This window comes from Colias philodice, chromosome 14, assembly GCF_061535455.1.
Source record: "Colias philodice isolate Cphi_HAF_F1 chromosome 14, ilColPhil1 Martin Lab GWU primary, whole genome shotgun sequence".
NCBI classification, from domain to species: domain Eukaryota; kingdom Metazoa; phylum Arthropoda; class Insecta; order Lepidoptera; family Pieridae; genus Colias; species Colias philodice.
The window spans coordinates 6,987,289-7,131,467 of NC_143099.1; the positions used below are offsets into that span (position 1 = coordinate 6,987,289).

General features: G+C 33.0%; 5 protein-coding genes across 7 annotated transcripts; 3 read left to right on the top strand and 2 right to left on the bottom strand.

Annotated features, from left to right (window-relative positions):
* Positions 1 to 6,739: 6,739 nt before the first annotated feature.
* Positions 6,740 to 12,592, top strand: Cdk8 (cyclin-dependent kinase 8). Of its 2 annotated transcripts, none has more exons than XM_089703693.1 (9): positions 6,740 to 6,836; positions 7,011 to 7,312; positions 7,580 to 7,831; positions 8,426 to 8,615; positions 8,977 to 9,190; positions 9,917 to 10,085; positions 10,496 to 10,612; positions 11,023 to 11,095; positions 11,977 to 12,592. In XM_089703693.1, exons 2-9 carry the CDS (start codon positions 7,067 to 7,069, stop codon positions 12,102 to 12,104), a joined length of 1,389 nt encoding a protein of 462 aa, XP_089559819.1. In that variant the 5' UTR covers positions 6,740 to 6,836; positions 7,011 to 7,066; the 3' UTR covers positions 12,105 to 12,592. The 2 variants fall into 2 exon arrangements, with proteins under 2 accessions (XP_089559819.1, XP_089559818.1); XM_089703692.1 differs by having other exon boundaries at positions 6,783 to 6,840.
* A 604-nt stretch (positions 12,593 to 13,196) lies between these two features.
* On the bottom strand, positions 13,197 to 20,677 carry LOC149482920 (uncharacterized). Its single transcript, XM_089703694.1, has 3 exons — positions 20,586 to 20,677; positions 14,211 to 15,224; positions 13,197 to 13,864 (listed from the first exon to the last, which is right to left on the bottom strand). Exons 1-3 carry the CDS (start codon positions 20,617 to 20,619, stop codon positions 13,701 to 13,703), a joined length of 1,212 nt encoding a protein of 403 aa, XP_089559820.1. The 5' UTR covers positions 20,620 to 20,677; the 3' UTR covers positions 13,197 to 13,700.
* A 611-nt stretch (positions 20,678 to 21,288) lies between these two features.
* On the bottom strand, positions 21,289 to 29,126 carry LOC149482921 (trypsin-3-like). Its single transcript, XM_089703558.1, has 7 exons — positions 28,936 to 29,126; positions 28,385 to 28,544; positions 28,003 to 28,119; positions 27,621 to 27,746; positions 26,991 to 27,188; positions 24,214 to 24,469; positions 21,289 to 21,302 (listed from the first exon to the last, which is right to left on the bottom strand). The coding sequence occupies exons 1-7, from the start codon at positions 29,040 to 29,042 to the stop codon at positions 21,289 to 21,291; spliced, it is 978 nt and encodes a 325-aa protein (XP_089559684.1). The 5' UTR covers positions 29,043 to 29,126.
* A 278-nt stretch (positions 29,127 to 29,404) lies between these two features.
* LOC149482922 (trypsin-like) lies at positions 29,405 to 34,072 on the top strand. 2 transcript variants are annotated; one of them, XM_089703696.1, is made up of 7 exons: positions 29,405 to 29,595; positions 30,976 to 31,077; positions 31,316 to 31,428; positions 31,655 to 31,823; positions 32,003 to 32,125; positions 33,204 to 33,338; positions 33,830 to 34,072. In XM_089703696.1, exons 1-7 carry the CDS (start codon positions 29,536 to 29,538, stop codon positions 34,058 to 34,060), a joined length of 933 nt encoding a protein of 310 aa, XP_089559822.1. In that variant the 5' UTR covers positions 29,405 to 29,535; the 3' UTR covers positions 34,061 to 34,072. The 2 variants fall into 2 exon arrangements, with proteins under 2 accessions (XP_089559822.1, XP_089559823.1); XM_089703697.1 differs by lacking the exon at positions 33,204 to 33,338.
* Positions 34,073 to 48,227: 14,155 nt separating this feature from the next.
* kn (EBF transcription factor knot) lies at positions 48,228 to 95,547 on the top strand. Its single transcript, XM_089703096.1, has 14 exons — positions 48,228 to 48,356; positions 52,114 to 52,270; positions 54,417 to 54,480; positions 57,875 to 57,930; positions 63,060 to 63,133; positions 64,621 to 64,689; positions 83,230 to 83,311; positions 86,821 to 86,965; positions 88,445 to 88,602; positions 88,794 to 88,920; positions 89,302 to 89,393; positions 89,834 to 90,005; positions 91,049 to 91,177; positions 94,426 to 95,547. The coding sequence occupies exons 1-14, from the start codon at positions 48,229 to 48,231 to the stop codon at positions 94,527 to 94,529; spliced, it is 1,557 nt and encodes a 518-aa protein (XP_089559222.1). The 5' UTR covers position 48,228; the 3' UTR covers positions 94,530 to 95,547.
* Positions 95,548 to 144,179: the final 48,632 nt, after the last annotated feature.

Consider the following 144,179-nt stretch of genomic DNA (forward strand, 5'->3'; position numbering starts at 1 on the left):
CCGGTATATTCTGCTGTACGTTTGTAAACGTTTTCCAAATCAGTCAATAAATTTCCAGCTTGAAATTCGGACAAACACCGAATAAAAACTTTATACACCACATCACGGACACCGCTACGTTTAACCTTTTTCATGATGTCTCCTTTTTTATTTAAATTTCTTGTTCTAAATAACAATTTTATCTCAATAATTCTCCACTTCACGAAAAAAACAACAAATTTTTATTCAACTTGACAGCTACATTGCCAATTCAGGGTTGCCAGGTAATGAAAAACGAATTAGTTCCAAAATAATTATTTTCATCTCTTTTATGTCGTACTATACATGTACATTAAAAATAACTACGATAAAGAAAAACAACTTCAAAAAAGAAAAGTAAATTGTAAAAAAAGATTTGATATAATTATATCGACCGGCCCGCGAAGGCGCAAAAAAAACCGAAATTTACTTATTAATAATTTATTGTAAAAAAAATTACATTATAAATTATTCCTAACTTAAACTACGTCCCTCCCGGTTCAATGTTGGAACCAAGAGTGCTCGTCATCCACGGCGGAGCAACTACAGCGTCGCGGTGGCGATGATTGCCGCAACACTCTCAGGAATCGCAGGTGTGCGCGATGTCGCAATTGCTAACAGGTGCAAGTCCTTCTTGGGTGGCCCCATGCATCCTCTAATGTTTAAGGCGTGTATATACAGTACATAACACCTCCCTCCTGAAGTTCAGCGATTATTGGCGGGCAAGGCTCGTTAATATCGCTGAAATTTCACACTCCGCCGATTGATGTTCTATTTCTTCTTTTTGATTACCATGAACACTCGTAGTTTTTGGTTTTGATGTACGCACTCTCCGTACGACGTACCATGTCACTAGGGCAACTGCACTCGTTATTAATATAACATATATCGGTATGATGGAAGGCTGCATATAGAGAATCTCGTATCCGTTGTTAGTACTGATAGGCATTTCCATTGATATAGCTCTGTTACTAGCGTGTAATTTATCCAAATTTATCGAATTCAACTTCAGAACTTCTTCATCTGTATTATATTGGCTGGAATCTGGCAGGTTTGCAATTTTCATTATCTGTCTTTTGATATGGTCTTCTCGATCGACTATCTTGAAAGCCTCCGTTTGAAGAATGCAGTTTTTGGGTATTGTGGCTAAGTAGCTTCCTTTAATGACGTCATATTGATCTTGCGAGCATGATAGGTGAATTTTTGATGGCTTGGGGAAACTGATGACGTAGTGGGCGTCGTCTAATTTTTCTAGTGCGGGTGCTCCGAGCTCCACAGGCGTGAAGAGACAAGATGCGACGACTCATTGCGTGGTAATAAGGTGATACCGTGATATACGCAGTCACGTAGATACTCTAGGCCAGACTTCGGGCATTCTGCCTCCATGTACATAAAATCCTCGTCGTGAATTGCCACAAAAGGATAGGGTGGAATTAGGACTTTACTATCTTTATTTGGAACTATGGATAATTTAAATAATTCAAAGGTAGCAGGAAGGACAACCGGGAACGTAAAAATATAACCATATTTCTATATATTCTCTATAATTAACTTGAAGGATTTGCTCTTTGCCATAAAATTTGTGTAATTTATTTAACATTACTATCAAATTCTGGCAAAAGTCTAAGTGCATAAAAAGTCTGACATTTTAGATATTATCGGTATTACCTATATAAAATATATTAAATTTAATTAAATGTATTATCTTCGTTAGATAAAAAAAATATAATAATCTTTCTTAATATATTTAAATTATAAAATGAATTAATTCGTAAAATTCGAAAATTAATTCGTAATTAATTAATATTTAAACTTATTAAGCTTTTATCAACCTAATATCTATATTTGAATTTTACAAATTGATTTTGTAAAATTCGAAAATTAATTCGTGATGAATTAATATTTAAACTTACGCACTACAGTTCCTCGGTTCCCGTGAATGGGTAATCTAGGAAAACTTACAAATCTAGGAATGGCAAGTCACTAAGAGAATTAGTGTACTTACAGGATTTAAATTTCGGCCTTTCCTGCAGTATCAATGTTTGGATACCCTTCGCGTTGCGGCGGCCAACGGTGTAGGTTCTGGATCCCCGTCGTCGTCCCTCCGATGGAATAGCGATACTCGATGCTTGTAGTTTCGCGTTCCGAGAGACGGCTCTCAAGGATTATCCTACCGGCTGCGCCAATTATATCGACCGACCCGCGAAGGCGCAAAAAAAACCGAAATTTACTTATTAATAATTTATTGTAAAAAAAATTACATTATAAATTATTCCTAACTTAAACTACGTCCCTCCCGGTTCAATGTTGGAACCAAGAGTGCTCGTCATCCACGGCGGAGCAACTACAGCGTCGCGGTGGCGATGATTGCCGCAACACTCTCAGGAATCGCAGGTGTGCGCGATGTCGCAATTGCTAACAGGTGCAAGTCCTTCTTGGGTGGCCCCATGCATCCTCTAATGGTTAAGGCGTGTATATACAGTACATAACAATATCACAAATTACTGCATATTATTTAGATGTGCTATTTACTAAATAGTTTTGATATCGGTCATTTGTATAACAGTCATAATATACTTATGTTAACACATTATAAATTAAATAAATTTATATCACTACCTACTACAACCTAGTATTAGTTAATAGTTTTAGTAATACCATGGACGAATATAATTTATATTTGTCTATGGTAATACATATTAGTAAATACACCTTTCAAAATCTATTACATGTATTTTTAGCAAGACGTACCTAGTCATTTAGTCATTTTTTCACTACATACATTTATAAAAGTTCATGTAGTACCTACCTATGATAAATTTATTAAGTGATACAATCTTTGTTCACATTTTCTTTTCTTTTTCTTATTACACTGTAATATCCTAAAATAATATTGTCACTCGTTCAAATATATTTGTAATATGATTGTTGTAATTTCATGTAAGTAAAGATACATAAATTATTTTATTGTCATAAACAATTATTTTAGAATTAAGGGTTTTCAAACTTTGTATTCTTTGTTGTAAATTCAAAATAAAAATAAAATCGGTGTGAAATCTCCTCCTTTTTTTGAAGTCGGTTAAAAACAAAGCACTCAATGACAACAATACAATAAACAGCACAACCAACATCCGAGTAGGAGGAGGAGCGAGGCAGAATGAGATAAAATAAAGATGATAGACACTAATGTTTTCGAAGATAGATATTTGAATTTAAGAACGCAATATATTTTTGTTTACTTCAGTTCAGCCAATTGTCGTATATTTTAATACGGCAAATAAAAATACCTGCCGTATAAATCGTATTTTAAATGCCTATAAATACTTAAATGTGTGTTTTCTTAATAAAAAAAGGTTTCTTTTAATAGAAAGGGTTTTAGGTTAAAAGCAAAGAATTTTTTTAATGATTGAGCGCCCTATAAGACTGAAAATACACAAACAAGTGCTTTTTTGCTGTTGGTATACTGCCTTTTCGAAAATTGAGTTGGCAACACTGAACATTATCGTCCGATAGCCACTGGGAATATCGGTGTCGGCTCCGATATCCGATATCGGACCGGACAATGTGAAAGACAGGCACATATTTCATACATTTTACTTCCCTCCGATATCGGATATCGGCTATCGGCTTCCGATATCCGATATCGGATCGGATAATGTGAAAACGCTCTAAGAGGTAGTCAAATAAATGAATCGTAATCGATTACTAAATCGATTCAAGACAGAAAAATGATAATTACCATAGACAGAGGAATGATAAAATAAAGTTATAAATCTTTTAATATTCTAACAAGTAAACTAATGTGTTTTAGCTTTTTCTTACATATGCCCATTGAGTTACCATGTACTACGTACTAGAGAGGCCATCGAAAGAAAGTAATGAAACTGTCAATCAATCAATATTTATGTCCCGTTGCATCGATCCATTTTTTTTTTTATGTTCGGGTTACTCGGAAAACTGAAAAAATAAAACATAGTCTAAGCAATAAGGAGTTTTCTTAAAAAACTCCCAAGATGACACTTAAACTAATGGCGTCCTTGTCATAATATTTATTTTTAGTACCTTTGTATTAACCCTTATTAAAACGCTGGGAGCTATACTTCCCACGTCTCAGGTTGAAGTAAATCGTGTTTTATTTTTATATGCTTAAACCTAATGCAGTGTAATATTTATCTACGCAATCTTAACATTTCAGAGAACTTTTTTCATCGAAACACTTTTCAGAGAATTATTACATGTCATGGTAAACACACGTCAAAGTTAGGTGACGTGATTTTGCAGCCGAAAACGACCGTTATTTTTTAGTTTTTGGTGTAGTGCTCAAAAAAAATTAGATAAGTAGATTTGAGTTCTAGCTATGTAAACTAGACTATATTACGGTTGCGTGAAACGTAAAAATATGCCCAGAATCTTTCGTATATACCTTGGTAGAGTCGATTGAAATTAAGTCTTTAAGTGGGAAGATATCATCCCAGTGTTCGTCACTGCACACGACATTCGGAAATTCTATATATAAAATCTGTGTGTCTAAAAAATCTTTTTTAGTTGGTATAAGCTACTTATTTATTGTTATTCGTTATTTCCTGATCAGATAATTAGAAATCTTAACTCAATACATTAGTATTTACCTATTGTTTTTATTTTGTTTTAGAAAAATGCCATTTTTATATTGAAGTCATTCATTTTTCAATTCCCGAATTCTTCCCTCAGTAAAAGAAACTTGCATTGATGAGTACTTTCACCTCCTTTATTAAAAAACTTGAACTTTATATTTTTTTACGATAACATTAAATTCACAAGTAGAGTCAGGGCAACTAACTAAAATATTGATGTCTGGAGTGGACACTGGGAGCTATAGTTCCCACCTTTCCAAACTTTTTACAGTAGAGAACAGATGACGGGATATATACTTCCCACCGAAAAAAGGGTACTTCCCCCCACTAACCCCTTTTTTGTGTGTATTTTTGAAATCTACGACCCAAAATTACCCAGGAACGTATATTACTTTTTTGTTAGCTCCTCCACAGGCTCGCGTTTGAATAAGGGTTAAAATATGTACTTAAAAGTTCTAGGTCAAGTCGTATTAAATGACAAAAAAATCTATGCCTTTTTTCTGAAAAATTGCTCCTTTAAATTATCATTTTTCTGTTCGATTATAAAATCGATTAGAATCGAGAACTGTTGCATCAAATGAACATCACTAACCACAAAATTGGACAGAAAAATGAGAACAGAAAAATGAGAAGACGCTATTCATTGCTTATTATCATACGATACGCTATCTTTACCGTGCCAAGTAAAAGCCGCAATGCATTCCGAATCATTCCGTATGGTTTTGGTATCCATGTTTGTCACGATCGTTTTCCACAGATATTCTTTATTTGATTTTAAAATAAATAGTGCATATTCTGATTAGAAAATTACTTACCGGTGGAAGGAAACATCTCCGATAACTCGGCCACTCACAGCTGTGGAGTTTCTACAGTTTATAAAGGCGCAATTCGGCATTTTACTTTATTCAGCTTCACGTCTTTCCTTGGCGAACTGCAAGCGCGGACTGAGTGTAGGCCAGCGTCAAGTAAGTTTCATAAACTTAGTTTGGACACGGGAAGTACATACACTCTTAGTCTATCTTGATACATGTCTGTGCAAACAACCAACAACCAACCAATTTAAGGCTTCTTTTGGTACTAAACAGACCGTGTTTTCCAATTACAGCACTAGAGCGCATTATGCGGCATAATGCTTAACGTTGAATGTTCCAACTACAGCAACGCTTCGCACAATTGAGCACTCTAAAAAAAATTATTGATTGTTGGAAAAAAATTTAAAGCTTTCGTTTCATTGTAGTTTTTTCGAAATAATCAAAGTTAATTCAAATTGTGTTAAAAAAATAAATATAAGTATGGATGAAGGTACTTACAAACATTGACTTTTTTTAATATTTCACATTTAAAATGTGAATACAATTTCATTTTAGAATTCGAATCTACAAACAAATTTGTTTACAGGAATATACAGTTTGCATTTTATTTTAAACTTGGTGCATTTGAAAACTAATTCACGTTCCAACTAAGCATCAGCATAATTCGGCATTGTGCGCCACTGAGTCGCATTATGCTCTGTAATTAGAGCATATAGACACAATACCTATAGAGTTACTGGGTTTTTTCTTTTTTTTTGTAATGCTTGTTATAAATTAAAATAAACAATACCAATAAACCATCAAAGCTATTAAGTTAAAAATATTTGATTTAATTTACTACAGATTCAATATCAATTTATAAATATAGAACTGAAAAAGTGTGAAAAAATGATGTTAAGAATAAACTCTGGTTAATTTTAACTAAACATAAAACTAGAAAGCTAATTACTACAATTAAAAAAGCCTCGGAAAAAAAGCCTTAAAAACACATTTAATTACCCGCTTTACCCGCTATATTTCAACACACTCCGGTCAATCTGCTAACCCGTTACCCGCCTGACCTCCATCTCTGCCGTATTATTATAGTACTCTTTGCCTCCATCTCTAACCTTGACAATTGACAACTATATTACATGCTCTGTGATTGCCCCCAAACTGAAAAGACCATTAATTTAAAATACATTAAACATGTTCACATACATGTTCATGTTTTATATGGTTTTAAATTAATTTTCGAAAGTGTATCGAACACCGAAATCGACCAAAATGCTAATTGCTGTCAATTGTCAAATTTGAAGTTTGAACAATAATCGTCAGACATCACTATCAGTCATCATCACTTCATACTTCAATCAATTCAACAATCAAGTACCTACCTATCAACAAAAAAGCCGTATGTATGTCAAAATAAAATCAATTTTTAATAATTTTCATACGTAAAGAATAAAACAAGTTTATATTATTTAAAATGTATAAATAATTGAATGAAAACTAATCACATAAAATATTAATAATAATCATTTATGTTCAATACCTATTCCATATCCTTATTCCTTTTGATATTCAGAAGAATTGAAGGATCGATATATTTTAATTAAAACTTGGGATAAACAATAGTGGAAGATGGGTGATAATTTTCAAAATAAAACCATGGCGCCGGTAATGATGGATTATGAGTTTAAAATGAAAACGCAGAATGAACGATCTAAAGTTGAGGACCTGTTTGATTTCGAAGGGTGTAAGGTCGGTCGTGGTACTTATGGTCACGTATACAAGGCTAGACGTAAAGATGGATCGGACACAAAAGATTATGCTTTGAAACAAATAGAAGGCACAGGACTTTCTATGTCAGCTTGCAGAGAAATTGCTGTGAGTATTATTATTTCGACTAATTCAAATTTTACAGCTGATAAAATAATGCTGATAGTATTTTCTCACAACCACACACTTTTTGTTGTTTTAAGAGGTGCACACATTAAAGTTAAATGTAATATAATATTCTATGTGCAAATAATTGTGTGCCAAATAATAAAAGAAGCAGCAGCTTCATTAATAACAAAGCTTCTGGATTTTGTTAATTATTCTGTGAACAGATGGAAGAATTGTCACCACTACTATTATAATATTTCTTTACAGTTGCTCCGTGAACTCAAACATCCAAATGTTATAAATTTAATAAGGGTATTTCTTTCGCACACAGACAGGAAAGTGTGGTTATTATTTGATTATGCTGAACATGATCTGTGGCACATCATTAAGTTCCACAGAGCTGCTAAAGCTAATAAGAAATCAGTTATGGTTCCAAAAGGCATGGTTAAAAGTTTGTTGTACCAAATTTTGGATGGAATACATTATTTACATTCAAATTGGGTGCTACATAGAGATTTGGTAAGTGTTTTCATTAACTAGTCTAATGACTTAATAATTAAAAAACTCAACAAACAATTATCTCTAATTACACTATTTGTGAGGTAATTTTGTGTAGTTAAAAAAGTTTTTGTTTCAATGTCTTTTTATTGACTAATTAGTATAGATTACTAATTTTTAAAAAGGCCTGAAGTGAAGTTACAAAATAAATATGTAAATATATCACCTTATTGAAACTGATATTTATACATGAAGATAGTTTTCGGTCATCAGTTAATAGGTAGGCATCAGGTAATAGAGCTATGCCATATTGTGTTACCATAATATATTTTTTTTCAATACATTTAAACAACTTTCTCTGAGAGTGTATTTAAACATCTCAAAATTTCTAGTCCTATCTGATATATAAGTTTCTATCATAATTTCAATAGTTGTCTGAAAGAGGAGTTTCTACAAATTAAGCAGGCTTTTCATGCAACAGACTTATTAACAAATCCTTATCAATATTAATTAAAAAACAGACCAAATTGTAATGTATAAAAAATTTAGTCTATTATTAAGTTTCTAAGCAAGTGACATCTTCTGTATCAATTACCATAGAATTGTATATTTTAGAAACCAGCAAACATTTTGGTGATGGGCGAAGGTCCAGAGAGAGGTCGTGTTAAAATTGCCGACATGGGATTTGCGAGATTGTTTAACGCTCCATTAAAACCCCTTGCTGATTTGGACCCTGTCGTAGTTACATTTTGGTATAGAGCACCAGAATTGTTATTAGGGGCTAGGCATTATACCAAGGCGATTGGTAAGTGTTGCTTAAAGTCTATGAGAGACTTGTTTATTTATAGTTTTTATAGTAAACTGATTATCTCGGGCTTAACTTTGTCTTGTTACATTAATATGTATAGATTGATCAATCAATGAGTGAATAATAATACAAATAGCTTATATGAGGTTATTGGTAGCTAGCAAAACCTACCCGCTTCTATATAAATATGAAGTAAATATTTTTTCAGTATCTACATATTTTTGTGAGTCATTTATGTCTAAATAATTAACATCTCATTAAACAGTATTTTCATATTGTAAGTTACATTGTGTTTTTCTAGAAGATTAACTATATATTTCAGAATAATAATTCTTTCAAATATCTTTTTTATTTTCAGACATATGGGCAATAGGATGTATATTTGCCGAACTGTTAACATCAGAGCCTATATTCCACTGTCGTCAAGAAGACATAAAAACAAGTAATCCATACCATCATGACCAATTAGATAGGATATTCAATGTGATGGGTTTCCCTCAAGAAAAAGATTGGGAAGACATTAGGAAAATGCCAGAACATGCCACCTTAGTTAAGGACTTTAAAAGATCTAAGTGAGTATTGAACTTAAGAATAGGGTATGAATTATGATCTTATGTATGATATTATGTATTCGATTTTATATTATACTAGGTGTCCGCCCGCGGCTTCACCCGCGCAGTCAAAGAAAAACCCACATAGTTCCCGGTCCCGTGGGATTTCCGGGATTGCGTCATTTTCCCGGGATAAAAAGTAGCCTATGTCTTTTCTCGGGTATCAAAATTTCTCCATACCAAATTTCATCAAAATTGGTTTAGTATTTTAGGCGTGATTGAGTAACAGACAGACAGACAGAGTTACTTTCGCATTTATAATATTAGTATGGATGAGCTATATTTTGTTCATGTTCCTAAGTTAGATTAATTCAGCATTTATGTTGTAACTAACAACTGTTTAGTTAAATCATATTCTAATAAATTCAAGGAATCAGTTGAAAGGTTTAGACCGTATATTTTAAGGGATATAAGATGTCTTTTATGATGATAATGCTAGATGATAATGAAATTTATTTAATATTCATTATCATTATATCTGTCTAAGCTAATTCCTATTTCTAAGTCTATTAATTGTGTTTTAACACAACCTCTTAATTGTGTTTTAAACTTGAAAAACTTGAATGAGCTTATGATTGCATCAATGTAAATTATATCATCTAAGAATTAATATTGTGTTAAATAAATAAATAAATAAACCAAAACTATACTATTGCTGTTAATACTAAACATTTTAATAAATTTCAGCTACCAAAATTGCTCTCTAAGCAAATATATGGATAGACACAAAATAAAACCAGACAGCAAAGCGTTCAGTCTACTTCAGAGGCTACTGTTAATGGACCCCAATAGACGAATAACATCGGAACAAGCTATGCAGGATCCATACTTTTCCGAAGATCCGTTACCTACACAGGTGAGTTTATTATTCGTATGTGTGGCTTAATTTTGAATATTACCCATAAAGTCATTCAAATTATGCGTGTAAGAAAAAAGTAAATTGTGTGCTCTTGTATTTGTATTTATTTATTTTTTAAGCAATAAAGAATTTTCATTCATTCAGTCATTTAAATATTGTTGTTTGCTAGTATATAAAATTAATCATTGAAACTGCAGCTTTCTCAAATAGAATAAGATATATACTTTGCGTTCATTTTATTTCTCAAACAATAATTACTTAAATCAAAGTTAAAAACTAGGAAATAAATATCATTTTATTTACCCACCTTTTTTGTCCCCCCATGTCTTCGTTATAATACAGGTAGGTACATATAAATATTTCAATTTATGAAAACTTATTCTAAGCTATTTTTTTTTTATTTACAGGATGTCTTTGCTGGATGTCAAATACCATATCCAAAACGTGAATTCTTGACAGACGACGATCAAGATGATAAAAGTGATTCTAAAGCGCGACAGAATCAGCAACAACAACAACCTAATGTGAGTTTATTGTTTCTTTAGTTGCTCAATTATTTATGAAATATAATTTCATAGTTCAGTCATATTGGGATGAAATATAATTTCATAGTTCAGTCATATTGGGATGAAATATAATTTCATAGTTCAGTCATATTGGGATGAAGTATAATTTCTAGTTTAGTCATATTGGGATGAAGTATAATTTCATAGTTCAGTCATATTGGGATGAAATATAATTTCATAGTTCAGTCATATTATTATCTATCTACTATCGATTATCTGATATTTTTGCGTATTTGAATATGTTTATGAGATTAAATAGGGGTTTTTAAACTTATAACTAATTTATACAACTGGATAAATTTTACAGCAGTATTTCTATTTTAAAATTGAATGTGTAAAATCTTTAAATATGTAATGTATGGTTACAGACTCAACAAAACCAAGTACAAGCTAACAGCCACGACCACGCTGCAAATAACGCGAAAAGGATGAGAATGTCAGGTAAGAAATATTATTGGTTTTGAATTTAGAGAAATGTTTAGAGTTTAGACTCTCATAAAACAGGCTATACCGGGTGCAATCGTTAAGTGTGCACAGGCGATTATTCCGTAACTATTGCAGATATCAAAAAACTTTAAATTGATATCGAAAGTACTAAACCTAATGAGTAATAAGTTTTTAAAAATAAAACAAGAAATATCTAAAAATTTTACTTTAAACACTGGATCCATGTCCTTGTTGACTCTTAAGTATTAATCTGTCTACATTTTTATCATAAATTAATCTAATACTAATATTATTAAGCTGTTTGTTTGTTTCTATGAACGCGCTTATCTCAAGAACTACTGGTCCGATTTGAAAAATTCACACATATCATCACGCTAAGACCAACAGGAGCGGAGCAACGCGGGTAAAACCGCGAGGCACAGTTAGTAAAATATAAAGTACAATAATATCTGTCGGGATTTATTTGTTACAGTTTACACTCACTGTTGTGCTGATATGATGTTGAATTTTGTTTTATTTGCGTTGTTTGTTGCACAATAAAGAATATTGATTTTATGTATGTAATTTATAATTAACTAGATAAGAGGTCCGCCCCGGCTTCGTCCGTGGTACATATTTCGCAATAAAAGGTAGCATATGTCCTTTCTCGGGTATCAAAATATCTCTATACCAAATTTCATGCAAATTGGTTCAGTAGTTAAGGCGTGATTGAGTAACAGACAGACAGACAGCGCATTTATAATATTAGTATGGATTATATTTATCGTCGCCTAGTACCCACAATACAAGCCTTAATTGAGCTTACTGTGGGACTAGGTCGATTTGTGTAATAATGTCCTATAATATTTATTTATTATTTATTTATTAATTTCCAGGGCCGAATCAAGGCAACAACAACCAGGGCAACCAACAGGAATTCCATCAGCAACAACAGATGATGTTCGGCGCGCAACAACAGGGCGGCGGCTCGCAACAACAGGGCAACTTTCAACAGCGGTTTTGAGGCTAAATTTTTAACTATTTTTGAAGTGAAAACTTCTTTAGCGGCTTTGAGCACTTTTTCTGTAATGGGTATAAAATCTTAAACTCGCGTCAGGACACGTGAACTGATCGAAAAAGCGTAAGACGGATACCATTCCCAAAATATCAAACATGCTCAACGTTAATAATCAAGTTTTCACTTCTGCCGGCACTCCCGGAGTGCAACCCGTCTTTATTTTATATGAAAACTTGTAAATATTATCGAATCATAGTTTCAGATGTAAGGAATATAACTGTAATTGTAATACACTTTTTTGGTTAAGAATTTTTTTTAAGAAATCAAATTTGAAAATTTGAAATATTAGCTGATATTTCGAATAAAATCAATTTTGCAGTGATCTAAGTAGTTATCGAAAAATTTGAAAGAAATGGAAATGAAACATTAGACTCCTTTTATTAAATTACTAATTTATATATAATACTCGCGTAAGAATAATCCCAATAAATAACATTTCTTTATTGTATTCATTGAAATTAGGCTGGTTTTCATTGATTTTATGTTCCAAAGCATAAGCATAAGCATAATATATCATTTTTGGTGCAGGTTTAGTTTTGAATACTTTGTTATACATTCATCACTTGTATTTATTTTTATAGACAGTTTTTTTGTATAAAAGATAAGAAATATCCGATAGACACTATGATGATTAAAATACTAGACTGAATATACATATTCGTGTTTCCATAGACAATAGACGTACTATAAATAATTAAGTGCAAATAAAACTATTTGTATGTATGTAATTTTTTATTTAACATTTTTATATTATTAATGTTACAAAATACCTTAAAAATGGACGGATTAGACATCACGATTTAATTTTAGCCTACGTTAAATATATTTTATTGCATTTTTACAAATTTCGACATACTTGAAGACTGAGATGTTCAATTTTATACTATGTTTTTATAAAATTGTGTCTATGAAAGTATGTAGAAATTTAGAACTTAACATGGCGTATCATCAGGTATATATATATATATATATATATATATATATATATATATATATATATATATATATATATATATATATATATATATATAAGTATGTATATATAAAAACTTTATGAGAATTATATTACTACTACTACAATAAGGTCAGCCTTTTGTTGAAAGGATTTATAATTTATATCAGTTTATAAGAGAAAATGATTTAAAGTGACTTAAAGCATCGTTGGCCCTAATCGTCGTCGTTTGTACGTATAGACTGGCACTAATCTAACATGTGTTAAGGGCCTTATGTTCTTAACTTCGAATATTTAACATACAATAAACAACTAAACTTACATTAGTACTCAAAAATTGTCCGAAACAAAACTCTGCCTACGCGTCTATTACGCAGTTTTGTAATGAGCGATACAATGGATTTTGAACATTACTGCCATGAAATAAGGTGCAAATTTCAATGTTTACAACACCATTCGGATATTGTTTGACGGCCTGATGGACGATAGTGAGTCTAGTTGTGTATAGTACGTCGCTTCGAATTAAATCTCGTACAACTTAACTAAAATGTACATAACGTTTACCTTATAATAAACTAAATATAAAATACTTAACGTTTCAAAGAAGAGAATTCCACAACAGTTTCGGGTCCTGAATGTGAGACTGTGTACTGGGCTTTGTTTAAGTCTTCTCTCTTTATTTTGTTCTTTTCAACGGTGCGGATGCGTGTTCGTAATCTTCCGCATCGGCCATCTGCTACTTTGTCGTATGATGCTGCAATAAATAAATAAATAAATTATTAGCATAAAAATGTATTTTAATAAGACTTATATTAGTTTGTCGTATTTAATTAAAACGCGTTGTTATACTAATTATATTTACTATCAGAGTATTCGTCATGACGCATATACTACTTAAAAATTAGCTGAAATGTAGTACTCACATAGATAATAGATTAGTATTGTCTGAATTTATAAGTAGGCTTTGGTTTGTTTGGTTACCACACAAGATAAGATTAAGCAAACATACAGAGGCATTTATCCAACATACATAGTATTGCAAGGTTTTATAGTTGGGTCAACCTAATTCCCTAGGTAAGTAATAGTTAAATTGTACTTACGTTGTTTTCTAAAAGAATTGTGGCAGGCCATGTGACATAGAGACGGGAATCCTTTTAAGGTATTAGAATCGATAGGAAACACTCCCAACGGACTGGCACAAATAGGATCCTTTCTGCCTTTACATGAATCCAAGCATATCTCATAGTCATTTCTGCCCTTTGGCGACTTCCTTCTTCTAGTCGTTGTAGGCCTTTTAGTAGTGGTTGTCGTACTTGGGTTGATGTGCAGGTTTGTGATAGATCCTCTAGGAGCTTTCAAACGTATTGTAAGGACGGGTTTTGGGATAGGGCTTAATAGAGTAGGAGACGATGCATTGTAAATTGGCTTAGGCTTCACTCCATTCAAGTCGCAAGGTCTCGCTCTTCCAATTGCTTGTCCTTGTTGTTGATTAAAAGGAATGTTCGATCTTATGGTAGGTACATACGGCGGCAATGTACTGTATGTTTGTCTATCCAGTAATGGTATAGGCGGTGGAGTTGTAGATAGAGTAGTAAAGTCACCAGTAGGTAACGGAGGTGGAGTGGTCGATTGAGTAGGGAGCCATGTTTGTACTGTAGATGGCGTTACAGCCACTGTTGGTGGAGTCGTTTGGAACGGCGAGTAGCTCTGACTTTGACTTGTTTGATAATTTCCCAAAATACTCGTTAGATCTGCACGTAAATTTGTTGTTTGATACGGGATTGTTGACTGAGTTAGTTGCGTAGATGGATCTTGCGTTGAACTTTGGATATTTTGATCCGAAAATATTCTAGGGAATTGGGTTTGCGTGTACGACGTGCTCTGCGTATTTGCTGGTCCCGTACTCCACGTGGTGGGCGGAGTTGTTCCCAATATATCTTGTGTTATTGGCGACTGCGTTGACTGCAAGACGATCACTTGGTTGTCCGGAGGAAATGTATTTTGCGAGAATATTTCAGTAATTGGCTTCGGTGAATAGTTGGAGTCGTTGATGAGGTTGACTGCGTACCATCTCGGCGCGGCGTTTGGTATTTCTGCTAGACATAGTTGTAACACTGAAAAAAATAATTTTCTCTTTACTTCCTATAATTGAACAAATAATTATAAAGGAATTAGATAAGTTTTTAATTGTTCTTCAAAACAATATAGAATGATGTGCATTTCTCCATATAATATTGGGCTTTTACATTGAAACAAACGCAGTACATTATTGTCATAAGCAGATGATATGATTTATTTTTATTTCGAAGGAGCATCGTCACATACAGCGTAACCGAAACTGGTTTTCAAGGCCCGCTTTTTGCAAATATCTCCCTAAGGTCAAGTCCCTGAGCCAGGTATTTTTCCATTTCATTCATAAAGTATAGGAGCTCTGGATTTGCCAATGCAATAAAAAGATACATAAGGTATTCCAATCACGTTGGATAGGAATCATGGCCTCAGTCCTTGCAATTTATATTCTCCGCGTTATCTACTCATAAAATACTTGTTATACCTATAGGTAGTGAAATATTTTCACGCATAGAAACGTAAATAAATAGTATCAAATTTATTTGATTCAGAAATAACCGTGTCATAGATTGAACTAAAATTAAAATTGCTTTTAATGTATACGATAACATAGTGCCTACTTAATATTAATCAAGAATCAATCCCACATGCGACATTCCTCAATAACCGAGTTAGATTGTATACCGTTTGATTAACACAGAATTTCGCGAATACGCACGTCAGACAGTTATTACATGATGCAGAAATGTGTATACATATTTATAAAGCTAGGTGCTTATGATTCGATGCAAGCAGGCATTACATATACGTAACAACGGGTTTTGTATAAGCGGTTAAATCATGTTAATTTTGACAATGAAACCCTGTATTTTATAGAATAGGTAATCCGTGTTAATACTCGTTAAATAAACAAAATTTTCCTTTGATTATGCTAGCGTAAAGTCGTTACTGCATTATGAAAAAATGCGGTAAATATGTGCGTCAATTATTAAAAGCCTGATAGGATAGCCAATTGTATAACTGAAACGGTTAAAATTCCTAAGAAATAAATTACTCAGTAATTCGATAAATTATATGAAAATCGATATTACATAAAAATCATTTATTACATTTTGGGAAACCGAGTAATCAATTTGTGTTAGGTAATGTTATGTTAGATTCTTATTAGAACTGCGAAGGAAGTGAGGGATTAGTTATAGGTATTTTATCGATTGCTGGATCTTGCATGTTGTCCGCGTTTTTATTGACAAAAGTTTTAATTTGGCAAATTTCCTCTCGTCTTCCATTAAAATAAGGAAACAAATACTTACTAGTTATATGACAAGAATTTCATAGAGGGATTCAATTATAATCATTTTAACTAAGTATATATATTTTTAGTTATTAAGAATTTTGTGAATGAGCATAAAACGATATAGGATGTTCTCATTGATAACAATGAATGTTAGTAACAATTATTTATCATAATATATATCGCTATTATAAAATTTAAGTGATAATGTTACCCTGTAATTTTATAAAGACAGAACGATTGCTCTATAATAGAGCTTTTCTTTATGGACTCTATATTAACATGGCTCTATACACAAAACTCCAATGCAATACAAATCTACAGCTCTCTTATTACAACACAGAGTAATCATAAAACACGCACTATTTAAACTTGCACACTCGTTAAGATCACACTTGGTGTGAAAGTGCCGGCATCTATAATGAGTCACAAATGTTATAATTATGTCACACAAGTATCGTACAATTATTATACGTACACTGGCTTAGATACTATGCTGTCTTAAACTACCACATTACCAATAAAAAAAAATATTATAAATGCCCTATCTACGCGATTTATTATTTTTATAGAATTTATGTAGCAAATTTGGGGTATCTGTCTCATTTCAATAATTTTTAAAATCAACTCTACATGAAAGCTCCTTTACTTTTGTTATAACAAATTGTAGAGTAATTGATAGAGCGCAGTAATGTTCCCGTATTAATATAAATTATTGAGGATGAAAATCGGAAAGTATGCAATGCTGTCGAGAAAATAAAGTACTATTTCTTGAGGGCCAGCATCACGCTTTGAATTAATATACCGTTAGGTACTTGACAGAAAAGTGATGATTGATGTTCAAGAGATTCTGTTTTTTGCATATTTTAAGTTTTTGTACGTAAAATTTCAAAGTAGGATAATAATATATTTGTATTTAGCAGACATTAAAACAACATTGCTCAATGTTGTTATTGTATGTAATAATAAGTTTATCCGATCTATATCTGATTCCATTTAAGTACTAGACAGCTGGGTTTGTAGTGAGTCATTTCGTAATTATTTAACAACTAGACTAGGTTTTCTAAGAGTCAATTACTCATTGACCCAAAGCTTTCTCTATTAAAATTCAGTAACGGTTCAGGCCTCATTGCTTATGATTAGTTAGATAATAACTGTTAATTGTTTTGGTACCTATCAATAACTAAGAAGTAGGTAATAATAGATTCTGAGTTTATAAAAACTTGATAATAAAATCAATCTTGAAATTTCAAAATATTTTGATTATTTGCAATAAGCGAGGTATAAATGTAAATATTTTCTGAGCTTTGCGTTTATTTAATTAATTTTTATTTATGTTTGATGACTCTTCAATAACTACATAATATTTTGTATTATAAGTACCACAATCGTGAGGGGGGTGGAATATTCAAAGGAAACGTATTACATTATGTTCTATAGCCAGCTAATAAGATAATAGCAGCGATAGTTTTATGTAAGTGATACCCATGTACTAATTAATATAATAGGTGCGTGTATATGCATTGTTATACTAATTTCTAAACCAATTAAGTAACATGCAACATTAATTTGGGATATTTCATGTAAATTTAATTTTTACGCACAAACACCCATCTGTACTTTGTCACACAATAAATCTAATAAGGGGTTTAAACATAATCGAGCTTACAATAAATATATAACATTTAAGTAGGAGTCTTGTTGTAAGGTAACATAGTTAATGTTTCGCTTGTAGCTAAACAAAATAGTACATAGTAATAGGTATATTTGGTATAACTATTTAACAAATATATAATAAAAATATTATAATAGAACATGATACATTTAACACATATAATAACATATTTCCAACAGAAACCTATACAGGGTGGAAGGTTAAGATGGGGCATGAAGGGCAGGTACCTTAACCGTTGTAGCTACATGAAAACGTTCTTAGGAGACTATCCTTAAATTCTTGAGAAATTTTAATCTGCATTCACAGATTTTTGAAAAAATGTACGGTCAGCAAGGAAATCGGCAGTTTTCAAAAAAAATTTTTTTGGATCCAGTTTCTCATGGGGATCAAAACACTCTAAAAGACCAACTGAGGTATGAGTACTAGAAAAGTCAGAAATCGTGAAATCGTGAATCGTGAAAATCTATTTTCATTCATGAACAAGTAAAAAGACAAAGGCACAGCAGCATAACATGCCAGCGACGCGGGGCGTGAGCGGGCGGTGGCTGGCAGCTCGTGCACGAGATGAAAAATTATTTAAATTTGAATATTGAACGAACAGGTCACATTTTTATGGCTTATTATTTTAACAATAACACATAGAAAACAAAAGTTACCAAAAGTTACTCTGTCTTCACTAAAAATGTCCTTAAATAATTTGGAACGTTTAGATCTGTTAGTCGCTTACTTTTTAAATAATAAAAACCCAACAGTTGCATTGGCATGGTACAGGAATAAATACCCAATGCGACATGTACCGACGCGAAAGGTTATTGCGAATCTTGTAAAAAATCTTGTCAGCTGCTACGCGCTCAGTAGTAAAACGAACAAACCTATGTTTACGTCAAAACGGTGACCACTTTGAGCATCTCATATCATAAGTTTTATGTAAATTATTTCAAAAATTATAAATTATTATTATTAATTCAGGAATTATCACCACTTTAAATGTTGTTTTTGTTATTATTTTGTTATTTTTTATTTTCTTTGACAACCGTTTAATTAAATTAATGTTTCTTCTTATTATCAGTATGTGTTTTAATAATTAGAAACAAAAAATATTGAAGCCTGAAAATCTCTTTGGAGTTTTCTATTAGCGCATCTTTTGTTGAATCACTTATTTTCTTAGTGAATGTGTGGAAATAGTTTTTCACGATTTCTGACTTTTCTAGTACTCATACCTCAGTTGGTCTTTTAGAGTGTTTTGATCCCCATGAGAAACTGGATCGATTGGCATCAAAAAAAATTTTTTTGAAAACTGCCGATTTCCTTGCTGACCGTACATTTTTTCAAAAATCTGTGAATGCAGATTAAAATTTCTCAAGAATTTAAGGATAGTCTCCTAAGAACGTTTTCATGTAGCTACAACGGTTAAGGTACCTGCCCTTCATGCCCCATCTTAACCTTCCACCCTGTATATATTTTACTGTTAGGTTGTTTATAAATATTAGTAGAGACCAAGTTTGTAGAGTCTTAGGGTGCACTCACACACATCAGTCACCGTCACGGCACGTCACCGGACAGGATTAAAAAAAAATATGTATCAATAGTTCTAGTATGACTCTGTTCCCACACGACAGTCGCCGGCACGAAATCTATCAGTGACGTCCCCGGTCAGGCACGTCAAATAATCTTTCCATACATGTATCATACTTTTATCCCCACTCACCCGGTGCCGTCACGTCTCAGTTCAGTCAGCGTCGTGCTACCGTCAATTGCTACATGTTCTCTAGCGTGACACACGTCTAATCACTCACTAACCTGATGTATGTGTTCAATGATTCAGTCAAACCGGCGACGTGACTGACGGACAACATGACGGTGACTGGTGTTTGTGGATACGTACACAAACCGTCACCGATCAGTCATCGGTGACTTGACGGTGACTGATGTGTGTGAGTGCACCCTTATTCGTATTATAGTTATGACACATATAATATCTAGAATATAGACAATAACAGGAAATCGGTTGTATCTAATGTATTATGAAAAAATAATGATGACGGTAAAAATGGTACAAAAAAATATCTAATAATACAAATTTATAAGCCCGTCGCCGCGGCTGGTCGCGTATTGCGATTAAAACAGCCACGAATAAAGTGGCTAGCGAAATCAAGTTAAAAGTAAAGTTGAAATAAACTCTAGAGGAATTTATATGTTTATAACCAAGTACCAGAAATGTCACAAGTAACTGTTGAAAAGCGTCTTTCCATAACTTTTCTTAGTACACACCAAGGACGTCAAGTTATTATTTACCTAACACCTGCATTCCACTTATGTTTATCAATAAAACGGAATAACTTACAAAACGCGGTGAAAGTTTTGTATAGGACATTGTTGTATCGAGGTTGTCACAGTTCACTGGTCGCTAGGCTAAATTGTTTACGTGTTTGTACTCACATGTTATAACGATGAGCGAATATGCGTGCTCCATGCCGGCTGGTCAGGTAACGACTGACTTAGTATGGGAATTGGAAATGCGTTCGCAGTAAGGTACGGTCCGCACCAAGTTCGGATGAAAAAACCATCGAACCAACCGTACCGTCAATAATAATAATTATGTCCGGCGGACCACTGTACACATGATCGAATATGGTCCGGAGCGCACCAAGGTCACGGTGCGGTCCGTACCAAATTCGAACGTCTGTTTATAACTTAACTGTAGTTCGTGTCTGTTACGAGCTGACTGTATGCTATGTATATTGTACATGCTAATAGTGAATTATATGAACACGTGTTGATGATAGTTTACTATGATGAACAGTGTGAAATGCATGATGTATTATTGATAGGCAGACTAGTTTATGTAGAGTCGCTAGTCGAGATGAAGACTTTGGTTGACAGTATTTTCATCACAATTTTCATTCAATTCGGCTTTGAAGTTATAATTTGTAATGATTTCAATATTATTGTTTCAAAAATATCATAGGTAATAATGCTTTTTCCTTGTATCCATTTTTTAATTAAAAGTAATGCAGTTTGGAAGAACTAGCTTGTATTTTATCTTAGATATTGTTCTTTGAAAAAATACTTTTTATCTTCAACGTAAAGTATGGACAATGTAAGAAAAGAAAGAAGTTTTAATAAAATCTAGTCAAAATTGTCAATTATTCTGTCCTGAAAATTACAGAAACAACATAGAAAGATTTATAAACAATTCATTCAGTTACGATTATTCAATGTTACAATTCTAAAGTGTTGTTACGAGTGATTGTAATTTTCCTAGTGATTAATTTATCACGGCTAGTAGAAAGTGAATTGAATGGATCTTTACGGAAGGTAAGTAAACGATTTATCAATTCATACAAAGTAAATAAAACTATAGAAAAACAACTAACCTTAAGAACTTTAGAACACCTGCCAGGGTCTTTAATAATTATAATATAAACATGTTAAGGTTAACTACGAGATTAGTTACATTAGTGCTAGTTTCTATAACGGTTTCTTTTTACGAATCAAAAAATTCTCTTTGGTTGAAGAAAGCATACCAAATACTTAACTTCTATTATTATTAATTTTCAGAAACATTTGGCCAATGTAACTTTAACAAGTTTCGACACAAATAGAGCATCTCTTGGCACTTTGAAACACCATGTAAGCACTTGACCATTTCTTTATTTGCATTTACCGTTGTGCATTTAATTTAACTAGGTACATATAGGTACATATTTCCAGTGGGACTAATTTGAGCAAAGCATAATAAGCCTATCATTAAGCTGATCTAATTTCATTCCTAAACAAACAAACAAACAAACAAAAATACTTTATTGTGCACCACAGAGAAAAGTACAAGTAAGGACACAATACATTGTTAATAAAAGAGCACAACAGGCGGTCTTATCGCTCAGACAGCGATCTCTTCCAGACAACCTGGTGGACAAGGAGACGCAGTGCAAAAGTAGTAAAATAAACAGGGCAAAGTGCACTAAAAACAGAAAAAATACTACTAAAATATATATAATATATTTATATATAGATATTAATTATTAATATAAGCATACAAATATACATAAACATAGATACACATATACATACATAATATAACTATATAAATAGATACATACATATATAATACAATATGAAAATACACATACATATATAAATACACATACATAAAATAAAAAACGCACACCGACGCAATTGACTAATAAAATAAATAATTAAATACCAACTAACTAATTCGATAAATAAAATTGCTTCAGTAAGTTTTTGAACGTAGATAGAGATTGAGCTGCTCTTATGTCTAAGGGTAACGCATTCCAAAGTCTAATGGCACGCACAGTGAACGAAGAATTGTAAACGTGATTGACATGCGGTGGCATTGCTAGACGATGTTTATTAGAGAAACGCGTCGGGTTGACGTTAGACACAAGGAACTCAAATCTCTCTTTTAAGTATCGCGGAGTTCTCGGATCGAACAGAACACAGTACAGGAGGTGAAGGATATGAGTATTTCGGCGAAGACGGATGGGAAGCCATTTGAGCTTAGTGCGAAACTCGGAGACGTGATCGTATTTGCGCAAGCCAAACACAAATCTTATGCAGAAATTCTGAAGGCGCTCAAGGCAGTCTAGGTGGTATTCGTAGAGGTCAGGATAGCACGCATCAGCATAATCTATGATAGGTAAAAGGAGTGTTTGGACGAGCGCAATCTTAGTCGGTATCGGCAGAAAATTACGTAAGCGACGGAGCGAACCCGCAGCAGCAAAAACCTTTCTACGAACCTCCTTTATTTGGTGATTCCAAGATAGACACGAATCAATCCAAATCCCCAGACACTTAATTTCGGAACTATACGGTATGGCAATCCCATCAACTATTACCCTAGGCAAAGTAGAAAAGTCTATTTTGGATACAAAGTATTTCGTACCGCATATTATACTTTGCGTCTTTTTTGGGTTTACATTTAGGCCGTGACTAAAACTCCAATCAACAATAGTGGATACGTCGTCGTTCATTTTAGCAATAGCATTCGGCAGGTCTTCAAGCGAAGTGTGACAATAAATTTGAAAGTCGTCGGCATACATATGATAGAGAGAAGTGATGTTGAGGGATATTGAATTAATAAATAAACTAAAAAGAAGAGGAGAAAGCACACCGCCTTGCGGAACACCAGCAGTAACGTCAGCCCAAGAGGAAAAAGAATTATCAACTTGGACACGCTGCTGGCGTTCCTGTAGATAACTACGAAACCAATCAATATCTGTTGGAGATATGTTAAGAGAACTAAGCGTGCTGAGAAGGATATCATGGTCAACTGTATTAAAAGCATTACTAAAATCCAGAGATGTTAGTAGCGTAAGCTGTTTTTGATCCAAATGAAAGCGAATGTCGTCAGTGACTTTAACTAGAGCAGTAACCGTGCTATGACCAGGACGAAAACCGGATTGGAAAGGATTAAGGAGATCATACTTATTAAGGAAGACGCTAAGCTGCTGTTGTACTAAGCGCTCTAGGACTTTTGACAAGAATGGAAGGATAGATATGGGGCGGAAATCGGTGAGCGTAGAGGGTTTAGAATGTTTTGGCAGAGGGATAATGAAAGCATTTTTCCAAGCACTTGGAAAGGTATGTGAGGAAATTGAATAGTTCAGGATATGTGTGATTACGGGAACAATAGTATCTAGGATGGGAATGATCATATTACGGCTAATGCAGTCACTGCCGACAGCTTTTGAGCTGATAGCTAATATGTTCTTCTTAACATCACAATCAGAAAATTGACTAAACTTGAACGGAGGATGCAAAGGAACAGAGTCAGAGGTAATTCTATTTAAAGTACGCTGTTTAACATTAGCGTCGAAATTGTTAACATGAGAGGAGAAATGCGTATTGAGACTATCCAAGTTTACGCATGAAGGTAAGGAATTATTTGGGGATTTGCCAATACCAAGGGATCTAAGGAATTTCCAAACTTTAGCAGAGTCGCCGTCCTCGACCGATTTGTGAATATGGCGTCTTTGTGCATCTCTACATAGTGTATTGCAACGATTTAGAATTTTTTTGAACTTTTCCCGAAGTATCTCACTATTGTCAGATCTGAGCTTGGATTTAGCCTTGGCTTTTGCTGCTAACAGTACTTTAATTTCCTCGGTCAACCAAGGAGCGGGCAGGTGTTTCAGTTTAATAAGTCGCAGCGGAGCGTGTCTATCAAAAAGCCCTATGACGAGGTTATTGAAGTGTTCGACTTTCTCATTCACATCTTGAGCCCCATAAATCACAGACCAATCGATCTCGGATGCATCTGCAATAAGACGATCTGGATCAATACCACTAAAATTGCGCTGTAGGATTATTTTAGGTTTAGGCTTAGGAGGGCGGATTTTATAGGAAACAAATATGAGGTCATGATAGGAGAATCCCTCAGCCGGACACTGTCCAAACTTAGAAATCTTATCGGGAGAGGAAACTAGTATTAGGTCAAGAAGGGAAGGGGCACAATTTGGAAAAAAATGCGTGGGATTGAGAGGGAGTATGTGTAAGTTAAAGGAGTTGACAATGGAACATAGCTTATGCGCACGTGCGTCGGATTTAAGGAGGCAGGTATTAAGGTCACCCATTAAGATAGTGTGATCATAAAGGGGAGTGAATCGGTCAAGGATAATATCAAATTTATCAAAATAATCAAAGGAAAGATGAGGACTGTAAAAAACACCGAGGAGTATTTTTGTGTGGGAGAGGGTTACCTCAAGCAGCAGATGTTCAGCTGCATCGGCTTTTCGGCATTCCTACTTTATTTTGTATTGATAAATTGACCAGAAAAATACAATGCTCATCAGACAATACTTTTCCTGTAGCGAGGTTCCAATACACGCCTCTGAAGCGAGATTTAGGAGAGTTTATAACTGGGTCAAATTAAGTAAAATAAATTTCAAAATCACGTTTGCAGGTATTTATATACAGACTGTACGATAAGTGGAATTTGCTCTACCGATCATTTTGTACTGGGAGCATCATAACTGAAGAAAGGGTTTTATCATCGGCCCATTGTTTTCTTACAAATCGGAAAAGGTAACTTTTGCTATCTATAGCACATTTTTCATGTACATACTGGTAATTGATATAGATATTTAATGTTGATTGTTTATAAATTACATGTACCTAGATCAGATTCTGAAATTTTAATTCTTTAATTAGATTTTAAGCCGTTTGTTTCGGTTAAAAGTCTTATTATTGACTTACTTTTTCTGCGTCTTTTTGACACTTATTTAAATCAAACCATAGTACTTTGCCCATCTAGGGGCCTTAGGATATTAAGTAAGAAATCAAACCATAGGTTAAAACGAGGTCTACACGAAATACGCGTAGTTGGCGGCATCCTGCATACTTTGACTCAACAGCCTCTCTCCCACGATATCCAACAGTGGAGGAACGTGAAACGAATACATTCGCAGAGGTTTTTCAGATTTCCTGCATATAACCTGGCTATTATTGTAAGTGATTTAATGTAAACTGTAATGTAATCTTAGTATGGAATCTTAACCATATACCTATATTTATAGATATGGAGGTAGTAGGTACTATGAATAAAGGAAAGTACCTATATCAAACCAGGGTATTGATCAAACATAGTTTTGAATTTCTGGGGTACCTTGTAGGTCATTAGCAAATTGATTTTCGACTAAGTTTTCCTTCTGGCAACTTTATATTTTGGTACCAAAGTTATATTGGTATGTATGTTTCAGATCATTTCTAAAAAATGGGATTTCAATCAGTTTGTGAATAAAATACCTTATGCTTTGAAAAATCAGGACTTCGATGGAATATGTATGGGTGTAGTACTGAAACCTACTAGGGTAAGTATATTCTGAGTAGGTGCCATTCATTCCAATTTCAAATAAGATTAGTATTTGTTGGCATTGCTTTTAATTGTTATATGTATAACATACTGTTGGATACTCTAAATTATGTTTTACTAATGTAGAGAAGAAGAAGATTCCCCGACTCGTACAACTCCACGATACCTTCACTGAAGAGATAAGAATATGGTATTGCTTAAAATTTGCAGGAAAAATTCTAGTTTTCTTTTGTTAACAGAGTTGGTCAACGGATAAAAGTCTTTATACAACTGATCTGAAAATACATAAACAATCGTCTTGTGAGCAAAAATTACTGCGATGCTGTTGGCAGTACTATTGTACTGAATATGACTCCAGGCTGTCTTCTACTGTAAGTACAAATACAAGAACATTTTTGTAAGAATATGTCCCTAAAATTCAACTTTTATTCTCTAAAATTGTCTGGCCGTTTCCTTTTCTTATGGGCCCTTTTCACAATGGGCAGCGTTGAGCGAGTAGAGGCAATGACGATGTTTACACTGTTTATAATGTATTCGTAATAGCTGTATTGGTGGCAGACATCGATGATCATTTGTTTGGCCAACGCTCCCGATTGTGAAGTGGGCCCATTATTTAAAATTGAATCACTGAGTAGCGTTGCAATATTAATTCTTTAATATTTTTTAAACAAGGAAGCAGAAGGTGCTGGTCTCATTTGCTTCGGCACCGGTGATCCTGCAGAAGACGAGAAACAGGGACTTTTAGTTGGTGTGACTTCAGTCATGTATCGAGGCTTGCCCAGTTTGCATGTCAAAGTTGGCTTGTTCAATAAATGGGTTACCGATGCAGCTAGCAAATTTAGCTTTAATGTGTATTTTTGTATTGTTCTTTTAGTGATGGGAAATAAATTGATTAATTTTTATATGGGTTTTCATTTAATTCAAAACTAAATATATCAGTTGAAAGAACTAAGCTACTTATAAATAAAACAAAGTCAAAATAATAATAAAGTGTATATTAAAATAACAAAACAAGTCGCTTCTCTAGCAAGAAAAATTTGACATGATTTGTTTTTTTCGATATATCTATAGAAGTAGGAAACGCGCGTAAAAAAAGACCCAGTGTGGTATCTGTGACCACTAACTATGCCGACAAGGACTCCTTGACCAGCTTTCTCGTTAGGGTCTCCTGTGTTCATACAGACGAGAGGCCCTCCGGAATCCCCCTGAAATTATGCAATAGGTAGTTATTAACAAGTAAGATGTCAAATGAGGAGGAGTCTTAGTGGCTAAATAAGAGTGATGACCAATAGCACTCATGCTTTTTTATATTATTTGGGAAAGGAATAAGTCTAATACCATAATGGGTATAAGTTTTGATCTGGACGGAGTTTTTTGTTGGTAAGCAACCATTTTTTATAATGATTTCCAACCATTTAGTATAATATATTCGTGTGATAAATTTCATACAGTGGGAATGTCCATAGAAGTTTATGTTACTAAATTAATTATAATGTGAATTGATTAATATTTTTACACGGATCTGAACTTCCGCACTTTAACGTATTTACTCTTTGAAATATTTTTTGTTTTACCTGTATTAAACTATGAATAAAATTATCGTAAAGCATTGATAATTGTGTACAAAATCTGCATACCTTGCCAACATCGGTTAGTCTACTTGATGTACAAACGAACTTTCTCATATTTTTTCTAAACATCCTGTTACAGGTCCTTATCGGAATGAGGTCCAGGTGAGCTAATAGTAACTTGCTTGAAGTGGACTGGAACATTTTTTTGATTTACAGTAGAAATTTATTTGGATATAAGTATCCTCCATAATGAGGATATTTTGTTTCAATTTAAAAAGGAACATCGAGAATAAACTCACTTTCAAAACAGATTTAATAAAGAGCTTGTAAACCTAATATTAGATATTACTATATTCATAAAAATGTTAAATCCATATTTTTATGAACTACAAGGACTACTAAGATACATACCACACACATATTATAATATGGACTACCTAAAACTTACTGATTTCGAAATGCGGCCATAACCGGACACCAAACATTTCCCGTGGTAGTCCGCGAATCGAGAAGCGAATGGTATAGCGTTCACATGCGTATTGTAAATAAATGGCGTAGTTGTAAACTGAAAATTATAATGTCCCTTTAATTATTAAGTAGTAAATTTGGATAAGGATATTTGAAGTTTAGCTGTTTAGCACAATTCGGTGCTGAAAATCGACTCGAATCGAATCTCATTCTCGAATTTCTCCTACGTTTTCCATCAAAGAATCAAGAACTAAGATGGTTTTCTAACCCTTCTTCATACCGATCCGTTTAAACTATGTCGGGAATAAATTACCTATGTACTTACTTGTTAGCTGATGAAAGAAACAGGAACTTTGACTTACTAATACAGCGATATCATCCTTCGGAAACTTGTAAGTTTTAGGATACGTGACAGTTTTGACCATCCTCCATTGACCAGATTCAGGCGAATCCGCGCCGTAGTAATCGCGATTTCTCAGATTACCCGCAACTGCGTATACGTGTGACACTGTCCGTTTAGATCTAGGAAATAAGAATTAAAATCAAGTTATTTAACTTATTTTATACCTAATTGAGGATAGAAAATGATACCTACACGCTTTGTCGACATACTTTTACAAATGCTATAAGAGGAAGTTAAAATTTAAGTAGAGCTGGAGATGTCAAAGAGTATTCTTTGACATCTCCAGTCAAATAAATTGACCAACTGTATTTCAGGCTCAAAACTAGGTTTTTGAACTACACATTTCTTGGTAATCGTGATTTGTGAAAAGACAGACAATGGCGAAACTCTATGGTATCTTTAGATATTATGTACCGCGAGCTGCGAGCCCCGAATGTTCAATATCTCAGAAAATTTTTATAAATGTTTCGGATATTTGAATTCATTTTCCCATTTTTTATACATTCTTACCCCTGAGATCCACAAAGTCTTTGGCAGAAATTCGGGTCATTCGCAAAGCAGTGCGCTGCGGACAGTAACTTGGTGTGTGCGATGATCACACCACCACAGAAGGTCATGTAAATTTTTTGACGTGGTATCTCCTTTTTAAATCCCACCTAAAACGTTAAGAACGAGTTGTATTATGATTTGATAGCATTGCATTGCTGCTATATGCTACTTTTGAGTAGGTAGATATAAACTTGATTTTTTATTTATAACGAGTTTATATTATAATAGATTAGGTAGATTATTATCTAAAACATATGGGGCTTTCAGTTTAATGCATTAATTATACGACATAAAAAGACTTCAAATAAGTAATATAGGATCGTGATCTCGTAGTCGTACCTACATTGTATTTGTAATTTGTAAATCGTTACCTACACAAGCTCTAGATTTTAATCGTGTGGGAGTCGATACGTTACGGTATACGGTTTTTTCCGGATAATTTGCAACATTTTTATTGATGTTCCGATCTATTGATCGCTATGTTATGTATCTATCCAACGCAAGCAAATTATTAATTATAACTTGATAGTTACACGTAGAAGACACGAATGAAAGTGTGAGATGGCTCTAGCGCTGCCTATATTTTATGTTAAATACATGAAACTGTTATTAATGCTCAAGGTATGACGTTCTACTAAACAGACATAGAGTAAGAAGCTTTATGATAATGTTATGTAGGCAATAAGTACATAGTATACAGACAGTAACGAAGTCGCCTTGTGCTTGCTGTCCCTGTGCATATAGACGCTAGTCATTCAATCAAATAGCAAATTCAACCAGATGACTGCGACAAAATATACACATTACACACACAGCTAAGCTCTTTTAAATTACGCAACGAATTTTTGTGCGGTTTTTTAATAGCTATAGTGTAGCAGTATGATATAATTTGTTAAATTTTATACAAAGCAAACGAAGCCACGGGCAGAGTCTAGTTATAGGTACCTGATAAGGAACATCGCCAAGTTTAGCAGGCCAACCGTTGACCACTCGTGGTACAAATTCGTTGTCATCGAAATAAGGGGCTCTCGTTGTTATCTTACTCTCTTCAAAGTTACATAAAAAACTCAAAATTAAAATAATAACTCTTAAAAACATTGAGATGGATGGAGATCAAATCAATGATAGATGATTTTTGATTGATTGTTGTCTCCTTGCTGTCTCGTGAAATTTTTACAAATGAAAGAAAAATGTCGTTGATCTTTGTAATAGAGTCTATATTTTAGAGCTAATAATATCTGGATTAAGTATTATTGTCGTAAATCTCTACTAATTATATAGGATATATTATTTTAAAATTAAACACGCTTTTTCTTATCTAATGATCTAGTAGAAAAACACACAATATCGATACCTGTGATCGATTCAATATAGGTATGTATGCGGTGAATTTTTATTTTCTGTGTAAATTCCATCAAAAATCCGATGTCAAAATTGTTATGTTATTAACACAAGGTATTGTTATAAATAACTATAATGATTATGTATAAAAGCAAGAGAATATATAAATATTAATGAAATCTTATCCACATGTAATTCCATGCAATCAAATTTTATAATTTTAATAAATCTATGGATTTTTAACTGTAGCTTTGGTGGATTGCCGAAGTTCAGGGATTCTTCGGAAGGCAATGAACAAAATGAAAAGGAATTGAATTTCAAAGTAAGATTTCTAGACCATCACAGGCTGTTAGCTGAAGCACAGATTAGAGAATAGTTACTGGCTGAAGTGCATCGTTTAGTTAATGGGCTATTAGATAGATTGTTGTTTAAGCTACTTAGTTGAGACATGGATAATGTAACAATTAAAAATATTTGCAACCCTTCGAACCCTAGACTATTAATTTAACTATCCTTTGCACTGAACCATCACTGCTCTGCATTCAGTGCTCTACATTAGATGGAACAGTCGTATGAAAAGAGGAAAGATTTTATATTTTGTTGTAAATGAATACCTAAGCCACATTTATTTTTCATTTTTATCAACTTATACTTTTACAGGCAGTATTAAAAGAAAACGAAGAATACAGTCCATATGTTGATCAGTGTCCGTTGAAAATACTCGGAGGGCAAGAAGCAGCGATTACCCAAGTTCCTTATCAAGTAATTCGCATTTGTTTTTCATTTCCACATTTGCATTGTTATTATTGGAATTATATGAATATGTATTGTGCGTACACGTAATTTATATTACTGCATGTTACGTAGCTTATTTTTTTAATGTTAAAAATGTTTTACTTCAGCGCTAATTAGGAATCTATAGAGAAGAAAAATTATTGCGTAATATTTTAAGTGCCAAATTAATGTTATAAATAGTTAGTAATTATTAATCTTTTTGTAGGTATCAATCCGGAAAAAGAATTGGTTTGGAATTTATTGGTCATCGTTTTGTGGTGGATCTTTAATAACTTTGAAATATGCCTTGACCGCTGCACATTGTTTTATTAATGAAGAGTAACGTATATAAATCATTCATTTACCATTTTTTTTTAATATAGGAAAAGTCATCTAAAAATAAGAGCCATATACTGTGTACAGTAGATATGTTCTTGAAGTAAGGTTGAGTAAGGCTGGTTTCACATGAAGCACGAGTTTGTTCTTCTTGGTGTCATAATGTGAACTCTCATTTTACATAATAAATCTTATATATCGTAAATCTTATTTATCTTCGTATTTTCAGTACATATTCAATAAGGAATCTTAAAAACGTTCGTGTGGTAGGAGGCACGACTGTAACGGCGGTGACGATATTCGACGCAGTGCCGGAACAGTGGAGGAAAATCCAACACTTTTATAAACATTTGAATTATAATTTCACTATATTGAAACATGATCTTGCGATAGTTGAGGTATGGTCGTTTTTTATTTGATGTAAGTTGTAAAATTAATAATTTTGTAGTAGTGCTATTTGAATAAAAGTTAACTCGAAAAAACTATAGGTAGAGTTCTTCAATTTCATGTTTTAGTAATAATATTAAATAGGTATAATTATTTATTTATTTAATGAAATACTAAAAATATCTTATAGGTGAACAAAAAATTCGTCGAATGTGATTCTGTGAAACCTATTCGTCTTTTGTCACTGAAATCTCATGAAAATGTAAAAGTGAGGCAGCAATGTTTAGTATCGGGATTCGGGTTAAAAGAAAAGGTAAGATAGTAGCTTTAGAAATAGTGTGATAATTATCATAGTGGCCTAGTGTGCCTGATATATTGCCGACTACATATTGAAAAATAGGATACTGATATTCTAAGGGCGCTTGTGCACTACAAGGAATTTTACTGTCCGGCATTCCGATTTTTTACGGTCCGGTGTGGCATGAAAAAACCGATGAATTGCTTGTGCACCTGTCCGTCTTTACTCGGATCAGTGCGGTACAGTTCAAGGAAGTTTGGCGGTATAATGCTATCATAAATGATTGATTTTGCATTTTACAAGAAACGATTAAAAAATATAGAAGGTGAAATATTATATTACTTCGTTATAATAAAAAGTAAAGTTCCGTAAGAGATTTAAAATGCGTGTTTCACTTATTTATTTTAATCGGTGACGAGGAGCTAAAGCTATTCCCACTTGAACTTTAACTTACCAACACTTACTTCGATAATAATTATAGGTCAATGCTTGGTCAATGTATATAAAATAACAATACCGACTTCTCAAATCTCATTGCCAACTAAAAGAAAGTAAAACAAGAGCTTGCTTTCAATTGGCATATGCAGTAAAAACAGTAAAATCCAAGCAAGTGGGCATTCGAAAACAATTATACCTACAGCGACTCGTAGACACAAAAAACCATCCGGAATAGGGAAAAGTAAAATGTCGGACAGTAAAATTACGTATAGTGCACAAGCATAGTATGTATATAGATTAATGGCGTGCCATACCGGACCGTAAAAAATCGGAATGCCGGACCGTAAAATTCCTTGTAGTGGACAAACGCCCTAAGCCAAGAAATAAAATAATTATATAATTCAATATTTCTGTACTTAGAATATATATACAGATTGAACTATTGAATTGAAATTTTTGCTTTAGGTATTATAGCGTGTAGGTGGTATTCTAATATCAAGACCGGTTTTCATTACTCATTATTATGTGTCTCTATAGTCTTTGTTCATATATTATTATGCATGGTACTAGCGACTATGCATCTTAAAAAAAAAGGTAAATTTTAATAAAAAATGCAAATTCATAGTAGTTTTTACCAGAAATATCTTCTTTCTAGAATAAATATGCTCACAAGTTGGCTATGGTCTGCGTGCCCATAATTTCGGAGACAGTTTGTGAATATTACTACAGCTCATATTATTTGCATTCCTCTGTTTTATGTGCAGGGGATAATGGAAAAGATTCTTGCCAAGTTAGTATGAGTTTCCATGCCTTTGTATTTTAATATGCCCTCCACGTTTCGCGATGAAACATAAAACATAGTTTATACCATATAGGTACATAATATTATATCGTGAACAGGTTGTATATATTTCTTATATATTTTAATCTTATGTAGTGAAACAGAATCTGTAGAATGAGGTTGAATTCCGACCACTGGGTGATCTTGGTGAAATAGTCCTATTGAGCTATATTATCACGGTCAAGGATGCAGTGAAACTAATCAGGAAATGTGTGAATGTAGTCAGGACTGTGTGTGAATAAACAATAGCTTCTTTAAGATCAGAGTCGCCTCACGGTGAGGTCTCTCTTCTGTCGCCCTTGCTAGCGTATATACATCTAATCAAATTATCTTTTTCGAAAGCAGTAGAGTCGATAAAGAGTCGATAATTATCATTACAAATGCATATAATATGTAAAATGTAAGATAGTTATGTAAATGTATTAAATACTATGTTTTAGGGTGATTCAGGAGGACCATTAGTATGTCATGGCGTTTTAGCTGGTATCGTGGCGTGGGGAGGGGTTTGTGGAGTACATCCAGGTGTTTACACTAAAATATCATATTATACTTCACAAAACAATGTGCCGTTTATGAAGAAAGCTACGAATGTTCGACCTAGCTTGTTATTGGTGGTATTGACAACAGTATGTGCGCTGTTTTTGTGTAACTTTTATATTAAGGTTGTATAAAATAAAGATTGTTTAAATAATAATTGTGTGTTTATTTTTCATCTCATTTTAAAATAAAAAGGATACATTTCTAGGAGCAAGGAGAGTCTCTCTATAAGTAAATATGAATTGCGCCATCTCTGGAATATTCTATGAAACTGATTAATGTTAAAAGATTTGTATTTAGTACCTAAAGCATTCGATAGACGACGCTAATAATAGCGTTTTATATAAATAAAATGTACCTAATAATTTCTCTACATTTTCAATTTTTATTACGAAGTGTAGTTATTATGAATACATGCTGTAATATTTAGGTAGGTAGGTACCACAATATATTAAAGAAAAATGTATCCTTATCAGCGATGACAGAGTGATGATAATATTCTATTCCTATTTCCTATATTACCTACATATAGAGCTAAGAATACCTAATATTAATACTGCATTATATGTATTTGTAATATTTATGACCCATTTGTTGAAAAATAAACATCGTTGGTAATTTATATCATTTTGCAAAATCCATTGATCATAGAATACGTACCTAATAATATTATTTTAGGCTCTACTTTGTAGAGTGAGGTCAAAAAGATATAGCTCGACCAGGGAGGTACTGCTGCTGCGTTTCTGTTTTGTGGTAGGTCTCATATAATAATAATGCAATTAATAACTTAAGACCCATTTGATATTTTTATTTATACAATTTAACAAAACCATTTAAATTATTAATTAGATTTTTCCCCATTAAAAACTCTACTATATGTATAATAACTGTATATTAGGTAATAAATGTATCTTAAATACTAGCTTAGAAACTAAGAAGTTCGAGATTAATTAAAATTTACAAAAAATTTCAGACTTATATTGAAAGCTGGTCGAGGAGAAGCTCATCGCTGCCCTGGTTGATAAACAAATGGCTGTTGGGATGTTCATGAAATTAATTCAAGATTTTATTGCCTTACTTGTTCTCTCCAAATCAGTTTAGATTTCAATAAAAAAATACCTATCTTATATTGAGGATGGTTTATTACCTATAGGTAATACACCTATTACACACAAAAAAAACTCTACTTTTTACCTAATTTTACGGTATATTAATTTTTATTCGCCTTTTTACTTTTTATACTTAGGTACTGTTTTACATGCTTGTAGCTTGAGTGGAATAGTAATATAAACGATTAAGATTAATTACATTTAACTTCACTTCCATCTATATGGGATCAATTCGGGCGTAGGTATGCCTGAAAAATATGAAACCTTTGACTTATACGACTTAAACTAAGCCCTTCTTCGTCTTCTCGAAAATTCTTAATCTTAAATTAAATTGTAACTAGTTAACTAGTTACTTATTAAGGCGATCGTAGTGTACATTAAACATCACATGCCTCGCTGCCGTCTCACGGGCGCCCTCTCGAGGCGGCCTCCGGAACTCCGTACATAAATTATAACTTCCGCTAGTTTACACTAAGATGGATGGAGCGGGTCACACTGGGTGATCTATGGAAAATATTAATGAATTTTGAGCAGGTAATTTTGGAAATTGTATGATTGCAGTAATTCAATTCAACTGCTTTTAAAATATACTAACAGCTAGGTAACCAACGTACAAGACCAATAGTAGAAAGAATATGTGGCAATCTAACACTGAAATAAATTTTTAAGCCGGTCCCGTTGTTTCTAAAATTAGCGCGCTTTACCAAACAAACAAACTCCAGCCTTATAGTATTAGTATAGAATGTTGTTTGTTTAAGTTCGTGATTTTCGATTTATTTGCCGATTTCATGTAAGTATATGTTTCATCAATTTAGTGCTCTATGAATCAATTCATTGTCATGAAAGTCTGAATGTTTCCTATTTCTATTATAAGTAATATACCAGTGCCTTTACTGGTCAAATCAGCTCAGACTTTATTTGTGTTTTATCCAAATTTAATGGAACTTTGAAGCATCTTACAGTGAAATACTCCAACATTAACCTGTTAATTTACGAAAAGGAAACACCGCGTGTGCGCGCGCTCTACCAAAATCTCGGCAGGTATTGTCTTGAGATTCGTATTTAATTAGCACAACCTCAGCTGATGCACTGCCCGGATATTAAGACACGCATTGCTAATTACTTCGCTAACTGACGTATTACTCACATTGTTATTTATTCAACGAATATTATTAATTTGGACCTGGATTAAATTGATGAGAGATAGTCCTGATGTTTTTTGATCAGATATAAGAAGTACGATACGATATGAGTACCTACTCTTTAGAAACTGCTTTCGAATAGTAAGGAGAAAGGCTCTACGTGGCTCTACATGGACAATATTACCTCGATAACTGACGTATTACTCAGATCGTTATTGATTCAACGAATATTAGTATTAATTTGGAGCTGGATTAAAGATTTAATTGGGAGAAGCACAATCAATCATTCTTGATGCTTTTTTTAAACAATAAAGAGTACATTGTTACTATGATGGTCGATGAGTATAAAAATACTTAACTGCTTTCTTGAACATTTTAGAATAGAAAGGAGAAAGGCTCTACACAGGCCTATCTACATGACTTCAGCAGTCTTTATAATCTTTGTGACTTTTTCTTAAATTCTTTTGCTGGAAAGTTGTATCTTTTCACCATCTTTCTATTCATGAAAACTGATGGACGGGGTGGAAGTTCACTAAGTGCTTTCATTCCAATAACTGTTGTATTTAATTACAATGTAGCTATGACGGGTTGCACTCCGGGAGTGCCGGCAGAAGTGAAAACTTGATTGGTATCCGTCTTACGCTTTTTCGATCAGGTCACGTGTCCTGACGCGAGTTTAAGATTTTATACCCATTACAGAAAAAGTGCTCAACGCCGCTAAAGAAGTTTTCACTTCAAAAAATCCGGATTTAAAATCTTCGATGTCTTCAGCTATTTCCCTTCTTCCTGCTTCCCTATGTACCTACATCATTGCTTACATCTTATAACATGCAACAATTACAAGAGATAAGACGGTTAATTAGTTCTGTCAAGTTAACTAGCAAGTACAAACTACTGATTAAACGATGCAATTGCACTTAGCGCTTGTACATGCAACTTAAACAAGTTGTGTTTAAGTTAATTTGTTAAGTTAGATTGATTTTGTTTGCTAATACAATTACTTAAGTGGAGTTCATATAAGATTCCAGACATAGGTAGTTAGTTTATTTACTTTTTATATACGACATAGGAGTTTATATATTGTGTTAATGTTTTCTATTTTGTAAATAAATATAGATATTTTACACTTTTTTTTAATACTCATTGACAGAATGGACTAACATAGAGAAAATATATAAAAATGTTAATTTTTTATACACAATAAAGAAATAAAGTCATTTTTATGTGTTTTAAACACTGATCGACATCGACAAAGATCTTAGAAGAATAACTGAGATGATGACAACAAATATTGTAAGTATTGCACTACTTTTCTTTTAAAATATCAATGACTAAAGATGTTTCTGTAACCTTAAAAAATAATGCCCTAAAAGCTAAAATCTAACATAAGAAATCATAATCTCATATATACTTACATAAAAAAGTAGGTATATAGGGCTTATCAATTAGACACCAAAATAATAATAATAAAATATCTCACCAATGTACATCTTCTCTAGATATAAAAATGAATCCTTTCCCTTGGTCGCGGCATCACGCGTGAACGGGTGGACTGATCTGATTTTTTTTATAATATTCCTTGAAGTACGAGGATGGTTCTTATGGAGAGAAAACGTAAACACGTACCACGGGCGAAGCCGGGACGGACTGTTAGTACACAAATAAAAACAATAAACAAAACATCAACGTCAAAGAACACAAAAAGCCACTACAGCGAATGATGAGACGAACAGATGTGATACAATACTTCGTTATAGCTATAATGGATCCCGCTTCATAAAATATGCACCTAAATATTAGATGCACTGTATGAAATGTCAAATAAGTGCATTATGTTGGAATAAACTTTGAGTGTGCTGTTTTAAAAATTGGTTAAGTCGATGTTCATTTTCAAACGTGTAGAGAATGGAGTTTTTCTGATAAAGTTGGAAAATGTGATTGTTATATTGTAAAATCGATAGTTAATATAAAAAGGAATAGTAACCACTGTGCAGATTTACCTAGATACAAAATTATCTTAATAGATAAAGTCATAAGAAATGACTTAAAAGCAATGCTTTTAAAATACTCTACTTGCCAAATATTTTGAAGTTTGCTCAATAAAAGTTGTTGCTCCAACTTAAATTACTAATATTAACTATGATAATTATATTTAATCCGAAAGTTTGAAGGAATTTTTAACTTCGTAGTCGGCATTTGGTAAACAACTTTAATAAAAAACTTCATTAGCCTAACTGATAAACTTGTTGTTACGTATAAACAATTTTTGTTCACCAATAAATCTCATGTCGCCCTAAATAAAAGTGACCATCTGAATCGTCTAAAAGCTATAAAGAGTGGGCCACTGCAGCCATTACCAGCGCTTATTAAAAATGTGGCTGGAATATCAAATTGCCATCTTCCTATTGTCCTGCACCCCTGGTACGGAGATAGCTCCCCTCGTATGCTAGAGTACTAGGCTTACTGTACAGAGTAATTGTGTACAGAGTGTTAAAATAATGCTGAAATGTTGAGTGATCAAATTGTTATATTAAAATATTTAAAATAAAGCAAAGTATGATAAAAAATTAATGTTTTATTGTTTGATCATATAAATGAGGCGAGGATAAAGCATATTAAAAAACTTTCAAATTATTTATAAAAGCAAATATTATTTTAAACATAAAGCTTAGCTATAATGATAAATTAATGATGATTAACATATTAATATTAAATTAATAAATTTAACGATTTTTACTAAGCTCTTTTTTATTAAACTCTACTACAAAATATAAAAGTGAACTAGAACAAGAATACGAAAGCATTTTCACAGTTCACTCTACCAATATCTACTCTACATTTAAAACGTTAAACGAAGAGCTAAATTGTTATCCTGCACTAGCATTGGCCCTGCCTTTGTTTGTTTTTTATATATAAATTCAGTTGTCACATCTCCCATGATAAATGGCAACACTGACATGCTAGTCATATGGCGAATTGGGCCCGATTGCCGATGGAGGGTTTTGAAATATGGCAACGATTTTTATACGACAGTGTAAATTATTTATATTGTGATATACAAGTGGATGCGTAATGCACTTGTTGGTTTGATTTTTGTTTCTTTTTTAGGAAGTGTGGTTTAGATGTGTCATATGTTCGATATTGCAGGTTAAAAAATAAATAGAAAGACTAATAAATTAATGAAATAGAGAGTAGGTACTTTTTATTTAAGTTTTATGTTTTGTACTCTACCTCTACTTTGATAACATGGGAATTGGTAGGTATCTTAAGTAAAATTAATACAGTAAATACAAAAGATAAAAATATTGAGAACCCTTTTTATAAATAACTCATCAGTTAATTTACCGAACAAAAAACGAACATTTTATATCAAGTTTACAGTCAAATATTTCGCTGCCATAACCCATTATCTTTATTTTTAAGTCTCTCAGACTTAGGAAGTAGACAGAGGATATTAAATAAATAATAAGCAAATCCATTCGCTTCGAGTTTGCGTTTTTTTCGGCTCCATTACAGCGTTGCGCGCCCAATTTGGAAATATTGAATAAGTAAAACCTTCCCGAAATATGAATACAGATAACGTAGAAAACAGAACTGGCACAGTAGATTTTGTTCATGATAGATATAGATTTTTTTATAGACTGGTAATACATTGTTACTTCAATTGATATCACTACATAGTATAAAACAAAGTCGCTTTCTCTGTCCCTATGTCCCTATGTCCCTTTGTACGCTTAAATCTTTAAAACTACGCAACGGATTTTGATGCGGTTTTTTGTAATAGAGTGATTCAAGAGGAAGGTTTTAGTATATAATTTATTAGGTTTTAGACAAAGCGGGCGAAGCCGCGGGCGGAAAGCTAGTTTCTTAATGAAAAAGAGTTTTATTTTTGAGTTTTTTTTAGGAGCAAGTGGCGCTATTGTCAAAAGTGATGGTATGGGAATAATTCTAACCAACCGGGTCGTTGAAAAAAACTTATTTCTGAGTATTTTATAATTAGGTAACTACCTACTAGTTGAACATTAAAGCCTTTAAATTATTATCAAATTACTCGTAAATAAATTCACTCATAATTACCTTTTTCTGTTGCACTTTCAGGTATGGTAATTGGTAACAGATGTTATGCTATTCAGTCCGGATTCAAAGAAAAAAAATCTGACTATCCACGTAACGTACTTTTTCCCAAGAATCTGTCTATTTTTGATATGAGTTGTAAATGATTTAGATAACTGAAACTAACTCGACTTTTTTATATACTGATGTATCTACAAATGTATTCTTTGATGAGCGGCAAAAAACAAGCCGGTAAACGCATTATGACGAGTTACCTCACATTACTTACCTCAAAATATCATCCGAAAATGTGGGAAAATGCATCATGAAAATATAAAATTCTTACGCTTGTAATACTGATGAAAATTGCTCTTTCCATACGTTTCGTTTTTGTTACGGAAATTGGAGAACTCTCGTACGTTTTGCCGTCATAAAGCGTTTTGCAGCTTTGAAATAAATTCTTGTTTTATTGCAAACTAAATCAAATAAACTTTACTGGAGTATACACTGAATTATGTATATTTCTGTAAACGTGAAAAATATCCCAACCAAATTTTATGTTTCGCACACTTTGTTATTACATCTATTGCATTTTTATAAAAATGTTTCTGGATTCAAGTTATATACAAGTTTAGGTTCATTCTCAACACATTGAAATAATCAGTATTGCAAGTCATCAACTCTTTAAGCATTTCAATTGACAATCTTTACCGTTAGATACAAGTCGATTCCTCGAACGTCGGCATTACAGTAGTATTTGAGTGACATGCTAAATCGGTGATTATAATGCCATTGTTGATTCTAGCGGTTTATTTGTTTTCTCAAACGACACTACTGAAGGCGTTTAGAATAATCCATTTGGGTATTGTGTCAAAATGTTTGTCAAATTTGTTCTCGCAGCGGGCGATTGTTTTTTGTTAACGATTTTAGGAACGCATCATTTGCTTTGCGGGATTGTGGTGTGCTGCTGAAATTTTAACCAAGTTATCGGTTGTATTTTACCAATTATTATGGGAACAATGTGTCGTTATTATTTTAGTGTAGCTTTTGTAGCTTTGATATCATCGAGTTTTTGTTTTGTTATCAATTTAAAAATGTGGTTAGTTATTTAAATAGGATTTGGTTCAGTACCTAGGTAGTGGATACAGGGTATTAAGGTGCGTACAGATTATATAACATTGTGTTATATAACACGACAAAATGTACTGAAAAATTGTTAAGTATAACAATGTTACATTGTTTTATAACATTTTTCAGGACATTTTGACGTGTTATATCACAATGTTTTAACACAATGTTATATAATCTGTACGCACCTTTATGAATGGAAAAGCAAATGCAGTCAAACATTATTGTATTACCTACCTTTACGATTAATTAATGTTTATTCGGTACGGATCTACTAGTCCGGGATACATCGCCCATTTTTGCAAGTGATTACTATCAAGCTAATTTTTCGTGAGTAGCTTTATTTTGATGAGATGCCCAATAATTTCATGTACGAAACTCTCGATTGTGGTAGCTTACAGAGGTAACAAGGATAAAAATGTTTGATTTGACGGTTCTCAAATATTTATTACGCAATTTGTAGGACAATATGTCTGTTGAATTATATAAGTATTAAATAAGTGAAAATAAAAAAATCAGCTTGTTAGTAATCATTTATGATGACTTCGTTGTCGATACACATTGGAAAGGGGGACTCTTTGATCAAACCATAGATTTTGTAGGACAAATATTTTTTCGAATAATTTAGATAATTATCTTGAGATTGAACAAAAAAAACTCATTCAGTTAGTAATTAATATTTGAGAACCATCAAATCAAAATATTTTATCCTTGTTTCCTCTGGTAGCTACCACAATCGAGAGTTTCATACATGAAATTATTGGGCATCTCATCAAAATAAAGCTACTCACGAAAAATTAGCTTGATAGTAATCACTTGCAAAAATGGGCGATGTATCCCGGACTATACAAATAAATAAGAAACCATCATGCTTAAAATTTTATTCATGTCTCCCTTCAATCGTAGTTTTAAAATGAAATAATAACATGAGAAGTTATACCTATCTCAGACCCTATATATTTTGACACCAAATTAATCATATTCACACAGCCACTTGAATCTCACATAAATTAGGTACTGCCATTTCGAAATTCGCTAACAAGGCGCTTCGCACCATATCAGGAAGCACTTACGCGTAAACAAGCAAATTTGACCACTTAAGCTGAACATGAAATCAGCGGGCACTTCCTCAGCTCACATCTGTCTGTTTTTGTCAGGACCGTTTCCAGTCCCTTCATAGAAAAGCAATCGGGTAGTCGTAAACGTTAAGGGTCTGGAAGCACCCCCCGGGGGCTCTCTAAAGGTACTACGTTTCTTGACACTGGAAAAAGAACGTCGGTAGCCCTTACAGCTACGGTCACCGAGGGTGTTATAAGGCAAAAAGTGTAATTTAAAGCAGACTTAAGGTTTCGAATTAAAATGAAGTAGGAAGGGTGTCGTTTGGATGGCGTATCGAAGCGTGATATTACTTGTTAATATTAAACTGGATACTTATCTTGGCTTGTTATTTTTTTGGTACGACTTTCGAAAATGTAGAGAACCGAGATTTTCCATCGAAATCACGAAGGATAATGAAATATATCCTAAAATAACTATTTCAAGGATTATGAAATAGGTAGTTATTTTAGGATATAGGTAGGTATTTATGGATGTACCTAATCAGAATAATTAGGTATAGGTACTTTAAATTTTGATTAGTGAACAAAAATATTAAAATATACCTAATTGTTCATTGGATATTCATATTATGTAAATCAAATATCTTTATTCTATATCGTCCCGTAACGTCCAGTTGCAAACTAAACATTTTAATACCTAGGTATTTTAATGTAATTTTGGTGATTTCATTTTAGTATTTTGAAGAAGGAGATGATTACAAATTATTTGATGACGGATAATTTATTTATGTACCTACTACAGTATATGCTATAAAACTAATTACTATACGAATTACCTACTTATTGCATGTGAGAGTGGCTTTCCTCAATGGTTGGTCGGTTGTATGAATATCCTTTGTGGATTCATGAATGCAGGCTTACTAGGTTACAACCAAATCAAGTCATCAAAGAAATGAAAGGTAAAAGTTGGTCAATTCATGAATGGCCAGGGAGTAATGTCACTAGAAACATGCATCCTTTCACATTTTGTGATCTAGTTATCATTCATAGTTGCCGTTCATTCATTTATAATTCCCCATAGATTGATCTAGTTAGGCATTGGCACAATAGTAACCTAATTATAATGCCTGCATCTCAATCTATTGTTCTCTTTAAGGCTTCAGGAAACGAAGTTGAATGAAGCTTGTATGCAAATAGGTAAACGTGGTGTGAAAATATTGTAGTTATACGATGGATTATAAATTAATGAAGGTTTATTTTATTGTTATTGATAGTAAGTACTAAGATAATTATCTGGGAATAGATTTATATTTCAGATTAATATATTATAACAGAAAGATAGGTATTTCACGCAAAGGAAGGATATTCATAAGCCTGCTTCATTGTCCATTGAATTACTTAATGTTGAGTGCGTTGACGTTTTCACCTATATGAAATTAAATCCACAAAAATGCCAATATGCAGTCAGTTTTCAGGTATGGAGGTATAGATATCAGTTTTAAAAATTTGGAGATTCAATGAAAAACAAATATGATTTTGATTTTTTTTTATCGTTGACATTGTCAAGATGCAAGTTATTTTTTTGCTGTTTTATTGCTCTACCAAAATAAAACATAAACTTAGAATTAAATCATCGTTCTTATTTAACTATTTCTTCCCAATTTTAAGTTACCTACCTATTGTCGTACATTATTTTTAATGAGAATTGCGTGAAAAATATATGCATCCTTGTAAAATATAGGAAATTTATTTAAATTTATAATGTCAATCTGAGTAAACGGTCCTGGCAGCGCATTTCAATGAAGACAAGCCAACTGCGCAGGAGATATTTGTAGAGCACAATCTACGTACATTTTACTAATGGACTGATAGGTCAAACCACAGATTACAGAAACTAAAGGTTGCAAACCTACATTATCTTGTTTTATTTAACTAATTTATAACTAAGAAATGATTGGAGATTACGTAGATTACAGATACCTACAGGTACATTTATAACTGGATTAAATGGAAAATCAATATTTTTGTAAACTTTGTAAGCGTTAAAACTTAGCTAGGTACAGAAAATACAAATCTATCTTGTAGGTAAATTGTAAATTCTATTGGTCATTTCGGGTACATTCGGCTTTATCGCTCAAATTGTTCTTTTTCTAAACGAGTTTTAGGTACCTATGTATCTAATTGATAAGTAATATAAAACTGAGGGGGCGTAAATCAGCTTTCAAATCATAGGATCTAAACTTAAATGTACAATATTCTCGAACACAGCCCGTTGATTAGCTTCTAAAGTTTGATACTTACCATTCTTATCCATTCGATTTTAATACAACAAAGAAAAAGTTGACCACCACATAGAGACGAGGCAATCTTCCACCAAAGATTACATCCAACATCCCATGTACACTTCTACCAAATTCGCATTTATCGATCATACATCTTGAGTCAAAAAACAATATTTCACGTCTCTCGACGGTAGGCGTGGCGGAGAGGCGTGGCGGAGGCGGCCCTCAGAGACCTCCCAAAGCACTGGACTCATAGCTTGTTGACGGTTCGTTGTTTTTCTTTTTTCTTGTGTGATGATTTTTGTGTTATTAAATTTTGAATGTTTAATGGCTTGCTAATAAATAATGTAACAGGCAAATGTTATAAGGGATATTTTTTATGTTTTTTTATTATTAGTTTGGTAAGGCACGCAAATGTAGGAACAGATATTCAATAAATAAATACCTAAATAATTTAGTTTTAAGTATTTTATCTACCTAGTCTAGGTTGATATAGGTACCTACCTACATAACTGAAATAATCTGCTTCTGTTTAATTATATAAAGTCATAATTGATAGTGTTAAAATTTAGCAAGTAGGTTATAATATAGTGGAGGTAGGTAAGAAGTACCTAGTAAGTAGTTACATTAAAAATAAATTAAATAGACGATTCGTAAAAAAATCGTCACCCTACTCCATGACGTGACGGTATTGCCATGACGCAATCTTGAAATTTTACTCTGAACGCGGTCAAAGTTTCACTTCAAAAAAAATATTTTAAGTCGTTTTTCATTTACGAATACCTAATTCGACTTACCTACTGAGAATTAATAGGTTTCTTTGTTAATACCATGGTAAAAGTGACAGAAAAGTAGTAGGTACGTAGGTAGTAGTAGGTAGAGCGTGTTTTTCTAACTAATAACATGGACGAATAATATAAGTAATCTAATAATTATTACCTAGTTAAAACACGCTCTCGAATATGTACCTACCTACCTACCCTCTTTGCAGTAGGTAGAGTTACAGTAGTAGGTAGGTAGGTTCATGTTGAATCCTTATTAAAAAATTCACATATATTTTGCATATCATAGACACATTTAAAATAATATTAGAAATATGAAAAATGGGTTACCTACCTACCTACAAGAGCTTCGGCGGCACCAAATTGAGTAAGCGTTAAATCAAACAAAGGGAGCAATTTAAACACGTAGCTAACTAACCAAATCTTCGCGAAACTTACGCCTTCAATAATTAATGTAGCGACAAAACCTCATCTCGCAAGTAGTTAAAGTCAATTCCCACTGAAATTTCATCATCGTCATTGTAACTCGGTTTAATAAGTAATACTTATGCTATGGGCCGTCCCCGAGCTGGCTCCAGCGAGACTCTGTTCGTCTCATCTCCCGCCATCCCTTACCCTCCCGTTCCAACTGCGGTCTCAACGGGAAACCTCCGCACCGACCCGCCATTACTTCACAATTCGATATTACAAGCGCACGTGTGCCGGTCAAAACACGTTGAAAAATCAGATGTTATTTTTTTAATTTTATCTGTGGTTAAGAACGGTGTATTCTTCGAAATTTAAAGTATAAAACAGGCATGGATTCAGAATTAAGTGGCGCCACCTGCGTGAATGTCGTCGTCCCGCTCTCGAGGCGAGGGCGTGTCCCAAGGGCGCCTCCCACAGTCCGCGGGGACGGACGGGGGCTCCGAAGCCCGAGCACTCGGCGGCGCGCTCCCGCGACGCTTGTTAGTGTTCCGCAAATCCACAACGGGATCGCCCGTACAACCGGGACTCTATCCCATAACGATAACACAGAGCCGCCTATCGGATACTCGTACAATAATAACTTTCGAGAATTAACTTTGAATTTATTCTATTCTATTATTGGTAAAAACAGATTTAGTTAAACGTTAGTGTTCTATTTGTGTACTAAAATGCAAAGGATATAAACTTTTGGGTTGGAAAAGTGCGCGCAGTTTCGAAATTTGTCAGAGCGTAATTTGTTCGTAATTCGCGGGTGTCTGTGCGCTCTCGGGCGCCCGCGCGGGTGTCCGGTCGGTCGCGATTCGGTCGGACGAGCTAAACGCGGCGGCGGGCGGGTACACCGGCTCGCCGTGGCCGCCGCTCGAGCTGGACCCCGTGGGATGGGGCCGCAAGCTGTACCCCTCAGGAGCGCCAAGGTCGTCAGGTATGTACAGTTATTTTTTTTACTCTGAGGCTCGAAAGTTTTGGCAGTTTTGAAACATAAGGTTGTTGTTTTTGTATCTCACAATAATTATAGAGTTCAGTTTCAGGGTCGTTAACTTTTTATAAAAATTAACAAAACGGTCGATTAATGAAATATTAAACTTTGTACTGCTTGCCAAAAATAATAGACTTTTATTTATATTACTTGTTATGTTTATTAAAATATAGAGATGTAGAGTTTTAATAAAGGTTTGTTTTTGTATGATTTATTTGCCATATAATTATTGTAATAAAAATTAAAATAACACTTTTAAGCTTATCTGTAGGTAGGTAAATATGACAGATGAAAATAAATGTAATTTGTATCTACCAATAAAATAATAATGTTGTTAAGAAAAAATGTGAAATAATAATTAGGTAATAACCATTGAGATAATATTACTACGTATGGAGGAGACACCACGAACAAAATTTGTGCGCCATTTTTTTGCTCTAAGTTTGAAAAATTATTATCTAGTTAGGTACTTAACGATGAAAGTTATTCCTTTGCACTTTTCCGTATTATTTGTATTATTTGTGCAATATCGTAACACACACGAAGGCATGTTTGATGCGTTTCACTTTAAAACCATTAAAAAATACCGCTCAACATACCTACGTCAAATGACGTATGTTGAGTGGAACATAAGTGATGTAGGCGGTGTCGTCTCCATATTAATATTATCTCAATGGTAATAACTTGGGTTTTTAGATAGTTACTTTTAGTGCCAATTGCCAATATTTTAGAAATTGTCACTCAATACTCTTAAAGTTTAGAATCATTTACTTAAAAACTACTTTATTTGATAGAAAAAGTTGTCATAAATAGCTAATTCATAAATAATGATTATTAAACATCTTTAACATTTTTAACTAGGTATTTTTATTTTACAAGTGGATAGGCAGCTACTCATAAGTTTCAAGTCTCATTAGACATATAAATTAATTTAAGAATTAGATGTTACTAAAAAATTGCCATTGCTTTCCTTACCGATCATAGCAATTTTAATTTAATACGGTTGATTCATAGATATTACGTCTACTCTATGCGGTTCGTGCACGAAAAAAATATTTCAATTTTGCGATGATGAAAGACGAAAGCCAATGACAAAAAATAAATAACATTTTTGATTTTTACTCTTAGATATAACTAGCTTACCTATAATACTTTTTATAAATAGGTAGGTAGGTATATGAGAAATTTTAAATTTTTAAGATTAAGTACATTTCATAAAAAAACAAAATTAATTAATAATCAAATTAAACCATAAATTTAATATAGAATGCAGATAAATAATTAAAATCTGTTTAGGCGGACTTATGTTCGGCCTGCACCACCAAGAGGCGGCGGGTGTTCACGCACAGCCCCGCGGGCCCGTCACATCGCTGAAGGAAGAACCGCTCACCCGCGCTTGGATGACACCGACCTCCTTAGTTGACAATACGAAGTAAGTTTTATTAAAAAAAAACATTCATTGTTCATGGCCACTTATTTTTGCGTTTAAGAAAAATAAATGTTCCAGAATGTCGCGCGTTCGATATTTAAATTTTTTATTCGCGGTCTTTCTGCTCATATTGTGAAAGTTAGGAACATTGAAATTGTTTTTTTATTTATGAAACTTGTTTATATTATGGTTATAAAATGTTCTGTAAGTGTTGAGTGTTAAATATGAATTAAAAAAAAGTGATTTAAAAATAAACTCCGAAACGATGTCCATAAATCAATAAGAATTAATTAAACGATCGCACTCGTATTTATCAAGCTACCATATCGCCAAAGCAACGAAGTTCGAGATAATCCAATTCATTCGAATTTAATTTACAACGTGAAAACAAGATACCGAACCCTTATTTACAGAGGTAATAAGCCTATTAGTGGGTGGAAAGAGCAACCAAAATTCGATCACTTGTATTAGGTATTCCACAAAATGAGTCACAAGTGCACAATACTAAATCCACAGGATTATGAATATAGGGGCGAATACGAATTTGTTTTGGTTGTCGCTGCTCCATGTATGGACAACGGTGACTATTTTCATGTATGTATTTGACCATTCTGTTATCTATTAGGTACTTTTTCAGTGAACGAAGATTATACCTAGGTATTTAATAGATTTATGTCAATTGTTTATAAAAAAATAACATTAAGTAAGTAACAGTATCAGCTACTGTTACCGGTGCAAAAAACACTTTTAATAGATGACATTTTCATAATAATTATGTAAATAAAATAAAATGTTAATGTCTCACATCGTAATATTATAATAATTATTCATTGATAGATATTCAATCTAGCATGTAAAATAATATTCATTTTTCCACTATAATATGAATAGCAATTTTACTCATAGGTAAGCGTTTAAAAATCGAAGCACAGATAATACGAGAGCAGCACGTACAAGTAAATTCTAAAAGCACGATGATTTATGACTATACGCACACAATACAATAACTAGTACACGATGCCCTATCAGGGGTGCGCAAATTTCGCCGGCCATAATGAAGCTACCGTAACAAGTGTATTCATGAACGAAAAGGGCGTGATAAATCATAACCGGGTTTACAGACTCCAGATAATGAACGGTCTATAAATTAACATTTCAATGGCTATATATAATTATCGCGAATGATATGAGGTGTGAAATGTTGTGTGGTAGTTTTTTGTTGGAAATCGTCTTCTATACGTGTGTCATTTAAACAATCTTTCGTTTCTTGTTTAAATATGAAAATGTTTTATTAAAGAGTTCTCTGTCGTATTTTCTTAAATTCAAACTATAATGATTTTTTTCAAATAGGTACAACTACACTTTAATATTTTAATTTTGCTCATACTTATTTATTTTTTGATAGTCTGCTCTATATCATATCATACCTATCATTCAAAAATGAAGACACCATTGAATTTTCACTACGACCTATTGATGCTGCCTTAAATTTATACAAATTCGATAGAATATAATCACCTTACAGTAATTTAAACTCAAATCACCCGAATGATAAACGAAATACGTAAAAGTAACCCCAAGTGTTCAGTAATGAAGTTGTGCAACAATATGCAGCATTTGGTTTATAATATGACGTATTGGTACCTACACTCGATTCCCGAATTAGTAAGTATTGTTTGCGGAGGGCTCCCGACATCTGTCGTGTTTTAGCTTACATCAAATGTTTATTTTACTCACTGACGTAACTCTTGAGTAAACAGTTTATAGTGGATGTTTGTTTTTACGAATTTTTGTATTGAAGTTCATTCATTGTCTATGAGGGTTTGGCAAATTTTGGAATTGTAGAGTGGTTTTGTTTATGTGCTACGATGCACTACAAAATATTGAGTGGGGTGATGTTTAGGTAATTAAAAGGCAAACCCAATTACTTATTTTTATTTTAGGTATAGAATTATAAATTAAAATGAGTATAAGAAATTATGTATTATTGTTGCAGCAGGTACTATCTATTTAGATACATTTTAAGGGTATGGTTCCTAATAATAATTATATTTTTAAGGTACCCGTTTGCATTCGCCGAACTTCCAAATTATTCGGGCGAAGAGAAAATTAATTAGAGTTAATAATTAATCAAATAATTTTCAACGGGTCATGACAAATAGCAGTAGATAGCCAACTGGCAGTGATGACAGCCTCATTTGTTTAGCGGATTCCAGTCATTAAGTCCCACCCCAAACCGATTAGATGGTTTTTGTCAATTTGCACTTGCATTACATTAATAAATAATGATGCACATCAATCCTATCATGCAACTCATTAATTATTAAAAACAAACACGTTATGTGTCTATAACTATAGTAAAAAAGTATCTCTAACTATTCAAGTATCTATCTATGATAAAGTAAAACTAATAATGTGGCAATCTGTTCAAATAGTTACACAATCTGTGCGTATCAAATTTTCAAAACTCGAACGGCAGCTGAAAAATTGTTTCGGCGGCGAAAAAACAAAATCGCATCGAAGATTGACAAATCTACCGTGATCTGTAAGCGAAAAAAGCGCTACAACCTAATCGCGAGTACGCTGCCGAAACTGGTAGCGATAAATAAAACAATGGAGCGTCGCGTGCGAGGGTATAAAATGGCAATCGCGAAACCAATTTGTTTACGCAAATTCTGCAGCGGGGAGATGAATGGGCTACCATACCGTAATACGGTCCTGGCGGGTAATGCTGTATTGATAGTGTTGTCACGTATACTATGCTATATCGATGATAAATTGGTCAATATTTACAAGTTTCATATTTAAATGCAATATATTTCATGTATGGGAGTTGTGAGTTGTCTGAACATTTTGAAATACCTAAATAGAATGCACAACGGTGGTTTCTACTATGTAGAGCTGGGTATGGACATATATTATAATTAATATCTTTTAAATAATTTTAGAAAGAAGAAACTTATTTCACGAAACACTACTTATTTTCTTTATATTCGTCTACCCAAAAAAAAATGCATTCAACCGATCACACGTGTTAGTTTCGAAGTGTGTGGCTCTATTCATATTTCATCACTTTATTATAAATGTGGGTTAGTCAAATATCTTACAAATGTTATTAAAAATATTTCTAATGTAAGTTCTAATGAATTTCATACCGAGTGAAGCTATTCAAAGGCATGTTGTGAAAAAAATATAACCCGACCATTTTAGGGTGGAATTGAATGTGAAAGAAAAAAACGAACGTTGTTGGCAATTTGCAAATAGTCATATCTTTCCGGCCGCAACATAGACCATAAATCATTTTTAAAGGGATTTTTAATCTGTTCTATTGTTTTCGTTTATGGCTCTTTGAATAAGACAGTAAAATGTTTAACTATTTAGATGTGCTTATTTGCGAATAACAGGCTGTGTTATAAGAATTTATGACATCTTAAATTTAGAGATTATTTTGTTGAGATATTATTTCGACGTGTCGTCGTAATCACGTTTTTCCTAAAATATTTAAATAATTGACCATTAATTATAAAGTTTCATTTAGTAATTTGAAGAATAATGATTTGATTAGTTGCAACTTCCAAACACATAATGGAAATTAAAGTGCAAGTTTAAACAACTCCCTATTGTTTTTATTTGACTTTAATTACGTACTATAAAATAATAGAAGACATTCATTAAAAGGGAATTAAATATTATTTTATATGTTTCCATTCTTTTTATTTGAGCGGTATTATAAATAATTTCTTTTTTGTCTTTAAAACAGTAGCGTGGGTGTCGGTCGAGCGCACTTCGAGAAGCAGCCGCCCAGCAACTTGCGCAAGAGCAACTTTTTTCACTTCGTCGTAGCTTTGTACGATCGAGCGGGACAACCAATTGAAATTGAACGCACCGCTTTTATAGGATTTATTGAAAAGGATCAGGTAAGAAAGATTCAAATATCTATTTTGAGTTACATGTGTTAAGGGGGCAAAATGGACTTTTATCGTGACAAAATCAAACGTTTATCTCGAGAAAAAAAGAGCGCCAAAAGTGGTTTATCGCAGATAAAACCAAAACTAAAAGTAATTACACAAAATGCTCTGACAAATATCTTGCAAATGTTTTAATATAATTGTTTATGAAATAAAAATCATAATAAGTATTACCATGTCAAGTAGAAAACGTAAAAGTGTGAAAATTAGAGCTAACTTGGTGATTTTTTTTTATCGAGTAAATTTTAATATTTTATGTTTTTGATTAAACAGAATCGTTGAACATATCATCTAGTTTGATATATATTTTATTTTTTAGATTTGGTCTTGCATATTACACGTATCATCTAATAGAAGATTGGTTATTTTGCTTTATGCGCCCCCTTAAGACTTTTATGTAGGTAGGATAATATTTACATTCTATATGGTAAAAAACTTTATATATGTATATGTAAGTAAGTAGGTATGCAGGTAGGTACTCTACATTTTTAACAGCTTTAAAATACTCTTTAATACGAACGTACGTATATAATTTAAAAATATATAAGTAGGCAACATATAGACAAAAAACTAAGTGTTATGCTTATAAAAATCTTCGCTATTTAAACAAGACTTGTCGAGTATATTCTAATCCTAAGCTCAGCAAAAACAGTAGTTTGGTACTCGGCTCTAAACATTATTTATTTGAAATAACAAAAAATGAACTTGCCAGTGGATTCGGAAATGCGTTATAAAATTAATACCGATTTTAAATTAGTAAACAATCAAAATTCACATTCCAATAAAATAGGTAGAGTCCCGTTTTCTGTCACAACCAAACAAAAAATGCGTTACGTAATATCTCATACAATGTATTAATGATACGTTTATCAATAAATCCAATTGATAAGTATCGTGAATCAGCCCGGTCATCAATCAGGATCGCTGTACAATGGTGCACTGTGCATTTAAATAATTTAGCTGCGTTGGTGGTACAGAGATTATTCGTATTGATGTAGATATTGTTTTAGTGTTTAACACTATGTGTTGTGTAAGCTTCTTGTTGTTGTTGTCTTCTTTGTTGTTGTTTTTCTCTTCTTGTTGTCTTCTTCTTCTTCTTGTTGGATAGATTTTCAAGTTACGATCTAGAATGTTATTTTTTTAATTGTGCACGTTCAGTAACAATAAAAACTACTAATACGAGAAACAAATTAACATTTAAACATTTTAGGTTTATAAACTGGCGAATAAAATGTCTACGGAAAAATGGTCAGAATACATTTTAGACTAGCTTTCCGCCCGCGGCTTCGCCCGCGTTTTCAAATAAAAACCCGTATAGTTCCCGTTCCCGTGGATAAAACCTATCCTATGTGTTAATCTAAGCTACCATCTATATGTGTGCTAAATTTCATTGTAATCGGTTCAGTAGTTTTTACGTGAAAGAGTAAAAAAACATACCTACCTACATCCATACATCCATACTTACAAACTTTCGCCTTTATAATAGTAGTAGGATTTATTTTCCTAGATTATAACAAAGTATCACGAATCAATTGAACTGGAAAGCGATTACAATTAATATGTTGTCCCATTTCTTCCTATATGAATAATATTGTACAACTTACACGTATATCGAACAATCCAAAAAAGAAACAGTTATAGAGTCTCAACAACGTCCTAAGTAAAAGTCAGTAGGTATCGTATAAAATATGTGTACAATTTTGTAGGCCGCGCTCGGGTCGCGCATTCACACGTCTAGTTTGTTTGTCCAACGTTCATTATTTAGCAGCAAACATCGTGCAAGCCATGCTCACATCAATGACATCCTATTTCATGATTCAAGACGCTTTTTATTTTGCGTAGCATGTAGAATTTCACGTTAAAAATGTGGCACACACGCCACGGTTTTTCGAAATACAAATATTCAATTTGATCGTCAGTTTTATTATTACTGGCCAGGAGTACCTAAAACTTACGTAGTGTTTATTTAGTAATCTGTGGTAAAATGTTTATTGTTTGTATTTAAAATTAAAAATAAAGGAACCAAATTAACTCCCATATTTGTAATGAACTAATGATATATGCTAAGGTAAGTCAATAATTGCTTTTGTTGCAGGAAGCAGAAGGACAAAAAACAAATAATGGCATCCAATACAGACTTCAGTTACTTTATGCAAACGGTAAGTAATCAATAACAACTATACATACATTATTCTCACTTTAGTTTTTAACTGTATTGTTTAAAAATTTTCATGACCTTATATATTTTCACGTAGAAGGCCATTCAAACAATGCATACGAGCTACCATACCTTAATTTCATCTATTATTATGAACCTTATTGCTTTGTAATAGGGTGAGTACATAGTGCTATCATCCCATATTCAATAGATGTCGGGGACAATGCATACGACAGACGCATTGTAAATATTTGTCGTCTTGGCCGTTAGACCGAGATAATGGAAAATTGGCACCGAATAGCTCTTAGACTATGGATGATGATTGTTTTGGCTCTTACACTATCTATGCATAAAGTGGCAGGGACATAGTACTATAATATATTATGTGTTGCGTAAATTTTATTGTAGGTAGATCGTAAAGGCCTTAAATGTACCTATATTTTATAACATTTAAATGGATGTTAGATGATATCCTATTTTATTCAGATAATATATTTTTAATTAATTTCGATGATTGATTCTTACATAATTTTGTAGTTTTAATTAATAACGTCGTCGAATTTTCCAACGTCATTTACAAAGAATATAAGTAAATGTTGTAGCTCTATCTATAGGCATTTTGTGTTTCAAATTTCCCTATTGCCTCGTAAGAATTTGATGATCTCAATTAACTGAATCTAATCTTAACCAAAAATTGCGTTCCACATTTTCACAAATATTACCTACATAACAGGCCCCTTGCAATTACATACGAATTAAGTATATGAGGGTGCTTTTAATTTTCCAATGTTTTCTTTAAGATGTTAAGAGAAGTGAAGTTGTATAGAAATTTCCTGAATGTGAATTAATTGCCAAAAAGTTATTCAAAAACGAATGAGAGATACATCCGAAATTATTGATTAGTTATTATACAGGGTGTAATCGTTAAGTGTGCACAGGCGATTATTCCGTAACTATTGCAGATATCAAAAAACTTTAAACTGATATCGAAAGTACTTAACCTAATGAGTAAAATGGCCATAATAAATTTTTGAAAATAAAACGAGAAATATAAAAAAATGTTACATTAAACGCTCCCATACATTTTTTTTCCCATACGTTTTGTATTCACAGCAGATTATCGAAGTGACGTCCTCATTGTGCAATACGATGAGGAGCTCTATTTGCAGTTTCGAAATGAACTTCCCTTCAAATTTGCGAAGTAATTTAAGCAGAAAACCAAAAAAAGAAAGAAAACGCTAAAATCTTTCATATTAAATGTACTAGGTTGATCCAAAAGTAATGATAATTGGGTATTTCCTGTGCACATAAAAATATAAAATAACTGTTTTTTGCTTGCTCATGTACTCACTAAGTTATTACAAAAAAATCATATCAATAGGCCACGTTTCCAAGTATTTACATTAATTTGAATGTGAACCGTGCGTGCCAGAATTTTTGCCGACAAAAAGAAGAAACAACAATTCGATATTTAGAGGGTGAATTACTAAATTTTTAATGAGATCAGGATAATTTTTTGGCACGATTTGTGACCATGGACGTTACCCGGGTTCACCATGTTTATGGTGAAACCAAGAAACAATTAATGGCCTGGATGCGAGCTTCCAAAGTGACGATGAAGAAATTCAAAGTGAAAATTAGTGGGATAGATTAAAGCGGCAGTTTTTTGGGGCGCCGAAGGAATAATTCTGGTGGAATATTTTAAGAAGGTAGCCACTATGTTGGGCTCTTGCTACACAGACCATATTAAAACATTGCGGTAGGTTAGTAAGGAAAAGAGACATGGCAAACTGCGGGCTTGAATGTTGTTTCACCAAGACCACGCACCAGATCACAAAGCGTCAGTTGCAATGGCTGCCATTCAAAAATCGGCATTCCAAATGCTTGAACACCCACCCTGTTTGTTAGATCTAGCTCCTAGTTATTTCTATCTCTTTCCTCGGCTCAAGAAACACCGTCTTAGCAAAAAATTTTAAGACGATAGCGAAGAGATGGCCGCGTTGAGGGGTTTTACGGATGAAGTCAAAGTTTTTTTTTCAAAGTTTTGGAAAAAGAAAATCTAGTTAGATTATATTATATTATATTATCTAGAAGACTATCTAGCGAAATATTGTAACTGTAATGACCTGGTTTAATATTGATTATCATTCTTTTGGATCAACTCATGTACATGGGATAGTCATATCTCATACTAAATGTATGGGAGGGTTTCAAGTGAATTTTTTAGATATTTCTCGTTTTATTTTTAAAAATTTATTATGGCCATTTTACTCATTAGGTTAAGTACTTTCAATATCAGTTTAAAGTTTTTTGATATCTGTTATAGTTACGGAATAATCGCCTGTGCACACTTAACGATTACACCCTGTATAGGTGCCTTAAGCTTTTTGTGGCAGTTACGATGTTACTTATTTTCGTAGCACTTCCCACTTAATACTTGCAAGAGGAAAATCTATATTATGATATTAACAGAGTCCTCTAGTGGGTTATTAAGAATATTTCAATTAATTTTTTTTCCCGTAAATTAATTTAATATGTGTAATGTATGATAGATAGAGATATTATTTTTTAGCAATTGTAGAGTTGTTTGAATTTTGACATCACAGTATATCAGCAAATAATTATAATAAGCTATATGATTCGATTTAAATTAGATAATATTTATAAGAAAACTTAAAAAAGGGAAAGGTAATTCGAGTGTTAACAAATTGTGCAATGTCTACGGTGTTCCCGTAGCTCGCTTGCTCTTTATTGCTACTATGTGTAAACGTTACTGTTTAGGCTGTGTACACATGATGTATAATGTATTTATCGGTGTTTTCGTAGTTTTTAGGAGTGATTGTATGTTGTTGTTAAACTTGAAATAATTTTATTTTAAATGTGTTTTGTTCTATTTCAAAAATGTAGAAGTCGCGTTTAATCAAATGTAAGTACCGGGTATGAAAAGGTTCCACTTTTCTTAATAGTAAATAACATATTATGTAGATACTTTTTCATAAATTATAGGTACCTTATTATTTAACCTTATTCATTTCATGGATAGCATTTCATTTCATATAGCATTATGTAACAGAAATTTAGACGAGTTGTTTGTATTATTTCTTAAATGGAGCCTTACTGTTCATGCGAAGTGCAAATGTAATAAAGTTGTTGAATGAGTAATAATAATTAAGCGGTGAACATAAATTGTATAAACTTATAAATGCATTCATTAATCCGAAGCTTGATATCTGGCTAAATTTTTTGTTCTAGGTATAAAAAAGAGTTTAAAATTTAGAACAAGTGTAAACTTGGCTTAAGAGTTCACAGAGTATAAATGACTTGTGAAAACATTTCTGTCTCAAATGATGATTTACGTAATGTCTACTGGCACTGTAGTGGCGCGTTTGTTCCAGGTATCAGACAAGAGCAGGATATATTCGTTCGACTAATAGACTCCGTTACGAAACAGGTGAGTTTTATTTTAATTTTAGTTTAAAATTGGACAATATTTCTGAAAATTGATAATGTATATATATATTTGCATAATAAATATGTTTATCGATAGATATTTGTTATTACCCAATTTACTTTTTTGGCACCGAAAAACAAGATATGTAGATTTTAAGACTCAGTAATTCAAAGCATATAAAAACTCTACATCGACATCGACGGTTTACTTGAAGTTAGGAACATCTTCTCACATTATAATTGCACGATACATTTCAAAACACTAAAATATGCGACACCATAATTAAAGTACCGTGCACAAAAAAATATTCAAAGTGACCTCAATCTAAGGGTGCGTATACACGTGTGACTCACGCGACTGGCACGCGCGCGATCCCCTTGCAGGCCGATTAGGGCCCATCCACACGCCCATCCGCCCTCTGGTCAACTTAAATTGCCTGTGTTACCATTATGCATTTGCAATTTGACAAGGTTTTGCTTGAATAATCGCAGTAGGATATAATCGGAAAATAATATTTTGAGTTATCTTATAATGATAAGATAAGATTTGACAATATTACATTTTTTCCTTGTTTTTTAAATATTTGAAAATTTTAAGATAACGATATTTTGTTCCTGTAGCAGGAACAATAAAAAATTTAGGTCAGGAAGAAATCGTGTAGAGTTGAATTTATACCATAAACATTATTTAGTACTACTAAGTACTATGTATATAATATAAGATAAAACGCTTTTAATACTGGAAGCTCTAATCAAATAAGCATATTGAAAAAACAATTTCAATAACAAGCAAGTAAAAAACTATTCACAATAAAGCGAAAGATTGCAGCGAACAGCAGCAAACGGGATACAATTCGCGTAATTCTTAGTTAACAACGTTCGGCCTAAGTTAATTATGTTCATGGCATAAATCTTTCGTAATTGGCCTCTTGTTACACAACACTAAGAGGCTGGGACGTGTTGAAATTATATATGTGAAGTACACGGCGAAGTTTCATGATGGCTTCCTAAGCTAAAATTGTTATTTATGTAATAAACGCGAACGTGATAATTGCGAAACCCGTAAGACCCTTTCAGGCGTTTGTATCACTGATTGTATCGCTTTGTATATGTGAGTAAATATCAGCTAAACAAAGGAAATGGGGAAATAAAACTATTATGCTAGGTATGTGCTGCGAATATTCTTATGTAAGAGTGCTTTCAAAGATGATGGTGATAATAGAGTAAAATATTGTTTGAATTTTTAAAGAATTGGATGTGCTGTTTGCTTTCCAAATTATTAAATTTCAATATCTAAGGGTTTCTCATCGAATTTTGCACGCCTCATAAGCGAAGCGTTGAGGTGAGTACTACTGTCACTTCGCGCAAAACATCTGATTTTTCAAACTTAAAATGTCTTTATGTATCATACATTGCACTTGTAAGATAATACATACACACACATATTAAGAAAAAACACTATTTTTAACGTTCATGATATTTTTGATGTCATTTTTGTTATTTAAACTAGTTAAAAAACAGTTTGAAAAAGTTCTGTCTTGGACGTCCGTGTGTCTGTATGTGCGGATCCTTTTTCTTGTTAACACGATAGCGACCGAAATACTTTACTAATCGAGTCTTTTTTTTTCTCTTACGCTTGAGTATGCTCAGGAATAGAACCCTTTCATTTTTCAGGGTCTGATTCGATGTGGTTTAATTGTTATTAAATAAACAAAAATAATAATTAATAAATATTTATTAAAAAAAAATTATCAGGCGTGCACTTTTGGATTTTCCAAATTATTTATATTTTGCTCTAAAGTTAGGTTTCAAGAAAAAATAGCATCGAATAGTTTTCTTACCATAACTAATAAATATTGTTGCTCTAAAAATATTGCTTCAAGACAATCTTTTAGTTATATAATTGACGACACGAGAGTGACACGCAAAACAGTCGTTCAACGAAAAATGTCCTCAAAGATGGCGTCCGGATAATAGCGAATTGCGGTTGATTTAATTGTATTAAAACGTTAGGCTGAGGGTACACTAGCAATCAGCTAATGTGGAAACCGTGCATGCGAACCCGGCACGCAACTATAGTACCAAAAAAATAGACGTCTAGACGTTAGATGTAAGGGTTAGTACTCTGTGGCATTAATTACTTGTATAGATGTAGATCTCTATCATTTACAGGCTTGTCCGACAGTTATATTTAATATTTCGTATAGGTATATTAAAATGATTAACAGCCGTTCCATTTTTTATACCTATTAATTCATCTACTCTTTTCGTGGCGGTGCAGTTTTTGAAATATACATAGTACAAAACCCAAAAGAAATGTTAAGCTATGTAAAAGTATTTAGAAAAGTTTTTCGTTTTATACATACGACAAAGATATTCGCAGTTGTAGCACCTAAAAATAAATACCCGCCAAAATTCACATAAATTTTCTCTCTAATAGCTTGAACATACAGGCACAGCGGATTATTTATATTCTCACACTAAATCACTATCATATCAATATCTAACGCAACCCTCTGTTTGAATATAGTCTTAAGAACGCGAAATGAGATTCGTCCAAATCCCATAGAGTTAGGAAGTCCTGAATAGAGGTCGCGCGCTTAGCACGTGACCGCGTGATTGTGTTTACTTTGCAATGTTCAAACAACATATTAATTTGGATCTTTTTGTTGGCGAAATGACTTTCGGAAGCCATTGTGATAATACTCGATTATTGCATAGTAAACCTTGTAATAATTTTTCCCATACACGTTCAAATATAGATTTAGTTTTGTAGAGTGAATAGAGATTTCGATTAATGAAGATAAAGAGGCTGATTTTATTGGATGTATGAGCTTGTTTGTGTATCACTTAACCTATTAAATATAAACGGTACTAGTTTACTTGTGATCCATAAAATATAACCTACTTTTTCAGACTATTTTTAGTCTTAGTCCGGTCAATTTATCTTAAAAACTAATGTGCAATATAAAAAGTCGGCCAGCAGCAACAAATTTCGAGTCTCGCAACGTTGTCGCTCATGTAAATCACAGCGAGCGTTGTTTGCAGCGCACTACGTCTTGTCGTTTTCTTTCTGAAGCCATTTTTATTTCCTCTTGTTTACTTCATACATTATACAAGTCTCAGTGATAACAATTTTTTGTTAGATAAAAATAAATAAAAAATAATGACAAAATGTCGCGTCAAAAACATTTTAAATATACGCATCCATCATTATTGATCATATTTTTTGTATTGTTTGGATTTGTGTTGTTTTACTTAACTTAAATATACGTTGCAATTTAGAATTTAATTCTAAAACCTTATGAAAATCTGTAAACGGTTAAATTATAATCTTTATTCCCTTCTTGACTGATAACAGGAAAATAACTTTGCACAATGCAGTTTCATAGCTTCGACCTATCCAGGAACCAATTTATTTAAAGTCAACACTATTTACACCAGTACTAAGCAAAAATATGTTTTTTTTTAAGTCCCCACAAATTCCCCAGAGATTGAATCCCATGCGGCGCTGATGGGCAATAGCTCCCGCCCCGGCCTCCGTAGGGAACATTCCAGTTCAGGGAACAAACTAGAAAAATGTCCACTATTATATTGTACCTAGTTACTTGGTAATAATGGCTCCCTTATGTTGCGTCTGCCTGGGTCGGTGGTGTATCTTTAGGGACGTGGCTGGGGTATTTATAGAGAAAATGATTGTCTATTTATAGGTTTTATTCTATTTAAAGGCAGGTACAACAATAGTTAAGAGAAAAAGGGTTTTAGCATTTAATATCATGTTTTTTATGGATGTAATTCCCGCACACAAGTCCAAATCATTATACGAAGAAAATCATTTATGAATCGCAGTTGGCTTACAGCGAATGTAGTTTTGTATCGGCTTACACCTGATGCCCAGTTTTTATGCAATCACTACCGAACCCTCTAGCTATTTAGCTGCCCTTAAATACTTTCATATTACCCTTGAATACCTTACAAAACGCCCTATCTCCACAAATCCGACTAAATCCTACGCACAAAAGATGATAATGCCTCACTCTTTCATATTCAATTAAATATTTTGTTGGGGAAAATCTATCTTTCAAGCTTAAGAGATTTTGGAAGCTAATTTTATGTTTTGATTGTGTAACGGGTATTTGATATAACTTACATTACTGGGGCACTACCATATCCCCTTTTTGTAACTACTGTTTCATAAAACTATGTCCTTAGTTTTCGTGGAAATAATTTTGATAAGATGTTGACCAGCAAGACTAATAAATTAAAACAGAAGTAAGTCGAATGAACATTAATTAAACTAAAGCAAAAGTCTTGAAACATAATTACAATACAAACTAAGACACAATGTTTAAAGGTCTAATGCTTTGCTTCAAAGATTGCAGTTAGGGCTGAAATAGAAAATTTTGTGCACGGCAAAAATCGATGCTTTGAACATTTGGCAAAGCTTCCAATGTATGATCAGGATTAGCTCCCTCAGCCTAAGGGCCACCATAATTAGATATTAATAGATAAACGTACAGGCACGTGTGAGGGCGGCTAGTTATTGGAAGGGAGTTTTAAACAGTGTAAAGAAATTATTTTAATGTGTTCTGTGATGATCGAATCTGCGGTGTATAAGTTTATCTTGCTCTTAAATTACTTAATTAAAATTAGTTTCATTACATAGTTTCCGTATCAAATCGACTTGTATATGTTACATATTTCTATTAAAAACGAAACATCAGACGAAAGTAATGTCGTAATCGCACTATTCACAGATGTAAAGAGACAACTCTACAATTATGTGTTCTACGACTGATTCTCTATTCGATTTAATTGAAATATTTATATCATTCATTTTAAACTTAAAATTATTTTAAAATTTGTAACAAAACGTTCTATCAATTCGGTTCACGATATGCAAATTACCTTTGACTTAGATAATGAAATGTGATTATGTATATATTAAAGGGTGCATAAATTAGCAAAAAGTAATAACTTGATGAAGACGAAAAATTATCTTATCTACGAGCCGATTTTTAATTAATTTAATATGCGTAATCTTGTCTCGCAGTCTAAATTATGATGCGTCATAACTTTAATTGTCTAGTTTTTATAGTTTGATAAAATTGTATTTATTTTTTGTTTTAGCCCATTGTGTACGAAGGTCAGGACAAGAATCCAGAAATGTGCAGGGTTTTGTTAACACACGAAGTTATGTGCAGGTATGTGTATTTTTATTTGTCATGTGACTTTTGAATTGTTGTGCTTGTCACTTCAGAAAATTATTCTAAATGCGAAGTTTCTTGGAACTCTGTTACATGTTCTTGTATTATTATTCTGATAATAATATTACGTTATCTTCTCAGGTATTCAATTGTTATATGAATTCAGTCTCATATTTGTAAACATTCTGCCACAATAGTTAAGATAACGTAAACTACAACTAAACATTTCATTTCACATGAACACGAATATCCTTATTAATTTAACAGCTTGTTTGGGGTGGTTTTTCCGCTCGTAACAGTAACGCGTCTCGCCGGTATATCCATGTATTGCGTGAAGATACTGAGCGTCTATGTGTGAGCAATTAAAATTTTATTCCACCTTAGACGCAATAGTTTCGTCTCGTGTGGCGCGATATGTGCATCCCTGTCGCACGTCTTCAGGGGAGGAGTCTCTGGGGAGTCTGTCCTTTCAATGTCTTTGCCCTTTGCGTCAAGGAGCCACGGTAGGGCGCTGAACACGTTCGCTTTGTGTGGATAAGGCTTCCTGTTTCGTTTATTAATTTTTTAGTTTCTAGGAAATTGGGAGTAATTACTTATTGCGTTATTAGCGACAATCATTTTTAAGAGAAGATAGTGTTATAAAATATTTTATGTACTTGTATAAAATTAATTGACACACATAGAGAAAATAAAGATTTTTATTTCCCACACAAGTAAAGGTGCGTATAAATTAAGCGCGGCAGCCGCGCGAGCCAATGTTCGACCAGAGTTGACGTTCATTTGCTGCGCGAGCCAATATGTAGATATATTTTAAGTTGAACGTAGTTGCCGCGCGCGGCAGGCGATCCATCACGAACATCTCTTCTGTAGGACGCCAAAAGTGTAGTCATTTTCTTTTTCAAGTCAGGAATAGGTATATCCATTTTCTTACTGATTTCTACCCACGCATCATACCTCAGCGATTTATTGTGGTATTGGGAGGATTTGCTGTTCCACAAAAATTCATTAGCGCCATACAATTGTATTAGTAAACGGCACTTTTCGTTGTCCATTTTTACGTATACGCCGCGCGAGCCGAATCACCAAAACTACAAACCGTCCACACGGCGCGCGAGCAAACGCCTGAAGCTCCTTTGATGCGGTCTCAAAAACCGACAGCGAGCGGATCGCCCCGCGGCACGTTCGAGCGCGGCAATGTTCGCGTCGCCGCGCGCGGCGATCCCGTCTACATAGTGCGCGGCCGCCGCGCGCGCCTATGTTCGATGGTTTGCCGCGCTTAGTTTATACGCGGCTTAACACACTCTTGAAGCAATAAACAGCTTTGTTTTTTTCCGAATTATAGATACGTATACTATCGGATAAGTATTTTAAAAATCTATTTAAATGATTGAAGATTCTTTAATTTATTTAACTAATTGAAATAAAGCTGACTGAAATAATTGTAATATAAAAATCACCCTACTAATTGTTCTATTCTTTTGCAGTCGATGTTGTGACAAAAAAAGCTGCGGAAATAGGAACGAAACTCCATCAGATCCTGTCATCATAGATCGGTAAGTATGTCATTAAATCTGTACAGCAATTTAAAATGTGTTTTTCCATAATATTTCACATAAAAATTAAAACAAAATAAGTTTTACAGTATTTATGTAAAATATATGATACATAGGTATTACTTCGCGCCGGTGAATGTGAAGGATAATCCTGATAACTTGTAAACAATCGCTTACTCTGTAGGCCAGTAGAAATCGACACTAAAAAACCCTAAATTCGCAAAGCACGATGTAGATTTGAATTTTTGGTATGTTGTTTGGATCAGTTAGGGTGATGTAAATCCCAATTTGCAACTTCGAAAAAGTTGTGCTCGCTGCGCACCACGTGATAAACTGCGAAAATTTTGGACTTTTTTCACTTTTTGCTCTAAAAGTCATAAACTATGCGTTTCCGACAAGTATGATTCAGTACATAAATTAAGGTTATTAAATTTGCAACAATTTAAGCCTAACCGCAGCTCTCTAAACCTTATAACGACTAAACTGTGGCCATTCGAAGATGGTTCATTTTTCCGGAAATATTGAAATTTTTAGTTTTGCTCCCGTTTGAAGCAAAATATTGGCAAAAACCGCTCGTTCTATGTGAAGTTCGTATAATAAAGTTGTAGTGCATTTAATTTTCTTTCATAAGAGCATAGAACAAAGTCTGTGAGACAAATAGTTCACTCACAATATCTGAAAAACAAAAAGAAGGTAGAAATAGATTTTTAAAGAATTGAAACTGAGGACATATAAAATCATAAAAAGGATAATCAAAATTTTCGCAGTTTATTATTTGCGTATAATCTTTTTTCCTACTTTCCCAAATTTTGTAATTTTGTTAATTACCTATCCTGCAAATGAAAAAGTATTATTCTTTTTATGATTTTATATGCTCTCAGTTTCAATTCTTTAAAAATCTATTTCTACCTTCTTTTTGTTTTTCAGATATTGTGTGTGAAATATTTGTCTCACAGACTTTGTTCTATGCTCTTATGAAAGAAAATTAAATGCACTACAACTTTATTATACGAACTTCTCATAGAACGAGCGGTTTTTGCCAATATTTTGCTTCAAACGGGAGCAATACTAAAAATTTCAATATTTCCGGAAAAATGAACCATCTTCGAATGGCCACAGTTTAGTCGTTATAAGGTTTAGAGAGCTGCGGTTAGGCTTAAATTGTTGCAAATTTAATAACCTCAATTTATGTACTGAATCATACTTGTCGGAAACGCATAGTTTATGACTTTTAGGGCAAAAAGTGAAAAAAGTCCAAAATTTTCGCAGTTTATCACGTGGTGCGCAGCGAGCACAACTTTTTCGAAGTTGCAAATTGGGATTTACATCACCCTAACTGATCCAAACAACATATCAAAAATTCAAATCTACATCGTGCTTTGCGAATTTAATGTTAATTTCCACTGGCCTACTGTAAGAAATCCTTATCGTATAATGCCTAAGAATTTACTGCCAAACATTTTTACGTGACATGTAGGTATTTAGTACTATAATTAACATCTAATATAATATGATGAATATTTTAAGGAGACATATCCATATTTTCCACTTGGTATAAATTGACTTTACCTTTTAGTTACTTTGAATTATTCAGATTCTCTATTTACGATGATTCATCAGCTCATATGACAGCGATCCAAAACTTCGTACAGCAAATGCATTTTCACGATTTCAAACTTTCGTCGCGGCTTTCTGTTAAAAGTTTAGAATGTTTCGCCAGACATTTTTCATTCTGACTGTCTCATTGTTATTCAATGGAGACGTAGTACTAATTTTATCTTCAATTTAAGGCCGTTATTTTTAAATTAATAATTTTAAGCTATTGCATAGCTTCTATCGCGGGCCTTGAGCGCGGGGACCGAATCCATGGAAATTCCGTAACGAAAAAACCTCACGCTCCCCACTCCGACGGGCGCGGAGGTGTGGCTTGAAGGCATAGCATGCAATAGCTTTATCGTGGCAGCCCCCGAGTGCCACACGTCTTTTTTTTATTTATTTTTTTCCATTACTCTATAAGTAGGATATAAAAATTCAGTATATAAATTTCTACAGAATATTAAATTATTACAGAGAAATAGAATCCATTCCTTGATTGTTATTTCTAATCATCTGCAACCCACAAAATGCGAACAAAAGTGGGTAGTACAAAATTGCCTAAGCTCGTCTCACGCTGCGTCATTCATTGATGTTAATTTAGAACGCAGGCTAATCAGGCTGTCAAATAGCATATATCAATAGGAATAGAAAACCATCAAAAGGTGAGGGGAAATATCTAACGGTGCTTTTATTTGGAATATTTTTTTTTGGCAATTCATTGAAAATAGGCGTCTCCCGTTCCGCGTGTTTTAGGGTTGATGTAATTGAGCGTTTGAAGTGGCTCAGTAATATTAAAATGTGATTTTATAAACCACTAACCCTTCATAAATGACTAATTAAAAAGGTGACGTAATTCACTGTTCGGTTAGTTAAAGCTAGTTCATTGAAAATCATCAACTATTACCTACAGTAAACTCATATACCTATACATACTTAGACAAGTGAACATCTTACAGAATAATGATTTGTATCAGTATTCAGTATAGATTAGTTTCTATTTACCGGTTTTTATTTCAAATCTATCTGCCCATGGCATTCCCGAACATTGTGTGAAAGCAAAATTCAATGATGGCCTTTGTTAGAAAATTCTCCTTGACTTTTCCATCAAAGCATGGAAATCGTCGTAGTTGGTAACTGCGAATGAGTTTCGGTTTTTGCTAAAATCTCAGGAATGTGTAAGTTTGTTTGCATAAAAGAGCCACCAAGGTGAAAATGTTTTACAAAATGTGCTCTACGTAAATCGTACACTATGGGAAGATGAGCATGGCTATAAAACTAATTTTTTTATGTGTCAAAACAACCATGCAAAGCTTATAAAATACTTTTTGCACAGACATTATCTAAAGATACAATATAATCGTACAACATAGTACAAAAAAAATAAAAACCCAGCACTTATAAAAGCCACCGAACATGATACAGTAATTCATCAAGTCACCCCGCCCAATACTCGCTTAGTAATTCGATAATTGAAATTGTGCAAGTGCGTGCAAAACAGCGCCAAATTCATTAAACTCCTTTTGCACTTTTATTTTGTCCGTTTTCATCCATTGTCGCCCGAAATGATAGCTAACGTTGACGGTTTAATTATTTTATGTGAGCCATAATGGTTTATTTAGCAAATGGAAACGTCCCTGATGATTTATAGATGTAGGTTACATTCGTTTTGATGTTCTTAATTACTTCTTTTCGCCTAATTGTTACGTAATTATAATGTTATATTTTGACCATTATATTTGTAGTGTATGTTATAATTAAATTTTCATTCATTTTTGTCCCTACTAGTGTAAAAAATCCATTAATAAAATATGTAATTGGTCAAATTTAGGAAAACTTTCATTCTTCCTTAATCCTGCGTTTAACTTAATGGCAAAGTTTTTTTTAAATATCTATACAAGGCAGGAACATTTGTTCCTGTCTTGTACATATCTTTATTATCTAAAACGTACGGGGAAGACGTTTAAACCATTTATAATTCAGCAAATTGCATCGTTGCACGTAACTCGTGTATCGATAACGAATAACCGAGGCAACAGTGAAAGCAGGCAACAATCCAGAACCCTTGGAATCAGCAGCAATTTGTTAAGTGGATTTTTGCCCGAGACACGATCGCGCCTCGTCGCGCTTCTGTACACAATTTCATTATCTCGCCTACCCGCTGCCTGTACTATTAACTTATGTATAGCTATAGTTTTTAATATCTTTTAATGATCTGCCCAAATCATTGTATATTGAAGCTATTTGGAATAGTTTAAATTTAGGATAAAATTGACCGTAAGTTGGGACTAAATAGGTATCAAATATAACGTACATAATAAATGACAATGTAATTTTCCTCACTCCTGTAAATTGTAATTCTGCAATAAAGTATTCCACATCATAACTAGATAGGTAGGTACAGGGAATCATGATGAACATGAAAACGTCTTTTTCAAAATTATATCCGTATGAATCATATTTTATTAATACACTAATGACGTTAAATCAATTCAATCTAACCAAGCCAACATAAATGATACACTCGAAATCAATTCGGAACACAACAACCCCACGCAATCACTTAAGAATTTTATGAACCGAAATGATTAAGATGTTTTGTCGTGCTTGAATTTAAAACGTTGGCCGAGGGTAACTTGTCTATTAAACTATTCGATGAACATATTGTGATTGGAATAGCTATTAACGGATTAATGTTGCCTTTGATAGTTTAAGGGTATGGTAATTGATTACACGGAAACATACGTTACGAAATAATTAATTGTTATTGAACAACAGACTATAAGAAATCTGTAATTGACTCTAGGCAAATAATAAAGGGAATAAATTGTATTGCTGGTTATTATAAACAAATATATACTTACTATATATTAAATATGTTATGACACTAATGGTTTATGAATACTAGATATTTATCATAAATGAGACTTCAAAAATATTATCTACTGATATTACAAGCTAAATTGAAGAACTTCAAGTCTGAATGTGTCCTCATTTACTTAAAATAATAAGCAAGTTATAATATAACAAGAGCACTCTTTCCTCTTCATTTATTACGTTTAACATTGTATCTGAATTAAATCTTGCGTGAGAGGAGAAAAAGTAAGTTCACATATGGCTTACGTCTACATTACAATGGATTCTTTACACCCTATTTCGGGTGCGACAAAATCGATTCCCAATTTTATATGACCCTCCCGTCTCTCTATTCGAAAAGCATATTTTATATTCGATCATTTTGCATCATTACGAAATAAAATTTTGTTTTATGATTATTAAAGTATTACGTATTGAGCGTACATTTTATTTCATGTAAGAAAAGTCTATTTATTTCAGTACTGAGGTTTTACTTGAGTAAAAGTCAACATCTAGCAAGAAACTATTTCCTTATTTCTGATTTTATATGAATGTTTTATTTTTAATGTTTAAACCCAACTAGCATCATTTAGATCAAAGCACACATAAAATGTGCATTACAAAGCCACAATGCAAAATTCATTTGTGGTCCGAATCTCTAATTTTACATTTGGGAAATGTTACTCTATAAAAGCGGGTTTCTACAAACTGCACTTTTCCGGTAATTTTCGGTCTTTTGAACAGTGGTAGGAGCGAATCACGGCTATTATATTATCTCATTAGACACGCCGCGGCGCGGCGCCTCTTTTCTTTTCGCCAAATAAATTCGTTTTTGAGCGCCCGATTTCCTCTATTACATTACTTGAGATTTTAACTTGTAAAACAACTTTGGGTATTTCTTTTACCTTAATCTTTCATGCTTTTATTCTGAAACAATTTTGCTGTTATTCCCACCTCATAAGTTATTTGTTAATATGAAGTTATAAATTTATATTACTTACAAATAGTTGGCAAACAAAAGTTTATTGGTGCGCGACCACCAAACGGCGGATCCAAAGTTACGCTGTAGGAGTTTCTATAACTTCATAAGTCTTTATTAATAGCCTTGCAGTGTCTTCGCATGAAAATTTACCCCTCTGTGTGTGTGTACATTATAAAATAAACTTTGGCCTTGTAAGTTCATATAAAGTTTACTTACTTTATAGCGTTTTATAAATGACATTGTAATATATCGCGTAGTTTATTGTGAAATGTTTAATTCTAAAAATAACTATGTAACTTTAAACCACCAAATACTGATTTTCTGAAATAAGCGGTTATTTGAAATTCTTAAAATAGGCAAAAGTCAAACAAAAAACTGCGATTTAACAAAAGAAATCGTCACACTTACAGCCTTATATATACAAAAAAGGAAACGGGTCCCAAAAGTGTACCCTGGGGGAGGCCGCGCTTCGCTACGGCCCGATACAAGCACGACGACCGGTGATTAGGCTTCTTATCCACAAGATAGCGACAAAACTGTGCAAGACTTAACAACTAGGAGCATTTTCTTATTCCCTCTAACCAAGCATTTTCTTACCGTCGACTTATCTAATGCCCTTACTCAGCTTAAATTCTCTATGTAATGTTGGCCTTTTGTAACTTACGGATTTTATTATTTTCTATCGCCGAATATTTTTGAAGGACTTATTATTATTTCTGATTGTTATAAATTATCACTGATTCTATCTCACCACCAATAAAATGACCACCAACACTAGGGTCCAAATTATGTTTATATTAAACGCTTATGTAGCACGACTCATTAGGTTCGTTATTATCAAAAAATAAATCAAGGAAGCAAAGTAATGAGATGTCGCATTTGTGATTTATACCGACAGTCGCTAGTGCCCTCTGATTTTTCTACTCGATAAGTCCGGGTGACGATCGTAAATTGAAATATGATAGAGTCGCAGTAATAAGCTCGAGTAATCGCATCGACCCTTCAACTTTACCAGACGCTCGCGTGACATTGCAGAATGTCATATTAATTTAGCTTTATTTTTCCCTTTATTCTTCCTGCTCGGAATACATTTAATTAATGCCGTTTAAAAGAGCCAGATTTCCTTACATTTATATGAACGCAAAATCGAGCTTTACCCTTAGCCATGTACAAGTCTTCTATCTCAATTTCGACCTCATTTTGGATTCCAATACGTGATTCGTCGGTTCGGAAATTATTCGGTGAAAATTCACCATCTCGTTAGAATGTGCGATCCGGTCGAGCAGGGCGAGCCAACCGCTTGATAAATTGTCTGGAATAATAATGATGAATTGCAACTAGTCGGATCCTGATGTTAGTTCTAATCTATGAGCGGTTTTACTGCGAACATTCTTTTTTAAAAATTCTACGAAAAACATGCTTCAATTAAACCTTCTATGTTTATGATACTAAATATTGTAGGATCTAAAATTCATGTAGCTGAATAAATTAAACCTATCTATTAATATATTAATAGCCTTATTCCGATAAAGTAAAATAAAAGCTTTACGGATGTAATCAATGTTATTAAGTTCCAATTTTGATATTGCTTCAAATTAATGATAAATCTATTAGGAAAAGGACGTCTCGGTTTCCATTTAATTAGTGGTAAGGTTTTATCGGTCCTTCGCTTTGTCTCCATTCGAATATTGCCAGAGCTTAAAAATATGAGACGTTATTATCGAGCGGAGTTAATATGTATTACAACAATAAAAATTAAAAATAAATGTAAGTATCTTTAAAGACAAAGCACACCCATTTCAAAGTAGTGAAATTAAGTAACGTTAATTGTTGCTTTTATGATGGCATTGCGTGAGTTAGGGTCAGATAGCAAACAAATTGTTACTGTGAACTTTGTCTTGGAATAATGCCCGTTTGGATAAGGTATTTATATAAGCTTCTTCGTGAATTTTTCAGTTTATACCAGACGTGTAATGTCTTGATAGTGGCAGTACTTAAACAATGAAATATAAAAAGCTTTTTTTGTACAGTACTCCTTATTTTATTAAAATTTACAAAGAACGTTGGATGAATATCGAACATGGTCTATTTATTTTTTCTCACAGTTATTTTTGTAATAATAAATATTCACACCAAGAGCAATAATAATCGATACCTATTAATTACATAAAATCTTTTCAATAACTTATTTATTAGGATCATATTTTTTCATAAATTTTTTATTATTTCGGAAATTCATAACAGCAAATCAAAAGTTCGTTTAAGTCTAATTAAATACGAGTGACTTATTCAATTAGTTATCATGATTTGAATGTAATTGTGACCTTCCATTTGATTAATGGCCTCTTCAATCTTCAATTTTGTGATATAATTGCAGATTATTGTTAATGGAATATATCTGTTTTTAATATCCATTAACAAAATGCCATTTGTAGATTTGATTTGTGTTTATTCGTAGATTTATTAATTGTTATCATAAAGTTTTCTATTTATAGTTAGTAGCTTCATAATACATATTATAAATTTTGCGAGAAAAATATATTTTTGAAAAATTTTTCTTAACAAATTAACTATCAAATTCCATCCGACGATAGACAAGTAGCTTTAAATAATTTACAAACGCAGCTTATAAAGTTATAAGTTATAACACATCGGAAGTTTAAAGGCGAGTGTATCAGCGCTGTTAGCTTTTAGAGGCGTAAGCAAGACGTCAGCACGTTTAAGCGCCAATTAATTATTAAGGAACCCGGAGCTCCTTGCTTTGGCTCTTTGACGGGGACTGCACAACAATGTGGGTAGCTCCCTTGATTGCCTGCTTTGTAAATTGCATTATCGTGGTTTGCTCGTGTTTTGTTTACTTCAAGTGACAGTATTATGTTGATATGTTGATCGATATGTATGCGTACTGTTAAGTGGTAAATTCCTTTGTCACATATTATAATGGTACTATGAATGAAGACTCTCCTTGTTTTAAATTGTTACATTCATGTTATTCTACTGCTGCCAAAGCTTTTTCTAAACTTAAACTATTTTGTTTATACTTTGGTCGTTATAAAAAGTATATACTATTATGTTTACTGGTATAATGATTAAGCTATTTAAAATGTGAAATTATTTTTATTCATTTATCGATTAATAAACTGTATTTAAAAAATACTTTCATAATGTTTCATAACAGTAGGCAAGACGAATGAATTTATAAAGTACATTCTAAAATCCACACAATCCAACGAAAAACAAATGCAAGCTGAGTTTGTTGTATTGAATAGATTGGCCTTTTGAAAGGTAGCAGTATATTGTGCGTCTCCAAGAATGGAAAGTGCTTTTAAACTGTATTTCGGCAAACATATCGCAGGGGTCGCCTTTGATAGAGGCGCCTTTTTCAATTGTCACTTGTAAATCCAATTTTCGCCATATATCACTATCGGTAGGGAGAAAATAATAATAGACATGTTCAGGTGGAACGAATATTTATCATTTTTATTATGTGTAATGTCTATTAAAATTGTTTACCAAATCAAATATAAATTAACTTAGTTGTGAAAATCTACGAAATATTTATTAACTTCTGAAATTTTAATAATTTAATTATAATTCAATGAATTTTCAACAGTAGGTATACAGTATCTTTTACAGTAGTTACTTCACTTCCCTTAATTTAAACCTGTTTTTCCTTCATATAATCTTGTTTACTTATAATAATTCAGTTATACAGTATCAGTGAAAAGAAAGTGAATTTAAAATCTCCAAAAGAAATTCACTTATACTTTTACTAGGGGTCGGTTAAATTGCATTGAGCTACCCATTAACGCCTTGTCAGATTGGATTTCGATTTATGCGTTTGATAAATGAGATATAATGCATATGTGTCGATAACGAAACAAGATCATGTGTTGTTATCTCGATACATTTGCAGGGAAACTCTAAAGGCGAGAAATTACTCTGAAAATTCACTTATAGGGTAGGTACCTACTTACTCTTTGGTTTCTGTTTTTTTTTGATATTTTATGCTATATGATTCAGGATTATAATTTATAATCAATTCTTTAATACATTTTGATTATGTAAGTACCTACTAAGTATATAAAAATTACATAATTACACGTACATAATATGTTGCGCGTAAGTAACCGATTATGATTCAATTTACAAGTTTCACAAAATATTTATTTAAGTACCTCTTAGTACCTTTTCTTCGAAAATAAATTAATATATTCAAGTTCACAATGTAGTTAAAATCTTTAAACACAATAATTATTTAGTGAAAAAAATCAAAGTAAAAAACCCAATAGTAAAATACAAGCGCTCTAGTTTGTATAAAGGGCCATTTGTTCTCAGCTCCCTACTATTTTTCCTGTTGTCACGGAAAGTTAATGAAAGAATTAGCTTTCATTACATCTGATACGATTCGTTAAAGGGATTCTCGAATGGATCCACGATCTTCGTGACCTTTACAAGGCGGGACGTGAGATAAGGCGATTATCTGTGATTAGTTTTTTATACGTACATAAAATTCCTTTAGTTTATTGGCCGGTGTTGGTTGTAAGTCTACCGTCTAGTGTCAAATGGAAACTTCGTACTGCATAAATATACAGAAAGCTTTTAGGCTATCTTAGTCATTTTGATCGTACGAAGCGTATCTAAATCTAAATGCTTATAGTAACACATGTCTTTATTCCAAATGTAATATACATGTAGAAGTATATATAAACCGTAACGTTAGCACGCAAGGGGAAGCCGCCGACTTCCAATTTTAATGCATTAATTTAGCCCTCCTGACTGATCCCCGAAAATCGTCTAGAATCTCGCTCCGTTTAAATTAGTGCAGAATTCATTGTCTTTTTTAATTCGTCTTCCAACTTCAAATAAGACTTTTTTTTTATTTCGCCGCGCCACATAAAAGGGTAGACCAGGTTCCATCCCGTCTCGTCGTTCATTTCCAAACGCTAATTCCTCGCTCCGAGATACTGATTGGACGATATATTTAACAATGCTACAGTCACGCTCTGCGAAAAAATACATTCCGTGAACTTACTTTTTTCCCGCGCCACGATTTCTTATTTCCACTCCTTGGGAAATCAAAGGTTGTAAGATACGTGATGGGAAACAGGCGTTAATGACGCTAATTTCAATTAGGGGAAGGTCGTGTTTGGCTTACACATTGGTATCGTTTTGTTGTATGTTTTTCAAAGTATGCGAGAATATTACGGGTGCCCATGGAGGGTCTTAACGGGAGGTCGTTTGCTGTGCTGCCAGCCTTCTAAGATTAATGATGTTGCTCAAAGACACTTTGTAGAGACAGACGTGACAAAAAGCGTTAAAATTAAATGAAACCAGTAAATAAAATTGATGGAATAATTGTTTACTATTGTTTAAGGCGATAGACATCAGAATAAATAATTATTGCACGCCTCATAAGCGAAGCGTTGAGGTGGGTACTACTGTCGCTTCGCGCAAAACATCTGATTTTTCAAACTTAAAATGTCTTTATGTATCATACATTGCACTTGTAAGATAATACATACACACACATATTAAGAAAAAACACTATTTTTAACGTTCATGATATTTTTGATGTCATTTTTGTTATTTAAACTAGTTAAAAAACAGTTTAAAAAAGTTCTGTCTTGGACGTCCGTGTGTCTGTATGTGCGGATCCTTTTTCTTGTTAACACGATAGCGACCGAAATACTTTACTAATCGAGTCTTTTTTTTTCTCTTACGCTTGAGTATGCTCAGGAATAGAACCCTTTCATTTTTCAGGGTCTGATTCGATGTGGTTTAATTGTTATTAAATAAACAAAAATAATAATTAAAAATATTTATTAAAAAAAAAATTATGAGGCGTGCACTTTTGGATTTTCCAAATTATTTTTGTTACTTATTAACAATTTATTTTAAGCTCAGAAACACTGTATGAATATTAAGAAAATAAGAATTACACATTTGACATGATACAGTTTAGTCAAAACGAGATAGTATATTACAGAAGCCAAATGTGCGTAAAGGACAACGATATTGATATTGTAATACCTTTTTCGATGTAACATTTGCTTTCTTTGCAGCGTTTTTATCGCGGTCGTTATATTTTGATAGAGCAGTTTTGTAGGATCGCCGATATAACGTTTATCTTTTGGTTTAGCTTGTACCTTTAGAGGGTTTAGCAGATATTGAGCCCTTGTTTGTTTATTTTACAATTTATTTTTAATAAAAATAATGCATCAATTCTAAATAAAATTGTTCTATTACAGACTATTCTAGTACTAGTAGGTAGTTGTTATTACTAGTACTAGTAGAGTATTAATTTTATTAAAATTGCATTATTTTTTTAAAAGAATCATAATTTAAATCAAGTGCAAATTTGAATACCTATCTATACCTATGCCTTGTTAACCTTTTTAATTATAACACCTCAAAAACGTAGTTACATATCTTTACTAATATTATAAAGAGGAAAGGTTTGTATGTATCTATGTATGTATGGTTTTCACGCATAAACTACTGGACCGATTTTGATGAAATATGGCACAGATAATCTTTAGACCCTGAGAAAGAACATAGGCTACCTTTTATTGCGAAATATGTACCACGGGCGAAGCCGGGGCGGACCGCTAGTTATATATAAATATAATACATACAAATACTTAATATAATGGTAAATACTACAAATAATAAATACCGTAGTTGTGCTCTTAGTAGACTTCATGAATAATTTTATTAAGTATCAATAACATGGACGTATCTAGGTATATTGCTTTCCTTATCTTTAAAATAAAAGCCGATTTTCGCTGTATTATTTTCAACTATATCAACAATGTTTCATGACACTCAACTCTAGAACAATGCACTTAATTCGATATCATAAAGCAGATTTATTATAACCTTTAGTACACAGACATGATCCATAGAGCATATGAAAACATATACGCGAATTTCCCAATAATAAATTATGGACCTTGTCCGCTTACCTCGGGTTAACCGGCTTTTATAAACTACCCGGGTAATTTATAACTATTACCCGGAAAACGATCAAGTGATATTACTTTATAGCATATTCAACGAGTAAATATGAGAGGGTGGCGTGCTTATGCTGATGTACAGTTATATAAAATGTCTGAAATATGATGCACAAAGTTTTATGCAAATACAATATATGGATGTGTTTAATCGATAGTGTTAGACTTAGTTTGTGATGGCCTTAGCTGTTGTGCACGTGTTTATTTAGAATTTAGAATTAAAATTATTAAAGCATAAAGTACCTACTTAATGGATGCTGTCTGATAATACGATTGTATAAAGCTATTTTGCAAACATTCTTAATTACTTTAGTAAATACATTGATGAGAATGAAGAAATAAAATTTAATTTTAATTGACCTCGGATACTTAATGTATTTAAATAGTTAAGAAAATTCGAATTGCTTTTGATCCAGATCCAGAAAACTTCCTGTTCATTGTAAAAGATCGATTATATTATGTTTGTGACCGACGTAGTAGCCTTTTAAACTTATTAATTAAGTCGGAATAAGTTAAACTTAAATTTGTAGGTATTTAAAAACTTATCAATCACCTTTTATAACATAACTTTTATTACATTTTCTTTCATAGCGTCGAAACAAAATACAAACACAACACAGCAACAGAAAACGTTATCTCAACGCGAAAATTAATACGCGGACCTAAAACCGTTAATACTTAAACGCTTATCTCATTGTCGACAAAAACAAACTATCTTACATTGCTACTACGTACTTAATGTAATCGCGCTCGATATCCTTTGTTCACTTTCAGACTCATTAAAAAGGCGATGCAATTTAATGAGTTGATAGTGTGCGTTAACCCTCGCTACGTTTGCAAATACCGCGGTTCGTGCAGACGAAATAGAGTCGTATTCCTTTTGGTAAAAAGTGATATTAGTCTGAGGGTGTTCGGTGCCGTATTGGTATGTAGGGGTCGAAGATTAGTGGCACACGCCTACTAGTAGAGCGCTGAGCGGGTGATGGGGCCCCAGAGTGTAGTTACAATTAGAGCGGTGCCCACAATGAAGTGACGGGTAATGTTGCCCTTGTCTTTATATGTTGATTGTAGCCGAAAGAGCTCGATTTGTGGATAGTGTTTTCCGTGTGTGGGATTTGAATTTTCAATCGTTTCGTGTTTCAGCAATTCTATAGCTTCTAGCTGGCAATTTCCGTCTCTATAGATTGTATATGAATAAGAGCTTTGCCATGAAGAAGTTTAAAATATGTTTTTGTTATTGTAACATTGAAACGCGAATATTTTGGGTGCAAACTTGTGAATTTTAAGGCGTTATGAAAGCTTCAACGTTGTATCAATTATTGTATTTGATCTCAGTATGTAGTTCGTAGATTTAATATCAAACGAAATTAAGTATTCATAAGACAAAATAAAATCTTCTAGTTCTCCATTCTCTTAATCTCCCAAATCAATAAACTTGTTTTTAATATTTCATTGTTTAAGCAGAAAAAATATCTGAAAGCATTGCGTTTACTGCTGAGAGGGCACGAAAGAGGTTTTATCACGTTGTCATGGCAACGGATGCTGCGTCGCCTACGATACCCTCGTTCCGCTTTACATTGGAAAAACTACTTCATTGCTCTATACGAATATATTATGTATTCACGTTAGAGAATCGTATAAATGTGAGTTTCGTTCAAAGGAGATTTATAGAAAATAACTTTACCTATACCTAATATTATATACTTCGCATTTTTTGTTTGTTTTTATCTTGTTTGTATATTTAGCATAAAATTACTGTTAGAGGTGTTTTAACATACCTATATTCTATTCGAAATGGTAATAAAAAAATCATCGGTTCATCAACAATCATTAATTTAACAATTTAGTCTTGTAAGCTTAGCGGTAGAGCAGGTCTGTGTTTAGTTTATAAAAAAATTAAAATCAACTCAATAAATTCGTGGCCTACCTACTAATAAAGGGGTCCATACACAAAATGTTAATACGTTATAAAGTTCTAAAGGCATTTGTGAATATTTTGTCACCTTTAAATTGCACAGAACAGATATGGAGTTATAGTTCGTTTTCGGAAAGGCCGTTAAAAATAATTGGTTTTCATGGAAAATAATATTTACAGTATTCTATTTGTGCAATGGCTGTTGATTGTTTACATCTATTTACTTCGTTAGGGGCCAGTTAACCCTTGAATTTCGTACATACTAAAATATTTATACGCTCGCTATAGGCACACGCGGAAAAACAAAGTCAAAAACTGGGCCCGTTATGGGCCTGTCGCATGTTACCACAGATTATTTAAGTCTATAGATACTCGTCTTTTAATTGAGCATTAAACCTCATTTTAACATTCATTAACGATAGCTATGAAGATAATGTCTTATAGAGATATCATTTTTTTACCTATATTTATATTCATGGTTTCCCTTCTCTTAAATTTAAATAAAATACTCTATTTATTGTTATGAATTGTCTGCTTTAATTGAAATTTAAATAAAATATTTAAAACAACTGCTGCTTTCATTCATAAAGAATATACAGCAATATTATGCACACAATATTAACTGTTTTTTATCAATCTTATCATAATATAGGACTGCTTTTCCTAATAGTGAATATTAGGTACCTCCAAGTGAGTTTAGAGCCTACTCGTGCAATCTTCCGCGTACTTAATCTTTGGCGTCCGCATGGCGTGTCGGCATTGAGTGGTGGCAGGGGCGTAGGGAGTCGATTCCTGCCCAGGGGACCGCCTCCCGAGGGAGTTCGGAGGGGGACGAAAGGTTAAAAGGGAAAAGTTGGTAGCGACCGCTTGTTGTCAGAGCGTGATCTTCCTGAACGTTCGATTGTTGGAAATGCGGTTCGCGATTTTATATCGGCGACTGTGCTCTGCAAGTGATAGCAAACACTATGTGACGGCGTTTTTAATTTTGTACTCTGTACTGGTTGTTTTTTTATTGGAATAAATATGGGCTTTTAATTGTATAGAATTCTTATTAATGTCCTAATGGTAAAATTCTAAGAATGACTCTACATTTCTTTTCTGAGACGTTGTCTATAAGAAATAACTTTTCTAATTACCAAACTATTATCTAAATACTCATGTTAAACGCCCTAGATATACCTATTACTTTTAAAAATGCAGTTTTTCTTTTATAAACCAAGTAGTATACCTACATTAACTTTTTAACCGCACTTAAGAAAGATATAAATAGCCTAAATAGGGTTCCAAGTTTATTTGTTTTATAAACAAAAGTATGAGTGTAAACTAATTCAAAGATTTGACTAATTAATAAGGTTTCCCCTTACTACAAGAAGCAAATTTAATATGTATAATTCATAACAAAATTGTACTCAAAACATTCAAATAGGTAGGTACATCTTCATAAAATACGTATAAATTATGTGCAGATAGTTCCACTTGTATAAGTAACTCATAGTTATTTTTAAAGAGAACATCTTATGCAAATAAACAAAGTATCTCGGGAGGGCCGTGGGGTGGGAGGCGCTCAAGTGAGCCCCGCGCCTCCTCACCGCGACTTAATGCCGTAGTAGATTTTTTTCGTAGCGCAGTACAAGAAATCAAGTGGAAAAAAAAACTATTACGTATATACCTAAGTAAAAATGATATTTTACTTCAAGTATTTAGTAGTGGATATGATTACTAGGTTGTAAAAAACCTCTATCATAAGGACAAAATTATATAAAATATAATGATATACATAAAAATCATTTCGTAAATATTTGTTGACCATTTTTGAAGTAGTATAGTATAAAATTGGGTCAGCCGGTTTTCTAAGTCAATATTTCCTCACCCCGAAAGGAATCATAACTTAGGTACATACTATATATAATATATGATTCTATATTCAATACTTAACCTGCATTCCACTTTCAGCACTTAATATAGATATATTTAGTGAACTCTACAATTTATAGTATCAGTAGAAATGTTACATCAAATATACGGGAGAAAGTACGTTAAAATTATAGACACGGCTTTCAAGAAGTTACGTTCTAAGAATTCATAACAATTCATTGTTATAGCATATAAACAGTTTCACTAATTGTACAACCGACTTTAACAATATATAGGTACAAAATTATAAGAAAGTCAAGGGTACTTAACACTAGCAAGTATTCGCATCATACCTATAGATAAGCTTTAACGGAAGGGCCTATATTATATACGGCAAGGGATGAAAAGCGGGGGTTAGTTTTTTACGACGAAAGTACCCACTTTCCTTTCTGTTCGTGATGCTATGGGTAAATATCTTCTATGTTATACTTGCCTACTTTACATGATGGGCTAGATTTTATAACGCTAATAATTCTCACAAATTTTTATTAAGTTTGGAATAATATCGTTCAATTTGTAGTAATTAATTATGCATTAGACAAACGATTCTCGGAACTTGAACTTTAAACTGAATGATATTCTTGATGTTGGCTAACTTAGGTTAACATGTCAGAAGGGCTAAATAATTGTATTTTATAACATAGCTCTCAAAGCATATATAAACTAAGTAAATTGCGGTTTAAATCCTTATTTGTCTAAAAGTTTATTTGAGGCTGAAATAGCTAAACAAATAAGTATTCAACCTTTATAATCAAATTAAGGAAAATACCAGACATTTTGATTTTATTAAGAAATCTGTATAACAAGAAACATCAATTAAACCATTTGTATCGTGTTATATTACAGCGCATTAAAATAAACGAAATGCATCACAATAAAGTTTCTTTTAGTATCTAATTCAGAAGCAGATGTAAGGCGGTGTTCAGGTAGTCGTAAATTACGGGCAGCTTCATATAAATTAGCGCCTGTCGAGACTTCTCTAGCCGTATTGTGAAATGCACACGTTTCAACAACTTTACGCGATAACCTTTAATTCTATATCTTAGGTGCTTTTAAGTAATACGACTACGTGTTAATCTTTAACTTTGTGGGTATTTAAGTTCAATATGAACCTGAAAATAACCAATTTTAAATAAAACAATTAATACTTAGTCATACTGTACAAATAGACAAGTTTTCAATACTAATAATAATCGAAAGCTATTTAATATCCTGAGCTCACACACCACAATATTATCTGTTACGTTATGAATCTGTCTTCAGTGTTACAAAATAAAATGTTCATTCATACCTCGGTTCTTGGTGTCGGTTGACAGCCGTAAACGCCTAACTCGCAATATTGTGACATAAGGTGTTTAACATAAATAATGCGGGAACAGATGTGCGACGCCGCGGGCTCTACAAATACGTTCGCGGTACACGGTTCATAACGCCAGATTTTTGGATTCTGTGGAGCTGTTAATACCACCCTGTTTTTCTTACTTAACTTATCAGTACTAATTAGGATGACTGTAATATTTCAATGAGTTTTTTACATGTCCTATGTTAATTGAATGCAAAGTTTTTATTTTTGGTGCGTTTTAACAGCTCCATATATGTAATCGTCTGTTGGCACAACAATATTCGGCGCGGCGGCATTGCTGCTGCCGGAGGCTATGTAAAATATTTCTGCTAAAGCATTCATCGTGATCGCTCGCCTGATCGTACGCCGAACGTTACGCATCACCCAGTTTACGTTCCCACCGACCCTGTGTCTTCCACACAAAGTCCAAATTCAATTGGACGAACTTGATAAATAAATTGCAAAGATCAGCTTTTGTGTAATCCGATATCTAGTTATATTGAGTCGCCAATAGTTTTATTTTATTAAAGGCTAATAGGCTCTATAAAATGCAATATTCAATAATTAGTTTTTGAAGTGTGAAATATTATAAAAAAGGCAGTAAAAACCGCAGTTCATAAGTAAGGGCGGAAGACGCACATTTGTGAACATAAGAAACAAATTAATTTTATGTTAGAACTAAATGTGAGAATTCGATGTCAAGTGGAAACGGATGGCAACAAAAAGGCAACAAATTTGAAGATAATAAAAATCACATTTTACAACGTAATTAATTATGACTTACATAATTTTATCTAATTTTTTATCTATTAGAGCAATAGGTAGGTAATCGTCTGAAATAACGGCTTGTAAGAAGGATATCATCATTACCGTCTCTAAGAGAATATCTATAGATATATATAGGCTTTTCTATTTGTTGCAGATTTTTTCTGAAATTCTTCTTAAAATGCAACCAAAACTGCTTGAAAAATGCCGGCAACCCAAGAGATATGAGAAGGTTTCAGGTATGTGTTGAAGTTTTTACTTAATTAATTATTATCCATTGAAGTTATGTACTTACCTGTCTACAACTACTGTTAATTTTCAAATAAATGTATAGTCATTAAGATTTTAAAGTAATCGTTTTACAGATATTTATTGCATCAATTCTATATCATTCTGTAAATAGATATTAAGATCAGCACCTATTTTTTCTTTTCTACAAAGAAATTGGCGAACATTTACTAGACAAAAGGAAAAATTACCGCGTTCCTTACATCGGTCTATCTATCCCATACGTAATGGTACAAGCTACGAACTTTTAAAGTAAATAATGTGTTATTTATATCAATGTGTTTTGGTTAAAAATATAGCTCGTTTTGAATATAAATATTTTAATAAAGAGCTGTGAATAAATAGAAGAGAAGAAAAAACAACTACAAAATTCAAGACAGCATAAAGGCCTATGATAAACCATGTGACTCTATCTTTTTGTGAAAGTATAACAGATTTTGTCTACTAAAATTTTTTGATATGAATGATGTTTATTCTATTCTCACTAACTTACACAAGAATATGACTTGAAATCTTAGTAAACTTTTTAAATAATGAGCTAGTTATTCTCGTAGTAAGAAAATTAATGGGATATAATTTTTTTTTAACAGTTGTCCTTTTATACGAAATAGACTGCTTCAAAGAAAGCGCACCATTTATTTATTTATTTTTATTTTTATTTTCTTTATTGGAAAACATACAGAGACAAAGAAAGAGATATATAAAACAAAACAGATCTTATTAACTAAAGATACATGAAAATGTCTCCTTATGGTGTTTTCACTGTGAACATATATTATTTTTGCCAACACCCAGCAGTAGGAGAGACAAGGAAAACATACCTAGTTGATAATAATTAATATTTAACATGAGTAGTTACATAAAGACGGAGGTAAATACCATTAACATTCTTATGTGTTCAGTAGCAGTTTTTTTACATTCGTTTTGTAAGACGAAGAGGAACAAGAAAACATATCAAGATCATTCATATAAGTATAATAATGTTTTATTTTTGTTTGTTTTCAATAGTTTAGTGGAACATTACACCATTTATGTGAATTTTTATTTATTTAAGCAAATAAAATTATAGGCATCTTGTACCACACAGCCAGTATCGCCCTCAACTGAAGGAAGGGTTGTGTTCACGACTCTTGAATATTTGAAGCGGCTCCAATTTAGCGGAGGGCTGAAATTAAATTTATTTATACGAGTGTATCTATTTACTTATGTTGTGATTTTTCAACTTAATTATCGAGATGTTTAAGTTATGACGAGTTAATATTAACGTGTGCAAACATTGTGAAACTCATAATAATGGCTGTATTAGCTTGAAGCTATTAGGTTATACATAGACATACACCTTAAATCTTATATATAAAAATGAATCACAAAATGTGTTGGTAAGCGCATAACTCAAGAACGGCCGAACCGATTTCGATAATTCTTTTTTTATTATATTCGAGAAAACGTAAATATGTACCACGGGCGAAGCCGGGGCGGACTGCTAGTATATATATATATATATATATACAGTGTCCCACTATTGGTATACTAAGCGCGAAGGAACTTGTAGTTTTGCATACACTGATCACGTAAAAAATACATAAACAACAAAATTACGTTAAAAAAATTTTGATATTTTTTTCCTGAAAATCCATGTTTTCTTCTCTAGCTTCGCGCAGCCGTCATATACCGCTTCTCTAATGTGAGCATTTTGTCTATGAAAACATAATCTTAAACGATAGTTCACGTGCTAGTGGCAAAAATGTGCGGGTTGCTTGTTATGGGTGTACACATAGAGTTTTAAGATTTTATCTATTTGAAAAAAAAATGCGTTTGGAATTTTTTAAGTATTTTTTACGTACTCAGCGTATGCAAAACTATAACCTCCTTTGAGCTTAGTATACCAACAGTGGGACACCCTGTATATATATATATATATATCATTTATTTTAAGGTGTATGTTAATTGAGGAAGTCACAAAACAGATAATTTTCATTGTAGCTTAAAATATGAAAAACATTAAGAAAATAAAAGAATAACATTAAAACACATACACACCAACGTTAATTCAAAAATGTCGTAACACAAATAAATTGTCGTTCTTGTTTAAAACTTTAGAGCCATATAAAGTAATTAACGTCAACCCTACAGCCGCGGTGGCGGTGCATTCCGTCTACTTATGAGTACAAATTTGCTTCCACAGTTGGCTAAGACATATTTGTCTTACGTGTCCTCTACGAACTTTGTACAAATATAGAACTTAATATAACTTACGTTTAGTGTTCATTTCAATACGGCGTGTGCGTAGCTATGTCACAGATTAGAGAATAGTTACTTCGTGCTATGTCTATATCGGGCTTTCCGTGTGTCATTGAATAATTCAGTGGTCGTTCCCCAACGTTTCAAGGGTAAGAATATATTCATTTTATATATATCTATTAATAGTTCCCAACTATATAAAAATTGACGGCCTTGTGTTAAGATAGAAGGAGGATATTATGAGATACCTACCTATTGTTCTTTTTTACATTCGACATTTTAAAGAATATTCAAGTCTTTAGACTCTTGATTATAATAAAAATGCTAACAGACACGTATGAATTTATTTATATAACACGGAACACCTTAGATGAAGTTCAAGATCACAGAAAAGATAGAGTTACGAAAATAAAACACACACGTACTACGTAGCCACGCACACATACACGTAACTGAAAGGGAGAGTCCCCTGGGAGGTGGGGCCAATGTCTCTAGGAAATGGACGATTGCGTAGGTATGCAAGGAAGTGCATTTCGCATTTTATATGGCTTTCCTATCGCGGGTGGTCCGCCTTGAGACGGTCATATAGGCCAGTTATGTGATTAATATGCAATGTTACGTAATGGCGACTGTCTGGGAGTTGGGTGCATATTTGGTTTGATCGTTTTATTCCTTGGGTTATCACATAAATAGTGAGAGAAATAATTGTGATAAGATGTAGACTTATGTCTATCGATATTTTTGGATAGATGTTCAAGTATTATTTATACCAAGACTCAAGAGGTAGGTATATGAATAGAGTCTTGATAGTGAAGAACATTGTAGAGCATTATATTTATTCTTTTATGATTCGCAAATCTATTATTCCTCTTAATATAAATTAAAATAGTATTAATTAACATAAATGATTTTAACTTTTCTTACAAAACTATTCAATTGTCTCTTTTCCCAAATACGTTTAGGTACTTATATTTTTATAGCGCATCAAAAGTGTCGTTGCCTATAGCAGTTATATTATATTAGTAGGTTTCCGCCCGCAGCTTCGCCCGCGCAGTCAAAGAAAAACCCGCATAGTCAAATATCTCCATACCAAATTTCATGAAAATTGGTTCAGTAGTTTAGGCGTGATTGAGTAACAGACAGACAGACAGAGTTACTTTCGCATTTATAATATTAGTATGGATTTGTATGGCATTATTTGACACAAAGCGTCTTCCAGGTGGTGATATCAACCCAAGTAATGGTAGACGGACCGCTCCTGGCGATATCGGACAACATGTTCGTCCACAACAACAGCAAGCACGGCCGCCGCGCCAAGCGCCTCGATCCGACTGAAGGTACAGAGGCTGCCCTCGAACCTACTTGTACGTTTTGTTTTGTTTTTATTATTTTTTTTTGGTTATAATATTTTTCTTCTGGAATTTATTTAATTACATGTATTTATTAGTATAAAATATGAAATGTTCTGGAATACTTTTACTAACAATATTTTATGCGGGTTGGTCTGGTAGGAAAATTATACTTTTTTTATGTTTTTGCAAATGTCCTTGTTTTCTTTGAAAAGTATTTCATTATTTTATGGATATATATTTTTATTGTTTAGAAATAGGTGTCCGTAAATTTTATACCTTTAACAATTATTATAAAATTACTTACACTAACCCTATTAAATTTACGTACAACATTAAAATAAACCAACCGGTCTTATTTAAAGCTAAAAATGAACAGCCAATCGGTTATAAAATAATGTGTAAAGTCGTAAAAGCATTGAGGATGTCGTTTGTATGCGGAGAATCAGAGTAGACATTTCGCAAGGAACTTTGACCGAGCGGGGAGGCAGGCGTCGGAGCAACCATGAAGAGAATAGGGATAATTTCCTCATGAATTGTACGACGCAAAAAATTGGAATTGCTCTTTGGGATCATAATCATTCGATAAAGTGAACGTTAAGGTCGCGGCTCAGTGGATTTCTTTGGATTGTTAATGGTGTCGTATTAGCTGCGATGTTAGAACTTAGAACGTTGTCAATTTGATTTGTTACTATGTACATGTTACAGACGGTGATTTGCTTAACTTGAATGCCAAAGAATATTAGGATAATACAAAGTGGAAAGTATCAATGACGACGTGAACAATTTTTTAATCAGACTTCTTTTAAGACAACACGAATTATATACCCGTTCATTAATTCCATTTCCAAGCTCAGCTTATTGAATATTTAAAATTAAAAATTCGTTCCCCAGAAAAATCTTTCATTACCTACTCAAATTAATAAAAACGAACCGCCGCCGCCGTAATCTCCTTTCGTCCCCTTAAATTCACTTTCTCTTGCCTTTATTACCGCGTCGTTTTGTTTGTAAGATTTCAGATTCTCCCCTGTGTTACGGTGCGTGTCCCCCACACTACAATCTTATGTTCATTCTTACGTTTTGATAACGTCATAACTACCACTTAAACATGACGTTTTTTCAACTTTATAACGCTACCATAAAATGCATTTTTACCTACAACAAATTAAATTTCCTGCCATGGTATCTTTTACGGCCTTCGATTGTCCTTTTCCTGAAATATTCCAAGACAAACATCCAAATAGGACGGAAAGAGTTTTAACAGTTTGGCGTTTATTCAAGTTTCAAGTTGTTCGCTGTTAAATTTCTCTCGCGTAGACTTTACGACAACAAAGACTCGAAGTATTTTAGTTTGTTACACATCATTTACAACATAAACAACATTTACTTATCCTTTAGTTACCTTTATTTTTGATATTTAGTTTAAACGTTTATTTCTAGTTTTTTTTGCTGATGTATTTTCTTTTTATTATAAAATGTTTTTTCTCCCACCAGCGGGGTTATATCCACCGTTGCCCGTAGCAACGCCGTGTATCAAAGCAATATCACCTAGTGAAGGCTGGACGTCAGGGGGTTCGACGGTCATAATAGTGGGGGATAATTTCTTCGACGGCCTTCAAGTAGTCTTCGGAACTATGCTTGTTTGGAGTGAGGTAAGTTTTCAGTCATTTGATATAAATTGATGTCTTAGGACTTATCTAATATGTACTGTTTTGATGAATAATTTAACAATATTATATTCGAATTCCTATACAAAGTTTTTAAGTAAAATAATATGTAATGTGTACTATATATTAAATGTACGATTTCATTCAAATATTCATTTAAATGTTTTCGTTAACAGTTAATAACGTCACACGCAATAAGAGTTCAAACGCCTCCGAGACACATACCGGGCGTCGTGGAAGTTACATTGTCGTACAAGAGTAAACAGTTCTGTAAAGGAGCGCCCGGAAGATTTGTTTATGTTTGTGAGTATTATTGCTTCTAATGTCTTATATTGTGAAAATTACTTGTGTGAATTAAAATGTGTTGTAAAATTCTTTACACAATAGCAATAGTTGAGAGTAAAATTTCAAGATCGCGTCATAGTAATACCGTCACGTTATGAAGTAAGGCGACGATTTTGGTATCTTTAAATCTTGCCAAAGAAGTTTCACTTCTGACACGTGTGCTCGACACACACGTTCTTTTTATAATGTATCTTTAGTATAACAAAACAATAATATTGATCTCGAGACGTAAAGTAATCCACAAATATATACGCAATTTCTTGTTCGTGATCCATCAATTAGGATTTCATTCGTTAGTGGGGCAGCTAATGATTGATTTTGTTTTTCTCTTTCGCATAGCAGCTCTCAACGAGCCTACGATAGATTACGGATTTCAGCGGCTTCAGAAACTTATACCGAGACATCCGGGCGATCCCGAGAAACTGCCTAAGGTAAGTTTTATATCAGACTCGTAAAAAATACAAATAGAATCTTTTTACGTTCCCGTGATAAAAGTTATGACGAATGTACATGAGTTGCTATGAATAAATGGACAAATCGATTTGTGTGTTTTTTTGATTGCAAACGTTACATTAAGTTTTTAAATTCCAATTACTTATAAGAATCCCTTCAAATTTATATGACATTTCAATTCCATAATATTTAGTTTTATAGCATTAACATCCTTATAAATATTTGAAAATTTTTAAAGGATGCAAAAAATGTACCATTGGGCGGGATTCGAACCAACACGTCTAGTTTCCCGTAGCGTTCGATACTTAGAATTCTTAAACCTTATTAAACTTAAGATTATGAAATTACGTTTTATTTAAAAAAAGTCACTTAATTCTCAATTTGTTCCGCCAAGTCTAAATTAAACTAACTTTCCTAGGAAATAATACTAAAACGAGCGGCGGATTTAGCAGAAGCGTTATACTCAATGCCTCGTAACAACCAGTTGGGTTTGGGAGCTCCTCGCTCACCGCCCGCCAGTATGCCGTTCAACTCGTACACAGGACAGTTAGCTGTTAGTGTACAGGACACCACTTCGCAGTGGACGGAAGGTGAGTTTTTATTGTAAAATAAGATTTTTTAAGAAATAATTATTTGAAAATTTTCAAAGTAAAATAGTGTCAAGTAGTGTAAAAAAACTAGTTAAGTATAATCTCTACTAATATTATAAAGCTGAAGAGTTTGTTTGTTTATTTGGACGCGCTAATCTCAGGAACTACTGGTCCTATTTGAAAAATTCTTTCGGTGTTGCATAGCCCATTTTCGAGGAATGCTATATATCATTACGCTAAGACCAACAGGAGCGGAGCCACGCGAGTGAATCCGCGAAGCGCATCTAGTAATTAATATAGATACAAAAATTACAATTTTATGTTATTTGTTTTATGAGATTATCGATATGTAAAAACCAAATACTGAAACCTGTAGAACACCCCTTACATAACACGAATATTTCATTTTTCCAACTCAATCCAATAAGTTCTAAATTCCATTTGTACCCACTTAACAATTTTAGTTCACCTTCTTGTTACCTTGTTTGTTACAATTATTACAGAACCGATTACAATGAAATTTAGCACACATATAGATGGTAACTTGGATTAACACATAGGACAGGTTTTATCCCGGAAATCCCACGGGAACGGGAAATATGCGGGGGTTTTTTTGAAAACGCGGGCGAAAAGCTAGTACCAATCTAAAGCCTTGTATCCACTTGAGCATGCTCAAGTGGATACAAGGCTAAAAGTGTCTTCAAACTCAAACTCAAACATTTATTTATTCAATTAGACTTCTTCTAGAAGCATTTTTGAAACGTCATTAGGTTCATATTTTTAACATTTACCACCGATTCGGAAAGCAGTAGGTATCTACGGAGAAGAATCGGCAAGAAACTCCATAGTTGCTCTTTTTAATCATGTCAGTTTTACAATTTTTCAAATTATGTAACATCATATATTATAGTAACATGCCAAAGAACTGTCCTGTGGTTTTTACGCGACAACCCTCCATGGGTTTTTATCGTCCATATATTCCTTAATACCTTCGAACCTTGAACCGCCTAACAAGGCATAAATCTCCAGGCGTTTTGTTTTAGAAGAGTACGGCCGCAGCGGCGGCTCGGTGTCGCCGCGCTACTGCCCGGCCGCGAGCACGCCGCACGCCTCCTACCCGCACCCGCAGCACTACCCCGCGCCGCCCACCTCGCTCTTCAACACTACCACCAGTGAGTGTACCATATAAACGTTTAGAAGAGTACGGCCGCAGCGGCGGCTCGGTGTCGCCGCGCTACTGCCCGGCCGCGAGCACGCCGCACGCCTCCTACCCGCACCCGCAGCACTACCCCGCGCCGCCCACCTCGCTCTTCAACACTACCACCAGTGAGTGTACCATATAAACGTTTAGAAGAGTACGGCCGCAGCGGCGGCTCGGTGTCGCCGCGCTACTGCCCGGCCGCGAGCACGCCGCACGCCTCCTACCCGCACCCGCAGCACTACCCCGCGCCGCCCACCTCGCTCTTCAACACTACCACCAGTGAGTGTACCATATAAACGTTTAGAAGAGTACGGCCGCAGCGGCGGCTCGGTGTCGCCGCGCTACTGCCCGGCCGCGAGCACGCCGCACGCCTCCTACCCGCACCCGCAGCACTACCCCGCGCCGCCCACCTCGCTCTTCAACACTACCACCAGTGAGTGTACCATATAAACGTTTAGAAGAGTACGGCCGCAGCGGCGGCTCGGTGTCGCCGCGCTACTGCCCGGCCGCGAGCACGCCGCACGCCTCCTACCCGCACCCGCAGCACTACCCCGCGCCGCCCACCTCGCTCTTCAACACTACCACCAGTGAGTGTACCATATAAACGTTTAGAAGAGTACGGCCGCAGCGGCGGCTCGGTGTCGCCGCGCTACTGCCCGGCCGCGAGCACGCCGCACGCCTCCTACCCGCACCCGCAGCACTACCCCGCGCCGCCCACCTCGCTCTTCAACACTACCACCAGTGAGTGTACCATATAAACGTTTAGAAGAGTACGGCCGCAGCGGCGGCTCGGTGTCGCCGCGCTACTGCCCGGCCGCGAGCACGCCGCACGCCTCCTACCCGCACCCGCAGCACTACCCCGCGCCGCCCACCTCGCTCTTCAACACTACCACCAGTGAGTCAAATATTCTAACTAACATGTATTTCAACCCACACACATTTATAAAAAACGAAAGATCCCACATTGAGTCATAGATACAAAAAAATACATACAAAGGCAAAAATTAAAGAAGTTTTAATGTCACGCGGACAGTTAGTACGGAGCGCTCCGCGCATATGTGAGCCGCGCTGACCGTCCGCGTATATTGTTTTAGTATCGTCCTGACCACCACAGTTATTATATTCCACTATTCAGCTCCGTGTGGACGGCTGCTGTACTGTCCGCGCGCGATGGCGGATATCTCTCTAGTTTGAATAGGCCTTAAGCCTTATATCCACTTGAGCATGCTCAAGCGAATGAGCGGCTCGACCAAATGAGCCGCTCATTCGCCTGAGTATGCTCAAGTGGATACAAGACTTAAGGCCTATTCAAACTAGAGCAGTAGATATCCGCCATCGCCGTGGGTACCACTACCCCTGACGGTAACGGATACCGCTCTAGTTTGAATAGGACTTTACTCTAAAACGCTAACTAAGCTTAATACAGACCAAGCAAAGCGCTCCGTACTGACGGTCCGCGTGACACTAAAACCAGCAACTATTACTCAAGTCAAATTAATCCTTGTAAATTTTTGTGACCCATATTAAATCCATATTAAATAGGCATTATTTTAAGCTTCCAACATGCAATTTACATGCACGCTTCGCTTGCACCTTCACGCTTTGTCTTAACGTATATTTTTCTCTCGTCCAGTGTCTCTCGGGCCCTACCATCCAGCGAATATGAATGTGTCCGACCATCAGCAATATAATGTTTATCAAAAAGATAGCGGCCATTACATTGAAAGAAATGATTCTAAAAGCGAGTGTCCAAACACTCATACAAAATGCAACAGCGCTATGAAAGGGCAAACCGTTAAAGGGAAGAAAAGCGCTTTCGCGGTCGTACAAAGTCCACCTCGTTCCAATTTCCAACACAATTGGCAACATCTAGCTGTTCAGTGTTAGTACTTTTGCTTATTTTCATTTGCTTTGTTGCTTTATTATTGCTTTATCTTTAAAAAAAATCTCGTAGAGTGATTTAAACGCGTTGCGTATGTTATTTAACAGTGTGAAATAAATATTTTTTGGACATTCCCTCTTTAGATTCATTCTTCATAAGTTTATGATTAAGTTTGTAGCAAACAAATTTGTTTTAACTGATTTAAGTGCATGAAAAATTTGGAGCTTATCTTTCAAAAATCGTTTCGTAATCCAATTTTCCATTGACCTTAAGATTTCTAACAAGATCATCTTATATTATTAGTCCGGGATACATCGCCCATTTTTGCAAGTGATTACTATCAAGCTAATTTTTCGTGAGTAGCTTTATTTTGATGAGATGCCCAATAATTTCATTTACGAAACTCTCGATTGTGGTAGCTTACAGAGGTAACAAGGATAAAAATTTTTGATTTGACGGTTCTCAAATATTTATTACGCAATTTGTAGGACAATATGTCTGTTGAATTATACAAGTATTAAATAAGTGAAAATAAAAAAATCAGCTGGTTAGTAATCATTTATGATGACTTCGTTATCGATACACATTGGAAAGGGGGACTCTTTGATCAAACCATAGATTTTGTAGGACAAATATTTTTTCGAATAATTTAGATAATTATCTTGAGATTGAACAAAAAAAAACATTCAGTTGGTAATTAATATTTGAGAACCATCAAATCAAAATATTTTATCCTTGTTTCCTCTGGTAGCTACCACAATCGAGAGTTTCGTACATGAAATTATTGGGCATCTCATCAAAATAAAGCTACTCACGAAAAATTAGCTTGATAGTAATCACTTGCAAAAATGGACGATGTATCCCGGACTATATGTGTTGTTCTTGCAATATAATTTATTTTATTGAAGTGAAAACTTCTTTAGCGGCGTTGAGCACTTTTCTGTAATGGGTATAAAATGTTAAACTCGCGTCAGGACACGTGACCTGATCGAAAAAGCGTAAGACGGATGTTCGAGCAGCGAACAAATTCCAAAATATCAAACATGCTCAACGTTAATAATCAAGTTTTCACTTCTGCCGGCACTCCCGGAGTGCAACCCGTCTTTTTTTGGACATTTCCTCTTTAGTTTCATTCTTCCTCAATTTATGGTTACTTTTATAGAAAACAAATTTGCTCAAATCGATTTAAGTGCATGCAAAATTTGAAGTTTCTCTTTCAATCATCGTTTCGTTATTCCATTTCCATTGACTTTAAGATTTCTAACAAGATCATCTTATATTATGTGTTGTTCTTGCAATATAATTTCTTTTGTTTAATAAATATTATTTGTCAACAGGAATGAGTGGTCTAGTATCATCTCCATTCAGTGTGAATCCATTCTCTCTACCAACGTGCAGCGCGCAACAATACGCACAAACAGCGCCTCTTGCTTCGAAGTAATGTTCTTTTTTATCATTTCCTTAATGTTATTTAGTCTTTTACAAGTTTTTCATCTGTATTTAAAGTATACATTGTATTTTTATGAGTAACTTATTTTAAATATCATTGTTAGTATTTAATCATTATTTTTTTGCACTTTATCAAATTCATTTAGTTCGTCTATTTGGTGAGAAATAATCTTGTAATGTACTTAAACATCAGTTATAATATTTGTTGTTAACTACCATGATTTTTAGCTTGATTTTAATTTATTTCATTCACTTTATATTAAATCAGTCATAAAACACTTTTGCTCAATTTATTTTCAAAATTAGGTTAGGATACTATGTTAAAAATACTCTTTTGTATATATTGTGTAATTATTGTGTAAATATTAGAGTTACATGTAATCAGCTCACGATAATGACTCAATTGTTAGTCCAAATATATAGACCTTATTATAATTTTCTTAATTATTAATACTTAATTTATTATTATTTACTACAGAAACCGCACATTTTTTCAAGTTATCTTTATTGTTTTATTTATTATAAATTTAATTTTGTGTAAGATCAATTTCGTCTTTGTTAATAAGAGCAATGTCACATTTCTTTTGTAAAATCTGTGATATATTTATTGTAAGTATCAATGTATAAATTGAATCAAAATATAATCACATCACTAGTTCTCATTGTTCTAAGTTTAATATTGTAAGTGTAAATATAACTCGAATATAAATCATATCTTGAAACAAAACATATCCTGTATTTAAGAGAAATCATTTCTATGGGGATATCTTATCAATATACAACGAAAGAGAAAATAAATTATTCGTTTAGAAATGTTACGAAATGTATACGAAATAAAATGACTCCTTTCGCCGAACTTCGAAATGTTCCGAACGATACTGAATTTAGTGGAAATCTCACAAATATGAAATTGTAGTGAAGTATTATATAATACCGTTGTGTAACAAATAAGACTTGTAAAATGTAATCGTTCATAAAGAATATAAGTACAATATTAAATTGCATATTATACTGATACTTTTGTTGTTTTATTTTGTTTCTTACTACTTCATTATTTTTGATATCATGAATTTTAAAGGGCAAATGGTATGCTGGTCTGTTATTCTACAGATAGGTAAACTAAAAATAAATTAATAATAATATTTAAACATTACAGTACTTTATTATTGATATTTTATTATTGTATTTTTCTCAGAAAATTATCGATTATTATGTTGATAATACTGTCTATTCAGTATTGTTTTTAACCAGTTATACGGGCTATTACACACTGGACGGGTCGATCCATCATACTTCATTATGAACAAAACATCGACTCAAATAGTTTAAAGCATTGTGATTTCGCACATGCTACCGTTAGCACCCCACTTGTAATATTATACTAACAATTTTTGTCCTCGAAGGGTAATATTTTCTATTGTTATTCCTGACTAGATAATGCATGGGTTTATCGCAACTCCTAATTGTGTCAGTAAAGAATGGGGATTGTATTACTACGGAATTAACATTAAAATAGTGAATGGCTTTTCGGAGATGCTGTCTTTGTAAAATATAAATTAATTATGAAAATTTTGAGGGTGTTCCATCCATATGACCATTTAGAGGATTTTGTGTGTATAATTTGATATTGCAATTAAGGTAATCTGCATTTTAATCTAGATTTATGTTTGATGGAACGAGGTAACACGTATACTAATTGTTAGCAAAAAGAAGAACGTTATTGGAACTTTCTTACGAAGCTTTTTGTATTGCAACATAAGTTATGTGCAAGTTATTGCGATTTCTCTGTGATTTATTATCAAATTATTGTTAAATTTTCTTGGTTTTCATAATAAACCCATCACAGACCTTGTGAATTTTACGTCATTGGAATGGGAATGATTTGAAATAAACTTCTTAACTAACAACTTAAAACTATAAACCATCAATAAACGTGCATACCAATCATATTAGCGGATTAGCTATCAAATAACACATACAAATGGTAACTCGATTACGGTACAATAAGCCGAACGCGTCCAGTCGCACGTGTGTCGCACGCGACTGTCATTGCGTTGAGTGACATAATCTGTGGAATTTGAAACGGCATTTGAGCGGGACAAATGTTTTTAAATATGGAAGGAGTGATGATAAATTGGAATTATTTTTCAAATTTTGTAGTAAGATGTATGTGTTGATCAGCTGATTTTACAAGTAGCTAGAATATGGGAGGATTACACAGAGAAGTCTTTAAATTAAACGCTGATGAAAATGTCATCTGAGCTTTACATCTCAATTTTCTCAGAAATTGGTACTGAAATTTGTCTGTTTTTCAGACATATAATGACATATTAATATTTGGATCGTCACATATAATTTCATCTCGGTTTAATTTACATAAAAAATAATAGATAATATCAATATTTCTCACGAATCTTTTTTATTTTATTTTTTCATTCCCAAACCCTCGACCCATCTTCCAAATACTTGTTTTCGCAGGAATGTAACACGAATAAATAACTAGTGAACAAATTGTATGCACCCGTCAATCTGTCACGTGGCGGTCGCGCGACGTCGCATTACTAAATTAGCGTCCGGTGTGCACTTACCCTTAATCGTGTTTCGCAAACCGAATCATGTTACCGTCGATTGGAATCGGTTATGTTATTACAATATGTTAAAAATAAAGGTATTTTTGTATACAGTGTTTTTTTCCTATGGCTAAATAGGCTTTATCAGCGATCAATATTTGTAGTAGTTTTGCTGTAATTTACGTAGTTATTCACTTCAGATATAAATTTTTGGATCATTTATAAAATAAAGAATCTACGTTGATAGAATTTGTTCTTGATCCTACAAATGCTACTTTTACAGGTCTCGTAGCAGTAATTTATCCTGCTTGTGAATGGTTCCTGTAACACAGTTTTATTATTGTTTACAAAAATGGACAATATAGGTAGTTGAATAAAATGAAATAGGTAACTGTTATAGGAAACATAAAGTTCACGTATATTCATCATAAATAAGATTTTAAGTACCTTTTAGCAACCCATCGGTCTTTTTTCATTCAAAATGTCTAACATCTCTAATTAGTAAACATAAACTTATTTTGACGCATTATTTTAAAAAATTGCATCCAAATGATCAATGAAAACATTTAATTTCCCACTAAAAACTATTCGATTTAAACTGAGAGCGAACCGAAAAAATATAGTAAACGTAGAAACAAAATAAAACCCCATCACGACACGACAAATTGATGTCATCCATCCCTCTCTCGCTAACAGTCGCAACATATCACTCCGCGCACGTCCTCGGCATTTTTCCTTTATATATTATTAATACATAAGTACATCGATGCACCGTTTCCACTCGACAGCGGCGCATAAGGCTGTCCTTTTCTATATTGTAGGGTCTAGTTTTCCCAAGCGACCGAACCTCGAGGGTAAAGCTCCCTTGGGTCGGTATTGACTCTAGTATGGAAGGAAAGTTATCTGTACACCTATTGTGGACCACCCCACCCCCTGAAACCACCCTGAAGGACTTTCTTACGCGTTTTACGTTTTGTTTTATTATTGCGAGCGTACTTGGAGCCGCTGTTTATTCGGTTAGTTGGTGTTTTGATAGCGACACTTGTTGATTACGATCGGATTGTAACGTTTAATTGGATATAAAGTTCAATATAACTCGGTTTACGGCTGGTCATTCCATCCTTAGACAGATCTTCGATATACTTTTACAAAAGTATCCAAAAACGCAAAGTCAAACGTATTTCTTTGCAATTTTTCAAGAAAAGTTTCTTACGGTTATTTGTTTCTATATCGGTAATCGGGGTGTTTCAATAATAGGTTTTTCATTTTCCTACATCCTCTACTTATCGTTAACCCATTTGAAAAATATGTTTATATTATATTTTTATGCTCTAACCTTGAAATTTTTATAACATTAAATATGTAAGATTCAATTTCCATACCTGAAATCATATGACTACAACACGCAACCATGTTCTATTAATTTCCAAGAACTATATAGCTCTTGGAAATTTTTCTTTAGGTATAATGTAAAAATAAAGTTAAAATGAGACTTGAAAAAATACTAGCTAGAGAGCTAGCGCAAAGCTACCTGTATGTATTTGACCAGACCTGGATTTTTGTGTGTTGATTCCCCTATACCTACTATACATGAGATGAGGAGTCACTAAGCCCAGAGTGGTGGACGGGGCGCGCGCTCAGGTAAGACAGGTGGAAATTTTTGGCGAACTTTGAAACCATTTGACCACGTCTGCCATTTTGATATTTGAAAATAGATTATTATTACTATCGGAAAATAACAATGGCAGACCATTATCACGCGGATAACATTCTGGCAGACACTTATGAAAGTGCTGAAAAAAATACAATTTTGAAAGTATTTGACCAGATCTGCCATTCATATATTTTATTTATTAGGGCCTTAAAAACTTATTTTCGAAACGGCAGACATTTTCATTGCGTACAGACTTCAGCAGACAACAAAAACTAGCTACTACATGGTCAGATCTACTCATACAGTACTATCTCTGTAGCTATTTTTTTCCATATATATCAATATTATTCTCACTCTAGCCCATAGTATTTTTATTTTATATAGTTACTAGCATTCAAATAGTCAAGGTTTTATACCTGAGAGGGCTCTTTTCGGTTCCCACTCTAACGGTTATTGTCAGATGTTTTCAGTACAGATTAGATACTAGCAGATACATCACTTCCATGCAAAAGTGAAAATTACTATGCTATAAATAGCCTAAAAAATCTTAATAATAATAATTACGCTTCACAGCAAGAAGAAATGTACCATATGTACCCGCACAAAGTCGATATTGTGTTGCCTACCGTTCGACTCAATGGCTAGGGTTGTAACTACCTTTAATAATTATTACCAAACTAATAAACCGAGTGATGCGAAATAACCACAATTCTTTTAGAGTTTGATAAAATGATCAGGCAGGTATTTTCTTTAATCCTTCTCTGAATTCTCGGTTACTAAATTGTATCGTTGAAATTATTCTTAATCGCGTAAATTTAATAAATAATCATATGGAAAACACTTTTCATTTGTTTTTTTTTTTACTTTCACGCCCAACTACTATACCATAATTACGTTGTTTCGGTATTTTGACGAGAAAACGCAGGAAACATCCGTTGTATCATTTTAGATAGATTGTATATTTTGTATCTGTAGAATTGAAATCAAAGCTTTGTATATGTTGTCTCCATTCTTTTCTTATCGGATTGTTGATCCTAATGCGAATGCGTCACTTAAATTTTATAAAAGACAATTAAGAACATCAAAAATAAAGTGATACGTAAATATTTCACAGTGCAATATATTATGTAATTAATAATAATTATATATTTATGAAAAAATAATTACATCAGATTTAGTAATCGCAATTGTTTTGAATGTACATATGAATAAATGATTACATCATAATAGTAATAATCACAATTGTTTTATTTCCCATTTGTTGCAACCCTAGCATATTTTCATGTAGCAGCAGAAGTACCTACACTGGCGGCCGCGGCGCGGCGGCATCGTGCGACATCAAAGGCATTGCCTTACTAGGTAAGTTTATAATGATTAACTCTTTAATAATTATTTTTGACTTTACTCATTTCTTTTATTATATAATTTACGTTTTACTTTTACAGAATCCGATTCAATGGATTATGAAGACGAGTCACACAACGCCATACGATAGTGATGATGAATGAACATTTCAATAAATGCATGCGTGTTTTTTTTTATGTTGTTTTGTAATTGTTAACTAATTGTTTCTTAAATAAAGAAATAAACTAAATATTTAAATGATGATTTGTTATTTGCAACACAACTTTATATTTGAGATTCTTTACAAATGTATTTAGTTTTGTATCATCAAATTTATAAATTTTATTCCATAGTTTTCAAAATTAAATGTAAATGACCATAAAAACATTAATAAAGTAAATCATTGATGTAAGATCAGGGAACGTAATACATGTAGAAGCTAAGTCTTGTTGACTGCTGAAGTCTGTAAAGTTTTGTTGTCTGCTGAAGTCTGTACGCAATGAAAATGTTGCTTGCTGTGAAGCGTAATTATTATTATTAAGATTTTTTAGGCTGTTTATAGCGTAGTAATTTTCACTTTTGCATGGAAGTGATGTATCTGCTAGTATCTAATCTGTACTGAAAACATCTGGCAATAACCGTTAGAGTGGGAACCGAAAAGAGCCCTCTCAGGTATAAAACCTAGACTATTTGAATGCTAGTAACTATATAAAATAAAAATACTATGGGCTAGAGTGAGAATAATATTGATATATATGGAAAAAAATAGCTACAGAGATAGTACTGTATGCATAGATCTGACCATGTAGTAGCTAGTTTTTGTTGTCTGCTGAAGTCTGTACGCAATGAAAATGTCTGCCGTTTCGAAAATAAGTTTTTAAGACCCTAATAAATAAAATATATGAATGGCAGATCTGGTCAAATACTTTCAAAATTGTATTTTTTTCAGCACTTTCATAAGTGTCTGCCAGAATGTTATCCGCGTGATAATGGTCTGCCATTGTTATTTTACGATAGTAATAATAATCTATTTTCAAATATCAAAATGGCAAACGTGGTCAAATGGTTTCAAAGTTCGCCAAAAATTTCCACCTGTCTTACCTAAGCGCGCGCCCCGTCCACCACTCTGGGCTTAGTGACTCCTCATCTCATGTATAGTAGGTATAGGGGAATCAACACACAAAAATCCAGGTCTGGTCAAATACATACAGGTAGCTTTGCGCTAGCTCTCTAGCTATACTGTTTGTTAAAGGAAATTTGAGAAAAGAAATCAATTAATTGATAAGGAAATATGTACTAAGTATTTATTGTTAGTTAAGGAAATGGTTACATTTTACTTAATATTTTGATTAAGAAACTTCGTTAACATAACACCTATTAACCGACCTGTGACACACACACACATTATTATACGACCAAATACAATTGGCAACATGAACTCTGAATAGCTCGTAACAGTTCTTAAGTTATAAGCGATCTCACAGCAAGGCGTGTCAACGAGCAGGCGTTAAGCGAAATTGAGTGAGTGTCGAGTTAAAGTATTAAAAGTTTTCAGCTCAAGATCTTTGTCGAGAGGAACGACGCCGCAGATTTGCTAGTGATGTGTACAGTCGATAAACATTGTCGATGAGTTGGACTGGCTATTTTGTTGGATGTGGAGAATGTTTTGTTTAAACAACACATTTAATCATGTACCTACCTATTCCATTGATTTAACTTGATTAAAAAGACTAAGAAAGAATTAAAATAAACATTAAAACATTTCAATCTATTCTATCAACTATACGGGGAAAAAAGTCTTCAATTTTTTGTGTGATAGAGGGCTTTTTTGTATTTGTAAATTGATTTGTAGATTTATATACTTATAGGTACCTAAGTAGTAAACCATACACATTTTACCAATAATTAGGAATAGCATGAGTAAAGTAGGTTTACAAAAATGAAAATACTGTAAAATGGCAAAATTTCATCGACAATTAAGCCCAACCTGGTGGTATAATTTAATTATGTAATAGAATTACGAGGAAAAACTGAACTCCACGCGGGTCGCGACTTAATTGTGGCAGTTTGTTCAGCAACCTTATATTGGATCTACAAAGTGTTTGTAAACTGTCGAATTTTCTAGAAGCACCAAAAACTTTGGAAGAAATGTGGAAACAACATTTAGATCTAGGTCACAATAGTAACTTATAATAAGAATGACTTTTGTTTATTTTATGCAATTGGCATAAAATTAAAGCCTTTAGATAAGAAGTACATTTATGACAGATTATAATAATAAGCAATTAATTAATTAATAATAGGTAATTAATAGATTCTTTCAATCAATGAAACATTTTAATGATATTATTAATATCAATATTCTCAGAAAATTGTAGACCTCAAGAAGTTTTGCTTCTCAAAACTATCCAAACTATATTTTTGAAGATTTATGTTTGCATCCTATAAATAGATACACAGAAAGCTTTTGTACACACCTAACTTAAAAATAGTATAGTAATATTTGTGTTAAAAATAACAGAAACATAATTTCCATACAATAGTAGAGTGGCATAACGTGTAACCAATATAACTCTCGCAAACGAAGCAAACTATTTGAATATGCATAGACATTAATAAAACTGAATTTAAATTTACACCTGGGCTTGAACATTTTGCTAACTGACGCCTCGATGGGGCCAACTAGCAGAAGTTGGAAAGCAGGAGTGAGGTTTGAAAAATTTCGTATTCACGAAATAAGCATGCACAATGAGGTAGCCAGACTGATTGGGATTTTTTTAAGTTAAGAAAAGTTTGAAAAATAAAGGTATATGTGTGTAGGAAAATTTAGTAGATATGTTAAATGTGTGTGAATAGTCATAATTTATTAAAAGAGAACATTTTTTTAATGTGTGATGAAGGAAAAGTATGTTTCTAAAAGTTAATTCATCATTCAGTATGTATTTTCTATAGTTTTTATAACTGGCTAATACAATAATGCCTAATCATATTTGAATCTTGATAATTAATAAACAATTTTATTAACCTTACACATTCTACCGTTGAAGCCTCTACGCCTCTACTTATTATAAGAATTATATGAAAAACTACGCAGAGGTATGCGATGATTCGAGTCTCCCAAGCATCTCTGCTACCTTCCAACCGAATGATTAGCGCATCTAAACAGGCTGTCTCACAACAAAGCCGCATTTATCCATCACACGTACCCGTTAGCGGTTTTCGCGCGTCCCTTATCAAGATCACATCGAGTTTTATAGCTCTAATCGCGCTGAGCTAAAAGCGCCCCGGTGGCCGATTTTCTATCCTGACCGATTATGGGATTTCGGCTAATTACCTATTACCGATATAACGTTACTTACGACGCAATTTTACCGCATTATGTGTGATCATTTTTACCGTTTTCAAGCCATCAATGGATTCACTGTAAAATTTAAGGTATCTACTATTAAAGGTATTGTAGGTAAGGTAATTGAAGGTATACAACTCCAAAGGTTTAACTACCTACTATGGTGGTAGATATTGAGTTCCATATTTTTCCTCACGAATTTCAGTAGGTAGTTAAATTTAGTACCTAGATGTATGATTGTATGGTATTCATTGGTTGATATTAATTAACCAATGAATGTATGTATTTTTTACCCATTAAAATGTCAACTTAAAAGTTTTAAATTATTAAAAAAAAAGCATAGAAAAAAATCTTATCTTACCTCACAATTATATTAGATTGACTGGAATCAATCTAGTTACTTACATAAAATAATCACTTTTAGGGAAGTAAGGTGTTAAGGTACAACTCCTCCCTTTCTTGTGGACTTAAACAATGGGTTTAAAGTTGTATTAAAACAATTATTTATTTATTTATTTATTTACTCTTTATTGTACAAGGTTTTTTTATATTATGAAGTATGTACTCACCATGTACTCACTTAGTTTTAGTCTAAGTACCTATTTAATACCAAGATACCCTATCTAGTATTTTAAAGAATAAAACAAAATATCACCAACATAATAATATTTAGGTACCTAATAGTCCTTTTTAAAATATAAAATGCCTACAGAAAGATAAGCCCTAAGAATAGGTAGCTTTCTACGCTCCGTTAAACCGCTCTTATAAAATTGGTAAGCTTCTTAGAAAGATCGATTTCATGCGGCATTATTTTAAAGACGTCTTTTGTATCAAAGAGACGCTAGAACTGGTTTCATTTCATGGAACTTAATAAACATATTATTCTTGTAAACTTTAAATATTTAATTTAAGTATAGGTAATATTACCTAGTCTCTCAAACACTATTCCTATACCTATTATAAATTTAATTATTTATAAATATTTTTTGGAATTTTCATAAGTTAGTACTTACTTAGACTCTTTATGAAATGTATTATTTCCGAACATAAAGAGAAGATTATCAATTAATTAAGAAGAATTTGGTAAGCTGACATAAATAAAAATGTAGAGTCAAGAAATAATTACAAAATGTTCCTTGTTGTAGATATATATTTAATGAAACATAGGTAACGCTGTTTTTTTTGTTTACTTATTTATATTTAAAATTTACATACAGAAACTGTTTAATGTGCCAATAAATACCCAATCATTATTAAATAAAATCACAAAACGCGCAAGACAATTCTCGAAAAGTACAAACAGCTAAACTTATCCAATTCAAGAAGCAAAATAATGGAACAAGCAAAGTGCGTTCCAAAGGTTAAAAGTTGGTTACATCAAAGTTTCAGTAATTTAAAACTTTGAAATTCAGGACTTCTCTCCCACGGACTGCCGGCGCCATCTTGGCAAACTGAAATCTGCTGGTAGTTTACACAGCAACAACTAGATGGCGCTGTCCAATCTCCCGGGACCTCGACACGAACCTGTTTTCCGCGCGCACCGTCCTGAAATATAACAAACGACTTAAGAAAGAGAGAGATGAATTCTCAATGCTCTGTTTAGAGCGCCGTACTGGGACAAGCTCGCTACATTCCAGTGTTTCTTTTTGTCATGCAACTGGGCGTGTTCCCAGCAGCCAATGGGAAGATTTCTCTTCTGAACGACCACTCCCACTCACTTTTCAGTGCCTACTGGGATTTAGATGGAAAAAAGTGGCAATAGGTAATTTTGAATGTCGTTCGTAGGTGACGTAATTGCCGCTTATGTAGGGCGTTGGTTTGATAATAAAGTCATCCCCTGAGTGTTGTGACGCTGATTGAATGCGAAATTGGTTATCGGTAACGTAACAATATTGTTTATTGAACAATTGAATCCGAATGCCTACACATTCTTCTCTAGGTATCAATAATTAATATCTATCTACCTATTTTATAAAGAGTAAATGTTAATGCAGAAAGGTAGATATACAGGTAAGTTACCTTGAAAAATAACGCGAAATATTGTAAATCAATAAAACTGCATCGTGGTAAAGATCTCTAAAGTAAAGTAGAGACTTTACTGTGTTCCGAAGGAATTCCGATAAGTAGGTACAGTAAGTAGGTAAAATAAGAATTTATATTGTATAGGTATGCCTGCTTATTTTAAAAACAGTTCATGAAATAAAATAATGTAAGTAGGAACTTTGAAATCACTTGTATCTCCCATTGTCAAAGTCTGTTATTACATTATTTTTCGTAAATTATATTTCATTGATAATTATATCCAAACAATGTATCTATATTTAATGCAAGAGTTAATTAATGGGTCGATCTTGATCATACGCCGGCTCTACCTATCTACTTATTTTTACCGACTAGGTACATAGCATTATGTTAAGCGTAAGTTAATCGCAATGAACGATTTTATTATTTCCTTTCTAAGTATTATGTTTATACAGTTTGTATTATCTTTTAATATTTTATAATTTTGAGAACAAAATTACTACACAGTAACTTTATAATGGTAAGTAGGTATCGCCTTACGGGATCCATATCTTATCGTAAAGTAGGTATTATTTCTTATACCTAGAATAAAAATGGAACCTCATTATACGTCATTCTAAATCATCCATCCCTCCAAATAAATAAATCCCGAACTCTATACCTAAGGACAAAAAAGAAGGTAGGTACCTACCAACCTCAACCTATTATAAATAAATTCAATATTATGAAGTAAATCTGCAGTTTTCATTTATATTAATTAGATATTTTATTTAATTTCTACATATCAGAACAAGATTTTAAACACGTAGAAAAAAAAAAATAAAACAAAAAAGGAAAATTCTTATCAATTTATTTCCTCCCTGAGAAGTAAAGCACCTACCTTTTATCTAAATTCTAAACTATCAGCATCTCAGCTCCGTCGTATGCAAAGTTATTGATGGATAAGTGGCGTATCCCGGGGAATAGCCAGGTCTCAACACGGCTTAGCACTTTTAAGGATACCCACTGACTTTAAAATATCGTAGACGGTCGTTGTTATATTTTGGGTGTGCGTGTTTTATGGGTAATGGTTATAATGTAGAATCTGATGAAACTGTTTTACATCAGGGTCGGAATTTTTCTAAATTGAAAAAATAGACTTTATCTTAATTCTTTAAATAAATAATTTCTTTTTAGATACTTTATGGTACCATTTTATTTCATGTTTATAAATTGCCTTTTTTAATTCAATTTACAATAACTCTAGTCGGTAACAATAAGAAGTCATCAGATCAATGCGCCTAGAAATGGTTAAATAAAAAATAAATTCACCAATTTTTATTATTTATTACTTACCTATGTAGAAGGAGGAATCCTAGGAAGCTTTATTTAGTATTTACATAAATCATATCTACTCTAATCTTTGTAACTATACGTTAGAATAAAATCTACCAAATAGCTGCCAGATTCGCGCAGAGCAGTAACATACTGAAACGACAATTGTGTATGATATTACAACCATATTACATAACTATTTACGATTCTATTCAGCGCGTTATTCTCCAATTATACCGATTTTTTCCGATTCACCCCTTTCATAGCATGTGTTAAAACAATTATCGGTACCGACCACTACAATGTAACAAGTGTGAAGATTTGACAAGCAATAAATTTAATTCAACTGCCTTTGTGTTTATTGACGTTTAATGTACGGTGAAATAAAGACGTTACCCTAACAGGGTTAGCGGCCATTGTTGGAAATATTGTTTGGAACGATTTAAATTGGTGAAGATTTTTAATGCGGTCCGGTCGTAAAGAGAGAATGGTTGGTGAAATGCGAAATTTTGGTACTATTTATTTACTCATGTGATTTTGGTTTGGGTGTATAATAGAAAAGAAATGTTATTACGGATTAACACGATTTTTTATGTTTCATAATTGTTGATTTACAAAGGAATAAGAATGTACAGTATGTAGATTGTACAATGTAGGTACATCCGTTATATTTTAAGAATATTTTAAAACTAAATTACTTATTACAATGAATCAAATACTTAGTTACCTACTAGGAAGATACTTAATAATAGTATACCTACCTCAACAAAATTTTATATATATATATATATATATATATATATATATATATATATATATATATATAAGAAATCGACAAACTCTTCGTAAGTTTTAATGAAATTGATAAATTTACTATGTTTTTTAAATCTACATGTTAGGCACCTACTTAGTTACTTATAATTTAAAAATATTTAAAGACTAATTTTCTTGTTACAATTATACAAATACTACATAAGATATTACCTCAACAAATTACAAAGAAATCGACAGACTTTTCGACTTTTCGTAGACTCTAATGAAATTCATACATTTACCCTACAGCCTCACGTGTTCCAATCTGATTATTCTGATAAATAAACCCGTCGCAATGTAAAATCTTGTTTATAAGTGAATGGATAAGGGGAAAGGTGGCGAAAATCATTAATATCGTGAAAGCTGTAACGAGCCGCGACAGGTGAGCGCGAGCGTGGATAAATTGAAATACTTTCTAACACATGCTGAACGGAATTTGTAGGGAATGTTTTAAATAATCTTGTTTTTATTGATGGGAATTACGCTTATGTTAAATAAATAAATAAATAAAAAATGTTGTTTCATGGTTGTTTCAATGCTATAGCGTAGGTACTGCATGATTATATCTTCGTATTGATCACAGTTTTCAGTTTTTAGGTGTTAAAGCAACTAGAGCAGGTATCTTAATTATAACATGACAAATTATAATCGGCCTCGGGTTTGTGTAGCCTATGAAAATTCAAATATTATAATTTTAAACGTGTATATCTATGCGGTATAAATAAATTAACAAATGCTGGTTACAATTAGGTACATATACCCACTTCCAAAAGTCTTGGTCGAAATGAATACCTTCAAAGTATCAACCTTCAAATACCTTCTTTATAATTTGCTATTGATTTATACAAAAACAAAAATTTCTTCTAATAATTACACATAAACAACCATACATAGATACAGAAAAAGTACATCGTTTTAGCACATTTAAGCCTCAAAGTACCATCAAATAGTCTTCCTCTCCACATCATTACAACCGGATGGTGTTTCGATAAACATGCCATTGCGAATACAATTATAAATTGAAATCGTATTGTGTGACAATGCATCATGGTGTCGAACACCATTGTACCAGATGTATTGCATTACAAGTTCATTTTATAGAAATTGTGAACGACTGCCGCGTGATTGGTGAGAATAGTGTGGATGCGAATTAAACATTATGATAATGTTTTAGTATGGAATGTAAGTTGTAATACCTATACGATACTTTTAAGATGAGATTAATCATATTTTTATGTTAAACTCTCTAAGCCTTAAGCTTTTGTTATGTAAATACGCTCTATCAACATAATATATTCCTTACTTTAGAATTTTCTCATTATTATGAAAACTCTACTACCAAAACTTTGTAAATAAGGAAATTTATAGTAATTACTTAATTTTTCTCCTTCTTAAAAATATTTGTCCTTACTATTTATGAAACATTAAAACTTAAACACCAGTTAGCAATATTAATTCACATAAATAGTCATATCCACAAATCCCAACGTTCCCCTAAGCAAAGGGCGCACACGCACGCTACCGAATTGTGTAAAGTACGAAATAATTTCACGGATCACATGCTACGTGCCGGATAATGACCCGAGAATCTCCCGGGCGATCGAGAACCGGGCAAAATAAACATTCCCTTAATAAGGGAATGAATAAGTTTCTAAGAAACGGGGTGAGCCGAATTGCTTTTTAAAAATTTAAGTTAAATGTTGAGGGTTAAAGAATGTTCTGGGTGCTTTATATGTTTAAATTGTAGTCAGTAAAACTTTTTTTCTTTTTCCGTTAATTTCTTTTTTAATTGCCATTATTTGTCTTTTTTTTAATGCGAATGTTACAATACCATTATTACCATAAGGGCCTGTTCAGTGCGACGCGGATGACCTACGCGGACGTCCGCGACGGACGGTAAAATGTATGAAACCTTACAGCGCGTTCAGAGCGACGCGGAGCTGTCCGCGTCGCGGAGAGCTATCCGCGCGCGGTCGAAATCGCTCCGCGCCGCTCCTCCGCGCCGCGGATGTCCGCGGGCGGACGGTGCCTGGTTCTAATGTATTTGTTCAGTGCTCGGCGGACAACAGTCACGCGGAGCGGATGTAAAGTACTGTCGTTGTCATGGCGGCTGCGTCAAATGTGCAAACCGAGAGGGTTACAGTCGATCCCGATCCGCATCGCACTGAACGACAAAATCATCCGCGACGGACGCAAAACCTAGTCCGCGTGCGGACGGTCCGCGTCGCACTGAATCGGGCCTTAGCGTTTAGCTAGTATTATGTATTCTGTGACAATACAATAAACCCCGAAAGATTGTATGAATGTATTCTTTTGATACTTGAAAGTGATGCAGTTTATATGTATACCAGTGTAACACATAAGCTATATACCTAAATACTTACTTTTGCTGGCGGTACAGCTCCTTCATCAATGTTCATCATTATTATGTACTATAGAATTTTATTATATGTATTGATAAAGGTTTAATTTGGTAGGTATTTAAAGTTATATAATGGTCAAAACAAACAGATGTTGGTATGAATAACAGAATTAAATTCTTAAATATTTGACGTTTAAGATTTACCTTTGGATTAAAGATCCATTCAACTGTCATTTTACCATAATGTTTATTTTTCAACGATAGGCATTAGACACCACGCTAAGTTACAACGCGAACGGTCAAAAGATATAGGAAAACATTGTATTATATGATTTAAATTTTCCATTTTCATCATACAATACTGAACTCAATATAATATCTAATCAATTTATAACAAAACAAAAACTAATAAACTTGAATCCACAACACATACGAGAACAAACAATTAGATCCCTCAGCAATCGCTTGGACGTATTGTGTTTACAAAACCACTGAACATTCTTAATTATTTGCTCGGCTTAGGTAAACATGCACCCTACACCAACCATCGTAACCTGACCTATAGATATTATACCCTTGAATAAAAGTTTAAAATGAATTGTCCCAGGAAAGGTCACAATAAAATGGCCGGTCGGAACTATTGTTTGGCCACACACGCAGGGTCTGTCTCAATTAAAAATATTGCTAACAAGACAAACAGTTGTCGCTTCGAATTTCGGTTTTTAATTGGCTGTTTGGATAGAGATATAAATCTTTATAGATCAACAATATGGTGACAATTTTCACGTAGGCTTATTGATCGTTGATGCATTTATAGAATGGTTAATTAGTAAAATGTTTAATCCATACTAATATTATAAATGCGAAAGTAACTCTGTCTGTCTGTCTGTTACTCAATCACGCCTTAACTACTGAACCAATTTGCATGAAATTTGGTATAGAGATATTTTGATATCCGAGAAAGGACATAGGCTACTTTTTATCCCGGGAAATAGGATAGGTTTTATCCCGGAAATCCCACGGGAACGGGAACTATGCGGGTTTTTCTTTGACTGCGCGGGCGAAGCTGCGGGTGGAAAGCTAGTTCATTATAAATATCAATAGGTACCCACGAATTATATAACTCTGTTTTTCTGTGTTCAAAGTTTTGGAGCTTAGTCATAGAATTACTTAGAAGAAATAGAAGGTTATATTTTTGTTAGTAGGTACGTGTAGTAGATGTACTATTACTGGGCTCTATTTCTCCGATGTGTTATTCTCTTATATATACTTTATAAAAAAATAAAAAATAAAACTTGAAACACCCAACCCAATTATTAATTAATCTATGATTTATCTCAGGTCATCTAAACCTTTCTGCCAACGAATTTAAAATAAAAAGTTATTTAGTTTTCGTGAAAGATCTATAATAATAAATTGAACATAACTACACCAAACATATTTTTTACTAAAACATTAACATTAGTAACTAGCCTCCACATATAATTTATCTCCATCACAATATTGTAAATAAATATTAAAAAATTTGAATACAATTGCAACCCACTTCAATTTTAAAGGGTCAGTTAGGAGGGTCTTTCTCGGTTTATCAGGACAGTCGCAGGTCGTATAGGATTATCTATGTTACCATCTTGTGGCTGGACACCGCCTGTCTTGGGTCCAAGGGAATGAGGAGGGTCACTCGTTAATGAGAGGAATTGATTTGAAAATTAACCTTTGCAATGTGACCGCTTGGGAGTTTATAATCCGGGATATGATTTATAGTTTGTGTTATATCGTGGTTTTGAGTTGGTAGCAATTATTATTAGGTTCGTAATTAATTACGGGTTTAAAAAGTGCAATTTACATACCTACATTTGTCATTGTGCGATATCAGATATCATTCGATATATGATGGTCTGTTTAAACAAAGTTCCAAAATGTGTTAACTGAAAAATAAGTTCATAATTTCTTACCTCATATTTAGAATTCGAATCAAGAACCGCACCGTCATTCCAAAGTTTACAATTTCCCCGATTCAGCGAGCAATCGCAAAAATACCGGTACCTCGTACCTACAACACATTGTTTTCACCCGCCACGTCACCCGTGACGCGAATGCATAATCAATCAGTAATCCAGAAGCGTTGTGACGCGCAAATCTCGTGGGATTTGAATTTCACAAAGATTCCAATCTTTATATTTCTTCATGACGGTGGGCGGTTTAAAGCGACTGCGGTAAGGGAAGCGACAAAGGAATACGCAGTGAATGAAGTGTAATTTTAAAAGCTTTTACCAATGTTTATCGGAATTTGCCCACGCTCAGGGGACTCCGATGATTATTGATGTTTTGACAGCTGTAATATTTTTAAATAATTACGCTTTTATAATGTTAATGTATTGTTTTGGTAGGTATTTTTCTTTGTGTATCAAAAATTATTATTATATATATATTATATTATTATTGTTTTATATAATTGAATGCTAAGAAATCAATCTAATGAACATGTTACAATCTGATATCTTGATAAAACTTTACATAGCTTGTGCAGGGTGGATGATAGGTATAGGTGTTATAATTATATTTTTCATGTTTGTGTCTCACATTACAGAATTATTTATAAGTTATCAATCAATAGTGGTAATATTAGTCAAGTATATGTACAACAAGAAATGTTCTGTGTAAAAAATGTATAATAAAATAAAAGGTGATGATTTTAGTTAAAAACAGCTTTTTCTACGATGTTACATAAACTGTATCGATATATGAAACGCTATTACGATGTAATCCAGCACGGCTTGATTGGTTGAATTTCCCCAGAGCTCTGCGATACAACTCTTTAATTCTTTCTTCTACGCGTGTGTGAACTTTCTGAAAGGGTTCTTTTAATAAGTAATCAAAAGTATATGAGGAAATTAAATGAACTGTTCTAATATTGATCTTAATTAAATAAATTTTCAGCAGAATATTTTTTGTTTTATTTATGTAGTTACTCACAACTTTTTAGTTACTTAATTTCATCTTTACTTATATTGATTTATGTATAGAATATCTTGAACGATTACTCGAAAACAAACTATAAAACTAAACATTATATTTAAACAGAAGCTTCGCTTACTTGAGTATTAACATATTAAAAGCTTTAAAAGTACATAGTAAAATTACAATTAAAAGTACATAGTAAAATACATACAAATTTTCAAGCTTATGAATTCATAAGTTAACATTACAGAACAGAACTAGAAGTTAAATATATAATTAGTACATATCTATGAAATTCATCTACGTCGTAGACATGATAATAATACATCGTTAAATATCCTAATATCTAATGAACATTTCTAGTACTAAACCGATTTTCAATACAGTTTGAATTTATTTCAATCTTTTAGATATACTTATTCCATTATAGAAAGGAAAGATACACACACACACATCCCTTCTATACTATTTGCGTAATACCCAATTGGATGGAATTAATGAATATTTAGTACAACCATGTCTTATGGATGAGAACACTTAATTTACTCCACTCCACTGGGAACATATTTGATGATACAAGTTCAGTTACTTAATACTGACGTGAGCTATGAATTTTCTAGATCATGTATTAATCTTATTCTGAGTGACTGGTTGTGTCGTTCGAATAGAAACTTTATTTGCATTATGTTTCGGTTTGTTTTCTTTTTCTAATTGTGATTAATGTTTTTTTACATACCAATGTAGAGTCACAAAGCATTTCTCATGTATCTCCAAAATATTCGTTATCTATCTTCTTTCTAGGTACATCCTTATTTACCTATACAAAGTAGGTATGTTTCCACTAAAACCAACGTATGCAAAATAAATATTTGATTACTTACTTAAGTAAGTTTTTTAACTACTTAGTTACAAAAGATGATTGCATTTAATTATTCAGTAACTAGAACAATATTACTTATAATAAAATATTACAAACCTGTCAAACAATCACGACACAAACAAACAAACATTACCTACCATTAGTTTGCTGAATTCCTTTCCAAATACTGTATTCCTTTTTGTATATTTGGCATTATGAAAGGGCATTATTACGGTAGCCGTCCACCATGATGGATTGTTGGCCTCCAGTCACATGAGATTTGGCCCTACTGATGTTATAACTTGTGCCGAAAAATGATGCATTCGGAAATACGTAGAAGAGCGTATATTATATGGCAGGTTGTGTTGTCAAGTGTACGAAAAGCTTTGTGATTTCGTGAAGGTAGTTGTAGTAATTAGGACGAAGATAAAACAATATACCTACGATAGGAAAGTACGTGTAATCGTAATAAATGGCGATTAATAATAAAGTATCTGGCAAGTTTTTTTTTTTTGTTTTATTGATCTTTCTATAAAATTTTTATTAAAACAATCTTAAATATTCTACAGGCCCTTTTCAATAGAGTAAATCCAAAAGTGAAGTGATTTAAAGTGAATATAAGAAGAAATATTTGTCATACGGCTTTATTCTATTGCAAAAAAAAAAAATTGAGCCGCCACAATTATTGGCACAGCAATATCTCGCATATTAGCATTGGTAACGTCGGGTAACCCCGGTGTAAATATTTAAGAAGGCTGCGACTCGCCGCCCACTGTCTTATGCTTAATTTATTTTGACAAATCATCTTTTCTTTGTAAATATTCGGATGAGGTGCGTTTGTGAGCTTGATGGAATATGTGTGATTTTATTGTGCGATACAATGGTGTGTTTCTTTATAATAAATTTGTAATGAAATGTATTTGCTAAGGTTACTTTTCACGACATTTATTTACAGAATTAACCATTTTCGTTTACCGACGTTTGTTTTGTTTGTTGTCTTGTACCACGTTTGTACTTTTTGTTTTGGAATTTGTGATTTCGCTCAACAACCGAATTCACCTAAGGGCTAAGAAGTAGGTACCATCATGCAGATCTTCATTAACTAAAATTTTGAAAGTCCGCTGATGAACATGGACAGATGTCCGCTGATGAATAAGGCACGTTACGGAGCCATCGTTCACTACTTACTCGCCGGCCGCTGCAAAAATAAAAATGTATGAATTTCGAAAATTACTTGAGAATTCCTTTTATGTGTAACTTTATTGTATAATTGCTTTTAAAATAAGAAAAAAAATCTTTAATCTCGTTTACCCAATTCCCCATTATTGCAAAAAATTATAATTTTAAGCACCACATTAATAAGAAACAAGGGTGCAGGCAGAATCGGTCACCAAATGAAACACCACCTACTATAATCATGAACAAAGCCGTATCTGATGCGAGTTTTAAATTAAACATTAGACAAATGTAGTTAACCAGTAAGGACATGTAAATATTGAACCGTTTCAAGTTAAATATGTACCCGCGAGGAAATCCCAAAAGGTCGCGACATACGACATTCGGCAAGCCTTTATTTTACCTCCGGCTAACCACTCTCGTATACAGTGTGTTCCATATCTGCAGCCAATGGTGGACAGCCAATAAACTTCATCATGTATTTCCAGGAGGGAAATGCAGTGTTAAGTACCTATATTAGATGCTGATAAATACAGAATTTATGTTACAAAATTGGTGGTATTAATTTTATATTAGGATAAGTTTAAACTTCTGATGGTCCTCTACAATACCTAACCTACCTGTGCTCGATTTTTTTGATAATAAGTATGTTAAAGCAGCCTTATACAGCAGCAGCAGCAGCAGAATAACAATACCAGCTTTTGTTTTATCATTATTATTATAGAAATGATACTTATTCCTTACATAATCGCACAGCTGGTTGATTATTTGAAGATTAAAACTGTTACAAACAAAAATATATAAGCACCATTATATTTAATCTTATGTATCAAAAAGGCAAGTACAGAATATTAAATTTAGAGCAAATTTTACTAATCGAATTATGTATCCACAACACACAGTACTTAATAATTGACACACCCTGTATAGCAAGCGAGATACATTTGACACAGCTTCATAATATATGAGACGACTTAACAAGCATGTAGTTACTGGCTACAGGAGGTCTCTGGAGATATTCGCGGATATATGATGGCGGAAAATTATCTAATTTTGGAAAATTACAATTATTTAAAAGTAATATTATTTAGTATGCGGAGCATATTTACCCATGGTAGGATTTCGCTTTTGGGAGGACATCAGATTTTCACTTACATTTTTCCTGTAACTGTTTACCAAAAATGTAAGAAAACTTGGTGGTATACCTACATTATACATAATGCAAGTAATAGAAACAGTGAGAAAAAAAATAGCATCATAATATTATGTACGTACTTATAAAACCGTTTAAATAAATTAATCCTATATTATTATATTATAATGATGATGAATATTTTGAATATATGATGAATTAAAAACATCTTGTAACTAAAACCGTTGATAAAGCTACTTAAAAGTTTTAACGCAATCAATTAACCTTTTGACTAGGCCACTGATTAAGTAATGCGCATTTAACCAAATTACGTAATGAATAGCAATACCTTCGGTCAGGTAAAATGGCTAAAGTGTTCCTGACCGAAACTAATCTGTCTCCCTAATTGTGTTAGCGACAACTTTGATCCTCTCAGACGTTTCCCTCAGGATATGATCCAACAAGAAATTAGATTAGTTATAGTTGTTGGCTTCGCTAATAAAGGGCGAAAAGTTTGAGCGATAGCAATCCCTTGCGCTATTTATGAAGGATGGGTGAAATATCAAAAAGTATAGATGTGTTCTATATTTTTGTAGTTGCAGTGTTGGCCTAGTTTTTGAAGATGATATTTTCAAAGCTTTGCACTTTTGCTCATGAGCTGTTGTGATAATTCTAATATAAAATTTCGGCATCATTAGGAATGCAATCTGAAATAAAATTATATAATAATTATTATTAATTATATTAATAAATAAATTATTAACTAATATATGTGGTGGCATAAAGTTTTGTACTTATATTAGAAACCATGATTGTAGCAAATAACCAATTTCAATTGAGGATTTTGACCAAAGCTTAAAAAAGTGTACATAAATTAAACAAATTTCGTATGCTATTTTGTTTAGGTAGTAATTATAAAGACAATAAGTATACATTAAAAGAACAAAAACTACAACAGCAAAACAGAAAACTAAAAGATACCAGCAAGTTGTAATTAAAAACTTACGCAGCAAATCATAACAGAAACGGTAACAAAAACAATTGACGCGTCGTTAATCAAGTCTCACAACAATACAGGCAGCTTCGTAGATTAAAAGAATAAATAAAAACGTTCAGCGGAAGTTTTACAGTCTCCTCAAAATGCATAGCCCATTACACGAACAAGTTTATTGTGATTTTGTGTTTAAACAAAGAGGGGTGGCGTTTTTACACGGCGTTGTAATGAATTTCAGGAGGGCGAGACATCGGCCACTTTAAATATTCAAAAAGATGTAGGGTGTATAAGAATTTTGTTCACCTCATTGAATAACATGGGCTCATGCATAATTTTTTGGTTTGGCGAATATCGTCGCGGCTTACCGCTTGATTTGATTATGTAGATGCGGCTGTGCTTCTCGTAACTTCTGCAACAAAAATGTGGGTAATTTAATAAAAAAAAATTGAAGAGATTGATTAGACAGTATGTTATAAATACCATCGATTATTTAATTGTTAATTCGGTGACCGGTGAACTAATATATTTTCAGTTAAATAGCGATATTGATCACAATAAGAAAATAGGATGTGATGTTAATTGTGGGAACAGAGTAGGTACAAACAAACAAACAAGATTAAATTACCAGCCTTATCTAGCATTATCTTCATATACACATAATAATTTTATATGGGTTACAAAGCAGAAACTCTCTACATTACAGACATTTCCTCTCACAGACAAGACACAGATTCGTAGACGTTATGAAATTGCATCTTTAAACCGATTACGGTCCTATAGAGCGTCCAGCAGACCGTCCACTCCGTCCCAAAACACAGGGGTATTCTAAAGCGCTAAAATGCATGCCTTTGCTCTTGGTATAAAGTTAGCTTCAATGGACTTGATTATTTCCTTGCATTCATTTTTAAGTATTACAATCAAGTTCTTGTAGATCGTATGTTTTGATTTTGAGTTTGATGATGAAAAGATGTGATCATTGATACGTCATTTTTCTACTCGTACAAGTTGAAAAGTATACGTGAATTAATATTTCATTATAATTTATAACTCAGCCAACAAAAATGAATCGAAAACTGTATTGCTCCACAAATTTTTAACCATCTGTTAATCGAACATTTAGTTTTTACTGTACCTAGATACCCTAAATTGGACAGCGTTTTAACTTTTAATATTATGGCATAGAATTCTTTCATCAGTAGTTAACAGTTAACCAAGTTAGAACAATCGATAAAGCGGTCATCAATTACTATGAGCTTTGTTACAGCTAAATTAGTTATGGGACCTTTTTAATGAACCGTGAAACATTTCAATTTTCCACATTTATTCCCAAATCGTATGAGTTTCACAAATGAGGTATCATTATTGGGTAAATTTCGCATATTACAATACCTTTTGAATAGTTTTACGGTATCCCTTGGGGAGATATTATATTATTATTTGATTATAACGATACGTTGAACCTGCATTTAACATTAAGTAGGGTATTGTGATATTATTTTGTGAGCTCGTTTTATTCAGGTACCTAACAAAGGTAGGTGTTATTAGATTATAAAATTATTTTAGTTGTATTCTCTAATGAAGGTTTTTCACACGAAACGACGTTACCTACTCTACCATCTTAAGTTGAAAAGCATGAATTCATGATAAGAATATTGAAGAAAACTTATACACAAATTTATCTTTTTGCTCTATAATACAAATACATATTTAAATATTTTATGCTATGCTTACGGTTAAGACTACGAAGAGGCAGGACATCCGGTTTGTACCCCACTATAAAAAAAGATATTCGGTTTAATGTTTTGACTAGGTATATTTTATTGTTTTGTATATGTACCATAAAAAGAACCTCGTTATTAAAGATATTTAGGTGTAGGTACTGCAATTTTACAAAAGCTCTATCAAATTTAAATATCAATACATTTAAAATAAATTTTAGTGTATCCTGTAATTACTGCTTAAAAGCGTTAATCACGAAATAGTGGACATAATGAGGCAATAAATTAACATGATAAAGTAACCCTCTGCCGTGTTATTATTAACGTCCATTCGACAAATGAACAATTGTCGCAATTGGCCGGGATTTGCGAATATTTACTAATTTACAACACTTAATAATCGTTTCAATGAATGATTGTACGTGTACATGTGTAGAACTGTAGAGGCATACCTACGTATTGTTAGAGATATCATAATCAAATTATTCAATAAATAATAATCAATTGATTATTTGAAAAATTTAAACTATAAGCAAGCAAGTTTATTCGCAAAAAAGTACCCCATTACCTACCTATAATTTCCATACATACAAAGGAAAGTATTTATAAAATATATTAGCTTCACTGCTTGAATAATAATATCTTGAAGAGCTGTCTATGTAAAATGTTGTATATCTTGAGGTGAACTTATTACAAAACACAATGCAATTATTATTCATAATTCCACTAAGTCCATATATGAACCTAGTGAAATAATACCTATTATTCCACTAGGTACATATTGTTTATGTTATTGAATACACATACTAGGTATCTATGTATGGGCGAGTAATTAAACGTATCATGTTAATCGTGGATCTACCCACATTGAATACTCGTATATATGTAAAGTTTTCAGCGCTCCGTGTTTGTAGTTTTAATTAATTGAAAATTGTAGCTAAATTACATGGTGCAGAATATTAATGTTTTCGTGTTAAACCGTGCGTACTGTGTACGTATGAGCTTGTGTGAGTACATAATGTAGATGTACTTACTCAGTTAATTTTCGTTTGGAAAAAACATAAGTAATTATAAATGAAAATAATAATAATATAATATTAATGGATGGCTACATTATTTTTATTCGACACAAAGAGGGTCAGAATAAAAATGTACCTAATTGAAATGGAATGGAGAGTTTTTAATTTTTTTTGTTGTTAATAATAACCATAACTCTTTCTCCAATCTCCGTAGAGTTTATTATAATCTTTAAATGTTTACAATTAATAGACTTTATAATCTTCACCTACATTAATTATTATTGCAAATAAAACCACTAACGTTTTAAAATGTTACGATAAACGATGGTAGAAATAAACACCATAAATCGGTAAATTTAAACGTTTTTTGGTTAGACAAATGTGGGTATAAATTAGCCGAAGATTGACATGGGTGTGTGATGTGGGTAACACTGGGAGTACATGTTTTTGCACTGCCACTAGCGTTTATGTGTTGCTAACTTTTTGAATATATTTGTAAGTTGTATTTGTTTAAAGATAGATAAGGAAAAAAAGTTTAGATTACACATAAAATAAGATATCGTAACGTTTTTCAGAACCAAATAATTTTTGTGTAAGGAGCGCATGGATTCTGGTGAATGCTCATTTTAAAAGTAATTCGGTTGTGAAAAACTCCAAGAAATCCTTTATAAGTACTTAAATAAGTAGCCCAATAATGTCGAAAAATACATCATGCCTAATGAAAAAAATAATGTTGATGTTTCCAAAATATTTATTTTCAATTTGCAACTAAAACGATAGAATCTTTGAAAAATATTGTGTTACTGTACATTTTATAGCTTATCTATATATCTGTTCTGTTTAGTAAATATAACAATTTCTTATTATGTCGAGTGCATGTTAACACGATTGATGTAGCGACAATGCACTAGCCCCAGAGACTAGTTGTACGAACACTAAATTAATGTTCTATACATAGTATTATACTTAGAACCTAATTAGAATACCTTTAATTATTCTAGTAAGTAGTTATACGGACTTCTAAATACTATTCGTCCTTAGGTAATGACGACAAAGGAAAGTTATTTTGAATGATTGACCCGTTCTTGTTGAACTATTTTACAAATACTTAAATCTCAATTTAAAAATAACTTATTTTGATTATAAATTGTGTACCTATTCTCATATATCCGACTAAAATTTCAATACCTAGGTACGAACATTATATATACAATGCAAATTATTGATATAGTTTATTGAAAATAGTAGACACAGACGATGCCGATACAAAATTAACGGGCCAGTGCATAAATAGACACGTTACAATCGGCGACATTGACGTTCTGGACACACGCATCCCCAAACATTTATTAACGAACAGTGGAATGCGTGGAGTAGCTAGTGACACAACAATAAAATATTATAATTAGAAACTATTATAGATCGCGTTTATTTTGCAGAAAATAAGTTTACAGCTTATTAAAAGTTCAGTAAAATTTCGAAACATTTAGGTACACAAGGATAATTATTTTTAATAGCTATCAAAAAGGAAACCACCATTCCAGGTAGAGCAAATACATGGAATCGTGGAATCCAGGTATTAACAACGCACAGTGAAGAAATAATTATTTATATGTATTCAAATTCTTAGCATTGTATTCACATTTAAAGGACACCGTGGGCTACTTCTACACTAAAATTATTAGCAAAGTCTGCTCCACAGCTTTCCCTATCCAATCCACGTCGTGCATACATCACGGGCTGCGGACCATTATTCTAATTGGTCACAAATTATGCCTGATCGGGTTAGCGTTTAGCTTAGTTTAGCTGGAAGGGTGGCCGAAACCACACGTTCATAATTCACTTTATTGTCTATTATGGTCAATTGTTTTGATTTCCACTGTTTGTGTTTGTTACATTGTTAAGCAATTAAGTAGGTTTAATTATTATTTAGGGGCATGTCGAATTTAGTTCTTATAAGGAGGGAGTAAAATTTCAGTAGCTCTACTCTGCTACAGAAATTTTAAGCGAACAAAAATATTTGGGCTCTGGATAGTGCAAAAAATGTTTTACTTCATTACCATCGTAAAGATTTAGAAACAGAATGTCACAACATTTGTGCGAAATAATACCTAACTGTGGAAATTAACAAGAAAATAGTAATGAATAATGACTATAACTTCTGCCTTTAAGTACTTACCTGTAATTTTTTAACCTTTGACGACGCGGTTGGCGCAGTGGTAAAGTAACTGCCTACTGAGCAAATATTTGTGTGATGAACTCAATTATTTGCTCTTGGGTCTGGGTGTTATTATCTATATATGTATTTATTAAATATTATATTTATCGTCGCCTAGTACCCACAACACAAGCCTTAATTGAGCTTACTGTGGGACTAGGTCGATTTGTGTAATTTTATTTTATTTTTTATTTTTTTTATTTTATTCATAAAAGGTACCTTACAGCTGTTGATAAGATAAATTATACTAATTACATATAAAAACGCCAATTACAAGGCACACCGTAAATAATGTCCTATAATATTTATTTATTTATATTTATTTATTTGCTGGCATCAGCAGAAAACGTATCTTCCGTTCTAACTTCAAACTTCTCCCAGAATAGTATCCGTATATTTAAAGGAAAATATATATTCAAATCAAAATATCATTATGTCTGTAAACTTAAATATATTTTATAGTCAAAAACTGTAGCCATCACATTAACATAACACGAAAATCCCATAAACATATGACATTTGTTGAACACCCTCGCAGAAAGTGGTTTATCAAAGTTTCCCCTTAGGGCGTAGAAGGTTGATAATCATGTATCTAAATGGGTTTTTGTTTAAACTTTTAAATCATTAGAGTCTCGTTAAAAATGTGTCTCCAATAGTCAGTTGGTAGCTTTTTGTTTACAACACACCTATAGCAATAGTTACAGTATGTTTTCGTCATTCATTGTAAACCGTATTTGCAAACCATTATTTATCTTTAACAAAAATACTTCTAACGGGAGGAAATGATGATGAGGGTAGGTAGGAAATACAAAATTATCTTCCTATGTTATAGTGAAAGGACTGAAAGGTACCCATTTAAAACCCATCAAAATATACTTGAAAATATACCGAAGGAAATTATACTTAGGTGTGTTGTGAATTTCTAATAACATAAATGTAATCTACAAATATTATTGTCATATTATTTTTACATTCGTCATTCGTCTTAATACTTCTCGAGTATTCTTTTATCTACCAACCAGTCCGAAAATAATGTTCAAAAATAAAACCAACTTAATAAGCACCGAGCAGATTTATCAAACAAACGAAAAACACGAATGTGGGCTGCACGAGGCATGTTTTATTCAAATTTACTTACATTTATACTAACGGGAAGACCTTTGCTATCCTGAATTGTATTCCCTCGCTGCACCATATATCTTCTTCACGCGGCACAACTTATTTATTCCAACAAAGTAATGGTAAAACAGAAAGTTCGCGAGAACGCCGTGATAAATTTATCAACATTTTACTTCGATAGTTTAACATCTTTTATAAAGGGTAATATAATGATACTCTTCATAATTTTCTAATCTTTCTTCATATTGTGGAATTGTTGCATAAAGTTAGTCTTCAATCGCTGACTATCTCTGAAAATAGATTGAAAATATGTGAGCTTTTTGAAAATCTTTTAGGTTTTAAAGGCTTGTTAGATGCTTTGATACGTTGAATATTATTTCCACTTTTTATGATTGAATAATCAGGATGTATATATATAAGTTTAAACCAAGCTGTGATAATTTCACGTTCATATAGGTTTGCCGTTTAGACTTATATGTTTAACTTTACCTATAGGTTTCTTCACAAATCCATTTTTATCTTCATTTACCAGCAAAGCTTGTACGCAATATTCAACAACATCATAGCGGATAATAAATAACTGTAGTCTTATAAATTATTATCGTGTTAGCTCACTGCTCATTTGCTGACGAAGTTTGTGCCCCACGGGGATAGAACCAATCACGGCGCGGAGTGCAATATCAACTTATTACGGAAAAAGTAGTAGCGAGATATGATTGAGCGTACCACGAATTTGTAATTTGGTGCGAGATTGATAATAGGGAAATAATAATATTATTTGAAATCATTGTAAAATCACTCAAATAGTAATTTAATTAAAACAAATATTAAGTACGAATTTATGTTTTATGACTTAATTATTGTTTCGAAAGTAACAGGTAAGCATAACTAGATTATTTCATAATTTTATATCTACAGACTCAATTTTAATAAGAGATCCTTTCTCTTATGCCAAGTTATTTTTAAATAAATAGAGCCGTATAAGTAGGAATCTCAATGAATATACTGGACCGATTCTTTTATGATTAGAAAGCTACATCTGTACTGAAAACTGATTTTCCTAATCAACCTCAGCGAAGCCGGGTCAATGCGGCTAGTAAATAATTATACTACTTTAAATTTATCACATAAAGAAGTAGCTTGCTTTCTTTTAAAATAATAGACATCAGGAAACACAAACGCGTTTACCAAAATAATGCGTAGACGGAATTTACCTATAATCTGCTGAAGTAATAAGACGGCAGGTAATGCATCACGCAGTTATTAGAGAGGAGACGCCGTATCGTCTGATGGGGACAATTTTTCAACACCAACTCAACTGAAACAATCCCTGATTAATCCGCCGTGAGACTATTGGGCTTGAGTGTTTATTATCTGGATGTAAGCGTGTTGATACTTTTATATTTATTAGTAATTTTCAAGATATTCTCTATGTGTGCGTTGTTGAGTGTAGGTAACTTCATGTAACAGCTTTATTAGAGCAAGAGCTTATTACAGATTAAGAAATCTCAAATGAAAATATTTAGTTTATTGATAGGCAGATGATAAAAAACAGAAGATTTTTTATTACATTATTTTTTATTACACTTTTATATCACTTTATTAAGAATTATAAAAGCTTTTTGCTGCATTCGCAATGTTCTATAATCTATTATCTGTTTCTTTAACTGTGCTATAGACAAGGCACGCTTGCAATAAGCAATATTTAAAAAAATACCTTTTTTCGTTGTAAGTAATACTTCAAGTATCAAAACCACACCATCCGTTCCATCAATAGCTACCGAGTCACTGCATTAATATTTTGGTTCAGTTTTTCACCGCCAATTCCCGAGAGCTGGTCCCAGTAAGTGGAAGGAGGCGGGAGGTACTCCGTCTCAATAAATTATCAGAGATGAGCGAGAACATTAACTAATTACGGACACCGATACCTGGGTATTGAAAATGTTTTTATAGAATAAATTATGACTTGGAAAGTAATGGGTGGTTTCTAAATTCGTACGATATTTTAGTTTAGAAAATGTTTTAGAGCTTTTTTACATGAAGATAAGAATGAATACAAACTACAAAAAATAAAAATATAAAGTCTTAAAATACCATTACTGGAATGATTTCTAAATATTGATCTACCATCTTATAGTTGATTTACTATGTGGTCATCTGAATCATTAATTGATGTAACGGTTCTGAATTTGTTATATAAAGTATTCAGTACCTAGACTCACATAATTATTAAATCAAGCATATTTTGATTCCACTTAACGTTTAAAAAATTTAATATTACCTCACAAAGAAACAGCTTCATTTTACCGTAAAATAAAATTATACAACGTTTTGCAGACAAACTTTTTAATCAACAGACCTCGAATCCCGGCTCATTGTTGCAAGCAAAATGCAAATCCAGACATTTCACCCTTTCCTATATTTAATTCAGGATCACGGAATGCAGGTAACAATCGTTACACGGTGTAAGTGTAAACGAAGAGTACGAAAAATTTCCCCGGCAAGGAAAAAAACAACAGCCTTCCTTATTTCCCCTGGCGATGGCCCGACGCTCCCGGTTTTACCCGGGAAAGGAAAATATAGCGATAAGACGCATTATAGATTAAACACGCTGTTCGATCGAATGTTTTAGATAACGTGTGTGTAATAATGGCGGATAAATTTAAAAGAATTAACATATAAACTGCGCTGATTACATCTTAATACTATTGAACAATGTTTATGTGTTGAGACGGTTTATCTTGTACTTTATAGAGAAGTTTTTCCGTTTGATAGGGTGCAATTTTATGGCAAATATTTAAAACTCAAAAAAGGTAAAAGGACAAAAAGACAAGTATTAACTTGGAACTGTATTAACAGTCATAAAAAATCTGGTATATTGAAACAACTGCAAGATTTATGTGCGAAAGCTGTCTGTTTTATATGTTCCGTAGCACGATTTTATTTTTATCTCAAGGAATATTCTGACTGCCTTTTTCATTATCGTTTTTGTGTTATTTTTTAAGTGAAACGTAGATAATATTGAAGCGTACAAATTTTTGCGTAAAGTTTTTACCACACGTGACACGATATTACTAATTAGCAAAATTTGTTTGCCTAATTCATTACCGAATGCATTTACTTGAAAATTTTATTGTTCATAGCATAAAATAATGAATAAGTTATCAAAACTACTTATCAGATATTAAAATTCCGCCCACTGGAAATGCTTTTAGCATTTTTCCGCAAAAAATAGGTACAAGAGTCTTATCCCAATAATATCATCCATTATTTTAAAGTAAGCTTGATGCGTGCTGGTAATCGCTATTAGATCGAACTTAGCCGCACACATGTTGGGCTCGGATTACGTCATGTAGTGACACCCTTGCTCATGTGTGCTTTTGTGTGGCAGGAGCAGGGAGTACATTTTTTTGACATTTGCTTTATGAGCTTTTGGAAAATATAATTATTAATGTTGTCATTTACCCTTTTGACCATTTTAAAGTAAGTAAATGAAGCCATTCACACAATAATGTCGATTTGCTCTGTACTTATTTTTATGCATATTGTTTCTCTATTATAAAATAAATCTAATTCGGTACATAATATATTTACTTGTATAAGTTTTATTTGATAATATCGAAGACATAGAATTACTACACTAGAAAGATCTTAAATATATGTTAAACTGTAATAAATTGTTATGCCTACAAATTATGCCTATAAACGCTGTTTTATACCATGCAACCCGTTAAAATTAACAATTACTCACATGGTCAAGCCAGCATAACGTACACACCAAAAATGAACAATCGCGGGCCAAGTGTAACACAAGTAGGAGCGCATATGGTAAGACTAATTCCATGCCCCCGTTGGGGTTGGAATAAAATAAAAAGCAAATTAGGGGAAGATCTAGCACACCCCTTCGATTTTTGATAAATTCCATTATATCTTATATTGCATTAGCTGATCACGTGATGTATGATCTTGTCTAATATTCCATGTATCTATTAAAATCTATTTATATTATGGATTGTATACTTCGAATATTTACTGCTACATGCGTGTCTTCACTCGCGTGCTCTACGGATTCTTTTATAATTTTTTTAAGATTAAAAAGCACATTTTTCCCGACTATTTTCACGTTCATAATGGTGTTTAAACTGAGTATATTGCATGAAGAATAAGAAGTATAGAATTACATTTTATTTTAATTAATTTCTACGTTTAAAAATCTTTATGCCCTTAACTATACATGTGTTAGAAGAGATAACTTAAAATGATTTGGGTACGTGCTCTATATTAATGTATTTTATATTTATGATTTTTTCATGCACATTGAGTGTAAAGACTCAACTCAATAAACGATAATGTTTAATGCCAATAAATAGGTATATTATAGCCTGAAAATATAGATGTTATTTTTAAAATACATTGAAATTAAAATAGCTCGACGTCCTCGTGGGCGTAGAGCTACGGCGTAGACGCACGAGCACAGATCACAGTAGATCTCTATGCGCACGAGCATTTTATAAGGAACCTTTCGTACCATATTATTTACCGTACTATACTAATTAACTTTCTCGTACACATTTACGCTAATCCGTATATTATAATTTATGATATGTTTTGTTTTGTTTCAGCAGTCTGAGGCTAGAATGGAATTCATTTTCAGTTAATTTCATGAAAAAGCAGTGATCAATACAATGAAGAAAAATAAATACATGTCATGATTTATGAGATATCTGAAATTTATCTAAACATTAGCTCGTCTCATTTCCAAGTGCCACATGTTAGGCAATTTGTATCACAAGTCCTACCCGCTGCGTTGTATAAATTATTTGGCGAAGTTTGCACGCCCCTCCGCTATTAAAATCATTATTTGTTACAAGGACAGTTGATTGTGTTAGTTATTATAATGCATTGATATTTTATGGTAATTGGTATATACGACACTTGTCACACTTGGCATGAAAATAGCTATTTGGATTATATAAAAAATAGTGAGGGTATGTTTTGTTTATTTACGAATTTTCTGAATTATCTATACAGATTTTGCAATTGACAGTTTCGAGGGATAACAAATTATGTTAAATGTAAAATAAGACATATTTTACCTCATTTAGGGCAATTTCCGAAAATTCCTGTGTCTACTCATGTATGTACACTACACAATAAGGTATGCTGCAAAATCTCAAGTTTCTGCTTCTTGTGGACATTTCTTTAGCTGTGCCTTTGCAGTTTTTCCATAGATTATCGACTCTAGTTGAATTTAGGCTACATCTATACAGTGTAAATGCCACAACAGTAGCAGCAATCAGTCGTACCGTTTCGGGATAATGAATCCCACCGGATTGTTCCCGACGTAACAATCGTGACTTAACTCTCGATCAATTCCCAATACGTCCAGCCGTTTGGTATATAAGTGACTGGATAGTGTAAGATTTAAGGCCTAGTCCTATATAAATAAGAGCCCAATATAAAGACAATTTTGAGGTTATATCTATATGTTAAAGTGACTGGATAGTGTAAGATTTAAGGCCTAGTCCTATATAAATAAGAGCCCAATATAAATACAATTTTGAGGTTAGATCTATATGTAAAAATAAAAAATTTGGTTGTATTGTAACCTTATAGAATCCTTATAGCTGTTCCCTAGCTGATAGGTCTGAAAAAATATTGTATACTTAATACCAAGATGGTCAAGACAGGAAAAACAACATCAATAACTTACATTCTCACAATTTAGTGAAGTTCAAGCTATTGCAGAGCATTCATTTTAGTAGAACTGACCAACAACTCAACTCACTTGACTAGTACTAGTTCCACTACTAGAGCATGTATGTCTAGTGGTTGTATAAATGTTTTTTTGAGATTAGAATATTAAACACAAGTAAAAAAAATGGGCTACATTGTAGACAATAATAATAAGACCACCTAATTTGTTTCGATTAAAGTGTTACTATAATCAAAACGATTGCAATTGCAAAGCAAAGACGAACTTTTCCCTCCCACGATTAAAACAACCAGTCAAAAATCTAAAACAGATTTTACTTCGCCATGAAAAAGCGATGTTAAATTACTTTATAATTAATAAAAATTGCTCCATTAACTCCAGCATCGATCTACATCTTACAGCAAGTTGATCTAAACAACCCTCTGGTGTATAGCCAATAACGCAAAAAGAGGGCAGAGTTCTTAATGAGGCATCTCCTGTTACTTGTGAATATTTAAAAGCTATCGGTAGCTGATGACTTTAGATACTCATATTATGAAGGTGAAAGTTTTTGTAATTGTCAATTAACCAAGAGCTAGAAATGGTGAACTTTGGCACACAACATTAACTGTTTATTGATGGTGTTGTGTTAAAGATTGTCAACGCTGTCCAAAAATAAACATAATCATAAGAAATTTCGATTGCTTCGATCAATTTATAATAGTTAACTGTATATATATATATTTATTAATAAATAATAAAAAATAACATAAATCAATCATAAAAAAAACATAACAAAATCATAATATTATGTAATTTTACATACAATCATAATAACAACAACCGCAACTAAGCATCAAATATCAATATATTCCAGCTAAACAAACCAATATATCTAAATCAAAATCAAAATTATCACCCGCAGCAACTTCATATTTAACTACAGTATGAAGAAAATTAGCATATGGCCGGAAAGCGACAATCGCTAGTCCCACTCCCAAGTATAATAAAGCAATTATAACTGTCATATTTCACCAGGTTCCTCTCTATTTACATTTATATTGGAATCTGCGCCAATCGCCAAATATATTCGTGTCCGTCCATCATTTTGAATAGACTTTGAATTTTAGAATGTACAACGTTTGAAATTTTGATAAAACCGTTTGATCTCGTTTTTAGCAATCACAATGGCAAATTATGCTCTCTTTGGACGCGTTTTAATTGTGAATTGCTTGCATGTTATGTTTTGGTCCTCGAAATACCTGCATTTTTATTCAGCTTTTACTTTTTTTAGTTAATTTATAGTTGATAACTTTTAGTTTATTATTAGACCCTTGGAGAAATGTTACTTTATTATTTGTTTAAATATTAACTTAACACTATTTTTAGCAGATCAGAGATGTTGATTGAATATTTAGATATTACATTAATATTATCTCTCCACCTTCATCCAATTGGAAAGGATAGAATATTCTAGAATTCAACGTTCAAGTCCTCACGTAATAGTTAATACAGTTTGGGGTTAGAAGCCTCCCGCACATGTGGAATAAAATCGGAAACATATGCGTATTTGCAATTCGGTCCACGAAGGCTGCACTCTTCCTGATTCCATTTGGGAATTTCTGTCGCCACAAACTCACAAATCACTACTTTCATTATAACGCTGTTTCTCTATGCTCATACGTATCCGACTGAACTTCGAGACATGCTTAATTTAAAGCTTGCAATTAATACGCTGTGTTGTGCTGTTTTAATCAAGTTGAAAAATGTGAATAGACTTGTGCACCTATTTATACTAATAATTTTATAGGAACTTTCTATAGCTCTTTTCTCAAGATGCCAAGAAGATGTTTACAAAAAAACAACGAAAAACTTGGCATCTTCAAATTTAGTTATTTTTAATGTCATATGTCTTGTATCTATTCTAAGATTAAATGGATTTTTATTCTGATTCTTTTAACACACGTCCACTTTCTCTCATGTAACCTTCTAAATCAATACCTAGTTAAACCAGAAGTGACGCATCTTGCCATTACTAATAAAACTTCGAATCCCTGGATGAAATAAAAATTCTTACCGCGCGTCCAAATAAATAACATTGACAGGCGTACGTAATAGCTTTTACACATCCACCGGTCAAAACGGGCAACGCGTTTTATCCTATTATTGTTTCTGAGAAATTGTTACAGTTTTGAAGAGTGACCCAGCCGTTTTTCTTCCGCAGCTAGTCGGCCGGAATGAAAAATTTTTCAAGTCAGTCCCCTGTCTCCCAGGGGTGCCGTAAAGCCTGGACGCCGGACACTCGCGGCGAACCGACGTCGCACAATTTGTCATATTCATATGTTAACGTGCCCGTCTTTTCTTGCAAAAAGTGGATAACTTAATTCCGGGGACGGGGGCCCGTTATTCGATTTGTGGACATTCAAATTTCATGTCTTGTTATGGTAATACAGGTGTTGTTTCGCCTCCAGCGGTTTTCATTTGTTTTGACGAGGGACGGAAACGCGGTTGCGATGTTTTAAGATTTTTTGTTGGATGGTCTATTATTGTGGATTTGGGAAAGGACATTTTTATAGAAATTTATATTTAATCACTTTCAATTCTTATTTAAAGATGAAAATTGTTAGAATGGCTATGCAACAATTCATAAACATCATAATCTGAAACTTCATATTCATAGCAGCAATAAGATAAAGATTTAGTTGAACAACGCTTGAAGAATTATTTTATTCAACATACCTATACTATACAAATCATTCCAACAATTGCTTGACTTCCCCAAAAGCAAAAGGAGCAAATCATCCATGTAAGCAACACGAGGTCCCAATATCAATAACCCATATAATTGATGGCTTGTCCGATTTCTTTGGCCCGACCGTTTCTCACTCGCTTTACGACATACGTGGTTGGTGGAGGTGTAAGTTAATTCTTATAATATAGTAGTTATTGGTTATCTTGTGAATAATTCTAAGACTACCCTACATTATATTAAATTATAGATTGAGAAGATTATTAAATAAATAATATTCTATTCAATTCTCAATTTATAGCTATTCTTTTTTGGTTGATTCATTTTGATTGTGGGGTGGCATTACAAAATTAGTGAAAAATAATTACTAAATTAATTTTAGCTTGTGGAAAATCTTAATGTTTCGTTATTCTATGAATTTTTTAATAATTTCAATTTCTACTAAGCCCTAATACATCTATCACGCTCTATTCACAACAGCTTTATTATGCTACTACCTTCGTTTTTTGTAAATTAAAAATTATCACCTAATCTATCATATCTCATCACATAAATTAACATCATTAGCCGGCACGTTAACGACGCTTATTACTTAAATTTGATCCCGCAGCGTCATTTAACGCAACTAGCAAAGTAAACAGAATTTTTGACACCATACCCAATGAAATTAACTGCGTTCAACTCGATGACTTTAACTTATGACATGGCCACACGCGATCGCGTCACGGTAATGACAGAATAATAAATTATGTTGTAATAAGTTATTATAATGTCCACTTGGGTATATATCCCCGAGTGTATGGGTGTGTTAATGCGAATTTACTAAATTAAATTTAGTTTTGGATAGGTAATAAAGGGTTGAGCGCGATGTTATCGTTGAGGTGAAGCATGATACTAGTGTGCAGGGTAATGACTTTGGAAATTTTCATTTTCATGTTAAATGACAGGTATGGGGTTATCCTGTTCCTCAATGTTATGAGGACACATTCTTGTAGACTGATAGATTAGGATATCAATACAGAAAAATAGTTTTATGACATATTATTATAATTAACACCAAATCGTAAGTGGAAACCGAATAAACTTATTATATTAATGCAAATGCAACTCTGTCTGCTAATTTTCCAGGGACAAAGTTGTTTAAAAACATACCTTCGCGTTACTTCTACAAAGTATGTTTAATATATTATAGAGCCTATATTTTCACTTAAGCATTTAAAGGAAATTGAAGAAATTTCAACTTATAATTTACTGGTGAAAAAAGAAGTGAGAGAAACATAAATGCAATATTAGCATTAGGAACGTAACGTACAAACACCGCTTCAAACTCAGAATTTAAAAAATTAGAACGTTAAAAAGGCAGGGCTAAAATGAGTTTTACTTGCTATTAATCCGATAAAGTCGGTATATGGGTGTTATAAATTCTAGTACTTTATTTAAGTAAACAAATGTGCATTTGTCTGCTTAGTATGCACCCTCGGAGAGGCTTAGATAGTATAAAGTAGTTAATTTTTAATTACAATTTTATTACGAACACGTCCCATCCAATTACAGGGAATTTATGAGAAGTGAACGTGAATTTTGTTAATAAAAAAAATATTTTTTAAGAAAATTAATTAAATTAAAGATTTTTTTTTCAATAACTTGAATATCCATACACGTACCAATAAATATAGGATTAGCTTACGGCTCACTCACAGACACGTCCGTCCTCCTCCAAATCATAGTGACCAATCATATCAAGTAGTAGATAGATTAACTCCTAATGATGCGGTAATCTTCTTCTTTCTTTCTTTCTCAGCCCGGTTTAACCCATGGTTGAGTAAAGAGCATAGGCCTCTTCATGTGCACGCAAAAGCACAATCTAACAAACCATACTATTTTCTATATACTGTGGTAATAGGGAGGAATACTGAAAAATAATTTGGAAAATCCAAAAGTGCACGCCTCATAATTTTTTTTTAATAAATATTTATTAATTATTATTTTTGTTTATTTAATAACAATTAAACCACATCGAATCAGACCCTGAAAAATGAAAGGGTTCTATTCCTGAGCATACTCAAGCGTAAGAGAAAAAAAAAGACTCGATTAGTAAAGTATTTCGGTCGCTATCGTGTTAACAAGAAAAAGGATCCGCACATACAGACACACGGACGTCCAAGACAGAACTTTTTTAAACGGTTTTTTAACTAGTTTAAATAACAAAAATGACATCAAAAATATCATGAACGTTAAAAATAGTGTTTTTTCTTAATATGTGTGTGTATGTATTATCTTACAAGTGCAATGTATGATACATAAAGACATTTTAAGTTTGAAAAATCAGATGTTTTGCGCGAAGTGACAGTAGTACCCACCTCAACGCTTCGCTTATGAGGCGTGCAATAGAGATCAAATTAAAACTTTATAATATTTTACACTTTAACCCATTGACCACCGTAAGGCCCGATCGGGGCGCGACACAATAGATTTTCTATTGTGTCTGTGATTCCGAGGACTGATGGATTAATACATTACATATTTTTTAAAGTGAATACTTTTTATAAATTGATGTGCCGCGTAGACCAACTGCAACGCGATATGTCTATCATGAACCGATAGGTAGGTACATTTACAAACTCAACTCAAATATCTAAAACATCAACTACACTACGCTGACAGATCTCTCAGTAACACAATTTGTATGTAACATCACCAACTTACGTTATACGCAACTATTTTTTGCGACCAAACCCTTTGAAATTCGAGCCGCGAACTTGCCTGATGGAAATCTGAATTCCCCACGCTTTCCGATACGCGTACGATATCTTATATCCTAATGCCACTTGGGATAACGTAAGTAGTTCTTTGTACTCAAAGGCACCTGTTTTTTACATAAACAGAATCTATTTTCTTGGTTAGAGTGTTTCAACTCGTTATTTCGTATGCGAAGTGACGGATCCACTCACTACGCTATGAATACGATGACATTCTCATAGTTAATTCAATGAAATATAAGAATCTGTAAGTGTTTTCAATTTGGTTTGTAAGTACATACTTACTTTTATTGGATGCTATATTAGATACTCACGCTACATTTAAACATTTGCTTTTCCGTGAACCCGTATTTTACCTTCCCAAGAACTTCTTCTGGCTACTAATAGACCTGTCTAGATCCCCATTTGCCTTCTTATGGCTGAAATAATGTTAATAAACGATCAGTATGTATCTAAAAATAATATAAATGGAACACATTATTCTTACAGCTGTATGATTATTTATAGGTATCTATACTTTATGTACAACTGTTGTGACTGTATATAATTAAACATTTCCAAGAATACAATGAAAAATATTTCCTTAAAATTCAAAATATTCAGTCTAGTCTTATTTACGGAAAACTCAAATACACAAATATCATAACAAAACAACCATCTTATCAATTAATTCATCCAAAATCACAATAAATAATCCAAACACATTACCATAATACTTTTAAATATTATTCCGTTTAATACAAGAACACATAAATGCACTCGACATAGCGTTACCATTTATCAGTCAATAAATATGATAAAAAGTATTATTGGGGCGCCAATGTGTCCCTTGGGCGGTCCTAGCACGAATATTGTTTTTATTTTCATCTTATATTCCAATGTATTTTATTGAAATGACCTTTCGTATTGAGATTTATTTGTCTAAAATTTACATGTAGGTACTCACCGTTTGCTATTTTTTGCTATGTTTCTGCGTAGTATTTTCAATAATATTATTTTGTAAATGAGCACAATCCACGCTAACCAATCTCTTCACACAAGAGTATTTTTAAATTTCGAATTAAGAACGCCTTCTGCAACACGATTGATAGCTCTTTCTAAATTAACTTTTTTTTTTTAAACAGTTTTTTTTTATTTCAATTTGTTAGCTGCCAGCTTCTTGAAAATTGTAAATTAATATCTAAGATTAATATTATAAATTATGAAAATGTTAATTTATAATTTTAATTCTATGAAAACGTTCACGATTGCTAATTGAAACAAAAATTATAATAATAAATAATACCTATACCTAATTTTTTTTTGTTAATATTTTTTCTATCTTGCAACACATCGTACTAAGTAGGTAATAATGTGTTTGATTTTTTTTCAGTTCTACATAACAATACATAATTAATTTGTAAATTACAATTGTAATAATGAATCGTGTGAATTATTGTTACAATTTCTGTGTTTCTATCTTTACACTATGTAGGTAACATTGATATTGTACGCCATAAAAATCCCCCATAACAATTCCCATAGCCAAACCAAATCCCAGAACAATAACCATCGACAAACAACCTATCTAATTACTGGACCTACAAATTTTTAGCGCAAACAGTGTCAATAGTATGGCAATAAGGGTCGAGGTCCCGATTACTGACACTTTCATATTTACTTATTGTAAACTCACGTGACAGGTGCCTTAATAGGCGGAATAACATGGCGGGTGCGGTGCGGCAAAGATTATTAATATTTGCATTTTAATGTTTTGTGAAACTAGCCGGTTTTACTCGTATATTTGAGATCAAGTGTAAATTATTCATATATGTTACTCACAAATAACTATATCATCCAGGGAATCCATTGAAGAAACAAATTATATCAGTTAAGTATTTACTATTGAGTATTTGTCTCGTGTGAAAGAACGATAAAAATTTCGTAAATTTTACATTCGAATTTACATGCAATGCAATGCTTTTTTTTAACACAAAACATTACAGTATTCTATGAGTATGAGTGAATTACCATATTTAAGGTAACGAAATTGTGATTGTTTATTTATTTGAATATTTACTATTACTTTATTTTTACTTCAATCTAAGTACTTATTTCTTACATAAAAGTAAAAATACAACTAACGGGTTAAAAATTTAGCAGTTCTTCAAGCATGATCTATGACCGATCGGCCATCTCTTGGGAAATCCACTGTTGCGCTAGTTACGGGCACACGACGTAACCCGGGCGCGGTTACCTATACCTGTAATTAATTAATTATCGATCCGTGTATTATATTTAATATCGTGTTCTAGTGTATTATGAGGACGTATTTAGCAATTAAGTTTTGTATTATTTAACTTGTTATGAAGAATAGTATGTATAATGTCAGGAATTGCTGTAATGCGGTAAACCCATAGAAATCTAAATAACAAGACACATAGAAGTGCTGTAATGTCATAATTCGTATGAAAACCGCTGTCGCCAAAATCAACACATTCAAACCGAAAGCTAAACAGTACACACAAGTAAACTATGCCTTTTATTGGACAGCTTGATTTTAGTGAAAACTAACTTATCTATTAAATTAAGCTTTTGAATATGTATTCTAACGCACGAATTTACGGTTTATTTTAGAATAACATCCCTAAGTATATGAGACTTTTTAGTCCAATACGAACAAACGTGATAATAAGAATGGTCGACTGTGTCATTCATTGTTATTTCGATTACTATGGTGACACTCGTAATACTTGTAAATATTCTATAATTTTAAGGAAAAACGGCATTATTTCTAAAAAAAAATATTTTTCGATGAAATATTATTCCTTTATAAGTATAATTACAACTTGTGGAAGAATATCCGCAATGGGAATTGCTGAAACACACCATGTATACACTCATACGTCTCCAGAGCAACTGAACAGTGACGAATGCACTGGTGATGTGCAAATCACCTGAGTGGCGACAAGGTCACGCACGCTTACGACTTCTAGTGTCTTGTTATTTAGATTTCTATGGGTAAACCACAATTTCATAGACTTCATAAATATTGAAAAAAATGTTAATATTGAATATTTTTTCTTGTAAAAACATTTCCAACTAAAATCACGCAATAACATTTGCGCGTGCATTTAATTTGACGAAAATATACTAAATATGGCTAATTCCATGCTATGCTGCATCTGCGTGAGTGCTCAAATGACAAGGGTGGAACCTTAAATTAATTCACCTTTTTTAAAGTCTATATATAGTATCTAAAAATTACAAAACATTTCACCTCAGTCTCCAGTTACTCTCAACAAAATTCACAACAGATCGAACTGAAATATAAATGCGGGAGGCGTTGTCTGAAAGTGCCAACAATTGAGACGTTCCTATCTCTAACCGATAATGGTGGAATCCTCTGGGCACATGTCTGTCTGAATGTCGTCTGGCTGTAACGGTCTGTTTATTTACTAGGAGTACGGTGTGGCGACAATTAAGAGCTGAAGAATAGAGGTAACTAGAGATAGTGTTTATTTTTATGATAGAACATAAGGCTACATTTTGAAGAGTATTTTGCAATGTTTTTTAAACTTATTGTAGGGAAAGACTTGAAATTCGAACAGTGCAGGTACCTTTCTCATAATACATGCATACCATAGACATCTAAATACCGATGATTGCTAGACTTTGTAATGTGTAGGCAACTTTTCAAAATTAGGAAAATACGTACAATGAAGAGCTTTTTTTACAAATACACAGACAATTAAGACAATCCCACGATTCGAAATCCAAAATAGTCATTTTCGATCGTGAGCAAAGCAATAAAAACCGGCACGATAAGCAAGCAGTATAAACATGGACAACATAACGATGGTTTGAATGTGCCCTGACGGACGTAAGGGGGTTGCGGCCAAATTGTAAATAGTGCTGGCTCCCGTTTAGTTTGCAATATTTGTGCGGTTCCGTGTAAATGGAAAAAGGTGGGAGTAGAGAAGGTTGCACGCAGAGGCTTCTGAGTAGCGTAGACGAAGAAAAATTAAGAAAAGGACTGAGATACACACAAATGTTGCCTATCCATACTAATATGATAAACTAGAAACTTATGTTCCTAAGAGGCACCTATTCTAATGTTTTTACTGTTTAATAACGATAGTCAAAAGTTTAAGTTTAGGTTAAATATATATATTAAAAAAGGCGTTTGAATGCCATAAAACTAAAATATCAAATTCATAGTCAAAAGTTTTATTTTTTCATTGCATTGAAATTTTTCTCTACAGTATGTGAAGGGAAACCTCTAACAAAAACGCACCTGTACATAAATGCGGGTACACACGATATCGAAAACGCTGATGTGTGTAAGTCGACGGAAATTAGACGTTACGACATCTGGGAATTGCCGAGTCGCTGCATTGTATTGTGAATATTGTGTGCTTATGGCCTTACTTTGGATGTCTATTGGTGTAACGAAAATATAGTTATTAATTTATTAAAATACCGCAAAAACGTTCCTAAATGAAAAGTTTCTACTAAGCTTATAATAAAATCATTAATTCTTTAAAAAAAAAACCGTAATGCACTTTGTACCAATTTTGTAAATCGTGGGGTTATTCAAATAATAGTGATTGTTATGATGAATATTATTATGAATGCTATAGACATGAAACTTAAAATCAAACGAAAATGTGGATGCCGCAATTTTTGAGATGCACCATAAATTACATACCATCAAAAATACATATACCTAAGTACTTACTTACACATATAAATATAATATCAATGAAATCTTATAAAGTTATAATATCTAGGATGATCTGTATTTATAGTCAACGTCTCTCATCTAATATCTATAGTCTATGTCACGCGTGCCTAATCGTGTCACGCGCCATGATTTCCATTTGACGTGTTTAATTGGACATACGCTAGTGCGTAATTTGTGTTAACTCGATCATTGCGTACGTGTCTGGTTATCAGTTCATTTTATTGGTAATGTACCTACCTGTAATTTTTGAGTACATAATAGTGTCAACGAAATACTTCTTTAAATTACGAAGATACACAGGACAAAACTATGATAGAAATAAGCTTATATAAATTACCAATTGATTCATATTTAAAAATTGCTTGCAAAATAACAAAAATTAATCAAAGAAGATTAGTCAGTAGATAATGTAAGTAAATAACTCAACATTTGATCACTATTACTCATCACCTAAAAAAAACAATCCCACACACAAACATTATACAGGGCCTAAATCACAAGGGCCCAGTGAACGAGGCGCGAGTAATTAACGCCATGAGAAATAATTCACGTACAGACAAAACGAGGATTTTAATACGTAAATGAAATAATTCCTCAGATTGATGACGATACCTCTCTACCTTTTTTTCCGAATTTTCCCGCGCTCGACTTTTTTAATTATGTTTTATGGACTCGCGATTCGCAATTTACTGGATTAACTTCGTTTTGAATCGAGCCGTTTTAATTATTTGAGAGGATTGCTTTTTTATTAAGTCCGGGACTTTGGTTCTGCGAAATTTGTAGGTATTATTTTTATAACAAATCTTTTTATGAGGAAAATTCTTTAACAATTTCATATTACCTACTATTACAGCACTGAAAAATATAATTCAGTCAAAACTTAATTATAAAACTATGAGTATTGACGTCAAACTCATTTGTACGTATATAAACTTTTACAGTTAATTATAACTTCATAAACTAATTAAAATACAAAACTTAACCATTAGTGAAACCATGTCGTATTTCAGTAATTAAAGCTTCGTCCACACGTACCACTCGCCGACAAAACTCATCCACATGAATTCGTCCCGCTATTATAATAATCCAAACTTCTCCCGAAATAACATTAAGCAAAATCGCCGTCCATTTTCACGCATTGCCACAGAGCAGAAATACTGAAACAAAAGCTCTCTTCAACTTGCAGTACGAAATAATTTCGAAACCCATCTCTCGCATTCTATGGCGCGCTTAGTTAAGGGTCGGCTACACTGTAGCATGTTTTAAAATTATATGCGTTTCATTTACAGAGACGAGGACGAGTCGGCAAACAATCTCCCTCAGGAACGAAACTTTCCGTCCACCTAGCGACAATATTTGAAAGTTATTTCAACATTCACAACCCTCATAGGCGCCGTTAAAATTTTCCCTGCCACCTTATTCATAATACACACGTCTTTTATCTCTTTTTGGCGCGGGTATTCGCGCAAAGAGTGTATGCGATAGAATTATTTACAAACTGACATCTCTGAATTAACGGTGGTCGGCTCATGATAATTTACATATTTAGGTGAAATTAACCTCGTTGCGTTAAATTGTATTATGAATATTAATAGCATGCGTGCGCGAGTAATGTAATATATTTGGTGGCTAAGTGAAGATCCATCTTTATGACTCAGATTTAAGTGCGAATTTATGTTTATTGTACTGAGACGAACCTATAACTTTCACTAAACCTATGGTCAGGCTTGTACTGAAATTAATATATGGATACATAAGTACATAAATAATAGTGTATGTACCTACGTGATATTTTAATTGTATCGGTATTAAGTACTTATATCTAGTTTTATGGATAAAGTATACTTACAAAAAACATTCACATAAAAAATGCTGACAGTCTTGCTAATATTATCATACAACTTGATTATAACACACGAAATTTTCAAGAAGAAACAACCAGAGGCAATTTTTTGAGTTTTCTCGGCTTATTTGGTTACCTAATAAAATATTACGAGCTTACAAAAGTGCCCTAAAGCTGTCCCCTAGTGGCCATGCCTTACCTATTCAGTTATTGCCGTAAGCAATGTCTCAAATGTGTAAGAAGATAAAATCTAAATATTGTAGCATACGACTCTTGCACCTAATAATAATAATGATTTTAAAATAATAATGGCAAGTAAAACATTAAAAAACATTGCTAATTATTATTGGTTATTTATCAATGAACACAAAAAAGAATATCTAACTCTGATAAATTCTACCGATACAGAACGTACAAAATCGATAAACAGAAATCTTTTTTAGTTGGAAATATCTTAATATTATTCTATAATATAAAAATGAATCCCAAAATGTGTTGGTAAGCGCATAACTTGAGAACGGCTGAACCGATTTCGTTAATTCTTTTTTTATTATATTCCTTGAAGTACGAGGATGGTTCTAACGTAGAGAAAACGTAAATATGTACCACGGGCGAAGCCGGGGCGGACTGCTAGTCTTATATATAAAAATGAATCGCAAAATGTGTTGGTAAGCGCATAACTCGAGAACGGCTGAACCGATTTCGATAATTCTTTTTTTATTATATTCCTTGAAGTACGAGGATGGTTCTTATGTAGAGAAAACGTAAACATGTACCACGGGCGAAGCCGGGGCGGACCGCTAGTCTTATATATAAAAATGAATCGCAAAATGTGTTGGTAAGCGCATAACTCGAGAACGGCTGAACCGATTTCGATAATAGTTATTTTATAAAATCAATAATGTGAAATGAATATTCCTCCTTATTTAGACACAATATAACATTAATGAATGCCTGCATATTAAATTACGAAAAAACAGGAAAAATTTAAAGTACAAAAAAACAAAACCTGGCCGTATCTCAGAAAATTAAATAACATGACGTCCGAAAAAAGTTACTTATTGCGTCAAATAATTTGGAGGGCGGTAAAAATGTGAGGGGATTTAAATTTAATTTTCGAACTGGAACGTCGTGAAATATCCCCTGTGGCTGGTTCCAAGTTCAGATGTCGTGGAACAAAATTTCTTAAACTTTGGCCAAAAAGTAAAATTAAAAATGGAATGTTTATAACAGCCAATCATAAGCGCCCCGCCTTTTGTAATGTTCATAATACTCTATGGTTCACAATTGGCAGAGTAAATTTAGAGTCTGTTTTCTTTTATTTTGTTTTCCATTAAGCTTTAGGTACATGTTTTGTATAGGTACTTAGTTAATTGTATGTAAGCATTACTTCTTTTCGTTCGCAGCGTCGCCTGCTTATAATTCAAAGGTAAACTTGCATTATTATAATTTTTTATTCATAATTTCTTACCTAGTCATTGATGTAATAATCTTCAGCTAGGGACAAATTTATGAGGATTTGGATGTTTTTTTTAAATACTATTAAACAAGAAACATATCCTTATCTAACCTACCTTCAATATGCCCCTGATAATCCCATCTACCCACATACGAATCACATCAAATTTAAAACTATTCCAACTAATATATCATAATAAGATAAACAAAACAGCAAAGGTCCTCCCGTAGGGCCGCGACTTGTAGCTAGTAATTAACAGGGTCTCCTCTGGGAGGGCCCGGTCCGGCTAACGTAATATATTATGTGCCAGATGACAGTACGAAGGGTCCGTTTTGAAGGATTATTATCGCCAAATGTATGAAGAAAAATTTATATTATTACAAACATAAATAAGCTGTTTAATGGTTTTCTTACATTTGTAATATTGAAGCCGAAACAAGAATTAGTACCTACATTGATATAGTCTTGAAAGACTGTCTTTAGTATTTATTGCTAGACATTTAACATCCATTTGGCAGTTTAGAATAGGAAATATAATCTACGCAGGTGGAAATTAGGTAAAGGTATACTTTACATGAAATATAATAAGAATTTAGATTCTTCTAGATATACATACCTATCTCTACTTAATATCATAAAGCTGGAAAGTTTGTTTGTTTGAACGCGCTAATCTCAGGAACTACTGGTTCGATTTGAAAAATTCTTTCGGTGTTAGATAGCCCATTTATCGAAGAAGGCTACAGGCTATACATAATCACGCTAAGACCAACAGGAATGAATCAATGCGGGTGAAACCGTGGAGCACAGCTAGTGAAATAATAAGAATTTAGACTCAATTATCATACATAAGATGGATTGGAGGAGAGTTCCTGAGTATATTATTGATAATATGATATATTCACAATAGTAGTTGGCACTAACTTCTTTTATTTCTACTACAAGGCCATAATTATATGTGGTCAGAGAACAGTGAGCTACTCCAAACATATCAATTATTGCGAAACGCGTTCGTTCATTTTTTAAAGCGTAGGTAGCTACGTGGGTGCCTTCTACGTCGTAGAGACTTTACTACTCGATGCAAACTGATAATCATGTAATATCTTTACTCAATAATATAGAGTTATCTAAACTAATCATCAAATAAAAATATTTAACGTAGAACATTTTATCCGAGCAGTCGTATTTCCAAATTGATGTTCTCGTCTGCAATTTGCGAAATTCGTAAGACGTTATTCGCCGTATACATTAAATTAATCTGTATCATTTTTATGTCCATCAAAATTGAGGCACTTTACGAACTTCGCACAGACAATCTGTGCTTTATTTAATTTTCATAGTTTATTGTTGTTTTACGAACAATATTATGACCGTCGGTGTTGTAGACAAGCTCTTGGCGATTAATTCTTTAATGTTACACGAAGTAAAATGTAACGTCGACTGTAAGCATAACTGTAAGTTTCAGCGTTTGAATTATGGACCCTTTGCTGTTTATGTTTCTTTGTTATAGTCAACGAGGCTTTAATCTTTATATTATATATTTCTTTCCGTCCGCGGCTTCGCCCGCGTTTTCAAAGAAAAACCCGCATAGTTCCCGTTCCCGTGGGATTTCCGGGATAAAACCTATCCTATGTGTTAATCCAAGTTACCCTCTATTTGTGTGCTAAATTTCATTGTAATCGGTTCAGTAGTATTTGCGTGAAAGAGTAACAAACACACACACACACAGACATCCTCACAAACTTTCGCATTTATAATATTAGTAAGATTTTCCATATAGTTATGAACTCATG

Bases quoted from the DNA above. Each gene is read 5' to 3' on its own strand.
- LOC149482920 (XM_089703694.1), bottom strand. From the start codon at position 20,619: ATGGAGCACGCATATTCGCTCATCGTTATAACAT. The intron at 15,225-20,585 runs GTGAGTACAAAC...TATTTTTTTCAG, and splicing joins TTCGCTCATCGTTATAACAT to TGTTACAACTATGTCTAGCA. The intron at 13,865-14,210 runs GTAAGTACAATT...TATTTATTGCAG, and splicing joins CAATTCTTTTAGAAAACAAC to CATCATACGACAAAGTAGCA.
- LOC149482922 (XM_089703696.1), top strand. From the start codon at position 29,536: ATGGCTCTAGCGCTGCCTATATTTTATGTTAAATACATGAAACTGTTA. The intron at 31,429-31,654 runs GTAACGTATATA...TCGTATTTTCAG, and splicing joins CATTGTTTTATTAATGAAGA to TACATATTCAATAAGGAATC. The intron at 32,126-33,203 runs GTAAGATAGTAG...TCTTCTTTCTAG, and splicing joins GATTCGGGTTAAAAGAAAAG to AATAAATATGCTCACAAGTT.
- kn (XM_089703096.1), top strand. From the start codon at position 48,229: ATGTTCGGCCTGCACCACCAAGAGGCGGCGGGTGTTCACGCACAGCCC. The intron at 54,481-57,874 runs GTAAGTAATCAA...CGTTTGTTCCAG, and splicing joins TCAGTTACTTTATGCAAACG to GTATCAGACAAGAGCAGGAT. The intron at 57,931-63,059 runs GTGAGTTTTATT...TTTTTGTTTTAG, and splicing joins TAGACTCCGTTACGAAACAG to CCCATTGTGTACGAAGGTCA.
- Cdk8 (XM_089703693.1), top strand. From the start codon at position 7,067: ATGGGTGATAATTTTCAAAATAAAACCATGGCGCCGGTAATGATGGAT. The intron at 7,832-8,425 runs GTAAGTGTTTTC...TGTATATTTTAG, and splicing joins GGGTGCTACATAGAGATTTG to AAACCAGCAAACATTTTGGT. The intron at 11,096-11,976 runs GTAAGAAATATT...ATTAATTTCCAG, and splicing joins GAAAAGGATGAGAATGTCAG to GGCCGAATCAAGGCAACAAC.
- LOC149482921 (XM_089703558.1), bottom strand. From the start codon at position 29,042: ATGACCTTCTGTGGTGGTGTGATCATCGCACACACCAAGTTACTGTCC. The intron at 28,120-28,384 runs GTAAGTCAAAGT...TATAATTTTCAG, and splicing joins AGGATGATATCGCTGTATTA to TTTACAACTACGCCATTTAT. The intron at 27,747-28,002 runs GTAAGTTTTAGG...AAAATGTTCCAG, and splicing joins ATGGCCGCATTTCGAAATCA to TCCACTTCAAGCAAGTTACT.